Source organism: Etheostoma cragini, chromosome 1 (assembly GCF_013103735.1).
Source record: "Etheostoma cragini isolate CJK2018 chromosome 1, CSU_Ecrag_1.0, whole genome shotgun sequence".
Taxonomy (NCBI): Eukaryota; Metazoa; Chordata; class Actinopteri; order Perciformes; family Percidae; genus Etheostoma; species Etheostoma cragini.
In genome coordinates this window covers 12315364-12459542 of record NC_048407.1, presented here as the reverse complement: position 1 = coordinate 12459542, position 144179 = coordinate 12315364, and the positions used below count along the sequence as shown (strand labels likewise).

At 40.1% G+C, this 144179-nt stretch overlaps 4 protein-coding genes and 1 long non-coding RNA gene across 9 annotated transcripts; 2 read left to right on the top strand and 3 right to left on the bottom strand.

Annotated features, from left to right (window-relative positions):
- Positions 1-1664: 1664 nt before the first annotated feature.
- On the bottom strand, positions 1665-25550 carry tnfaip8l3 (tumor necrosis factor, alpha-induced protein 8-like 3). The gene is made up of 2 exons (XM_034877028.1): positions 25180-25550; positions 1665-2792 (listed from the first exon to the last, which is right to left on the bottom strand). Exons 1-2 carry the CDS (start codon positions 25223-25225, stop codon positions 2230-2232), a joined length of 609 nt encoding a protein of 202 aa, XP_034732919.1. The 5' UTR covers positions 25226-25550; the 3' UTR covers positions 1665-2229.
- Positions 25551-40343: 14793 nt separating this feature from the next.
- LOC117939964 (aromatase) lies at positions 40344-43775 on the bottom strand. The gene is made up of 9 exons (XM_034865636.1): positions 43529-43775; positions 43248-43398; positions 42996-43150; positions 42432-42596; positions 42168-42282; positions 41959-42070; positions 41595-41757; positions 41221-41462; positions 40344-40765 (listed from the first exon to the last, which is right to left on the bottom strand). Exons 1-9 carry the CDS (start codon positions 43722-43724, stop codon positions 40508-40510), a joined length of 1557 nt encoding a protein of 518 aa, XP_034721527.1. The 5' UTR covers positions 43725-43775; the 3' UTR covers positions 40344-40507.
- Positions 43776-47494: 3719 nt separating this feature from the next.
- gldn (gliomedin) lies at positions 47495-52378 on the top strand. The gene is made up of 10 exons (XM_034864670.1): positions 47495-48295; positions 48730-48781; positions 48869-48886; positions 49025-49123; positions 49631-49723; positions 50080-50196; positions 50588-50671; positions 50769-50894; positions 51033-51183; positions 51276-52378. The coding sequence occupies exons 1-10, from the start codon at positions 47780-47782 to the stop codon at positions 51739-51741; spliced, it is 1722 nt and encodes a 573-aa protein (XP_034720561.1). The 5' UTR covers positions 47495-47779; the 3' UTR covers positions 51742-52378.
- A 355-nt stretch (positions 52379-52733) lies between these two features.
- On the bottom strand, positions 52734-98119 carry dmxl2 (Dmx-like 2). 5 transcript variants are annotated; one of them, XM_034860258.1, is made up of 56 exons: positions 97716-98119; positions 90440-90565; positions 90091-90162; positions 89891-89969; positions 89549-89693; positions 88085-88151; positions 87816-87988; positions 86812-86992; positions 86517-86697; positions 85876-86094; positions 85522-85793; positions 83719-83988; positions 83285-83514; positions 82879-83084; positions 82132-82253; positions 81171-81260; positions 80963-81071; positions 80754-80873; positions 80397-80624; positions 79398-79684; positions 77816-77988; positions 77074-77716; positions 76382-76711; positions 76177-76296; positions 75918-76053; positions 74263-74373; positions 73912-74081; positions 72873-72970; positions 72590-72755; positions 71846-72110; positions 71510-71712; positions 70926-71276; positions 69845-70027; positions 69440-69736; positions 69132-69323; positions 68927-69003; positions 68399-68529; positions 66133-66378; positions 65634-65816; positions 65228-65311; positions 63217-63407; positions 62936-63069; positions 62759-62844; positions 62416-62617; positions 61722-61839; positions 60262-60327; positions 59292-59378; positions 58898-59019; positions 58205-58343; positions 56918-56978; positions 56637-56764; positions 56424-56501; positions 56197-56288; positions 56039-56091; positions 55510-55727; positions 52734-54395 (listed from the first exon to the last, which is right to left on the bottom strand). In XM_034860258.1, exons 1-56 carry the CDS (start codon positions 97800-97802, stop codon positions 54186-54188), a joined length of 9408 nt encoding a protein of 3135 aa, XP_034716149.1. In that variant the 5' UTR covers positions 97803-98119; the 3' UTR covers positions 52734-54185. The 5 variants fall into 5 exon arrangements, with proteins under 5 accessions (XP_034716149.1, XP_034716979.1, XP_034717775.1 ...); XM_034861088.1 differs by lacking the exon at positions 60262-60327; XM_034861884.1 differs by lacking the exon at positions 65634-65816.
- Positions 98120-112969: 14850 nt separating this feature from the next.
- LOC117948972 lies at positions 112970-128054 on the top strand. The gene is made up of 3 exons (XR_004657602.1): positions 112970-112982; positions 125952-125955; positions 128000-128054. It is a non-coding gene; the product is annotated as an uncharacterized LOC117948972 (long non-coding RNA).
- The last annotated feature ends 16125 nt before the right edge of the window (positions 128055-144179 follow it).

Genomic DNA, 144179 nt, shown 5'->3' with positions numbered 1-144179 from the left:
TGTAGGTAAAACATCTTCCCCATCTGTCTGTCACACTGCCAAATCCATGTCTGTAGTTACCTATTTTTTCTCAGTTTTAGTAGCTGTAGTATGTGTAGAAACATCAGGCAGGTTACAGAACTAGTAGTTCAGTATGTTTCTCAAGGAAATTCTCCCAGTTGTGTTATCAACAGATGGGCCTCTCTTTCATTAGCTGAGATTAAGTGATGATGCTGCTCATTCTTCCTCTCGTCTGAGCCTTTGGATGGCAGGTTTGGAAGGTCTTTAAGCTACAGGCTGTTGTAGTCAACTGACAATATTCAGCGTTGAGAAGATCTATTCATTGCTTGTTTTGTTTGCGTGTCTTGCTTAACTGCACTTCTGAAAATCAGTTTAAGATAAACTGCTTTATAGCAAAGAAATACTATATGTAATGTGTTTTGGTTTTTGTTTGGTTTGTTTAAAGAACAAGTAAAGTGATACTGAGGGGTCATTTTATTGGTCATGAGTACTACTCAGCCTGTGAAATCAAATGTATGATGTCTTACATTTTCTCAGACTTGATGTCGTAAGGGTTATTTTTACTTGAGCTTGGAGACTATGTTACGAATGTTGGGCATGGAGATAGAAATATGTAGCTTCATGGAAGGCAATTTGGGTTTTACAGAAAATATACTATTGGTTGCTTTATGGGAATTGTAGTACCCAACATTTTAAGACCTTGATCACACTACGGACAACAGTCTGCATATGTCCTGGGCAATTATAGAATTAGTCTGTTTACGGAGTGATGTAAATGAGTAAGACAAAAGTCTAATCTTACATAATCACAGAAATTACTCCCTGACCAAGACATAATGGGCTGATTACTTCCGCTTAATTCTCTTATATGTGTGTGTGTGTGTGTGTGTGTATGTGTGTGTGTGCACGCACACGTGTTGCATACCTCTACAATTTTCTACATCATGAATTATATTTTTGATACACTTCACACTGGATAATTTGTACAACTGCAGGAGAATAACAACAAAGGGGCAACATAAGTAAATTGAGTACATGGTTGTTGACACAAATGTCACCTTTCTCTTAATGTTCAATTACATTAAAATAGACTAAGGCTACATGTGTGCGTGCCTGACAGCAAGTACGTGAGTGCACATGGAGGCTCAAAGGCTGGGTGGTCTGTCTGTTTTGTGTTTCTACAAGGAGACAGAGACATAAAACGGGACTTCTTCTCTACTAGTTGCCAAAATAATTCAGCTGGAGTCACACCCAGCCACAAGTAATACATTTTCCTGGACGAGAGAGCCTAGTAGACCAGAGGGCATCTAATGAACCAGAAATGACAAATCACTGATTTTCCTGCTCATTTCAAAATCAGTGTTAGCAAATTTATGCCTGACAGGCATGTGGTTCAAATGGACAGGAAAGTTCATGCGCCATTTGTGGCTTATTTTCCAGATCTGATCCACTCATGCATTTTCTTTTATGGAGGCTTTTAAAAAATATCCGTTTTAGTTTGAATAAATTCAAAGCATTATTCTAAAAGTAGCTGGTTGGCAGGCGAATCATTTGCTTTCCTTCACATGTTGTTTAAGAAAATCAATTCTGGAAGGAACAAACCCACCTTTTCTAAAACTGTTTTCACAGTTCACATGGACATTGTTGTTAAAAGAACGGCAAAATAATGTTTACAAGAAATCTTTAATAAAAGACAAGTATGTTTACACCATTGTAGAGAAGAATGACACAGATACATACTGTAATACACACACCATGTCATAGTTGGTCTTATGTACAAACACACATTTCAAACGAATCACATACAAACACATACACACAAACACTCACACACACGCACACACACAAGAGAGAGACTGATCCCTGCTACTGATTATCTTCCACATCCGACTATACCTAATGTATGTTTTTTGGCCGTTGGTAGAGTACACGTTTGCACACAAAGGGGATGACTTGGAACGCTATAATACGTACAACATGACAGGCTGTCCCAGTGTGCAGGCATGATCCACTGAGTGAAAATAAAAAAAAATTCCCTCACTGAACCACAGCAGCAGGATGTTACAGCGAACTTCATGGTAATGGACGAAGAAGAAACAGGAAGACTAGAGCAGAAAGAGGAAAAAGGATGTAAGCAGTCAGGGTTGAGCAAGTCAAAAGGAAAGAGAAGGAGGCAGGAGAAATCAGCAAGTGAAGGAGCAAGAGGAGAAAGAGTTCATTTCTGTGCGGTTAAAGTGTTCCTTCATCCAACAGTTTGTTGATGCCATTGCAGATCTTCCTCAGGGAGAGTCTGTACTCCTCTCTGTCCCCGTACAGCTCCGCCAGGAACTCTCCGTGGGCAAAATGGTTGAAAACGTGATCGATGCGTGCATGTGAGCGCGCCGTCAGGTGCTGCTCGACCAGGGCGTGAAGCAGGTCCCTGCACTCCAGCAGAAGCTCTGACAGAATATTCCTGTCAAAGGTGTACTCCACCTCGTAGAACGACACCGCCGTCATGGCTGCCTGGTTCATCTTTTTCTTAAAGCGCTCCACTGTGTCCAGCTCGTCGGGGCTGAACTGGTGGTTGCGGTACAAGATGCCGATCTTCAGGGCAATCTTGATGACGTCCTTGATGATCTTGTGGGCCTCCTTCTTGCTCTTGATGAACTCCCGGCTTGTCTTGTAGAGCTCGTCCAAGATCTCGCTGCTGGTGTCATCTGTCAGCATGTTGGCCACTACCATGGTCGCCATCTTGCTCAGGATCTTCTTCTGGGCCTGCAGGGCCAAGGAGCGAGAGTTAAAGCTCTCCTGTCCTGAGGGCAGACAGAAAAGAGAAAGACAGGTTGTTTGGGGTTAGTCCTAAATGTCACAAGTCTTCACTCCAACATCACCTTTTTAAAGGAATATGGGACAGAACAAAACTGTAAAATAATGATCGTGCTGAGGTAGCTTGTCATGCGCTGATTCTTCAAAGCAGTGTAAATAGATTGTTTTGGCCACTTGGGGGCAGAAGAACAAGCTACAAGCACAAGACTTGTGATCACCTCATGAAGTTGATTTGACAAATTTGTTAGCAGACAGTTGCCTATTCACACGTCCATCAGAGATGGAACATCCTTAGCATTAGTTTGGAGTCCGTCCACCTGATGAATGTAAATCCAATATTCAATCGGCTTCAAGCTCTGTTTTGGTTTCCGCCAACTCATGGGCAAAATATATCTGGCTCTTTAGTTGCTAAATGCTTCACTATGTTCACAAGCTAGTCATTACTCTTTTGTTGTTGTATGTTAGTGTTGTTGTTGTTGTTATTGCTGAAAACAGCTGCCATGTTCATACTTGTATCATTATCTCAATGTGTTTTATTCCAACAACTGTACATCCCACTCAACATTAGTTAAACTGTTGAAATTTGCAGACGACACCACTGTAGTAGGTCTTATCTCTGATGGTGTCTAATCTGTTTACTGGGGTGAAGTAGTACATGATGAAGTGGTGTGAGAACAATAACTTAATCCTCAATACATCTAAAATCAAAGAGTTGATAATTGACTTTAGAAAGAAGGCGGCCCAGCACCTTCCCCTCTCCATCAATGGCCAGGCTGTTGAGAGAGTCCCCTCCTTCCACTTCTTAGGCACCACCATACACCACTTTCTATCATGGGACCTGAACATTAGTCTTCTTGGAAGCAAAGCCCATCAAAGGCTCTATTTCCTCCGTTAGCTGAGGACATTGGGGTAAGCCAGAAAGACGTGACTAATTTTTACCGAGCCGTCTTGGAAAGCAGAGGGTAGAGGTATAGAAGGATCACCAGCAGAACATCACGCTCCAGAGATAGCACCTACCTCCAAGCTGTACAACATTTAAACACGGGTTAACGTTTTAACATTTTTCCCTGCGGTATTATGTACTTGTGGACTGTCATCTCTGCACCATGGAATGACCCTCTGCACTAGGGACATTCCCATTTGCCGTTGCACTTTGAGCTCTCGCTTGTACTGCCTGCACTAAGCACTTTATGGACTGGTCCACAGCACTTTAAAGTGCAACATGTGTTGTTTATGTTAATGTCTGTGCATTTCATGTCAATATGTGATATGGCTAATAAACTTAAACTTGAACTTGGGACTTGCATACTGTATATATTAGAGGTGTTCAGACGTGGACAAAGATTTGGTGGCATGGAGGCTATAAGTTAGGGTGACCAAACGTCTCCGGTTTCCGGGGAAGGTTCACGATTTTGGCAACCTGTCCCCGGCAGGATCTGTCACCGGAAATGTCCCCGGTTTTCCCTGGGACTGACAGACCCGAAATTGGAATGAAAGAAAGAAAATACTGACAAAACGTTGCCGATATAGTCGCACACCCTTCACATGCAGGCTCCAGACCGCCAGAGTCAGCGGTGCTCAGAGATGTTTTAGAAGCTGTGTGTTACGATGCTAAAATCACTGATTATTTACGTGGAGTCTGGTGGGTTTAGCGAACGCAATTTGGCGGACTTTTATGTTTTAAAAAGGATCTTAATCTTTAACCGAAAGGTCGACCTCCTTAAAAATTCTTTCCATAATGTTGTCAGACCCTTAGAATATTAATCTGAGTCTGTCAGTATATAGCAAAACGAGCACTTTTAAGAACGTAAATACAAGCTGGACAATTGTCCTATTAACTCACGCTGCAGCTTGTTTCTCTGCTGCCGACTGCAGCAATCTCGTTTAATACTGCATCAACGTCAAAGGAAATATGTCCTCAATAGTTTTATTGTATCTGATTCTCAATGAGCAGTTGCAGAAACAAACCTTGAGCAATAAAGCAAAAGCTGTCAGTAGTTCAGTACATTACAACATTATGAAATATTGAGACTTTCTATCTTGAAATATTAAGACTTTCTATCTTGAAATATTGGGACTTTCTATCTTGAAATATTAGGACTATAAGAACTTTCTATCTTGAAATATTAGGACTTTCTATCTTAAAATATTAGGACTATTAGGACTTTCTATTTTGAAATATTTAGACTTTCTATCTTGAAATATTAGGACTTTCTATCTTGAAATATTAGGACTTTTTATCTTGAAGTATTAGGATTTTTTATCTTAAAATATTAGGACTTTTTATCTTGAAGTATTAGGATTTTTTATCTTGAAATATTAGGACTTTTTTTCTTGAAGTATTAGGATTTTTTATCTTGAAATATTAGGACTTTCTATCTTCAAACATTCCCTTCTGAGGTGTAGTGGAGTGGAGTAGGAAGTAGCAACAGGGGTGGTTCTAGGATCAGACCTTGGGGGGGGCGGGGGGGCTTCAGCCCCTAATGAGAACAGCTCTTGGTCTTGTGTCCCCGTTTTAAGTTTTACAAAAGTAAAAACATTACTTGTTTTGGAGGTAAATACGCTTCTTAGCTGAAAATGTCCCCGGATTTTGTCTGAGAAATCTGGTCACCTTACTATAAGTTAGCCTGTCAACTGTCAAGCTGTATGTTTGTGTGATAATGACATGTTTCTATATCATCATTGTTGAAGATACGTGTTCAAGAAAAGTTCAGTGGCTGCATTTTTGTCTATTACAAGAACCAACTAACTGGGAATTGTGGCCTTTACATAACAAAACACAAGATCACACATGTTACACTGAGAGCACTGTCCTTTAACCGATAATAAATGAATAAACTACGTTTTTTTTTAAACAAATACGGTAGACTGAACATTGGAAAAAGAAAGAAGCACTTTTACAGTTAATCTTGGTACATGTTATTATTATAGTACAACCGCCCTTAAATTTCAGTATGTTTACATGAAAAGCTAACTTCCATTTGGACGAACAGGCTCTAGCGTCAAGGCTCTCTTGACCCATTTTAATATTTTTTTTCCAGCTTTCATTGGCATTACTTTGCCCTAGCATAAAGAACTCTGTGTGCTCATAAAAAGTCGGATCTTAGGTGCTGTTTTCTTAGTTATTTAGAGGAAGACTTTTTCTTGTGGTTGAGACACAACTTGCTGTTGTTGACATAGGTATTTAGCAGTACTTAATGTTATCTCAGCAAATATGAAGACACAACACTGGCACAGCATGCAAGCAGCTTGGATGATTCCGTTTTTTTGGCATGGACAAAGGTTCATCCTCCAATCCATTCCAAATTTGGATATACAGAACTGCTGCTGACTAAAAGTTTGTTTTACAAAAAACAAAATCGTGCTTTGATTTTGAATAAAGATACAAAAGTAACTAAACGCAGAACACAGTCTGACAAGTAACAGTTGAGTAGAGAAAAAGCAGTGCAGCCCCATTCAACACAGGGCGGTGGTCATCCTGGAGCTGTCTGTGGTGTGGTTGGCTGAGTATTGGATGAATGATTAGCTGCTCTGGATAACATCAAACAGCTGTACACAGATAAGAACCTTTTTGCACACAGTGTCTCTCTTCAGACTGATCACGGTTTTATGCAGTGTCCCACTGTACCACTGCAATTTATCATAGAGGAGAACATCAAAGGCTGCCTGTAATATCATACAGCAATTCCAGCAGCTTAACATGTGTCTGTGTAAATGTGAAGAGTGGGTGGACGGAAAGGGGTTGTGTTTACGTGCCAACCAGCTACAAATTACACACCAGATAACTCTTATTATGATTAAAGCCCAGGAATGATGCCTCACTTTTTTGCTCCTGTTCCCTAGGCATACTGTCAGTCTCAAACTCCTCCGCCACATGTATGTCCAGAGAGAGAGAGAGAGAGAGAAAGAGAGAGAGAGAGAGAAATAGAGAGGATGGGGCCATGGGGATGTTGTTCCCCAGTAAGCTAAGAGCAGATGAGCCCAAATTCAAAGACACCTGCTTTGTTTTGATTATAATGTTTATCAAAACAGACAGCTATGTGACCATTCACACCATCATTGCATCATCTGAATGTGTGTTTGTGTGTGTGTGTGTGTGTGTGTGTGTGTGTGTGTGTGTGTGTGTCTATATATATTATTTAAACACACACATACATAAGGGATGGAATGAAGCACAGCACTTGGGAGAAATCCTATTTGTGGAATTTCATGTGAATGTACATAATTGACATTTGATGTGCTGGTCTGAAGCTAAATGACATTTTATGCACTTATAATTAGCCTGCTATGACATTTACAACTACCACCGCAAATGCCTTTGTCTGCAGTCATTTCCCAATACATAGGATCTGAAGTTCAGTTCCTTTGTGCAACTTCACATGAGTGGGGGTGAAACCTATTGTACGTTAGATAAAGGTAGAGTGGAGGAGTATAAAGGTGTCAGTAAAAGAAAGTTTTATTAAAGCATTTGTCATCAGGGGAAAAGTAGAAAAGTATTACAACTAAATGAACCCCTAATTTTGCAATTATTTCTGCTTTTCCAGATTTGTAGTTGATGTTTTGGGGGGCAGCACAACAAGCTTAAAACGTGACATTGACATGTTCCCATTATGTAAAGTTATTGTTATCACCAACATAATTAGCTTACAATTGCCAATTCACACATTGAAGACACACAACCATTCAATTGGAGCTGTGTTTTTGGTGACCTAACAAATGGAAGTCCACTATTCTTTTCTTCTAAATCTGTTTCTCTAACAACTTCCAATTAATGGCTCTTTGGCTGTTAAATGCTCCACCATGGTTCATGCTAGTTGCCAGTCTGCCTTTTGATGCTGGGCAGGTAGCTAAAAGTGGTTTTATCAAAGATTTCCCCCTAAAAGCAGCACCCTGCACACAGATAGAAACAAGGTTGATGAGAATGCTCACCATCACTGAATCAAAACTTTTAAGTTGCAAGGGGTTGCTGATCTAAGAAAGGTACCAAAAAAATCCATGTACAGAAACAAAAAACGTCAATTAGTGGACAGTTTACACATTACTCTTCTGTTCCCATTTTTGTGTGGAAGGACGCATTTTGCATATATGAAGGATCTATAATACACTGTGAACACAAACAACCAAGAACAGTCTTATAGACCCTACAGTCAACATCAGTCTGGGAAAATGACTTTGTGTATCCCCATCTCTACATGTTGCTGTTCATAGACTGTTCTTAAAGATACCAAATATAAACTATATGGCCTGAGGTGACGAATAGATAGCATGCAAATAAACATTACACCAATATGGGAGTTTCCTTGATTTTTGAATAGCAACACCAGAACATATAACTGTGGTTCTCATTAGGCAGATCTGTGCCTCTCATCAACAGGCTCTCTTTGTCACTGTTATTTCCTGTTTCTCTGAAGCAGCTCTTTGTTCCAGTGAGCCTCTGATATTCAGAAACCCAACTGGATAAATTTCTGAAACGCTGGCACATTGATAAAGGTGACAGCTTGCCCCCATAAAGCACAATCGTCGTACACAATTTCTGGATTTGAATCCTAAAAGCATGTGTGACCAGTCTCTTCTCTTCTGTGCAATTAAATAACCAAGATATGTGATTCTCAATGCAGAGATCAGTTAAACTTGTAACTTAAAAGAGTGATGCATGAAAGGAAGTGATCTGATCTTTTCTGTTTTAAGTGCAGAGCTAAAAGGAGACTAATTATTGTTTTGCCACCCGCCATCATCCAGCCTGGAGCCTGTTTCTGAAGACCAGCAGGTGGCTATCCACTAACTTGCCTTCAACCCTGTCTCAAGTCTGTTTGCACATGCCAGAGTGGCAAAGAATGTTAGCATAACTGAATTTTGTGTGTGTGTGTGTATGTGTATGTGTGTGTGTGTGAGTGTGTGTGTGTGTGTGTGTGTGTGTTCGGGGGGAGCTGAAGATTTTACAGTTAGTGAGGGTAGATCATTATAAGAGAGCCCATGGAGTCTGGGCTCTCTCACACACCCGTACAGCCTGTCGCCCAAAGGCGTATGTGAGTGACATGCATTAGCCAGAATGTCAGAAAGAGTTAGAGAAGAGAGAGTCCAAGCTGTCAGCAGAGAGATGGTCAGAAAACTGTCTAACCTGTTACTTATCTCTCTCATGCTCTCACACCTTCTCTCCTGCCTGCTTATTATATTCTCACTTGTTCTCAAGTGTGAAGGTTTCACACTTGAGTGTTGAGTATTTTGTGTGATGCAGCATGAGGAAATATGTTACTGAAAACAAACCAGGAGCAGGAATAGGGGTCCATCAATGTGGTTACATAAGAGTGTTTGGGAAATGGTGAAGTTTACTTTTAACATCAGGATTAGTAAGGTGCTTGGTGCTCTCTGGCCGGGGCTGTTGACTAGACAGTGTCTCTTTGTTCCGCCTGATGTTTTCACAGCACTGAGTCAACAGTTTCTGCTGCACTGCATCAGAACATACATACAGTGTGGAACATGGAGACAAGCCAAACCTGCCCGGCTAAAGATGGTACCCTGCAAAAAATATCCATCTAGGCTGATTTATTTTTCAATTCAGTCAGAGGCACTTATAGCAATAAAGTGACCACTGATAGCAAATAGCAAAACAAAGTAGCTATCACAAAACAGGGCTTCTTCTAGAAAACTAATCCTCCCCCTTAAAGGTCTGATATTTTGGTAAATATTTGCTTTCTGGCGTGGTGTCTGGTAATGGGGTATTCACATACACATTTGTTAAATTAGATGTGAGCTGCGCTGACCTCAGAGGTGAAAAGTATTCAAATTCATTGCTTAGTAGTAAGTATAGATACTAAGGTTTAAAAGGACTTCTGTAGAAGTGGAAATCAACTCAAGCTTTTTACTCAAGTAAAATTGTATAAGTACTTGTTTCTAAAACGCTAAAGTAAGGGAAAAAAATGACCTCAATATTCTTTTTTAAATTAGAGTTTTGGAAACAATTAGCTTGTAGTACTCAGGTGCACAGAGCTTGCAGCGCATTTAAAAGGGGTTGTTTCTGCATCCAGCCATTCTGAAAAACACTTCCAGGTACGACCAGGGAAGTAGAAGGGTTGTTCTTCTTTCTTGACACCTCCGGCTAACCATTGTGGTTGCAGCCAATCACTGTGTTGACCACTGCTTGAACTAAAAGATGGATGAAAAATTATTGTGTTGCTGAATTTTCAAAACTGTACAAAAACAAACTGGCGTCACATTGACCCCAGACCAAAAAAGTGAATTCTTGGTGCAATATCCTTGCTACCAGTTTTGTTACAAAAACGCAGTTTGCTGAAGACCTTTTTTTTGTAAATAATTGTTAAATTTTGTTGAAACTGTATGACATCTATACAAGCATATTAAAAGAATTAAAAAGTAAGACCAGTGGGCCCGGCCACTGGGAACGGCAAGGATTGTGGGTGGATACGTGTATAGCGCAACGGCTTATACATTGTCCCATGCTAGCAGCCTAAAATCTTGTATTTTATCTGTTTTTAAATTTTTAAGTGTTTTTAACTGCTCTTTAATGTTTCATTTCTTATACTGCACTGTAACTTCTATTCTCGTATTTCATCTATTTTTTGTTTTTTATTCGTTTTTAAGTGCTCTTCAATGTTTTGTGTACTTTGAATTGCTGAAATGTGGTGTCAAAATAAAGCTGCCTTGCCTTGCCTTTAAGTCTCTGAAATGTAGCATTCTTTAGAAGTGAAAGCAATAAAACTCAACAGTCGAAAGATGAACATGAAATAAAAAAGACTTGCTAGTCTGGAGATTTTATGCAGCATGTTGGGCAGCTGGGCTGTGGGACAGCGTCGTGAGGATTGTGTTGGGGTCTTTCCAGAGTAACCAGAGGTGTGAACCACCAGGACCAGCAGCTAACACTGATGAGGGCCGACTGGCCTTTACAGAGTCAACGCTGGAGGCACTTGGCTTATCAGCTGGAACGCTGCCAAAATCACGCGCCTGACTGAAGCAACTGAATGTGTGTGAATCTGTGTGTGTGTCTTTTAGTGTTTGTTTTTATCTGTTGTGTTTCATGTCTTGACAGCAGAATTTTTTTAAATAAGTAGAATACTCAGTCATCATCATCCGTTGTATATTTACTGTGATGATGATCAAAGATATTGACCACTAAATAGAGATCAACTAAGTTATTAAAGGCAGAGTTGGTAACTACTTCTAATATACACCGATGGGCTCTGAAAAAGGAGTGAAAAATATCCGTCATCTGTAGCTGCTTTACCAATAACTGCCTTTGAACAGACCAATGAAATTCTTCCTGGCCCCGCTGCACGTACTCCACCCCTCCACTGTACAAGCCTGGGCTCAATGCGCGTCATTGCCACATTGCTAACAGTAGTCGTGTTTGTATGAAGCATTTGTTATAATAATATCAGGTGTTTGTTTGCTGGTGAGTTTGCGGTCCCTGGCCTGGTCTGCTTTGCTCTGGAGCAGCGACGCAGCTCTCTTTGTGTGATCAGAGTCCCGAGGGCAAGGGGAGGAGATACCGCTTTAAAACCAACCCTGCCTTTACTTTAAACGATCTGCAGCCACTAACCAGTTAAGGCATTATCAACTGACAACTACAACTAACTAAGATGAAAGGCAAGCATATGCAAAACACACACACACACACACACACACACACGCACATATATATATATATATATATATATATACATATACATACTGTTAATATATACATATGAAAAATGACATATATACAGTACATATGTTGTACAATATAGTATTTAGTATTTATAGAACATTTAAAATGAATGATTAAATGAATGTCATGGAGCTTCAGGGAATGTAGGACCCAAGTGCAAGACAGCAGACACGAGTATAAGGAAATCTGACAAACAAAAGGTGTCCTGGAACAACAGGCAATATATGAAAAATATGAACAGGAAGAATGCAAAACTGGAACAGCCAAAACATCACCAAGACACCGAGACCCACAGGGTAGACGACACCAAGACACTTCAAACACTGCTCTGACACAGGACACAGAGACTATTGGAACACAGAGACTAAATACAAAGAGTAACAAGGTAGCAAGACGCATGTAACAAAGGCTGGGATACAGGTGGAAATCATAAGAACAGGAAAAAGGAAGTAAAGCAAGACAAGGCAAGACAGAAAACCAGACCGTCAAATTAAAACACGAAACAGACCCAAATGCAAGACAGAAAAACAGTCTACCAAGATTAAACAAAACACCAAAACCACAACAGTGAATAGGAAACTATGGTGTCTAAAGATTAAAAGTAATGGAAATACAAAACCAAAATAACCTTGAAATAAAATATTATGTAATTTCCTTTTTGTCCAAATTATTTTCTACCCTGAGCTTGTCTTTTACTTCTCATAATATTTTAGCTCTGAATCAATCAAAGCTTCTGCAGGGCACAAAAACCTAAAAGTATCAGGTATCTGAATCACACACACACACGCACACACACACACACACACACACACACACACACACACACACACACACACACACACACAGCTGTTTGGGGTTGCTAATGACAACAAGCTCATGTTTAGTATTAGACACAACCAGGTCACACTCTCTGCACAGGTGCATGGGATATTTTTTTTTCCCAGATCGACACTGTGCTTGTTCACCACACAATCCCGCATGCGCTCACACAACAAACACAGGTGTTCATACACAACCATTTTTCTATTAGGTTTGCATATTACTGTGGCACAGGATGAATGTGAGACATTTGATAAATAGAGAGAAAACCAAACAGAAAAATGTAAACTGGTCATATTGTTGATTGCTCAGCACAGACTCTCCTTCCTATTAACATTACAAACATGAAATGTTGCTAAGACACAACCGGACTCAAAGATGCACAAAGGTAAGAGAGGTTAGGAGTGTTTTTGAATGTTTTTTGAATGGCTGCATTCTTTGCACCTTCAAAATACTAAAACAGCAATGTTTTTCCAGACATTTTTCTTTTTAAAATGTTTTGTTTTATAAGAGAAACAACACTTCTACAGTAATCCCCTTTTGGCTTATGTTTATGGAACTTCTGCTGTAGTTGCATGAGTTCATATTTCATATAAAAACCTTAAAGTCTGACAGCTTGTGAGGTCATGCTGTGGCGCAAAGTGCAGGAAAAGCCTCAGTAATAAATCAGTGCTGCCATTTCACAATGTACAAACACAAGATTACTGTAACAATGTATCCAATACCAAGAAAATGTCAGGGATAAGAAAGGTAAGAGACGTAAACAAGGTTGACAGCTTGACTTCCTCTTCTTTTGGCTTGACCTTTTCGTATGCTTTTGGTTTCCAGTGAGGAGACACTGCAGACTTTCTCTAGCAGCATTGAGGAAAACAATGGAGCAGGTCATTCAGCAACTGCAAAGAGGTTTTTAATAGTCTGCGGGGTTAGTGTTAAACAAGCCGGAGGGGCCAATAGACTGGAGTGGGGAAGCAAGAGATGGTGTGTTAGCCAGCTGGTGCCATAGCATGGCCAGCCATGTTGGAAGAAGTATCTCGGTGTTTCACTTAAGTGAAAGAAACAATCTCACACAAAATATACTCTGTTACAAGTAAAAGTTAAAGTTAAACATTTTACTTTGAAAGTCTAAAAGTATGGGAAACAATTTTTACTTTAAGTCAAAACAATGAAAGTACCCATACTTTAAAAAAGTTAACATTTGTAACTCATAATTAAAGTTTGTATTGTTTTTCCATGTGAGACACACACCACATTTAACAACATGTAGCAGCACTTGACACACACTATACAGCAATCTGGGCCAGAAAGACAGAAAAACAACAACAACAAACACACAGACCTAAATGATAATGACAATAATAATGATAATAATAATAATAATATTAATAATAATAACAAGATGGGGCAGGGGGAGGGTGTTGGCTTAGATTGAATTAGGATGATAATTACATTGATTATGGGGCACCAGTCAGTTCAAATTGAATGAAATGCAGGAAATAAGACCAGACCTGGTGGACTTCCTCCCTACGATCATTGAGTCTTGCAATAAGATTATTACTTGGCTTCTCCAGTGTCTAAGAATGATTAGTACTGCAGTGATACATGTAACTAAACCCTTAATAGTATATCGTTTTTTTTAAAAGTCATTTTTTCCGCGTAAAATTTTAAAAGTAGTTAACGTCAGATAAATGTAACGTGGTGAAAAGCACAATATTTCCTTGTAGTGGAGTAGAAGAATAAAGTAGCTTAAAATGGAAATCTGCAAGTTCAAGTACATCAAAATTGTTCTAATGTACACCACTTGTAGTACTACTACAAATCAGACTTAAGGAGAGAGCTAAAGGAGTTGTTCTGTCTTATTAAGGACATTAAGGAGTTCACTTAAATGTTATTCTTTTCCAATTGCTGTTATCTGGATGAAAGTAAAAGATGATAAAGACAGAGAAACAAAGAAACATGTTTCTACTGAGAGAAAGAGAGTGAGACACAGCACTGTGTAGTGCAGTGATGTGCATTATTCATGTCACGTAAAAAATCTCTCAGACAGTTTTTAAAGGGCACTCTGGTGCTGAAATAGGTCATTAGCCGTGCCACTGACAGCTGCTCAGAATGTAAAGGGGCAGTCAAATCTTTAGGGTTAATAAATAACTCCTTTTTAATGCCTTAATGACTCTCATTCATATGAAGTGGGGTCACAAGGTTTAAAGTTTATTGACTTTTGCAGACAATTTATTGCCTCCGGCTGAAACTGGAATGTACAGCTAACTCGTGCTTCACTGAGAGAAAGTGTAATAGCAGAACATACGGATTTACCCTCCTCACAGATCCCCAAGCCTTTTAAAAGGCACACTGCTTACTTTGTGTAAAACACATGACAAATGAATGTTAGGATTTTTTTGTGCTGATAATAGCTTGGGCAGGTGGTACCTGCCTCTGCTTGAACCTAGTTTCCATTTTTCCAAATGGAGGAGGTGAGACATATAAGAAGCTGCATCCACATCCTACATATGCATTTCATCTGTTAAACATCCCATTCAGTGCAAATCTGACAGTTCTTTAATAAACAAAACAATTGGATTTTAACAAAATTGTTCATGCTACAAAATAAATATTGCTTTTAAAAAGCTTTCACAACGATGTTGGCCGATATATTAATTATCTATTATCGGCCAGGCTCTATTTATAAAACCCTCAATAAACCTTTTCTCAAACACATTCTTGCCCATTGGGTCTGTGAGTGTCTTGGCTTACGTAAAAAGAAAAAGGGATTTAATTGAAAGAAATAGTTAAAAGAAAGGCATAACAAGCCGTCTAAATGAAGATGGTACACTTTAGGATGTTCTCCGTGTATTGGTATGAATACATGGCAATGTGCAGCCAAACATGATTTGACTGCATTACTGGCAAACGTCTAATGGAAGAAAATCACAAACCTGTTACTGTTAGAGTGTGTTTCCATAAAAGCAAATTGATGTAGGTCAACGTAGCTGTAATGAAGAGGTCTGATAAACAGAAGGAGGAAATGTTTGAACCTACAAGTGTGTGTTATCCAGGGATTGGTCTAAGTGTCTCTACTGTGACTAACAGTTTAGGGAAAAGCACTTAGGAGCCTTTTGGAGTCAGGAGGGACACAGGAACAGATTGCCTACTTAACGCTAATGCTCCATCCCTCATCTCTTTTTCTGCCTATCTCTGTCTCTCAGTTGTGATGGCCATGTCCCTGTAGAGGTGATCCACCAAAATGAGGCAGTGGCAATAGATGTCTGATTGATGAATGCGTTGCTGGCTTGATCGCCTGTCACAAAAATCGGCAGAGAAAAGGGCGAGATGCAGAGAAAGATGACAGCAATCTCATGTCACCACCTTTGACTCTAGCATTGGCTTTGCTCTATTCTACAGAGGATGCAAGGTGGTATCCAGCACATCCTGTTAGAGCACAGACTGGACTGCAGGGCCCTGTGAGACTTGTCCTTTGAGCTCTTTTTTGCTGTAGATCTAATGTATTTACCAGCTGTGGATCACTGAAGTCTGCCATTGTTTAGCAAGTAAAGAGTCAGGCCACAAATAGCTAGTAAGCAGGGCACAATGGCATGATGTTGTCATGAAGAGTCCCAGTGCATGCTGGTTAATGCTGCTTTACTGTTTGAAAGGCATGACTGCTCACTTGGGTCCAGATATGCTCAGCTTATCCATTTTGACAGAATTTGCGCCTAAACAAGCTACCGTATATTGTCTCCTCACATGATCAAATAGAGGCTTGACATTATTATTAAGTTATTTGAATAGTTTTTAAAGTTTATCAGATTTCTACCGCCTTATTTATCAAAAAAGAAAAGAAAACCATGACTCTCTGTATGGCCCGCCCACCCCACGTGCCCCAATGCGACTGTACTGCCTGCACTGTCCACATCCATGCCTCTGACCGGGCTTGAGGAGTGGCTGGAGACTGTGTCCCCTCTCTGCCTCCCCACTGGGAGCTTCTCTGGAAAACTACTCTGCCCCGATAGTCAGCTGTCAGGTGGGCGTTGGTTGAGGACAAAAATACTGAGCATTTCTACATGGATACATAAATGTCCACTAATAATTTGTACAACACAATAATGTTCCAAAATACAGAACAGCCGGGTTTTGCATTTACAGCTCTATGTGTTATGTAAGTCTCTGAAACAGTCTTGGCTCAACTGAAATTATGCTTTTTTACATTTTTGTCAGCTACATCAGCCATTTGTCTGGAAGAGAAAGTGGCCGCATAACCACTGTGACTGCAAACAAAGAAAAAAACGGAAACTACAACCAAACTTCACGGTCGAAATGTGACACAGCACAAACATGCTTTTACGTGATTGCCGGTTAATTCAACTGTAAGACTGTAGATAACCACCTCAAAAAGGATTTAATTCATAGAACACTATTTATAAAAAGCTGGGCACAAATGTCTGGGTGTGTGTGTTTGTGTGTGAACCATAATGATTGGCTGTGAGACAGAGGCCTAATAAAAACAGAGGATGATAAAATATTGGGGCTTTTCTTCTTCTTCTTCTTCTTCTTCTTCTTCTTCTTCTTTTCTTCTTCAGAGTAAGGAGAAGTGCATCATGCATAAGAAGAGGGAGGGTTGGCCAGAGCTAGCAACATGTAGGCTACATTTTCATTTCCACCGTTCAGTCAGTTCAGCTTAGAAGTAAGCAGGAGAAAGTAGAATGAATGAAAAGAAAGAGAATATGTTTGCTTCAAAAATGCTCTGAATTAGCACATGGAGAAGAAAATAAAAATATACGTTATGCAATCACAGCCCTTCTGAAAGCCTGAAAATGTGTCATTTCCTTTAAAGTCAGCGTGGAGGAGTGATAGAAAGAAGGATGGAGGAAGTGGGGGTGTTAAAGGAAGAGATGTGTCCATGTGGCCATATTTTGATTGTCTACTGTCAAAGTGCATTTACGTCAGACACAGACCCACACAACATCAAACACATCTTGTCACCATCATTTCCTGTGGCATCATGTGCAGCTGTATGTAAAACCAGATTTAGGATTTTTCTTGTATTCATGAAGCTCTCGTCTTCTTTTTGTCTAGCTGTTTCTTTTCTCTGTCCATTTCTCATCAGATCCACATTGAGCCGAGCTTAAGGGGCAAGGAAGTTAAGTGTTTTCCGGGACTGGGTGAGTCGCTCCTCTCAGAGACTTCAGCCAAGTCCCAGCATGCCGTAGCATCGTTTACAAAGAGATAAACACACATGCATGCACGCACACACACACGCATGCACAAGCACACACAAATGCACACATGCACACTCATCCAGACCTTGCCAGCTTTCCGCATAACTTTGGCCTCCTGGTTTGTTTACTAGCTCACCCACTATGACCGAGTTTACGTAAAAGTGAGGCGCTGGGAAGCTTCAAATAACTAGAGGCCCAGTCTGTCATTGGCCTTGTGTAGAGCTGAACCCCCTCCCCCTGCCCCAGCTCCCCTCCACTCCACTAGCATCCATAACTTAGTGGGTCTTCTGTCAATAATCTATGTTAAATGGCTGTGTACTGTACTGCAAGGTAATACTTGAAGATCCTGCCAGTTTAACAATAAAAAAAAAAATTGTTAGCAGTCCCCAACTACAGTCCTCATGTTGCTTTGACAGCATGGCAATGGCTAATTAAATACTCACAGGGGCCACAGGGACATTTGTAATGACCAGTGATAGAATAGGTGTTTATGGGGTTAGGGTTAATGTGATCAACATTTGCTGTGCTCAAAATGCTGAAAAAAGATAGCAGATTGGGATTGCCTTCATACAGCTGTTACAGACCGCTTCCCAATGCGTGGAATTTTTTACAGCCTAATGCACTAACAATGATGACTGGACCGGCTATCAAAAAAGAACATAGGAGCTCGGGTTGCAACACACACAGAAAGTGTGTGTTTTCATTCACTAGACGCCCTTACTCCATTTTATATTTACATAGCAAATATTTGTTTGCGACTACATTAATATTCTGAATGTAGAATACAGCCCCTTAAAGTAAAAGTAGAAATGCATTAGAAAAGAAGTACCTAAAGTATCAAAAGTAAAAGTACTTAGGGATTAAAGTGGCCCCTGTCATTGTAGTGTGTATAATATACTAAATTATCCAACTTTTATTACTATAACATTGCTATTAATATTGCAGCTATTTCAGCATTCTGAATACAATTTGAATCTGAAAAGTAACTAAAGCAGTCCGATAAATGTAGTGGAGTGATTATACAATATTTCCTTCTGAACTGTGGTGGAGTGGTAGCTTTAAATGAAAATACTCAGTATAAGTACATTAAAATTGTACACTGTCAATGGTGCAAATTACAAAAGAATTCATAATCCACATCTTAAGTCATTAGTATTTTAAAGTGTTTCACGCAGTTCAATCAATTTCTCAAAAAACATGGCAATTATTTAAAAAAAACATTGTAGTGCTGTTGTTAATTTAATAATTCAATAATTAATTTTGTTTCGTCTTAACATAATCAGGGAAGTCACTGGACAAATCAAGTTGCTGCAACTAGTTCAAATATGGCTATAATGATAGGAAGGAGAGGGGTGTGGATTGTCTAAATTTTTTGTAGGCAGCAAAGATTTCAAATGTCGATAAAATGACATTTGAAGGGAACATTACAGTAATGAGTACTACGTATAAAGGAAGAAGTTACAATCACGTACATACACTAAAACTAAGCAACTTAGGTTTTTTTGCATACCAACAAATGATACAATGTCATCTTAGATTAGATGATAACATTTAACAGTGACTTTAGAACTTTAGTTGTATATTAATATAGCATTTAGCATTAACAGCTGCAGCTCCCATGAGTGAGACAAACACAGTTTCCCCCAGGCAAGCATCAAAGGTTGTTTTATTTTTAAATTATGAGGTGCAAGAATCCTACTAGGCAGTGCAACAGAAGATGTTACAGATTTCTTTTCAAGAAGGCAGATGAAATAAACGCTAAATGGGAAAATTACATGGAGTTATAAATAATAGGGGAGCTAAGGTTAGCCAGGAGAAGGGGCGGGCTTTCAGCTGTCTATGCTGCCTCAATTAAAAGGTTGCTCTTGCTTTGACTGAAGTGATAAAAGTGGATATACTTTAAGCTTTGGCCTTCAAGGCCCTCACTGGCATGACACGCTTTAGTGTGAAGCCAAAGTGCTGCTGCTCTCCTGGCTGCCAACCCACCACTAACTAACGACCAGGAAATAACTGTGGTTTCTCACACACACACACACACACACACACACACACACACACACACACACACACACACACACACACACACACACACACACACACAATACCCACACACACACACACACACACACACACACACACACACACACACACACACACACACACAGACACACATTTGTTTCTGACTTTTAGAGACTACATTCCTTCTTTTAACTTAACCCTCTCCACTACCATCCAGAGCCAAACCCTTCCACATGTTAATTCAAAAAGAGTGCGGACCTTTAATTTCTCTCTGTTTGAATTATTGCCCATGACTTCTGTCTGTTCCACTGCCTTCTACCCTCCTAGAGGCAAACTGTTTTAAATGTACACTAAACCCAGTTTAATGTGACCTACTGCTATACTAACTGTTGTGCTATACCGTGCTGAATATACAGTACATGGGTATTTTACTTTTAACTACCATCATCTTATAATGCTATGATTAGCAGAGTTAGTTCAGTTGTGCCAGAGTTAAGTGTGAAACGCTCTTTGCGTAATTGCCTCCCACTCCGCCTCGTTTTCTGTTGCCTATTTTTTGCCTAAAGTGGGAGAGGAAACGTTTATTAATATGATAAAATCTGCATGGTGAGTTTATAATAGGAGACGGTAGGAAAGACGAACCCACACTGCTGTGGCTTCCACTGAACAAAACATTTTACAGTAAGTTGAAGCAGGAACTGTACCTAAAATAAACAACTTTTCCTCAACAACTTTTATCAAAGATTTTGAATTTATACACAAATAAAAAAATAAAAAAACTGCAAGCTCCTGTTTCACAGCTGCTATGTTCAGTGTCCTCAGATACCTGTGCAGGCTCAGTGCTCCACTGATGCCATCTCAGCCTTTCCTTCATACACACTGCTCTCCCTCGAATAGCTCGCCTCTCACACCAGGCGCCACTAGTAACCGTTTGGTTTGCTCCGATTAGCCCTCCAGTTAAACCACAGCCATCTCCTCCTCCTGAGTGTGTCTCTATGAGGCCTTGTCAAAATGCCCTGCGGTCTAATTTCATGTTTCAGTAATGGCCAAGCCGTGGGGAAACAGCTCTCTCTCCAAATGTCCCACAGACACTATGAAATGCCACAGTATTATTTTGTCAACGCATGCATGTGCTTATTAAGGAAAATGCTCAGACACACACACACACACACACACACACACCGGTCTGGGGCCTTAAAGTTTTAGGGTTTGTCCTTCACTGCAGCTAGAGGAAAAAGGAAATTCTCCTGAGTCGCGTTTTCCACTTACGACTTTACTCCTGTTTTCTTTTTTTCTCAGTTCATGTTACAATTTTCCAGAACCAGCTCATGGTGTCGCGTGTGTGTGTGGCTTGTGTGTGTACGCGTGTGTGTGTGTGTGTGTGTGCAGAGGGCTGGGGTGCAGTAAGCACTCTCCATCTGTGGGCCAGATTAAAGGCGGAGATAAAAAAATCACGGACGCATGTGTTGGGAGACCAAGGAAATGAGCAAGAAGAGTGCAGGCTATTTTAGTGTGTGTGTGTGTGTGTGTGTGTGTCTGTGTGTGTGTGTGTGTGTGTGTGTGTGTGTGTATGTGTGTGTGTTAAAGTGTATGCAGGGCTGGCCCACTCGGCCTGTCTCTCATGTGTAAAGCATGTGGCCAGTCTGCCAACATGGCAGTAATGAGGCTGATACTGGGTGCTCTATTGCAACACGGATCTTTCAAGTGTTTATGGAAGCATGAATTAGTGGCAATTAACAACGGCAATAGAGTTGTCACATTTGTCAGTATGCCAATGTGTGAATACTGAATATTACCTGGTCATCAAACATCTTCATCTTTTTTGTTTATAATAGAACCACAGCAGCAGCCCTCATGCCCTTATGCATCCCACAGCTGTGATTACAACAGCTTCTCTTTTCAACAAGTCTGTTATCCATAGAAAATTCAAAATAAACACAAATGGCTAGAAATAGCTCTGGGGATGGCAAATTGGATTATGGTGTTATAGTGAGTCGCATTCACCATGATGAATCAGCCAAAAGTAGACTGTGGGGTTATTTTTACCAACATGTCAGACAAATGTAACAACTAACAAATAATTTAAACCAGAAAGCACAGGTATCATTGTTGAGTGAAATGCAATGTACAATATGTTCTATGCTGTGCGACTATTGTGTGGACAACAGCCCCTCCAGCAGAACAGGTGTGTTGACATCCAGACCTGACTCATAATAAGGTGTGGTCATATCCACTCCACCACAGGAAGGAAGGACCGGACTGCTGGAGGAATCAGTTTGTGGGTATTGGGATGGTCAGTAGCATGCTCATTGCATGACTCGCTGACTGGAGGATTATGGGAGGAAATGTGAGTCTTTATGTGTAAGTGTATTTTTTGCGGAAGGCCTAAAGGGAATTTCTTTCAGAACAGTTACAGTTGAGCTATGTGTTTTGTAGCTGATCTTTATGCTTTTTTATGTTTTTTATTTGTATGGGCATATTCAGCCTTTGTTTATGACAGGACAGCTGAAGACATGGAAGGGGAGTGATAAGGGGGAATGAAATGCAGCAAAGGGATGCAGCTTGGAGTTTAGCCTGGGCCCGCTGTGTCGACAAGTAAACCTCCATGTATGGGCGCCCGCTCTACCAACTGAGCTATCTGGGTGCCCTGATCTTTGTGCTTTAACAAAACATAAGGTAGACTACTGTGGAGCAAAGCTAGAAAAACATAATGAAGAAAATAAACTATTGCACTCTCTCTATTGACTCACTGTCTCACTTTATAGTCCATCCTGCCTCTCACATGATAACATGTCATAAAAAACTATGATACACAAATCTCTCCTGAAACTATTGGTGTGAGATAATTGAATAACATAGATCAAAAAAAGGAAAGTAGGAAAGCTTCCAGCAAACACATCAGCAGCAAGGACCCGATATTGACCCTATACTTAAAATAGAATTGATTTGACTTTTGGTGTTAGTTATTATCCAAGTTCAAGGACCTTTTTTGCATATTGCAAAACAATCTACATTCACATGACCAAAACCAGGAAGAGGAAGAAACAATTTTAACAGAACTATTTTGACGTACTGCCAAACACAAGTTTTATCTAGGTATCAACAAAACATCACTAATTGCTGATATAGACAGTATTGGAGGATAAATCTGATTGAGCATAGGACCACTGACAGCTCAAGGGCAGAGAAGGCCACCTGCAACTACATACCTCAATATTTACACTAAAGTTTTGTACCAGAATACAGATTAAAAGCACAGATAAATTGCACATCCCTCCTCCACTTCCAGGAATAAGGGTCAGTTTGTGTACAGCAATTATTTCCAAATATGCCTGTTTTCAAAATAAACTTGTCTCGGGTTTCATCGGGACATTTGACCTCATAAAGTCAGCCATACCCGTGTTCTGTTTAACTGACAGACACAATACATTTTGAGTATGAGTCAGCTTCTCTCTTTGTCTCGACTGGGAAAATTGTCATTCTGCTTTTGTTTTCACATGACACTTCCTTTTTTAACGTGTGTAACATAGCGGACACGTCCAAAAGACACAAGAATTAAATCCTCTTACATTACAAACATTATGTCACGTTACATTGCTGGAAGCTTTAGCAGATCAAAGCATTTTTTTTAGAAAAAGGAAAACGTGCACATGCTTTACTTCTGCCTCAATCTCTGGAAAACGTGTTCATCAATTCCCAAGATAAAGCCTCTGTCTCGAGTAAAAGTACTGATTCAGGTTTTAACAGTGAACAGTCTGTGGAAAATCCGCAGATGCAGACTAATCTCACAAAACAGCGTATGTATGACACAGCAATTGGTATGCCATCATTGGAGTGTTATCAAGAAGCATACTTGCTTTTTAGCGTGTATATCAACACCGTTTGGCCTTCATTGACTTGCATTACCCTGCGATTGTGTGTGACTTCACACCGTAGTGAAAAGTATGAACGGGTGAACATCTGCATGGTGAGGTTGGTCAGGGTAGTGAATGGGTACTTTACAGTTACACCTAGGTGGGACTTTCACTCAGGTGACCAGGGATTGTGTCCTGTGTGTCCTGGTTCTTAAATTCAACCGCCGCTTTCTTCTTTCACTAAAGCCAACCGCATTGTTGTTTCCTAAACTCAACCGATTATTCTTTTCCTAAATCCAACCCAACCTGTGTGTCAAGTTTCCTAAACACAATTGTCGATAACACGACACGTGGTGTGTATGTTTACGGTCACTGTATATTGCGTTTCCATACACGAGGATCTGTATACAGCGTAGACATACACATGGATAGCTCAAAATGCATACAGATAACATGCCACTTTGCTTAAGAAAATGGGCGTGTATGTTTACGCAAAGTCATGATATACTGTTGGCGGATGATACAGATGTGCATTATCATCCCCTACTGATGATGTTCCTAAAACTTTCCGGCTCTCCTATTAAGGTTCCTCTCTCTCTTTGCAAATGGACCAACATACAGACAGACAGACAGACAGACACAGAGCCAGATGGATAGACAGATGGCCAGAGTTCAGCAGAGCATTATTAACATACACAGTTCCACGCCGTCAAATGAAGAGGCAAACAGCCACAGCATCATTATTACACTGTCACTAACAGTGGCAACAACATGCCCTAAAAAATGATGTCCATTATTTAACACCTATAACAGCTCTGGTAAAATCACCCAGGGACAGTCCACACAGGTGTCTGATGGAAAATCCTTTCAGGCGAACCCACATCTCTCTAGTACAGGACAAAGTCATTAAAGGCATCAGTCTAGGTCTCTACAGAGAGTTATGTAGCAAAGCGAAGACTATTTGACCATTCCAGTATGCTGCGTTGTGTTTTAAAAACCTCTTGGAGATTTGATTCATGATCGTTGAACTCAAACTTATCTCCAAGTCCAGATTCATCTCCTGGCTTGAATTCTCTGCAGGATCACAGTTCAATAAATCGCCCACTCGCTTGGAACGATGGGAAATAGCCAATGAGAGACATTACACTTCGAGGGGTGTTTGTGTGTGTATGTGTGTTTAGGGTTTGAGTCCAACTGTTATCTCGCGGCAAGTCTTCTTTCCCTTACTCTGTCACCATAAAACAAAAACAATTCTCCCTGAGTGTGTAATGCACCGCGGAGAAGAGGAAGAGGTGGGGGAGGCCGTGCTCCCACAGTAGCTGGATGTGTTGATGAACAAACTGGCTACACGTGTTGGAGCTTGCCTGTTCCTGGTGGCGACTGAGCCGGCGTTCATTCGCACACTCAACGACGCTATTTCAGTCACCAGCATCAGAGCTCAAAGGCAGCTTGCCTTTGATACATCTCAATGCTACAGATCCTGGACAAAGTGACTCTTAAAAGTTAAAAAGTGTGTGACTCTTGATTTGGGAGTAGGTTTTCAAAAAAGTTTTCAGATGTGTAGGCAAACTGCTGATCAGTGTAAGGATGCCTTTATTGTAAAATAAATAGGTACAGAGTCGATAAAGCTACAGCCCCACTAACAAAATGTGTCTGTGTTGAGAGTCCAGTGCCAGATAAAACACATGCTGGAAAACAGGCAGAAAGAATCCACTGACCCTCTCGATAAACGAATACACCACAATGTAGAGGTCTATTTACCACAACATGTCAGGGTTGTAGTTGCAGTAATGGTCTTCAGGCTTACCTGGAGACAGGTCTCCGTCACTCTGCTCTCCAGAGTCTGAATCCATCTTCCCCTGCAGGACAACCGGAGGCTGCAGAAGCTCTCTGATTCCTCTTTCTCCTTGTTCTCTTTCTTCTAAAGGAAGTCTTCGGAGTTCTTCACCCAGAGAAAATAAAACTACAAATGCAGTTTCTTGTGTTTTTCTTTTCTTTTCTTGGAGTGCTAAACTTCCCCTCCCAGTCTTGATCAGTGCAGCTGCGAGAGGAATGCTTCTGGACTGATTTGCTGAGCTGTCCTCTTTTTTAGTTGCTCTCTTTTCCTTTTGCTCTCCTCTCTTCTCCTGACTCCCTCAGCTTCCCTCTTTCCTTCTCCCTCTCATCTACTTTCCCTGTGTCTGATGCTCCCTCCCCTTGCTCACTCTTGGTCCGCCCCCCTCTCGGTTTCTCCCTCCCTTGTCCCTGCCTCTTGGTCCCTCCTCCTCCACCTCCTCCTCCTCTCATTCCGTGCTGTCACACTCAGCCTCTTCATGCCTGCCCCACTCAAACTCTTTCTCTAGCTCTTTCTGTATGCTGTAAGTGCCGTCTCTTTCTCTCTCTCTTCCTCTCTCCCTCCCTCTCTGTCCCTGGGTAAGAGGGCTGCCTGTGTGTCAGCAAAGCAATGGGAGAGACTCATTCATGGCAACTTGAAATTCATCTCCAGCAGTAAAAATCCCATGACCCCTTGTTACTGGCTGTTATAAAATCAGTCACTTACTATCTGTGGTTCACATGAAGTCAGGCCAGGTTACATTTTTTTTACTTTGTATCATAACCATTAGACAGATCTAACATTTAAACGTGACAGGAAAGTACTTTTTGTTTTGTATTAGTCCTTTCCATAACTGATCACTTCCGTCCAAAGCACAGGCTACTATATGTGTATACATGCGTTACTTGCTTACTAGTGAATTTATTTGTGAGAGAGATGTTAGAACACTTGCTGCCTCGAAATGCATTACCTTTCAACAAATATATAACTTGGATGATTGTACAAGACAGATTTAAGTCTTAAGAATGGAACGTTGTCAGAGATCAATCTTGAAACTTACAGTACAGATACAGTATACTGTATATACAGTATACTGTATATATGGTATTTAACCCTCCTGTTGTCATCGGGGTCTAATCTGACCCATTTTTCAAAAAGTATAAAAAATGTGGGATTCATTCAACCAAATTTAAAAAGAAAATTACATGGATGTATGGACATGCAACGCTCTTCAGAAGTTGACTGATCACCTCATTATTTTCATTGAATTTGGGTGTTTGATTACATTTTACAGCATGTAAAGAAAAATTGGTAATTGAATGTTGAAAACCGTGTCAAAAAAAACACAGAATAAAGAAAAAATGACAAAAACATTGGTAAAAGCTTTTTACAAGTAAAAAAGATAACAGAAACTTTGAAAAAAAGATGACCAAAAGGTTGGTATGAGTTTTACATTTTGAGCCAGAAAAACAAAAAGTTGCATCATGGTGGATGGATAAGACAACACAAGGGATACAAAAGTGAACAATAATGCAAACTTAACATTTCTTCTTTCCAATTTAAAATATTCACAACAAGCCGGCAAAACCGGTCTAGTCTTTGATTCTGCACTAAACCCGCAGAGAAGCACAATATAACTATGGCAGTTCCTCTCAGCTCTACAGAGCATTTTAATGTCTTTCAGCCCATTATTTTGGTTTTATGGACCGTGATTTTACTCTTTTGGCTCATTCTCACCGCTCTCATCAACTTTTGTTCGGGGCATGGCAGGTGTTTTTAAAGAAAAAAGCTCTGATAAACCTAATTCATGCTAACTTCATGCACCAAGCGGCACACATATAAAGTTCGGGATTAGCTAGTGAACATGGAGGCGCAAATAGTCATATATTTACCTCAGGAGTTGGATTTACAGTACATTAACAGGGTGGCCAGAATCACAACTCCAAATTAACAAAAACAAAAGTGTCTCTTAGTATTTATTTCCAGCACAGCTGCCTTAGATTTGCAATCAGTGTCAGGGTTTGGCATCAGAATAAAAAAAAAAACAGATTATTTGTTGACTCATAATTTTACATAATCAACAACCACGCACCAAGAAGTTTTTCGTAGAAGACATAACAGATTAAAGCAGCAAGGCACTGTGTTTCAAATAATGTGATGACTCTATAATCCCAAAAAACTCTCTCCCACAGCTGAGAACAATAAACAAATAAAGGCATTCTGGAAAAATGCTGTATGTAGGCAGATGTATAACAGGGGAAATACCATCTTTGGGTGGGTTTCTCTTTTTGTCTGCAGTCTGTGAGATACCATGAAGCTCAGAATCAAAAGTGTGGGGCAAGGCGAGCGTGCAGTTGGTGGTCTGACAACGGTTGCAGGCAACATCATCTCCCAGGTGTGGAGCTGACTGGTGCTCAGCATGCACTCTGGGCACCAGATGGCATTGGGCTGTCTGCCCACCGCCCAAGGCTCATTTATCTCCGACCCTGTGCACACGTGTGTGTGTATTCTCTTATGCAATATGGCAGTGACAAAACAGATACGCCAGTGATCACAACAAGCTGAGCTACTTTGATCCCAGCAATACCGTTTTTTATTGTGCTACATCCCTAAGATAGAAAAGCATTAAAGTGAGTCTACAGTATCTTGGTTTCATTGCAAGAGTATTTTCCTTTAAACAAAAATTTACAAGAATCCAAGTGTGAAATTCAAGCAAAATAGTATTGCTATGCACAGGTCAGTCCCTCTGGCCTTGCATTGAAACTTTTTGAATCCGCCTCAGTAATTCTGTTTCTGACATGATCGCCATCATCAGCAGCTCCAAAAATGTGCCATTGGTGATGTGGGGCCATTTAGCTTGTAAGTTGCTCAGCTTACGTAACTACACGCCACTGACAAATCTACTGTGTCTCTGAGTGATAGGACAAACCAACCACACTAATAGGAGACAATGACCAGTGGTGAAAGAAGAACAAAATACCATCCATTACCAGTGAAAGTCCTGCATTCAAAATCTTACCTAAAGTATAAGTACATAAGTATTATCAGCAAAACACTTTGATATCAAAAGTAGTAGTCAGTATGCAAAATATGGCCCGACTTAGAGTGTTATAATATAGTCTATGTTGTAGGACTACTTTCACTATCTAATTTACTTGTTAGTAGCATTTTAATGTTGTACCTAGTTGTAATACATTTAAGTACATAACATACTGTTGGGTTGTTTAAACCATTATTCATTATTCATTATCTATCCTTTGCGGGGTCACAATGGGCAGGAGCCCATCCCAGGTCACTCTGGTCACAGGGTTGACATCCATCAAACTTACCATCAAATCACACTTACAGGCAAGTAAGATGCATCACTTTACCTAAGCAGGTCTTCAGACTGTGGGAGGACATGTAGTAATTCAATCTATTACTAGACTAAATTATGAGTCTCCCTTTCCAATAACTAATTATAATTACTAAATAGATAGTGAAATGTAGTGGAGTAGAACTATAAAGTGTACAAATACAAAGTAGTAACATGTAGTATTTATGGCTGTACTATAAGGATTGAAGGAATCAAAACTAAAAATGTATTTTTAGAGCCCGGGTGACGAGACATAGTTCTTTGTTTTCAGTGTTATATTGTAAGAAGTTTTATGTTCTTTAATGACAAACGTTTTACCACTGCATCAGAGTTTTTGGTGTCCTATCAGTCTGTGTGTGCCGGTCACATAATGAACACTAATATAAAGTAGGACACCTGATAGCTGATATATACGTAGATAATTGCTGAGTTGGACATTTTGCAAATGTTTTTAATTCCATAACTTTCCCAGTGAAACACAAACTGGTGCTGACTGACAACTTGATGGGCAGAAAATGAAGAGAAAAACAGTACTGATGTTACGTAAGACTAGCAGCTGCAGCAAAATTTGCAGGCTCAAACAGAAACCTCCATTATGACTTATGTTGAAAGCGGGCAAAAAAGTGGGACTAAAAAAAGAAGAAGAAGAGCTCCTGTAAGGATATGCGTCACCGCTTTCCTCTGATGTTCAATAAGAAACAAATGAGCTGACTTTGCAAAGCGGGATGCATGAAAAGGCAATGAGGTGATCCAGTGCCTTCACTGGCAGAGAGCCTTCCAGTCTGGGTTGCATTCAGACCGACCGGACTGATGAAAAAGATTCCCTCCTGTATAAATTACAGTTTTTAATATTTAAAGACCGTGGGCACAACTCCAACTACGTGTGCAAAATATCTAACTACAGTCTGCACAGACGTAGTTCACGTGGACCAAACTCTAGTTTGTTTTTCATTGCTTGAACACAGTTGTCAAAACCCTACACACTTCTCTCATAACTTTAACCAGAATGAGCACAACACTGAGGATTTACAGCATTTTGTTTAAATGCTAACACTCTGCTGTCAACCCTTTTAACCTCAAATACAAAACAGTATGGATTTCAGCCTGGTGCATTTCAAACACTGCTGATTGTTTCTTGTTTTAGACTTGTTAGTGAACACATACCATATTTACAGTATGTAGGGAAAGCTCATAAAGCCTTTTTTGGAAATAAAGAAACATGAAATAAGAATTACACAGTCATGCATTGTACCGTTTGAGAGAAACAGTGAACAGGTAGAAGAGCAAAAAAATCAACGTGTTCAAGTAAGGTGTCTGAGGTTACATACACAGTTGTGAAAACGTGAAAAAAACTACCTTTACTATAGTTAAACTTACTGTTTTTTAGAAAGTAATGGAGGTGGAAGTGGCAACACCACAGTGAGTTCTCTTTAGACATGATGAAGGTGCATGGCAAGAGAGGACATCCAATGTCTTTTGTCATTACGTATGTTTAGTTTATGTCCTTTTTTTCAGTCATTACATGAACTACTACCGGCAAAATAAAATGGCACATCTTTTGAAGCAGACTGCTAATTTTCATTCATTTTTCCCCTAAAAACTGGTATGTTATAAAACAAAAATGTTCATGTAAAGGAATTTCACTCTTTTCTTAAAATAAACTATTGATTAGTCTTTAGTCACTTAAATTGTTCAAACTATAAGAGTGGTAAGAGTTGTGTTCCTGTTTGCAGTGCTGACTGTAGTTAGAGTTTTGCACATGGGGCTTTAGTTGTGACCACTGTCATAAAGCAATCGGATGTATTATGATTGAATTATTATGATTAGAAAAGGCAATTAAATATGCAGTTCACATGAGTACACATTCTGAGAAACATAAACACAGGCATAATGGAGAACAGTGTCCTTGCTACCTGTAGGAGGCTACATTTTGCATTGACAATGTCCCAACAATGTCTTTCTGGTAGATGTTCCTATGGCAACCAACGCTATATTTAATGAAGCAGTAATCCAGCAGGGGACTGAAACAGAGACACAATATGGCCACTGGCATTTAAGATTTTTAGCACAACATAATGTGGGTGGTTGTGTGTGTGTGTGTGTGTGTGTGTGCGCGCGTGTGTGTGTGTGTAATCAATCAGATTGTCAATCACAGCACAAGGCAGGACAGTCAAAACCTTTTGCTGCAAGGCTCTTTCGTCTAAGTTATTTTAAAAGCTGTCTGGCATCCTGCCTCTTATAAATCTGTCATGGAGCAATAGAAATACATGGAACGAGAAGGAAAATATACATCATGTGACTAACAAAAACCACAAATGAAGAACCATGGACTTCCTCAAGGGGAAGAACAGACTGACTACCTAGAAGTGCATCAGATCATGCAAGGCAAGCTGTTATGATACCTTCAAACATTAGAGTAATACCCCTCGGTGGTCCAAGGAAAATGAAGATCTGGGTTGTAGATTTGCAGTATTGATATTGTGTAGGCATTTTTGAGGTGTCTTACCGTAAACTATTAAAAATGTGTTTCACAGTGTGAAAAGGTTCAATTTTTAAAAGACATCAGCCTGATGACAGACACACAGACAATCTTTCTGCCAAAAGCAGGCAAAGCTGTTACAGTTTGAAACCACAAAATATCATTCAATTCGCTTTTAAAAATATTTCAGTGACACACACACACACACACACACACACACACACACACACACACACACACACACACACACACACACACACACACACACACACACACACACACACACACACACACACACACACACACACACACACCACAATCCCGAGTAGACTTGAAGTGAAAAATACCGCAGATCTATTTAGCAGATGCCTGACATCCCAAAGTTTGGAGCCTGGAGACTTGGCATTAGCTTAGTATGTCCTCTGTACGCTGGAGTTCTCCACACTGTCTCCACTACACAGCTGAAACTGCCTAAATCTTGACCAAAAAAAACAAAAACTAATTAATAAATTTACAGTAAATACAATTTTGGATTTCAGCAAAGTATCTCAAAAACCTTTGGATGTTTTGACATGTCATTTACGAAATACTTTTTTTTCCCCAATTGATAAATAATAATACCTTTTCATCAGGTAAAAGTTTGAATGTGTTGGGCACTTTAACGTTGAACCGCAGGCATCCAAAATGGCATTCTCACTAGCCTCAACTTTGTGTTTATTGCTAGTTTGCATGCTCACAAGCCAAACTAAAATGGTAAACATGGTAAATATGATACCTGCTAAACACTTTAGCATTTAGTTTGAAGCAATGCTGAGCAGAGCTGCCAGCTGCATACATGGCTCAGAGGATTCATCAAAATGTTAAAGTGGATAGATAGATAGATAGATAGATAGATAGATAGATAGATAGATAGATAGATAGATAGATAGATAGATAGATAGATGGATAGATATATAGATAGATATTTCTGATGGTGATTGAAAACAATCACTGGCTGTTTAGCCTTTAGTCATCCTCTAATTTTAACTTCATTACCAGAAATAGACTAACAAACAAAGTGTTGCATGAAGGATCTCTGGGTTGTGGGAGAACAAATTGATCGCCCACCTCCGTTTCACTTCATTCTCTCCTAACTCTCAATAGACACATCAAACTTTACAGAGATGATGACATTTATTGTGAAGGGGATCGTTTTCCTGGTAAATTTACAAGCAACATCTAACAAAGTGCAGAGCTACTGCAGTATGCTTGAAATGATTTGCATCCTGATTGAGAACAGAGAGGAGACTGTGGTTATGGAAATAGCGAATTAAAAACAGGAACAGGAACAGCCTGTGACACACACTCACACACACACACACACACACACACACACAAACACACACACACAGTTCTGACACATGGTAAACTTGTTGCTGAAATGCTTAAATGGTTTGTTGCAAATAGTGATTAGCCCACCAATCACGTGTGTGTTTTTCTCTTCTCATCTCACTGTAATCAGCACACACAGCTCCCAGGTGGTTGTGTGTCAGTGAAATTGAGATTGACTTTCACTCACTTGCATCACTGATGGTAAGACAGCTGATGGGTGACATCTCTGGAACAACAACTGAAAATCTACTTGTATGTTTGTGTGAAAGCTGATTCAGCAGCACGCATGTTGGTACTCAGCTTTTTGATGTCTTTTACAGTTTTTGTGTTATCACTGTTTAAGTGGGGTGCTTCATTCAGGCTTTTTCTACATTTATAATGTGTTCGTCTGTGACTTTTTCTTACAAATTATACCATGACTTCTTAATCACTGTTTTCAAGATACATATATTATGACCATTTTTGCCATGCTATATAATGAGTTTTATCAACATACAATGCCCTAACTTTTATATCACTTTTTCTGACATACCTTGCTGTGACTATTTTCGTCTTACTATACTATGACTTTTCTATCATTTACAGTAATACAATACAATGATTTTTTTTCGACATGGTATTTTGACTTTTTTATCACTACAATCCAGTGTCATTTTGGATATGTGGTTGGCAAGGCTGCGAAGAGCACCCCCAGGAAGGGAATGCAGACCTTCACCCCTGGATCAATTTGTCTGCATGGTATTCCAGACCTTCTTTCACAGTCTATACTATGACTTTTTTTTAATCACTTTTTTTTATTTACAATACTATAACTTTTTATCAGTTTTTTCGACATGCTTTTTACAACCTCCACTATGACTTTCAATCACTTTCATTGACATGATGTAATGGGAGTTTGTTACATACTGTACCATAACTTTTTATCAGTTTTTTTCAACATGTCATACAATGATTTTTTTACATTCTACACTATGACTTTCTATCACTTTCATTGACATGCTATAATAGGACTTTTGTACATACTGTCCTATAACTTTATATCACTTTTTTCAACATGCTATACTATGATTGTTTTTACATACAATACTATAACTTTTTATCACTTTCATTGACATACTATAATATGATTTTTTTTTACATACTATACTATGACTTTTTATCACTTTCAATGACGTGCTATAATAAGGTTTTTTTTTTAACATCCTATACTGTAACTTTTCATCACTTCTAACGACTTTTAATCATTTTTTTTCAACATGGTATATTGACTGTTTTCAATCACTATTTTTCACAGTCATGGAGGTTCAATGGTTAACAGTTCAGCAAACTTTACCAGCAGGGAAGACTCGGACTGCTGGATCGGCTCCCAGTCATGCTTACCCTGTGTGGGTGGACTTGTTTGCTCGTCCAGAATTTATTTTCTGTACTATGATGTTTAATCACTTTATTTGATTTTTTTGACACACTATGCTATTTGGATCTTCATTTAACTTTTTAATCACTTTTTATTAACTTTTTATTGACTTTTCATTGATTTTTGTCAATACTGCTTAGTCTCGTGTTTGATCAGAGGTTGGCAATGCTGCAAACGGTAACCGCAGACACTGACGACTGGATCTATTCCCAGTCAAGGCTTAACATTTTAGGGTGGAGTTTGCACGTTCGTCCAGAATGTCTTAGACACACTGTGTTATAACTTTTTATCACTTTTTTTCTATTTGCTGTACTATGACATTTTCTGACACACTGTGCAAAGGCTTTTAAGATTTTTTTCCAACATGGTATATTGATTTCTTTTGTCTTAGATAGTCTTGTTGACTTCGTGGATAGCAAATCTGCAAACTTCATCAGTTAGAAGGAATGACAGACTCTAACTACTGGATTGATTTCCAGTCAAGGCTTAGCCTTTTCTTGGTGGAGTATGCATGTTCGTCCAGAATTTCTTTGACACACTATATTATCACTTTTTAGACGTACATTGCCATGACACTTTATCCTTTTTTCAACAAGCTATACTACCACTTTTTTTCGGCATAGTATACCATGAAGTTTTTGTCACTCTTTCTGACAAACCATACTATGCATTTTTATCACTTTTTTTGACACGCTATACTAGGACTTTTTCGACATAGTATACTAGGACATTTTTATTCCTTTTTTTCAACATACTGTTGTTTTTATTACTGTACTATGACTTTTTCCCACTTTTTTCAACCTGCTATAATATGACATTTTTTTCAACATACTATATTGTGACTTATTAATCATTTTTCCCAACGTAATATACTATGACCTTTGTTTGACATACCATACAATGACTTCTTCTCAGTTTTTTCTGACATTACTTTTTATAATCTTTTTCAACATGTTACACTAAGACTTTTTTTCGAAATACATTACTTCACTTTTTGTTACTTGTTTGGGACTTGCTATACCATGACCTTTTTTGACCCACTATACTATGACTTTTGTCATGCTGTATTGTGACTTGTTTGACAAAGTAAACTATGAATTTTTTATCACTCATTCCAAGAAACTATACTACGCATTTGTACCTTGTTTCGACCTACTATTCTATGACTTTTACCCACTTTTGTTGACATGCTATAATATGACATTTTTTTGACATTGTATACTAGAACGTTTTCATCACTTTTTGACATGCTATACTAAGACTTTTATTGTCGATGTACTATTCTATGACATTTTTTGACAAACTATGCCACAACTTTTAAGAGCATAATATGCTAACCACTGGATCTATTTCTTCGCGTTCGTCCAGAATTTATTTGACACACTATACTATCACCTTTTTTCCGATTTACAGTACATTACTATGACATTTTCTCACTTTTTTTCAACATGCTGTACTAACACTTTTTTTGACACATTATACTTTGAATTTGTGTCATTCTTTCTGACAAACCACACTGTGCATTTTCATAACTTTTTTTGACATGCTATACTATCACTTTTTTTTATATAGGGTTAGGACATTTTCATCACTTTTTTTCAGTACTGTGACTTTTTATCACTATTTCTAACATAATGTCCATGACCTTTTTTTCAACATACTATGCTATGACTTCTCTTTAGGTTTTTTTAACATGCTACACTAAGACTTTTTTGACGTACATTACTACAACTTTTTATTACTTTTTTAGGACTTGCTACACTATGAGTTTTTTTGGACATTCTATACCATGACTCTTTAACACTTTTTTCGACATGCTGTATTATGCCTTTTTTGACATAATATACCATCACTATGACATAGTATAGCTACTTCGACTTTTAACTATACAACACTATGACGTTTGATCACTTTTTTCCCCACAAAAATATTACTTTTTTTGACTTTCTGCGGTATGACTATTTTTGACATAGAAATACCATAACTATGACATTGTGTACTGTGACTTTTTTGACATAATATACTGTGACTTTTTCCAACTTTATTTCGACATGCTATACTAAAACTGTTCATTCACATAGTATACTATGAATTTTGTATCACTCTTTCCGACAAAACATACCATGCATTTTCAGAATTTCTTTGACACAATGTACTATGACTTTTTATCACATTATTTGACTTACCACACTGTGTTTTTTAATCACTTTTGTCAACATGCTATACTGTAATTTTATTTGACGCAATATTTTATGACTTTTTCCGACATTTTTATCACTCTTTCAGACACACAATACAATTACTTTTAATACAATGACTGCAAACTCTTACCCCCGGATCCATTCCCTGTCACAGCTTTACCTGTTTGGGTGGAGCTGGCTCTTCCTTCTTGTTCTTCCGGACTTTCTTTGACATACCATTTTATAACTTTTTTTATCACATATTTTTGAAATGCTATAAAATGACATTTCATCACCTTTAAACACTAATAATTTGATTCCAACATGGTACATTGACTTTTTTATCACTGGCCTTTGCTTTCGCAGTGACTCAGTGGTTGGCAATTCTGTGACCTTTACCAGCAGAAAAGACTCTGACTGATGGATCAACTTCCAATCTTGTCGGGTGGACTTTGTATGTCCACAATTTCTTTTACACACTATAGAATGATATTTTATCACTTTATTTGACTCAATACTACCATGCATTTGTTTCACTTTTTTCAACGTGCTATCCAAGATGGTTTTTTTCAACATGCTATACTATGACCTTTTATCACTTTTTTCATCACTATACGACGACTTTTTTGACGTAGTATAAAATTATTCTTTTAATCACTCTTTCCAAAAACTATGCCATGCACTTGTTTCACTTTTTCAATATGCTATTCTGACTTTATATTGCTTTTTTTGACATGCTATACTATGACTTTTTTCAAAAGATAGTATACAATAAAATGATATCACTTTTTTTTACAAGTTATTTTATGACTTTTTCGATATATTACACAATAACGTTTATCACATATTTTCATAATGCTATACTATGACTTTTTATCATTTCTAACGTAGCTAATAATTTTTTCCAACATGGTTTATTGTCTTTTTATCACTGTTGCTTACTGCCACAGTGGCTCAGTGGTTAGCAATCCAGCAAAAAAGACTCTGACTGCTGGATCAACTCCCAGTCAAGGCTTTACCTTTTTGGGTTGACTTTGCATGTTCGTCCAGAATTTGAAACACTATACAATGATATTTTATCACTTTATTCAACTAAACACTACTATGCATTTATTTTTTATGCATTCAAATCAATTTTTTCAGTATGCCATACTATTGACTTTTTTTCCAACATACCATACTGTGACTTTGTATGGCTTTTTTCAAAATAACATACTATTACTTTTTGTTAACATACTTTAACATGACTTTTTATCACTTTTTTTCTGACATGCTGTACCATGAATTTTTATGAAGCTTTCCTAAAAAACTATACTATTTATTTGTATCACATTTGCATAGTGTAATGTTTTTCAACACGGTATACTATGACATTTTTATCCTTTTTTCCAACATGCTAAACCATGACTTTTTCTCACTTTTTCTGACATAATACACCATGACTTTTTGACATAAGATACTATAACTTTTTAACATTTTTTTTTTTGCCATGATATACTATAACGTTTTTGACTTAGTGTACAATGCATTTTTATTACTCTTTCCAATAAACTACACTATGACTTTTACTCACTTCTAACAACTTTTAATATTTGTTTTTCCAACATTTTTGGCTCTTTAACACTCTTTCCAATATAAAATACTATTACTTTTTGTTAACATACTTTAACATGACTTTTTATCACTTTTTTTCTGACATGCTGTACCATGAATTTTTATGAAGCTTTCCGAAAAAACTATACTATGTATTTGTATCACATTTGCATAGTGTAATGTTTTTCAACACGGTATACTATGACATTTTTATCATTTTTTCCAACATGCTAAACCATGACTTTTTCTCACTTTTTCTGACATAATACACCATGACTTTTTGACATAAGATACTATAACTTTTTAACATTTTTTTTGCCATGATATACTATAACGTTTTTGACTTAGTATACAATGCATTTTTATTACTCTTTGCATTAAACTACACTATGACTTTTTCCCACTTTTTTCCGCTATGCTATACTATTACCTTTTTCCACATAATATACTATGACTTTTTTCAACATACTATATGAGGTCTTTTTAACTCTTTTTCCCCCAACAAGCTATACTTTGACTTTAAAAAAAAAGTACACTACAAATTTTTTCTTCCACAACAAACAATACTCTGCATTTGCATCACATTTGAATACAATGACGTTTTTAATCACTTTTGTCGACATGCTATACCATGTCTTTTTATCACTCTTCTTTGACATGCTGTATTTTGACTTTTTTTTCAACATGATATACTATCACTATGACATAGTATAGCTACTAAGACTTTTTTTTAAATACGTTTTCACTAGCATGGACCACGCCACAATCATGTGATTTAATGAAAATTATAAATGTGCAGAGGAACATTGTGAATGTTCATAATTGATGTGGATGTCGTCTGATGGCTGGTCTGGGAGGATGTGTGATGACCGGCTGGAAGTGACTCAGAGTGGGGGTTCCGTCTCAGAAGCAGTTTTTGCCCGAACAGTTTACAGACCCCCAGACGATACCTAGGAGAGACTTGAGAGAGATGTGCAGCAGGAAGGGAAGAGGGGTGAGATGGATGAAGGAGAGGGAAAGGGACAAGCAATCAGAGACACAAGCCTGGCTGCGCAGCACGGTATGTGTATGTCTGTCTGGTGATTAGAGGTGTGGTTTAGGCGTGGCCCTGCTCCCAAACCTAAGTTAACAAATTAACTCTATAAACTATGACTTTTTTAAAATACACTATAATATGACTTTTTATCACTGTTTCCCCCACATACTAAACTATTACTTTTTTTGGCATGCTGTACTATGACATTGTATACTGTAACTGTTTGATGTACAATACTATGACTGTTTTGTCAGTTTTTTGACATACTATACTATGACTTTTTTTCAACATTGCATACTAGGACTTTTATCACTTTTTTTCGACATCGTATACTAACACTGTCTTCGACTATGAATTTTTGATCACTCTTTCCAACAAACCATACTATGCATTTTCACTTTAACTATGACTGTTTCGACATCCCATGCAATGACTTTTTATGATTTTCTTTCAACATGCTACACATGTCTATTACTTTTTTTGGATCTACTATAGTACGACTTGTTATTACCTCTTTTTGAAAAACATTTTAACATGCTATACCTTGAGTTTTTTTTGCATACTTAACTGTGACTTTTTTTCATGTTTTACTATTACTTCAGTACTATACTATTGTATTTTATCACTTTTTTTTTGATGAACCTAGACTTTTTTCGATATACCTACAATATGACTTTTCAACATGTTCTGCACCATGAGTTTTTTTTTTTAAATCTTAAAATATTCCACTTATTGAATGTGTTATTATAATTATTATGTTATCATCATTTCATCTATTGAAACCCATTCCCACTTTTCCAACTATTCTCACTACTTCCCCATCTTTCCGTCTCAGTCCTTCCAGCGATCCACTTTAGCTTTAGAAATTTAGCTTTTCAGTTTTCACAAGCATTTTCTATTTTTTTGTCCATTCCTCAGTACCTCCCCAATCTGTTTCTCTTCTCACATTTAAGCAAACATGATTGCAAGTAGATTTCCTGCTGCAGCATTATCCATGCTGTTTAGAATGGGAGCAATTCAAAATGAACTGTATTGTTACATTTGCCCTGAGGCAGAGCAATTGAACAGAATGAAATATGAGTTGTTTCATTCAGGCTGTAGTGAAGACAGATCATTGTGTTGTGTTGTAGTGCCCCCTCCTGCCCGGTGTTTGCAAATACAAAAAGAGAAGAACCGGTGAGAGACATCTCTTTTTCGTTCTCTCTATAGTAATATACATACATTATTCCTGCTTCTTTATATGTTTTTTTTTTTAAAGTTGGAGTTACTCTTAATGTACACAACTTTAGAAATGCTCTTTTCATAACAATCTGTTTTCTGATAATAAATTACAAAACATATGTAACACATTTCCAACACAACACATGGCTAGAAGTGCAATAAAGAAAAGAGCACATCATTTAAACAAAATCTAAAATATAAATGCTTTTATAAAGAGGAGGGTAGAGATTAAAAAATAGAATAAGAGGAGCGTAGGGATAAAAAAAAAAAAAAAAATAGAATAGAGGGTTTTTCTCACTAAACGTCATACTGTACTCCATTTGGAAAATGCTCTAAATATTTTTTAGCATCTATAACCCTGTATAGGCTATTTAAATAATGACATTCAAGGAAAAATGAGAAAACGCAAAAAGGAGACAGCAACACAAAATATTTGCACAATAATTTACATTTACTTGCAGCTTGTCTAGACTTACATTTCACATAATGCATAATAGTTCAAAAACAAGTTCAAGTACAAAAACAGTATTTTTTAAAAACATACCAAAATATAAAATTTAGCTTTGTACAGTCATGTGATAATACAAATGAAGTAATGGAGATCATATATATGTACAGAATATATATGTGTATATATGTGTATATATATGTATATGTATACATATATATAGTCTCAGAGTTTTGGCCAGCTTCCTCTCTGTCTGGGTAAGAATCTCATGCTGAGATGTTCGGTCTCCTGCTGATGCTCAACAGGCTGCTGGGAGAGGTTGTTGGTCTGTGGGAGGCCGTCCAGGGTCAAGCCCTCATGGGGGGAAACAGAGTACTGGGAGAGCAACGTCACTAGGATGGACTTCATCATCAACATGGCGATGTGCTTGCCAACGCAGGCGCGAGGGCCCGAACCGAATGGCTGGAAGTAACGACGAGGAGCCTGAAAGAGGACAGAGGGTGACAGATTAGAAAGGTAGTTAAAAAGCTTAATCTAATATTAGTCTATAACATACTGTAAATATTCAAGCAAGAACAAAAAAACCTTACATACAAGTCATAAAAAAAACACTGAAAACTCATCAGCACTGTGTGGTTGTGGTTTGATCAGATTTAACTGGCAGTGGAAATATAAACAACCAAGCGTCATCACATTGTCATTCAATTACTTAAATCCTGATTGGTGTACGGACCTGAGTGACATCACAGTTTTCAGCCAAGCCCTGCCCACTTTCAGACATTTCTTGTTAAACATCCATAATTGTTCTAACTTTGGTGGAAAATTGTCTGTTCCCATGGGTCTTTATTTATTCACTTTAAGTTATTTTAAGTTATTTTTCTCAGACACTTTCTGAGTCCCTAAACCGCAGTTTGGCAAAACATTATCCATCTACTTACATTTTTTTGAAAGTTTTCCAGACTGAATTCATTGGGTTTGAGGAAAACCTCTGTCCGGTGCATGAGGCCGACGTTCAGAATTATGTTTGTGCCCTTCGGTACCCTGTAGCCATCTATGATGTCATCAGACAGGGCTCGACGCATGGTGAAGTCCACCACAGGGTGGAAACGCAAGCATTCGTTGATGAAGCTTTCCAGCACCTGCAACTTCTGACAGTCCTCGTTCTGAAGCTGTTTGTCACCTGCAACGAGACAAAGGCCATGAGATATAATCACGGTGAAATACTCACTAAATCTAGCATTGGGAGAAAACTCTCAATCTCAATATTGCTTCAGTATGTGTGTCTTTAAGTCATGATTTACCAGCTACTTACATACAACAGTGTCTATCTCTTTGAGCAGCTGCAGCTCCACATCTGGATTCTGTTTGAGGAGCAGCAGCATGAAGAAGAGGCTGATGGACAGAGTGTCTGGTGCTGCAATCACCATCTCCAGCACACACTGTCTCACGTTATCCGCGGACAGTTCACCATGGTTCTGAAAACACACACACACGCGAATAACCCACTTTACTTCACTCATTTCACCATTAGAGGATTTCTGATACGGGTTGGAGGAAGTGCTGAAAGAGCCTAAAGAATTAAAAAAAGGAAAAAAAAGGAATGGGGTTTCTTTGAAATTGAAGAACTCAGAGTATTTGCTGAAAGAAGGGGCAAAGATTGGATTTCTCAGACTGACCTGTGCAAATATGAGCTCTGCGGTGAAGTTGATGTTGTCCAGCTTATCTGCTTCCTCCATAGCTCTCCTCTTCTGTTCTACAAGGCTTTCTATTGCATCTTGCAACTCCTGGCTGTGAAATGACAGATTAGAACTGTTAATTTTTTTCACAAAGCAAGTCCAATGAAGAAGGATGATCATAAGAATGATAAAGTGATTGAGTTACTCACGCTGCTGTCTTGTGCCTCTGGTGAATCCAGTCAAATTTGAAGTAAAAGTCTGGTTTGATCAGCACAGTTTGCCATGTGTCAAAATACTTCTGAATCTTCAGCAGCAGCTCTTTTTCTGGACACAGGGTTAACACAAAGGTATCAAGAACACTGGATTTTACTGCATTCAACCACATGTTGATCCATCTTTCCAGACAAAAAGGCATAGCTGATGTACAACTTGCATGCTAACATGAATTGAGAGATGACTGCAGTCCTGCTCACCATTGACAGGTACCCCCAGGAAGAGTCTGTTCGAGATGTCGACCACCGTGCAGCGCAGCAAACTGAGAACATCCACATGGTCCAAACTCTCCAGGTTGTCCAGGTGAGTCTGTGTGGAGGAGACGCTAAACTCAACTGTCGGCTGCAAGCCCGGACCTGTCAGCGCTGATACAGAAAAGGTTTTGTGATTGAGGTTAAATGAAATATGATTCAAGATTTCAAGATTTAAGATTTGTCATTGTTATGCTTCGCATATGTTTCACACATCCACCATATACAGTATGCATATATATGTACAAGCTCATAATTTAAAACACTTAAGATTATGCTGAAAAAAAAAAAACTAGTTTTGATATTATAATTTTTTTGAGAAACAGTCTCTTTTGTGCAGTTCACATTCTCTAGTTAAGCAGTCGCTGTGGGAAAGAAGCCGAGTAGTCCTTGATCTAATACTTCGGTATCTTTTCCCGGACTGCGTGAGTGTGAGCATGTCACACAGCCTCCTTGTATCTAAAATCACTGAATAACTGGATCAATCAGTTAGTCTAAAGCTTAAAACGCTACCTTTGGTGAAGTAGGTGCGTATCTTCTTCCACTGAGGTACGTTGTTGTTAAATATGATGCCTCTCTCATTCATGCCCATGCAGCTGAGTCCCTGCCGGCTCCCAAAACGTGAAGTATAATGTCCATTCTTCAGTACATGGTGCACCGCTGATGCTCTTATGTTGAAAAAAAAAAGAGATTTCTGATTATTATTTTGCACTCAAATTGATTGAATGGTAAATATATCAATCAGCATTGACAGAGACGACCAACCTGCTGAGTATGAGGGTCTCCTCTCCATTGATCCAGACTCTGACAATGTCTCCGTACTTGTTGTTGTAGTAGTTGCTGGCTGTGCCTATACCAGTCCAGATGAACCTCAAAAATGACAGAAATGGTCCCAAACCCAGACAGAAAGATGGACCTGTTGTTGTAAATGAAACAAATGTGTTTAGGCTCATTCAAAATTCTGTGAGTGAGTGAGTTCAAAACAGTAACAAAATCAGCACCATCACAAAGAAAGAAATTGCAAAGTGTCAAACCATTGAACCTACCTGGCACAGTTTTCTTGTCTTTGTGGCTCCATGCAAACAGGAGCAGACAGACAACCAGGATAAGGGTTCTGGTTGCCATGGAGAAACCCGGAGATCCCACCGCAGTGGTGTTCGGGGACATGGAGTCCAGGTCTGCCACTTTGGCACCCAAACCTACAGGAGTCATCGCCCGTTCACAAGCAGAGATCAGATCCATAAGAAGGCAGATTTAAAACCACTTGCACATGACTTCACCAACACGACAAACGAGTGATGAGAGCTCTGGCTTTGGCTTTATATGAGCTCTGACTCGGAGCTGGGTACGAGACAGGTCAGGGTAATGCAAAAGCCACAACAGAGGAGGGAAATGGTAAACAATACACTTGGAACCTTGAGGGGTTGGATTTGTGCCTGCGCCCTTGAGAGTACAGGATTTAGTCCAGTGGGTACATGTTGTGGAGCAATTCAGTGGGTTCATGGGTTGCATTTGACATTTTGGTGATGAAAAGCAAGTTTTGCTTTCCCTTTGAACATCAAAAAAATCTCATTGCAGCTAACCCTAACCCTAACCGGGCAAATAAAAAGCACCTGGCCTGCGAGAATATGTGAAATCAGTTTTTTGTAATTATTGTTATGTTTGATCTACAAGAAACCTCAAAAATGTACTTTACTTTAGTTTTTACTATAAAATGTTTTTTTTTAAACAATTAGCTCACATTACAATCTCTTTAAATTACAGTATGTGTGATTACTCCTACATTCCTCCATCAGACAGCAGAGCAGAGAGCCATTAAAGCAGATCTTTAGATTTACTGCAATGATAAATTAATGAAAACAAAATAATATTAGGAGATGACTACAGCACAAGATCTGTGGCAGCTCCTGGGTCTCACTCAGCACTGAAGCTACTATTGACAACAGGAAGTTATGTAAATTTGTGAATTAAGAAATTATACACACTTTTATAGACCCAAGAACATTAAATGTAACTCTTTTTTAGGCTCTAATAAATAAGGAAATACCTAAATGAATACATACTGTACATGAATGCAATATGTTTCGTCACCAGAATTGAATATCAAGTGAATTGGGGAATTAGCTTTTTTTCAATTCAATTTTGAATCACATTTTGAAGTGAAAGAGAAAAGTTGAATTATTGTCATTTTAGAGACTTTTTCAGGCTCAGATTTTTGACTCTTGTCTATGGTGCTGAAACCACTACGACTTGTTATTATGTTTCGATTATTTTTGGTTCCATCAAACCTTAATATTTGTGTACATACTCATCTGCTGAGTCTTTTTTTCTTCCTTAACATATCTTGTTTGTGACAAACACATCTGTTATTTGTCAACACTACAACTTAAGAAATATTTTATCCAAGACTTTATCCTCAAGTGTTTAAAGACAAAATGTGTGTGTAAGAAAAGAAATTTAAAGAAATTCACATTTTTTAAAATATATTTCATATTTATATTCATAGTCTCATTTTTATTTAAGTAATACGCTTGTTGAAGGTATACTTTTGGTTAGTCGGCCCTTTTTTGCACATTGACTTCTATGATGTATGAGCTCTGTCAACTGTGTCTCCTACCTCTACTCAATTTTAAGCCGGTGGATGTTTTATTTTATTTTTATTTTGCAATTTGTGACAAAGCCAATTCTGTTTGTCTCTGCCTTTGTTCCATCAGCTCATTCTGTATAAAGGACTCTGTGAATTCACTCGCCGCCCACATTTGAGTTCAAGAATGTGCATAGTTGAAATGGCCGACTGTGTGCTGAGGCCCTGCCTTGATAAAGATGCCCTGTATGATGGCTCGGACTAGATTGTTCTGCATGATTAACCAGCAACAACCCCCCCCACCCTACCCTACCCTGTTTCTCCCCAAAACAGAAGTTAATGTAACCTTGTGTCTGTGCTTTGTGTTGTGGTCAACGACATCTTTGTCTCCACCAGATGTGTAGGGAGTTGTTTAGAAGTGAACAAACACGATTGATAGAAAGCTAAATGGAAAGTGGCTAAATGTCAAAACATGTATGATGTCTGAACTGAGTGTAATATGAGGCAGCACATGCCGCACAAGGGAGTCGAGCAGACAATACATACAGGCTTTATACAATGTGACCTGCCTGAACAACCTTGAGGGATTAATCTCACTATTCCTTTTTAAAGGAGCATTGCAGGGTTAGACTCTCCACCACTTCTTTCACAAGACACTTTCATCATAAAAAGGTCTGTTTCTTATCTTTTATTATTGGCTTTTTTTGATTTTATTAAGGATACCATTTTAAAGATTCATTTCCAATTCATAGTTTGTGTACTCTTAATGATTTTACCCAATTGTGGCATGCCGTGTTTACCTTGGGAAACTTCATAGATAGCAGTGTAAAGAAAAAAAGACTCTTGGACAGAGAAAAGAAGCAGTTGGGAGGATAAAGTTTGTAGGAAGACCCTCGGGTCATCTGGCTGTCCTTGGCCTGCAGCAGCAGGATGGAGTTGGACCCCTCAGCCCGGTGCTAAGGTGAGAGATAAGGCCACTCCCCCAGCAGCTGCACCGCAGAAAGGAGGAAACAGGACCAGAAAAGTTCAACAAGAGACCAGAGGAGGGGAAGATTCTGAGGGCATACTGACATATTTACACCATAGGGTTCATTGTAATGGATCCTCACTTTGGCTGAATCATTTATCAGTGTTGAAAACATCACAGTGTTCAAATGTAAAATATTGGAGACATTGGAATCAGAGATCCATGTAAGAAATGGTTGCTTTTGCTCTGCTTTTTGTCCCCAGTCTTAACTGGTCGAACTCAGAGAACAGTGAATGAGAGACAACAAAGGAACGACCTCAACGCACTTAAGATTGTACAGTACGTGCGTATACTTCTACACATCTGCTGGAGCAATTCAAGCTGTAAACAACCAGCTGTCAGTGACCCATAGCTTCAGGCAGTGGCCTACACTACAGACCCCAACAGAGCTCAGGACTGGAATCTAACAGTAATGTTGCATGTCTACCCTCTCTACCTCTACCTTACTTTGTGTGTGTGCGTGCGTGCGTCCGTGAGTGCGTGCATGCATGTGTGTGTGTGAGGGCAAAAGTTACATGGTTGCAGAAGCATGTGGGTCAGCTGCATAAATCCTGCACTGCTCCATGTCATCAATGAGGCCAATTAGCCGACTTCTTGAAACAACATTGTTATTGAAGTGCTTACTTCAGTGATTACAGAAAATGGGCCAACTACACCTACACTCAAAAGAGACAATATTAACTCCCTTTCACAGTCAAGAATGCTTTAAATGCATTTTATTCAGTATATTCTCACTTTTTGGCCCGAATCAAACCAATACAAATGTAGAAATGGGTCATTGTTGCAGTTGGTGGATGGAAGTTGTGAGGAAGTGACACGGATTATCGCCCGGGGAGAAATAAAGGGACAAAACTGGAGTTGGGGAAGAGAGGACATGAACCAACTCAGTGGAAACTGTAGTGATGTTAATGCACTTTGATGTCATGCATTTTCTTTTCATTCAAGATTAGTTTAGTTGTAATAATAATAATAATAATAATAATAATAATAATAATAATAACAATGTGTACACGTATGTAAACATCAATGCCCAGTCAGTTAGTCTGGTGTAATGCATGCTTTCATGTGTTATGCATGTGAGTGCTTTTGTGCGTACATCATACATTTGTGCATGCCTCTGTGTATGTGTGTGTGTGTGTGTGTGTGTGTGTGTGTGTGTGTGTGTGTGTGTGTGTGTGTGTGTGTGTGTGTGTGATGTCAGTGTGCCCACGGCGCTGCAGTAGAATGGGTTGTGCTGAATATAAATCAGGTGACCGAACAGGCGGGGGTTTCTTCCCAGACAAGCCCAGAAGATTGTAATGCCCACTCCTACATTACTGGTTTGCAAGTGTGCGCGCGCACACACACACTCACATGCACACACACACACACACACATACACATAGACACATACATATACACAACCCCTTTTCTACTTGGCGAAGAACACAACAGGCACTGTATTTACCATTCTGCCTTCAGATAGACCACCCGCTTGGAGCTCAGACACTGAAGCTGACTGGACTCTATTCGGAGCTTTTAATGATCTGGACAGGACCTCGAATTCCTTCCTGTTGGTTTTAGTTTGGTTTGATTTTTGGTGGCAGCTTCTTGGACTACAAGGTCATAAAACTTAGCCTTTCACTCTCCCTTTTGACTTTTGCCCTATTATTTTCACTGCTGTGTTAGAATTGTATTCCCCTGTGAATGCTGAAGGTGGTGGGTGACCCTCAGAGAAGAGGAGCTGAAGTGGTAACAATGTGGATCCCGACCCCCAGTATGACTCTCCCTCAGCGCGTGGTGCTGTACGGGACATGCGTTGTGGCTTTGATGAACTCTGTGGGCCTCCTTGTGCTCTTGGTCCAGCAGAATCAGCAACGCGTCTTGCTGGAGCAGACAGAGGTGAAGCTGACTGAGGTGGAGCAGAGCTCCGTGGTGGAGTTCATCCAGGAGGTGCCGAGAGGAGCGGCAGGGATGCGGGCGAGTGCAGGGGAACATCCCCAATACCAATACCAGTACTCCAGGAATAAGAGAAGTGAAGAGCTGGAGAAGGAGTTGGAGCTGCAGCAGGAGGAGGGACAGGAGGTCAGCCAGGAGGTGGGAGAGGAAGCAGAAAAGAAGATGAAGGATGAAATGAAGCGCAAGCACCGACACGGCCAGAGTTACCACAAGGCACACGTGCAGGATGACATGATGATGATGATGACTTACTCCATGGTCCCGGTGAGATGAGAAACCTGCTGGTGGATTGGATGTGACTATATGAGTGCTAAAACATTTGATTTATAAATAAGGTACACAGTCTATAGTAGCTTACATTATCTATCGCCGACTAATGCTGCATCACCAACGGGTCCAAATGGAGACCGGTCCTGGGGCCCATGACCATTAGGGAGTCGGAAGCTTCCAGCTCCAACTTGTGGTCAATTAATTGCAAATTTGTTTGCTTATTCTGTATTCTGGCACAATATGAAATAAAACGCCTGCATTATGATGTAATCCCGAGGCCTTCAAGTTCATCTTCCTATATTGTATTTACTTGTACTTACCAGCATTTCAGAGTACATGGAATGATGGTGGTTAATCTGACCATGTTGCTTACATTGATTGCGCTGCTACATTTGAATCATGTTTTGAAAGGTTCTTTTTCTCTTCAGATCAAATTGTTGATCGACATTTGCAACAGCACAAAGGGAGTGTGCATCGCCGGTATGTCTTACTCATGTACTTTAAACTACCTGCTCATGTCCAAATTATCACCTTTATTCTCTGACATCCTCAAACCTTTCGTTGCAGGACCACCAGGACCGCCTGGTAAGTAAAGCTTTCATTCTGGATCCAAATGAAAGATCTAGCTCTACTCTATGTCTCCTTTGTGGTTTACTGACCCATATCTTAGCTGAATGTGTTTTCCATTCAGCCCATGGTGAGGACATTTTTGTATTACTGTAGGTTTGCCTGGTCTTGATGGAATGCCCGGCCACAATGGGACTGATGGCATCCCCGGTCTGAATGGACTGCCCGGGGCTGATGGGAAAAGAGGAAAAAAAGGTAAGGGATGATGAGGTTCTATTTTGTTTTTTCTTACCGTCCATTTGTATCAATGCCTTGAGCAATGGAGGCCATTTTAGTGAAGAACTATGGGTACAATGTAACAGTCAAAGGGTTAAGTATAACCTGGGGTTAGAAATACCAAAATACCAAAAATCAGCACAGTCACTTAAAATCACGTACACACACAAAATCAAAACATACCAACACATTACACACACAACACATCTATCAATTTATCCTGATGACATCAGATTTGATTCAGAGCAGAGGACCAAAGAGGTTGAAAAAGCTTCCTTTCTTACATTCTCAGCTAATATTATTCATCTCTGTGGGTTTAAACTTCAGCTAAATGGAGCGTAAAACTCCTAGCCACTGTTCTCCCACTTCATCGCATGATTCACCCTGGGAAATCAATGGAATAATTCATAGTTTTCACAATGGAGAAACATGTATTGACTTTATGAATGCAACCTTGGAGCTGTTTTGCATTACGTCCTCTGTCAGGTGAGAACGGGGAACCAGGGGAAAAAGGAGAGCAAGGAGAGGCTGGTCCGCCGGGAGAGAAGGGACAACCATCCAATGACGTCATCATTGAGGGCAAGTAAAAAAATTTGACTCATTGTTTATAACTTATAACTCTAAACCATTTTGCATCTATAACTTTAAATTAAAATGATGCAAAGAGTTGCAATAATGTCTTTAATATGGCCAGATCTGGGACACAACTCAGAGTATATCAGATGTTTTTTTTAAACGTTTTCATCCAGAGGGTTTAAGGCCGTAGGAGGGTCTGTCGGCCTTTATTTTGGTTGAGCTGACATGCTCGGTTGGAAGGCGGGCACTGCCGTCAGTCGGACTCAAATGACCAATCTGATTGGTAGAATGCTAACCCGGACACAAGGAATCTCTCAAAATCGAACGAAAATCTTCGTTGTCCTCTCTTCTTTCTACAGGTCCTCCAGGCCCTCCTGGTCCCCCAGGACCTCCTGGTCCACCAGGACCTCCTGGCCCTCAGGGTCCTCCAAGAACAAGGCACCACAGAGCCAACCTCCATGCTGCTCATACACTGGGTATACAGGCCGTTGTTGACTTGTATCAAACACATACTCTGCAGTTCAGATTAAAAACTCATTCTTGACTTGGAAACAGTAGCTGGAAAAGACTGTGTAGTCTGAAGCTTTCATACGCAGCACACAATCCAGTTTGGACAGTTGTCATGGAATAGTATTTATTTTTCTGAGCAGTTTAAGGACTTGAATGAAAAGTCCTTTAAGTGAGGAAATGTGAATGTCTACTTTAGCTACATATCCAAGAAAACCCACGCAGGTCCATCTGGCAAAGAACATAAGACAAAAACGTTCTAGAACATTTAACACATGGTCCTTTTTGTAAGATTGTTTTGTTAAATACACACCGTATGTGACCGCAGTGAATAACGTGAGATGAAACTTTTTCTGACAGGGCTGTTACATGCAATTCCAAATGATGAAACCACATCGGTAAAGGAGGCTGTGAAACTACATGGGAAGCTTGCCAAGAAGACTGGTGTGTTTTCAAAGAAGTGTCTACATGTAGGCTACTATATGTGTCATGTGGCAGAGATGTAAGGGTCTAAGCTTGGTGTTATTTTGTTTCCCCTCAGATTGCCTCATTAAGTCTCTGATCAACCCCAGGAATGTGACAAAGATGGAGAGCACATTTGGCACATGGATGAAAGACACCGCTCAGCTGAACGATGAGCGAATTTGGGTGGCGGAACACTTTTCTGGTAGGTTGGTTACAAAGGACCATCAGCATGGACACAGGGATGTTAGAATAAAGTGTGCACTATACGTCTTCTATAGGAGCTCTAATAAGCTTTACATTGTTTTCTTAGCAGTGAACATTTTTGCTCTTTGTTTCCCAGGTCGTGCTGTGAAGGAGTATAAAAGCATTGCCTCCTTCCATAACAGCAGCAGCGACATTGTGGATGTCAGAAAGTTCTACCAAGGCTGCGGCCACACTGTTCACAACGGTTCCTTCTATTATCACATCGCTGGTACTTCCAGCATTGCCAGGTAAGCTGATGGTACGGTGTAATGCAGAGTTAGAAGCTTTGCTATCATTTCCATTCCATCTAGTCAACAACTGGCTGCTTGTTTGTTCACAGATTTGACTTCCACACCAAGAAGCTTCACACTCTTACTATTGACAACGCATTTTACCACAACCTCGCTTACCTGCTCTACAACTCCAAGACCTACTTCAAACTGGCAGCAGATGAGAATGGCCTGTGGCTGATCTTTGCTTCCAGTGTGGATGAGAGCATCACTGTGGCCCAGCTGGACCAGAAGACCTTCTCCGTCACGTCCTACATAAACACCACCTACCCCCGCACCAAGGCCGGCAACGCCTTCATTGCCTGCGGTGTCTTGTATGTCACAGATACCAAGGACACCAGAGTCACCTTTGCTTTTGACCTGCTGAAGGTAAAGCCAGTCAATGTGACCTTTGACCTGAGGTCTCCAGGCGGTGTGCTGGCAATGCTCTCCTACAGCCCGAAGGACAGACACCTCTACGTGTGGGATCACAGCTACGTCAGGCTCTACGTGGTCCACTTCATCTCCGACGAGTAATAAAAAATTTAAAAAACCTACTCTCCGAACACGGCAGACAACATGACTGTTAAATAGTAAGAGAAAATGCCTGCTGACTACCAAGTATTTACTCTATTGTTGGATATTGGTCATATTTTGATATGATTGTAGATAGATTGTTATTTTCAGTGTCAGTGTTATTTTCCTTGTAGAACATTCCTGTCAGTAATGGGTTGTTGAAAATTCAGTTTCACTGAAAAAAACAGTTTTTGGTCAGTAATTATTGTAATATTGTTAAAAGTAAATACTGCTGTATTTGTATCTTATTTTACATGTGACATTTTGGAGTTACTAACAGTGTGAAAACATTTCATCATTTTGTATCAAACAGTTCATAATTTATACAAATTCAACTTATAAATGACTTTTGTGTCAAACTTTGTTGTCACATTGTTTAGTGTATTTGCATGACTATTATTGTATGTATTTTTATATAAATGTACATGTTAACCCCTTTGATATTCTGTACATGCAGTATAGACAGTCCACCCGCCTTTGTAATGAAGCAGCACAGTCCCTGCTGGCTGGTAATGCCTCTGGACAGAAAAACAACAACACAGCTTTAACTCACCCTGATAAAATAAAAAGAATTTATTCACTTTACAAAGGTAAAACTCTGACCATGACCTGTTCTTTGTCACACACCTCCAGCGCCCTAATAAGCATCTACCCATGATATTGGCTCATTTTTCATCATCGTGCACACACAGTGAGAGAGAGAGAGTGTGAGTGAGAGAGAGCGACACACACACACACACACACACACACACACACACACACACACACACACACACACACACACACACACACACACACACACACACACACACACACACACACACACACACACACACACACACACACACACACACACACACACACACACACACACACACACACACACACACACACACACACACACACACACACACACACCTTAAGCTACATACGGTACACATAGTGGGCAGAAAGGAGAGAAACACAAATCTCTTTAATAAATACCATACATACACAAAAGTTACAACTAATCCAGCTGGTATGATACAAACCAAAAAATAAAGAAATGCTTTCATGTTTGTACAAGCTGTTGTGGGATTTATATATATATATTTATATAATTTATATATTAAAACTATTTCAAACGTTTTACTACTAGGCCAAATAAAGCCAGACATTCATTTGTTTGTAACATTTTCTTCTTCAATATCCTATTTATTTGAAATAAACAATTAGTGTCTTCAGAATTTGAGTGCAAATATCTATTCCTTACGGATAAAACAGTAAAAACAACTAGCGAGGTAACACACACACTAACGTACAGTAGACTGTGTTGCACATCTCCCAGTCAGATACAGTAAAACCCCTTACATTCCTAAAATGAAAGGCAATACGTTAAACGGGAATGGTTAACCAAACAAACACAAACATATAAATAATTTAAATACAATTAAAAAAAAAAATTATATCTTGTGCAAAACCAGAAGTGAACCTTTGTGTTTCTGCTCTGGAGGGTGAGGTGGGTGGGGTGAGGGGGGGCATTCAGGTTTGTACCAGACAGATGGAAACATTGAAATCACAGTCACAGGAGTAAAACACATCATCGTCCAAACAGGAATGTTCTAGCAGTGAGTCAGCCACACAAACAGGCATTTGAAGGCAGGTGGGCGGGCAGGCGTACAGATGACAGACACACACACACTCACGGGGCCAAACCGAGCCGGGTCGAGCCCAAACCAGAAGAGGCCAAAGTGGGTGAAGGGCAGCAAGTGAAAAGAGGGTGGGGTGGGGTGTCACTATAGGAGCAATGCACCATCAACTTTTCCATTAGGGCTGAGAAAAGCCGGGCAAAAAGGCAGGGGGTGGGGGTCAAAACCATTGAAACAAAATGCAGATTCCAACAACTCGATTCACACCGGAAACCACTGACTTAATAACAAACCACAGTGCTGGTTACAGTAGATGCTAAGAGATTTCAGCTGTGGGCACAAAATGACAACAGTTAAACACTTTTAAAATGTTTGCTTGAGCACTTTTACAGAGCACTATCAATAGACCTGTGATTGCACCGCGTAACGAGAACAGGACATGCATAGCTTCCCTATGGACACACTCTAAGAGTAGAGATTTTTCAATAAAATTACAATAAAACTAGCTTTAAAATCAAGTATGAGACCTTTTTCTTGTAACTTTGCCTTCAGCCTCTGGGGGATAAAAATATTTGCAGCTCCCTTCTCCATTGTGCATATGATTTACATCAACAGTAAACCCATTACACTCTAAAAGATGCCAAAGGCATGGTGATCCTTTGACTAACTCTTCCCCAATCAATTATACTATTAATCCCTCGCAAGTGTTACGTAAGCTTTTTGTGTTTTTTCTTTCCGCCTCTTTTCTCTTTGGACCCTCAGAAGTGGAAGCAGGCGTTACAGGATGTCAACCAAGCTGCTGGGGATATTGTAGCGGTCAGGGAGGACCCTCATCTTTAGGGTGCCATCTGCTCCGCAGGTGAAGATGCGGTTACCGGGCCGGGTTTCCACCTGCATGACACCGGCACCAATGTTGCGGAAGATAGACTGCTTGGAATGCTCGGTGCTAAAAGAGTGCATGAGTCCATGGCCGGATAACTTCCACACCTGGAGACAGAGAAAGCAGAGGTAGAGAGGACGGAACACGGGTTAAGTGTCTTTTCTTTCTTTCTTCAAACCAGCCTACTGTGCTTTCAAATTCCATTTTTTGTGCTATGACACTTTCTCAAAGTGCTACTTTTTATTATACAGCTTCCAACTTCAAGAGCTGACAGGTGATCCCAAAACCGACAGAAATGCTTCACCATAACCAGAATTGTATCACAAGCAATAAGAGGCTAGGTAAGGCTAAGCCTCCCCAAAACGGTTAAAGCGTCCATTTTATGCTCCGAGTGAGACATCTCACTTCTATACTATCTTTGTTGGGAGTCGTACACGCACAGTAGCTAGGTGAGATCACATCAGCTAGATAACTCTTTCTCCAACTTTGGTCAGTCCAAGGCAGGATTAGCTGGGAGACTTCTTCTAAACGAGGGGCACTTGTGAAATACCTGCAGAACAGGGACATGGAAGTAGTTCTTTTGGAGATTATGATGAACTAGTGTGTGTTCTAGTAGCGTTTTGCCATTAGGAACAAGCTAGCATGCTACGGTTAGCCATCTCAGTCAAAACAGCATAGATGTTTTTTTTCTCCAAGTTTGTATGTGGGTGGAAACACCAGAGACACAAAAAAACACCAAATCCCTGAAAAAGATTTTTATCATAAGATGGGCACTTTAACGTATCTTTATAGAAAATGTGGTGCCACTTTGGTGAATTTATCAATAAGAGAAAACTAAATATTTGTAGCAAATGCATAGAAAGAATAATGTTTATATATAAATATGAATATAAATAATATGCAACTGAAAACTAAATATTTGTAGCAAATGCATAGAAAGAATAATGTTTATATATAAATATGAATACAAATAATATGTAACTACTCTATTTTACACTCTACAGCCAATAGCAAATTAAAACAAAATGTAGTGTGGTTAAAGCAGATGAAGCAGTCAATTAGTCTGCATGTATCTATACATTTAAATAATAGATTATATGTAAGCATGAGAGAGGATTTTAAGATTTCACCAAGTAGGTCTGAACCTAGAATAAGAAATGAATCCTCTGTCCACAAAGTACGACTGCAAATGTGTTTTCTCAGGCCAGTGAGTGAATGCACCTTCATGTTTCCCTCTGCAGAGCCAGTGACGAAGAAGTCCTCAAAGGCATCCAGTGCAAGGGCCTTGATGGCTGAGTCATGGGCCTGGAAAGTGTGTAGCAGCTGCCTCTGGCGGATATCAAACACACACACAAATCCCTTTCGTCCTCCAGTGATGAGAAGCTGCTGTTTAGAAGCATACTGCAGCACAGTGGCCCCGTTCTCATGGCAGGGGAACGCTGTAGGGGTGGGTTGGAAGACAATGTGAAATTGGCTTACAAAACAACTGGATATATATTGGAAATAATTAATAACGCTTTTTTTAAGATTATCTTTGGGGCATTTTAGGCATTTATTTTTATATGACATATGAAGACATGAAAGGGGAGAGAGAGGGGGAGAATGACATGCAGCAAAGGGCCGCAGGTCGGAGTCAAACCCGCGGCCGCTGTGTCGAGGAGTAAACCTCTATATATGGGCACGTGCTCTACCAAGTGAGCTATCTAGGCGCCCTAAATTAGGCTTTTTTGACGCATTTAGGATTTCTTACCATGGACCATGGTATTGCTAGGTGAAATCAGAGTATCCCACAGGCAAACATTTCTGTGGACAAAGTAAACCAAGGATGACATTTGTCAGTTGATACCAACCACAGAGAAAGATTAACACAAGTGTCTAATAGTAATGCTCTACTTTGCAGATGCTAACCTGTTATCACTGGACTGTCCGGCAGTGGCGATGAGACTTGAGGACGTGATGAAGGCAAAATCACCACAGGTCTTAGTGTGGCACTGCCAACTCTGACAGTAGGAACAAGACAAGAAAACAATCACTTTTAATGATTTGTATTTAGTTTGTTGTCTAAAGATGCTAAAGATGTGTGCTGTGTGCTGGGGGGGGGGGGGGCTGATTAAAGAGGTGGGAGGTGACCTCACCAGGTAGGGTTTGGGGTTGGAGGATGTCTGGTTGACTTGCCAGAGACTGAGGAAACCCTCTCCGTCAGCAACTCCACACTACAAGCAGAGTACAGAGCAATCAAAACAATTACACCTAATAGACAAAACACAGATGGTGCAGTGTTGTGTGTATGTGTACAGTATGTGTGTGTGTGTGTGTGTGTGTGTGTGTGTGTGTGTGTGTGTGAGTACCTTATTGCCCTGGGAGTTAAAATACAGCCGGGTGACTCTGGCATTGCCTGCTTGTCTGAAGCAAATAAGCTGCTGTGGTCTGTTCCATTCAAACATTCTCACACTACCGTCCTGAGCCCCCGTCATGTCTAACATGCGCACACACGGGGAGAGAGAGAGAAAAAAAAAGAGAGAGAGAGAGACAGAGAAAGAGAGAAGGAAGAAATTATTGAGAAATAACAAAAATTAAAATGCATACCGGCGATGACTTCCTATGCAGAGGCTTCAATGTAGGCACTTACAATACTGATATATGGGATGGGATGTCATTCTCTTCACATTGTTTAGATTTCTCTTCATGATCTGAAAAACAACAAACAAAACATTATGTTTATTATTATGCATGATGTCTAGATGACAGGAGATGTCTATGAATTCAGTTATAAAAAACTTTCATTTGTGATCTGTGGGAAACCTGCAAATAGGACTCACAGTACCACTCATCAGTTTATTGACAAATGTTCACTGATGATGTTGTTAAAATTGACAAACAAATAAGTATTTATTCTTCTTTATTAGAAGAGTTTTGTTTTGTTTTATTGGAAAAAATAAAGAGTTCTGTTCTATACACTGAGCACTGCATCACTGTTCACTGGGTAAAACAAAAACTACAGAATGTGACCATAATCTTTGAATATTAATATGCAAAGATGACCGATTACCTTGTTTTCAGTGCTTATGCCTGCATATTTCCGTGTGAGTGAGCTAACTTACATTTTCTTTAGAAAAAATGTTGCCTTTTCTATTTTTTTTCTTTTATGATCCATCAATCCCAGTCCTATTTATTACCACTAATTTGTTATTACATTTACTATCATATATTAGGAGTGTTGGACAATGTCCTACTATGGTAGCTTCTTACAGTTGAGTACTACAATGCTATAGACTCAAAGTCCATTAAATGGCTGGGATCGTAACTAAGCAGACCCTGTTGCCCACTTAAGAAAGCCTCTTCAGTATTTCACTGAACCTGTATGAAACTCTTTGTCCTATCGTGCTCATTGTATCACACACCACCACCACAATCTATCAACTGGCTGGGACATGGAGAACCCTCGCCACGTGCAAGTGTGACGCAAATCTGTACCTTGGGTCATCGGCTGAGAGCTGCTGCTATCTGTGTCCATCTCTTCGATACAAACACACAACCCTCTCTATATCAGCCTCCATAGACTCAGCAGGCCAGATGTTTAGTCGGCACGGCTGAGTTTGGCTCAACATTGATAAGAATTAAAAATACAAACTTCTCCTGAAATTGTGAAGGGAGCCATATACTGCAGAATTAAATCCAAATGGCAAATTGCCTTTTTTAATTTTGCAACATATGTTTTCATCAAATTTACATCTAAAATCTTACTTAAACATCTAATGGATGTTATGAAAAGAAAGATAGCATATATATCTATGCCATGTATAGGCTCAAGAATAGAACTTAGATACCCCTTACTGGCTATTACTGAGATCTGCATACCCAGGTCTGGCTGTATTTTTGTATATCTGTGTTTTTTAGTGCACGGATAGACTCGTACCACACTGGCTCCCATGCTGGTCTGCCCACTGCCGAGCCATGGCATGGATGCAGAGACTGGAATCTGGGGTGGTGCAAAGGGCACAGAGCTTGACTGGGCGATGTTGGTTTGAGAAGAACGGTGATCTATGTCGTCAGAGCTGTGAAACAAACAATGCCTATATTTCACAGGATGTCTGCAGGGTTTAGGGAGTTACATTTAAGACATTAAATTACTTCAAACAGTATATAATAATTCCTTACAATATAATCAGTTTAATTTATGTGACCTGTACTCAGAAATGCTGCAGAAAATGCAACAATGCCAACAAATTATTTATAATAAATTAATTTATGTTTTTTGCTACAATTGACATTTCTTGCCTCTATTCCAATCTGACCCCTCTAACATTAGGTATCTGGCGTTACTAAGTCCGATCCAATACTTACATTCATTTAATGTAAGTATTGGATAATTAGGATACATTAAAAATATGGACAGATCGGCCCTGATCCTGATTCTTAGGATCAGCTCGGGACATCCGTAGTTAGGACTGGAGTTTGTCTTATACTTTTGTTTGTGTAAAACCCGAACATGCTACAATTCTAATGCTTGCTATATAGCATCATGCCAAATGTTGATGCAGAACTTAAATTGATGAATAAAATAGTTTCTTTGAGAACAGACAAATGCCACAAATGATCTGAATCTTACCTGCGGGACTCCTTATCCATGTCATCCCCTATCCAGGTGTAGGGCTGGACAGCCACCAGAGTAGACACGTCCACCTCCTGAACATCATGAGTAGAGGCCAACACTATCTCGTTGGAGTTAGACTGGAAAAGGGACAGAGAGGGGCAAGGAGGGAGCAAGAGCATTAAAGGTGGACTTGGCAAAGGTTTCATACAAAGAAAATTATATATACAGTATATACATACATTTTAGAGGACGGTTCCTGGATAGGGTTATGTAATTCGCTGCTGTACCAGAACATCTGTATTTACCCTTTACTTACAAATTACCTACAAACTTATTTACAAATTTAAATGGTTCTTTCCAGAAATCGTCCTAGGAAATAATAAGGAAATTATGAACACACAAAACATACCTTATTGATGGCAAATGCCATGATTATATCAGACTCCTTATGAATGATTTTAGCTTTGCCTCCTGGGTAGCCCATATCTGCCTCCACCTGGAAAAGCCAAGACAACCAATACATTAAGGTTCAAAGGTTAAAGCTACAGCAGGGGACTCCTAAGCCTATTGTTCATAAATTCCGTTTCTTCCTTGAGGAGAAGGACAAAAAAAAATTAAAAAAATATATAAAATAAATAATATATATATATATATATATATATATATATATATATATATATATATATATATATATATATATATACACACACACTTCTAAAACACTTTCGGCAATCAAATTACTACAAACATATTTATGTAAAGGTAGCACAAAGCCACATTCACCGGTGGAGATGAGTAATCACATGTAAAAGGTAATTAAATATTGAAAATTTGACTTTTGATTTGGGATTTCCTTGTGACAACACTTTCAATGGTTAGCAAGCCTTTCACAGCCCTGACAGTGAGCATGCAAGTTAGAAGTTCTATTGTCTGTGCCAACTCTCTTAAGGGGAGCTTCTGTTTTGGACCCAGCAGAATCATTCCAGCTAGAGAGGAGAAAGGAGTGAGAAACACAGGGAGACGTGTTATTGATAGGTATCGGATGTCAGGTTATGTGAGTGATGTCATACTGTAGGTGTGTAGTCAAAGGAAGAGATTAGACGTTAGATTTAAGCCTTGGAGCCTGATTTTCTGTGAGAAAAATGGCTGGTCACTATCAGGCGAAGCTGGGGAGGAGACATTAAGAGCTTTGCCCAAAAGGTGCTACCTCTAACCGTAACATGCAAAGCCTGTGTAATTGGTGCACACTACTTTATTTAAAGTTGAATGCACTTTCGTGTTTAATGCACTTTCATGCTCCTTTAAGCTTGGCTTTACAGTGACTCACCCAAACAGACAGACAGAGCCAGGACCGTGGCTGGGACAGTAAATGATACTACCTTATAGAGACTGCTAGCTCCTGCTATGCAGTTTGGGCTTATACGGTCCATATGGTTCTCTACAGACTACACAACACACACACAGGCCATATAGACACAGAACACACCAACACGGCACAAGACAAAACACATGCACAAACACAGAAAAATAAAAAATGGAATGAAAACAAAATGTAAAAAGGTTGACATGATCTTTGATGTACACGTAGTGATAAAATATGAATAAACACACTTGACCTCATGTAGCCGGATAAGTGGAAATATCAACTATGGATCTGGGCACACGGTTTAATTAAAAATAATCTGGTTACTCGGGTTAGCAAATTCATTTTGTAAAATTAGGATACCAAGCATTTGGGACCATAATCCATGGGACTATTGTCTAAATGTGAATGGGCAGCTACAGCAGCAGTTTGTCATAAAAATGATTACATAATAATGATATCTAACTCCCAATTTCCATCGGTTACGGAACGGCGGCGGAGTCATTAGGTTTCCATTAAAGTCAATGTGTGTATTTTTTTACACACACACACACACACACACTGACTGCAGAACGGCTGCGTTCTGCAGTCAGTGAAAATACATATCAACAAGAGAGATAAACGCTCAGTGAGCACTTCTTTGTGTATTACAAATTATTCATTTATTGAGGCAAATGATCAAAGTTTAAGGCCTCTATAAATCACCATCTCCAAACTTAAGTGTCTTGCGATGCAAATGACTGTGGATAGTTTGTAACTTCTGGTTTGCATTCTTATGGGTAACAAGCGATAGGCATGCTGTGCAAAAACAATTAAAGTGAAGTTAAAAGATATACTGAATTGGCCCATTTACAGTATAATGTCCTTGACTTTTGAATTACCTTTTATAAAAAACAAACAGCAACATTACATTCTTATTTAGGTATTTCAAAAAATAACACCAGTTTTTAGTCACATATTTGCACACTTCACATCTTTTTTTCTGACTGCATTTTGTAGTCTTCTGCTGTCTTCTAATATGACATGCTGTCACTACATTTCTTGGCTGCATGTCAGTTGTTGATGACTATGACATGTCATCAATCACCATCGTCATGATAATCTTTAAGCTACTTTTTTCAAGAACTGTCACAATGTATCTTGATAATGTCGATCCTGGCAATTTAGAGTTTAGTGACAGTAACTAGAACCAGTCAAAAGGGTCATTTTGTTTTATAGATCACTTTTAATCCTCTTGTAGTTAAATGTGAGACAAACCCACAAATGAAAATGAGAATATAGTCTCGTTTGTTTTTGTGGCAATGCTTGTATTTAGGCCAATACAGTAATTGTGTTAGGGGAAATAAAAAATTCTGGTGTAAATATGAACTAACACAATTGTTAAATAAAACAATGGTGGATTTAATCACCATGGCTTATGAACACCAAATAAAATAAAAAAAAGCAGATATTTGTACATGCATGTGGACTGCTGACCTCACTCTGCTTCCTTTTCTTAGTAAAGATGTAACGGATCAAAGTCTCCTGAAGAACTTCCTGTTTGACCAGGAAATGCCAAAGACGTCGGGCTGGAAAGGACTGATGGTTCTTTGTCCTGGGAGAAAATATATGGACAAACATACGTTGGTCACTTATGATGGCATCCACTTATGTCATGGTTTATTTTCAATTGAATGGAAGACGACATGATCTGATACGGCACGAGTGATTGACATCTGTTAAGTGTTATGTAAAACACATCTATGCATTGTTGAGGTGGAAAGGGCAAATAAAGCCAACATCATTTTTTTTATTGTAGTTTCCTTTCCTATGTATCATTGATTATAATCCACCTACGTGGTGCTGTACAGTATTTAAATGCTTGTTTATTGGTCTCATTGTTGGGTGCATCCTCTTTGATAGATCTTTTGTTCCTAGGTGGGCTCCTGAACTATACTAAAGTTCTTTTGGAATAGGAGTTAGTTTGTGTTAGCGTTAGCATTGCAGTGGTGAAACAGTAAACCTTTTATCTGTTGTCATTCACTCTTTCTAGAGTAGTGTAGTAGTAGTGTTAATGTTAGGATTGCCATAATCATTTCTGAAGTCAAATAAAATGATGCAAAATGTTCTTGTGTTCTTGTGTTCTTGTGAGAGTGTATCTATATTCTTGTATGTAGGATTTAATACTCACTTGAAGGGTGTGTTGTCTGGCTCCAGCATGGCCTTGTGTCGGAGTATGGCGGGGCCACCTCCTGCGCTAAGGTCAGTAGGGTAAGTGTTGATGTAGTTGGGAGGCGGTCCGTCAAAGCTGTTCATTCGCTCCAGCAGAAGCTGCTCCCAATTCTCAATGGTCTTTAACACAGCGTTGCTAAGAGGGGAGACGACTGGCAGGTCTGTAACACAAACACATATAGATTTACAGTATATACTGCATACATTATCAAATAACACTAAAATATCTTCATAAAGAATAGATCTTACTGTTAATTAGATTTAAGGATCTGTTTGGGATCAATGGGGAGAATAGTGTGTACCTGTGAAGTCAAGGCCAGTGAGAGGGAGGAAGTTCTTGACGTTGTGATGAGCCAGTTTCACCATGACCAGGCGGATCAGAGACCAACTATGTACCACACAGACATAAATGCAAGTTTAAAATCTAAAGCAAAGTTTTAGAATTACGTAGCAAAAAAATATAAAAGGGCAAGCCCCACCTGTAGGAGTTGGGGTCAGAGTGCTCCGTTATCTGTGTGTCAGAAAGGAAGGCGTCGTCATCACCTTCGTCATCCTCTGCGCCGCTTTCGTCTGAGTCACACAGAGCATTGCTGTCTGACAGCGGCAGGAAGGGCTGAGAGGGTGGAAATAATGAGGGAAGAGTAAAGGAAAAAAGGCAGATGGAGGGTTAAAGATTGAGAAATAACTTATTAATAGCCTTCCAAGTATGAGTCACAGATCTCATTAGTCGACTCCACATATGTAGAATTTAATGCCTTACTTTGGCCACAAAGTAGTCCCACATGCTCAGCTCTGGGGGAATGAACTTCTCCCTGTATGTGGGTCTCTCTGTGGGCACAGGAGGTGGGGTGGCTGGTGTTTCCTTTACAGGGCGTCCAGGAACAAGCATCCTCATGTTGAACCTACGTCTGTATCGGTCCACATCCTCCGCTGGGGGCTGAGGGGGAGCCACTGCAGGTAGAGAAGAATGAAGAAATGGTATCTTTCAAACACACCGAACTCTGATAACATCAGTTTGCAGCAGACTGCAGTATGCTGCACTTTTGTACAAATGATTAAGTCAAGCTGAGATTCATGTTAAAGCCGAAAGAAGGTCAAGAAATAGATCAGGAGGAATTGAACTGCACCCACACCCCACACATAGGACAGTATACCCTCCATACACAACAGAGCTGAATAATAAACTTTTACCCTTAGTTCTATGACTTTGAGTCAGGGCACTCAAAAGAAAATGTATTAGAGTTGAAAAAGATATCCAGAAAGCACAAATACAGAAGTTTAAGATGGAAGCACAGGGTATTACACACTAAGTTGTGCACAAACCTGCACCATTATCCTGGGAGACAAATTCTGGCATCGCACCAGACAAAACAAGACAAGACAAAAACCAGAGTAGACAGTGCAGTTAGACACAGATGCTACACAGACCATAACATAATTGAATCAGTGTACATTTCATGTAGTGCGTGGCACAAAATACACACAAAAAACACATCAAACAATCATGGCAAATTTTTTCAGCAGTCATGTGCTAAGCGTTTTCTTGTATCCACAGCACTTTAAGGTAGACAAACACAATGACATTGGTGACTTTAAGATGTTTATTTTGTTATGTTTTAAAATGAGTGTTTATTGGAACATGATATAGAGGCAACTGTAGCCCCTTGCACTGCAACCCTTATATTATCTAGACATTACCCGGAGGAGCTGTATGTGGGAACACAAATGTCTGAATCAGTTGGACCGGACATTAAACAGATTTTACCCTGCCAGCTTCCTAGCACACAGACTGCGTAATGTCCGATTGCGTCCACACTGTACGTGAATAGAGCAGGTCACTGACCGGAGAATTCACAGCGACGGAGTGGGTGCGTTGACAACATTTACTAAAACTAACCGAAAATCCAAAGGGTGAAGAAGAAGATGATTTACACAAACATGGCAACAAAAATGTCAAACTGGAACTTCAGTCGGTAAAGGCGGGTACTGATTGTATATTATTGTTTATGAGCAAATAAAAAAAACAGCTATGTGACCGCAGTGTAATCTGCGTCATGTCCTACCCTCTACCCAGGTGCCAGCCCTCGCCTAAACCAAACAGGGAATTTCCACAAAGTGAAAGCGCACCTGACATAGACAATCTCCTGTCTTGTGCTACATGTGTGAAAGGGCAACTTCGAACAGTGTCCCAACTGATTTGTTGGATTTTGTCCGGAGTTCTTATAAGAAAATGTGTAACATTTGTGCATGGCTGTCTTTAAGACATGCATGTAATTCTGCACGTGGACTTAAAAGGGCAGAGATTGAACATTTGTCAAAGTGATTCCTATCAACTAGCTGGCATTTAGGATCCCCCTAACCAACACTATAAAGGCTCTTGGCTGAGAGCTATCTTAGACTCTGCAGTGATATTGAGTCTAAATGCCAGCCCATAACTTCCTCCCCCACAAATACAATGTGAGAACAGATTATGTTGGCCTTATGAATATGAATGAACATTGTCAAGTTCAGTCAACACACTCGTAAACAGCGCTTCTTCTCAGGAAATTGTCTGCAAAAATCTGATACAGACAAACAGCTATCACACAACAGCTACTATGAGATTATGATACAGGTATTACCTCGACTACAGACTACTGATTTCCAGAAACTTGGAACCATACACACTTCTTTTTTAATTTAGCACTACTAACAAACAAAACAGAACTATGTTTTATGCAGTTGCTGCTTTACAATAGTATTTCATTGTCTAATAGCCTCTCAAGGTGTACCTGGTTCAGTCTCAGATTCAGATTTAGTCTGAGACGCATGATCAGCCTTGGCCTCTGAACACTCCTTGCTAGGCCCAGCTGTTGCTTTGATGGCACAATAGGAATGACACAATGAGATGAGCATGGAGGACATTAACAACATGTACATGCAATGCAGTACACAAAAACCCACACACATACACACACAGACACAAATACACACAGCTGTTGGCTTATAGCATAGAACACAGATGACAACGTATTCATAGCATTAGTGAGCTTTGTTGTTTGTCATGGGCATTCAACAGGAGCTGCACGAGAGGGGGTGGGGGGTAAGTCAAGCATCTGCAACAATGCAAACCTGTACAATTACCATGCACTGCAATCCTGCAAACCAGCACTGCAATCCACCAGCCCAGTTACTCACAGCTGGCTTTAGTTGCTTGTGCCACAGTGCCCAACCCCTCTCCCCTTGAAACGGGAGGAGGGGGTCGTTTAGGGCGCTGGGTGTCATTGGGGGTAGGAGTGGGGTTTGGGGTGAGGCTGCTCTGCTCAGGTCTTCCTGCCTCTTGAGAGTCCTCTGGCCTGGCTGCCTCAAAATCAGCTGGCACTGGGACACAGGGCAGAGGGCACACTCACAGAAGACACTATAAAGCAGCAGCATCTTAGGAGTATCAACAGGACACAACTAGGTGTATGTATGTGTAACTACGTAGACAGGTCAGTGCGATAGGAGCATTGCCTTAGATCACATATAAGTCAGAATGTAAAAAGTCAACAGATGAAGAGGACAAGGGCAAGAAAAGAGTAAATTGAGAGGGACAGATTTTAAAGACCAGGAAGGCAGACAAAAGACAACAATGATGGTGATGATGGATATGAAGGTATTAGTAACTAAAAAAATAAAAACAAAGTAATCATTCTACCTGGTGGGGTCTCAGGCCTCTTTGGCTTAATAACAACTTTGGCCCCTCCCCCAAAGACTGCGGCCCACATGCGGTTGTTGAGGGGATGTGCTGCAAGGCGGAAGAGTTCATTGCTGCTGTGAGTGCCCAGACCATGAATGAGCAGTGCAAGATAAACAGCCATGACCCCTTCACACAACAGCACGTTGAGCCTCGGCTGGTCCTCCTCTCTGGCAGACGTCAACAGAGAAATCAGGGATGACACACCTGCAGAGAGAGGACACACATACACACAATATGGCATTTGAGTAAAAGATAGAAACTGCATAACACTTCCTCAACAGAACAAAACACTATCTCTGCACAAAACAGAACCCATTTATGGAACATTTTAGAGCCTGACCGATAAAGGATTTAAGGCCGATACCGATACAAATATTTGGTTATTTAAAAATCAGATATGCTGATACATATTTTAAAAACGAATCCAGGAACACGTTAAAAAACATACACAGACTTCCCTAACATTAGTTATTTATGAACTCTCACTAAAATAATGTAATAACTTGTAGGGGTGATCCGAGTACCAGGCTGAAACGAGTATCCGGTACGGATAAAGCACTTTTGCCGAGTACAAGTATTTTACGAGCAATATGAGTCAATATCCGTGCTCGGATTAAATACAACTCCTCAACTGGCCGCGCAGCGTTCTGTGATAATCACAGCGCCCCCCCGCCTACAAACATGCTCGGATCAATCTCACACACACACACACAACATGGAGAAATGTGCTCCCTCTCGCTCTCTCTCTCTCCCTCCCGCTCCGTCAGGCAGGCAGTCAATCGGGTCTGCGGATCTGTTCCGTTAACGTTTAGGGTTTCTTCAGCTTCAGCTTTGTTTTTAACTTCAGTGTATAGTACTTACATAGTAACCAGTAGGTTTCTGGTGAATGTGGGTTTAAGACAAGATGCTTGGTTTAAATGCAACTCCCGTCGCGTCTCTGCCATCGGAGATTATAATTTCTTTTACTGTCAGCTGCCCCCCCGCCCCCTCTCTCTCTGTGTCTCTCTCTTACTCACACACACACACACACACACACACACACACACACACACACACCCACCCACACCAACACATTATGTGTTGTATTCAGTGTTGCAAAACGTTCTGTACATAGTATGTTTGTTACCATGACAACACCACTGATCTGAAGCTTGATGCTGTCATGTAAATAGTTTTCAAATCAGTAATAAATATAACAATTTCTGATCAACTCATATTAATTGCATGCTTAAATAACATACAGGTTAAAGCCCCGCACATTTCAAGAAAGCCTGACCCACTTCCGGTTTAAATCTGACTACTTCCGGTTTAGGCCCCGCCCAGTCCGAGTACGGATCCGGATACAGATAATTTATGTGGTAAACAGATACCGATACAGATACAGATAATGCTGTACTCGCTCATCCCTAATAACTTGTTTTATTGTCAGAACAGAGGAACATCAACATATATTAAAGTTCCAATAAATAAAATGTATAAAAATACAAACTTAAGATATAAAACTTAGTCCTTTTAACAAAAACTCATTAACAAAAAAAAACAATCAGTGTTGCCAATGAGACGCTGTAGAGCGCCCTCTGGTGGACAAACCATACAACGCCAACACTCACCAACACATAACATGGGTGACAGTCGTCGTTTTTATTTTTTCAATATTAATTTATCAGAATCATTTATTTGTAATAATAAATGATTGTGATGAATGAATATTTCATCTTTTTGTTTTTAATCGGCCATTATAAATGCTGATACCAATAGATCGGGAAATGCCTCATATCGGCCGATAATATTGGCCCAGCGATATATCAGTCGGGCTCTAGAACATTTGCGAGATGGCGTGATCAGTCTATGTCTTTCTGTTTCCTTCCCAGAGGAAATGAAGCTCCTATTATAGAACACCATCTGCCTCTGCATAAACACAGACTACCTGCTTTGCTCTGCTCTCTCTGCTTTACATATTCTCTCTGAATAATGTCTTGGATGCTGACACATATGTAAATTGCCATGTCTATGCATTATGTGAGGTTTTTAGCTTATAAGTGATCTTTAATCTCATTAAAACAATTATTGTGAGTATAAAAACCAAAAAGTTTTTGAATAGCCATCCCCCGATAATCAATTTGTCACTTTTTTAAATAGAATTTCTTATTTTCTGCCATTAGTAAAGAGTCTAACTCAGTCTAACCCCAAAAATGCCAGGGGTTGGTAACACAACGACTGTTACCTGGCCACTGTGCAGGAGCAGAGTTGGGAGTTATATGTTCTTCAATGCTTTCTGTACGGAGTCGTTTCCTCTCACTGAGCAACAGGCCCTGGTACACCATCCCTGTGAACTGGTTGGTTTCTGTTTGGCTGCTGAAAAAACAGCAACAGAAAGGTAAATCGTGAGTAACAACCATAAAAACATGTAGTGAAGGTTCAACATTTTAGGGAACAGTCATTGGTTTTCTTCTCTAGAAGGAAATGAGAAGATACATTTCAATCTTTTTGTTTGTGATAAATTGGGGTGCGGTTAGCTAAGCTTAAAATCAAGAGCGAATTCCTCTTAACTACTACTTTAACTTACAATCATGCTGTTTAAGAGAGAGAAAAGATGAGCAGTGCGATTGTACTTTGGGGAATAAATAGTGAAACCAATACACACCAAAAAAATCCCCTATGGTGTTGTAAAGACATTTTTGTTTTCAGGAAAGCAAATCAAATCTTGCAGAGACTGTTGGGCTGTGGCACTGCACTGCAGAGGGTCAGTTACCTGTAGCTGTGGCTGTCACACAGTGCTTGATAGATGCAAGCAGACAGAGATGCTGCTAGAGTGTGCAGAGCATTCACCTGAGGGTAAAAGACAGACACAAATACCTTCTTAAACATCAAAATTAACAACTTCAGATGACTGTAGAAAAAGGCTGCATAGCCTATACTTCGTCCATATAAAGTTAGATTCTTATTTGAGTTCTGACCCGATCATCTATGATGTCAGGATGCGGCGGGGTCTCCATTAAGGTGACGGTGTGGAGGATGTCGTGAATGTGGTTGCTGAGGTGAAGAACTGGATTGGCTATGACCGTCTTGGTGGGGGCAATGCAAGCTGATAGCAGAGGCAGTGTAGTAGGCAGAGGCAGAGGAGACTGCAGCTGCTTAACTGTGGTCTCCTACAGAGTGAGACAGGAAGATGTAGATTTCATTTAAGCTAAAGAGAGATTTTTTTTGCATTAATCCAGTAGAGTTATTACATAATATATATGTTTTTATGAGTGTGTTTGTGTACCTGCTGGCTCTCCTGCAGGAGGAATAGAAGCTCCATGCGAACAGAGGTGACTCCTCCTCCCTTGGCTCCATGAAGGCTACAGTAGGACAGAAACACCCTCAGCAGCGCCTGGTTCTTCCTCAGCCACGCCTTGCGCCTCTCGGAGTGCTGCTGCTTGGCCTGAAGACGACGTCGCTCCATCTGGTGACGCTCGTAGGCCCCGGCCTCTGTGCGCTCCAGGGCATCGTCTGATATGTCCACTGATGCTGTACGCTCTCTCCAGCGCTCCACCTCCGAATCCTCCTCCTTCCCCTCCACCTTTGTGTAAACACAGTTTATACTAAATAACCATGGTCAACCAGGAAAAAACAGCACAGAAGCAAATATAAAGTTGCACACATCACATGAAATATGATCAAAGTGTACCTTGTAGTTGCAGATTGTATGCATGGCTGCTATCTCCTTCTCTAGCCAACTGTAGAGCTGAAAGCGGAGCTTCCCTCCATCCACCTCAAAGCCTGTTGCCAAAGTACGCAGTTCTGTCATCAGGATCTTCAGACAGGCGCGGAACTTCAGCTGCTCTGCTATCACGTCCACCTCTGACTCACCCTGAAATATATGGAAGTTGAGTTCAGTCACTTTAAAGATTCACTGACCTTACAGGAGCATTCCTGTGAAGTCCGCAGTCTTCAGGGCTCCAAATTCACAATTCCATTCTTTCTACAGGCTTCCATAAATCAGATCAGTGTGCAGACTTCACCAAAATTATCCATTTTTTTTACATTGTAAGGCTTTATTTAGCAAATTACCAGTTTGAATTCCATTAAGAACCTGAGGGTCAATACCTCATTATTTGTCATATCTAGAGCAACGATTGAAGTCTTAAAGCAAGTCTTATCTCTTAAAACATTTGCACCCCTCCTGGCCCAGGGTCATGCCAATCCCGCTACTTTTGTCTGAGATGTCACATCTAAATGAGTTTAATTTGAATGCCAACATTCTGGGTTGTGAATCACGTGATGCCCCTACTAAACTGTATATCCCAGTTAAGTCAGCATAGAAACTGTTCTATTCAAAACACTTTTATTTACATAAGTCTGTTTGCTGTTCTAGTTGAGGACAGACAGGCTGAAGTTATAGATTAAAACTGAAAAATAACTTTACAATACTTTATAAACTTTTTTAATGTACTTTTTAAAAACGTTATATATATTTTATTTAAAAGAGAACTCCTTAAGTATGTATAATCATCCTATCCTACAAACATTCCAGTAATTGTTCTAATGCATTCTAGATATTCATAGTGCCCACTTGACGGCACAGTGCTGTGTGTAATAATGTAATGTAATATAATGTAATATGTAATAATGTTTTTTGCAAATAACAATGTATGTATATATTTATTTATAGTCTCATTTAGATTTAGCTGTAGCAATGACTGTATCTAAAAACATGCGGTAAGCATGTCGGAAGTGAAGTCGTTGGTATTCGTGAATATTATTTCTACCTGTGGGACTTCGTCTCCTTTGGTCTCAGCCTCTGGTTTCTTCATAGTCAGACCATCATCATCCTCATCTTCATCCTCTTCCTTTCCCTCTTCCCAGTCCAGCTTCAGAGTGTCTTCCTCAACCTTGACCAAAGGCTGGCTCCAGTCCAACCCAGCCGCACTATCATTTTCTCCCCAGGCATTGACTGCAGGGTAGCCCCATTCCACGCCTCCCTGGGTGCCATTTTCCAGGGGTTGGCTGGAGTTCAAATTGGCTTTGGATGAAGCTTTGCTGAGGGGGGAGGAGCTAGATTTCTTGGTAACTTTGGGTATTTTAGAAAGCACTTCCAGAGCCAGAACTGGGCATCCCACCTACAGAAGATTTAGATTTGAGTTAAACTATGACTAAACATTTACTATATAATACTATATACTATATTCACATGTTTTCTTTTGTAATTAACATTGTGTAAGGCTGTAAACCAACTGTAATATAAGACAGATGCTATAAGCTATAAGATGCTATAGATAGATACAAATACTAGGTCCCTATTGTATCAGAATGATTGGATTGGACTAAGTGGCCATAGTTTTGATGAGCCCACCTTGAAGTGTGCATTGGCAGTAGTGAAGAACAGTTTGCGCTCAATAAGGTTGATCTCAACTGCGCTGCTTTTCTCAGCAGTGAGGCCCACAGTTGTTGCAGTAGCCTCTGGATTTGCAAAGTGGCGACGGATGATCAGAGGGTGTGTCCTCAGGTAGTTATAGAAACTAAACACCACAGGGTTGCAAGCTTTCACCATCACATCTATCACAGAGGGATGAAGAAAAGGAGAAAGACAAAGCCTTTAAACGAAGCACATCATGCAAAAAAATGAACACAAGTTTCACAGGTTTTAGTAGATCTTGCTGTGCAATACAGAAATGTGCAACTAACTGACCAGGGTTCTCATCATCCTCTTTGGGGATTCGTTCCAACAGTGTGTCTAGGGCTAGGGTATAATCCTTCATGATCCAGTAGGCTATGCTGCGGAGGAACGGGTCAGGGTGCAGTCTGGAACAGTGGTAACCACTTCCATCCTTGTTGCAGCCCAGGACCTTCTCATAAAGGAGGCCTTGGCAGGTGGATGAATTCTCAAAGTCAGCCTCATACAGTCTTGCTACTATCATGGCTAATTGGAGATCCTCCATCTTCTCCAGCAACACCTATACAACACGTAACAGCAGTGGAGAGGCAAAAACGGATTAGATCTGCAGTTTAGTAAGAAATGACGAAGTAGGAAAGTATTTAGTATTATGTAAGCAATAAAAGCAGAACTTTAAGGAATTGTAAGGTAGTAATTTGCACTGTAAGCAATATATGTAGCTGAAGCATTCAAAGTTCATGCTTACATTTCTTTTTTTGCTATCTGCATATTTTGACTGTAGCATGAAAACCCTGGCTAAGGGAAACTGTCCAGCCTTTTATTGCATTTTATTAGTGTAATTTAGACTAGTTAGTTAGTTACTAGTTAATTAGTAATGAAGTGATTAAACATAAAAACACACCTTACTCTATATTGTATTTCCATAAAACAAGGCTATGCCAAGTGTCCACTGTGAGGGAAATGGCAATGAAGTGTTGAAGCCGACTCAATAGTAATAAGCTTTGTGTTTTTGTGTAAAAGCGTGTGTGCTATTCACACCTCTATAGCATCTTTGAGTGATCCAGCCAGTAGGAAAAAGGCAGCGGACTGTTCAAAGCGCTGCTTTCCCAGCAGGGAGAAAGCATTTTTCAAAGCTGCTTTTCGCCAGCGGTCTTCAGTGAAGTTGTTCTTGAAAAACTGAGTCATCTTCTCATCATGCTGAGACCTGAGAGAGAACAAAGCACAAAGCTTAGTATCACATAAAGGTTTGGTGAGAAACTTTATTGAAACTAAACAGTAACTCAATTAAAAAAGAACTATGTGTTTAGAAACAATGTCCTACCTGAAGAGTCCCCACAGCACAGCTTTCTTCTTCATGGCCAAGAAGAACAGAGCAGCATCTAAAGGATCGTTGTGTCTCTGGAACGCAGCTTTACCTACCTTATTACACACAAACGTTATAGTTACTCAATCGACAATCGCAGTTATCACTTATTAGCTGGAATGATGTTAAATGTACTTCAAATACAACATAGGAAACAAAATATCAAAACACTCACTGCAGATCGTCATACATGCAAAGTACAAATACTGTACTTATTTAGCTACTGTTAAAGACCTATAGTATGTACATTAGTTTTGCTTTGCTCTACACAATAATCCTAGGTACTTATCATTATAACAGTGTGATTCCTGTAAAAACAATGTACAATTTAGTTGGTTAGTACGGAGAGTCCCACTGCCCATGAATGTTGCAATCAGCACAGGTTTGATGGCTGAACTACATGGGGTCTATGTATGAAAGGAACACCTGACTTAAATGCTCTGTTTGTAAAGATACATTTTAAAGATTTAGTGCATAACTTTTTGATATTAATGAACGTCAAGCCATTGCCGAAGCTACAAAGCTCCACACAACTCTCTCTGTATTTCTCAGTTTGGCTGTGCTCAGAAGATTGTGTCGTCCGGTGACTTTATCTCGCAGAAACTCGAGAGTAATTACCTCTTCTGAAGAGTCCATCATGCTTTTTTAATCCTCCGTGTCCTCCTTGGCTACGGCTTGTTTTGTTGTCATTACTTACTGTGTTCATGATACTGGAATCCAGGGGAACAAGACCACAAAGCACTACAAAAATGACTTGTATATAGCAAACACTTCAACCTATCTGAAACAATAAAATTAAAGTATTTTATTAAATTGTCGGTGCACCTGTTTTTCCACCAACCTTCCCCTGGTGCAGAATGTTTTGCAAATGGTCTAAAATATCACTGTTACCTTTGTTGTCCATAGCCCATAGTCCATATTTCATTTTCAAGTTAGTTATTTGCATCACTGTCCTTATGTTAGAATCTGTCAACGTTTTCTGAATTTGTCCTAGTACCTTCTCCACCATTTTCCTCAGAGTGTTGATGTTGCGTATCCACCATCCCACTCCAACAGCTCTGAGCTCAGACCACTGTGGGTCGCCTCTCTGCATGGCTGGCACCATGTTAAGCAGCTCTTCTTCTGCCTCCGAGTGGAAGGCCCATGCAAAGTGACACGTAGATAGGCCTGCCACAGAGATAAGGAGAGAGTGAGATGTCTGAAGTTCATTCCAAAAATTAAATGCACAAGAAGTCTGTATCTCATCACCAGACAATCTGACCAATACAGTGGTATTCTTTTTTTATACATGTTTTTTATATATATATATATGTGTCACGGCAGCAGTATAATGAGCAGTGTGGTTTACCCTGGTGGAGCAGCTGCATGCGGTAGAGGGGGGGCAGAGAAGTGAGCAGGCAGGTATGAAGACGCATGGCCAGCAAATACCTCAGTCCACATTCATCGAGAGCCTCGCCACCTACACAAACACAACACCAGGGAGCGGTCAGCTTTGTCATTGTTAAAACCACTCTACTATACAGGCACAAGGCAAAGTCTTTCAAAACTCCAGTATCACTTGAGTTCATGCGATCCTGTCAGAGAGTGTGTCTCTTAACCCTGAACCTTCTTACCCTCTCTGTGCGTACTTGGCCCTGGAACAACCTGCTTATGTCTTCCTCTCAAAAGACTAAATAAAAAGAATGGAAAATTGAAGAGAAAGACTAAGATAATGGAAAAATTGCAGTGTCTGTATATATATACAGTTAAACAGGAACATAAGCACTGTGTGGAGTATAATCACTCATGTTTATGTTAATAAAGATCTGATGGCTGGAGATTAGCTATATCCCTGAACATACAATCAAGGAAAATTATGCTTAGCTTTTATGTCTACAACCTTTAGTCAACTTTAATACAATCTCTTACCAAGGGTAACAGTTGCTGGACCGGTAGACACTAAGGCCGGCCAACATGCCCAGTTACAATACAAGTCCATTCTGCAAGTACATCTTATATCTTACATACAAAGTCCAAAAAAATTCATCTGCAAAGGATCCTGTAGCAAAATTGTCATGTAGGGACAGCTACAGAATGAAGGCTCTTGCTAAAAGTCACTTCAATGGGGAGGATTCCTAAATGTAAGAGCTTAGATTGCCAATGGTGACTGTCACATGAATGTGAGCATTAAAATCAACACTTGAAAATAGCTAGAAACTAAAATGATCAAAAGCAACAATTTGTGTGGACACTAGAAAAAAGAGAAGATGTCAGCAAGCCATGATCTTTTGTTATGTCACTATCACTATAAAGGAGAGATAACTGGGATGAGAATAAAGCATCAGAAGTAACCTAAAGACATTGTGGATGGTTTATTTAGTGATGTGTTCATTATAAGTATGGGCGCTGTATTTTAACGATCTAAGCATAAGGCGTGAAGCGCCTGGCGCAGGTGTGTTTAGGGCGTGTACAAATCCAATTTTGCTAGTTAAACGGCGGAAAAAAATGTCTGTGCACCAGGCGCAAGGTTCTAAAGGGTTGTACTTGTTGTCTTGATCAATCATAGGTGTGTTTTGGTCATAACATGCAATAAAGCAATGAAGAGTGGCATCTTCCATTCCCTTTAAAAGCCAGGCTCGTTTGTACCTTGGCACATTCCTATTGTGATGGATTTGCTAAGCAGGAAGGAAAGATTTTCAGGGGAAGAAACTGATCTGCTTGGGCTTGAAGTGAATGAGTGCGAGCAGATAATATCATAATACTATTTCACATAGTAATATTTTTATTATTAATCTTTTGCATGTTTGTGTGCTGCTGCACTTCCCTGTGTGTGTATAACAAGCATAGTGTGTGTGCGCTTTGCATGGGCCTAGGCGCATTTTAAGGATGCACTGTTAAAATAACAATAAAAAGTCCTTAAGCCCAGTAAAGCTTGGTGCAAAGGTACATACTCGGTTATACCATCCACCTTCCATATATATCCACTTATATGACTGTAACCTATAGACACACACATATGCTGACCTGTGTACTGTTGATCTGTGGAGCTGGTGACCTCAGCACTGGTGGTTGCAACAGTATCAGCCAAGGCCACCAAGAACATCTGCTCTAGTCTGGTCAGTCCTGGTAGGCTGGAGTGCATGAGGTGACTGGACAATACCTTGAAGCAAAAAGGAAGAAAGAAAGCAACCAAAACCTCAGAATGATATCGTAAATACTCTAGAATTATGGTGCAACTTCCCTTTTTTTAAATGGGTTTCTCTTCTAAAAAATACAGCAATACCTGAGCATGCTCCGGACCAAAGTAGGTAGGTCCATATTGAGATAGGTTGATAACTCGTGACTTCCTCTCTGGCTTGTCGGTGGCAAAGTTCACAAAATCATCTGTGGTAACTGTTTGCACCTGTTAGCGCAGTAGGAAAGGAGTCAAATGTATTTTTGGACAACACCTTTAATAACATAATCAGAGCTCATTTAACTCTACCTACCTGGAAGAGGTCAGCATACTGGTCCTCTGCAGACTTCTGGGATACCTCACCGTCGGCCCCCTTGGTTCCCTTAGCAGCCTCTTCAGCTCCCTTGTACGAGGTGTCAAGGTCAGCCAATATGAGGGAATAGAGTGGCAGGGGAGGGATGGAGTTTATCTCTGTGTAGTCCCTGCCCCCATCACGGCCAGCCACAATGGTGTCCTTTGCTGTGCTGCCAGTCACACTGATGGTACGGGACAGATGCCTCCTGGCTCCGCCTTCACCAGCTTCTACATCCCTCACTACAGCAACTTCTCCGGCAATACACTTCACCAGGTGAGCAAGGATGGCCTGATATACAGAGATATACAAAAAGATCAAAGGGTAAACAGCATATACAACAATGTGGATTAGATGTGCTAGATCACCACCTATCCTTGTTTTTGTCTAGAACAGGGCTTTTTAAAGTCCGGACCAAGGTCTGCATACCGGACAGAACAGCAAGTCAACCTGGACCTAGGCTATATGTCGTGTTAAATGTTTGAGAACCCCTGAGCTAGTCAGTGTCTGTGGGCATCTGTCTTTTTGGTAAGTTTGATCCAGAAAAGGTGGGCCTCGCCGTACTCTAGGCTACAATACATCTTAATGATGTTTTTAAATAAACAAACGAGAGCTTTGGAATAATCATTTTGCAGTAGCAGAAACAAACTCACCTTTGCACGGCGAACCTTGCCCAGGTCCATGAGTTCCAGCAGCTGGGTGGGATGGTACTGGGGCAGAGTAGGAGACAGGGAGTGAGCAGCTTCAAACAGTCCTCCTTCCTGAAGTCCTGCCGGGGCACGAAGGGCCTCATCCACTGCAGCACTCCCTTCAAACACACTCTTAGACCGAGCTCTCCCTTCATAGACCGAGGAGGAAACCGTTCCAGCAATGTCTGCAGATGATAGGAGGCCCTCCTCTCCCTCCCCAGGTTTCTTGTCCTGATGCCACTGAGCATACACATGCATTTCACAGTCCATGCCCACCACCAGGATGCCATCCCTCACCCAGGACAAGGAGACTGGCAGACACGGCGTGCCGTCAACGGAGGACAGGAGGTCCACAGACCGAAGCAGAATCCAGCGTGAGCGGATGCCCTGTTTGATACTGCCCCCTAGAGGAAGGGTGATGACAGCCACTCCCTCCTTGCTGCTAGTCGGCTCATTTACCACGCCAGAGATACGGCCGTACATGAGAATGTTGGATCCAACTCCCACAGTGAGGATGTGAGATCCATCCTCCTTTGACAGCCAGTCCAAGTGAACGTAGTGCTTAATGTTGGGGGAGCTATGGTCTCTGCTCATGTACAGGTCAGACCTAGCATAGAGAAAATTATTAACTTATGAGACACCCATACTGATAAACATACAGTGGCTGACAGAATATGATACAAACACACAAGAAGTACCCCCTGACCTGCTGTAGACAAAGAGGTTGGAGTCCACACTGACTCTTGGATCCAGGGTTGATGAGGGTCTGGTAAAGTCATCCAAGTGAAGAGTTTGCTCCAAAACCCACTCCGAGCCGCCAGTAGATTCACACTCATAGATGGACACGTGCATGGAGAAGTCCTCTCCAGAACCCTGCAGCTGAAGACAAGAAGATACCTTTCTTAAAATGTAAACATTCCTCATCTGTGCCCACACAGACATAACCCCGGGAAACTGGATTCACGAGAAATCTGATCAAGTCTATTTCCCGATTTCCAGGAAATGTTATGACGGGAAATAAAAAAGAAATAAAAAACGCAAGGAGTGCGCGTTTTTCGTTTTCATACTGTAACGTTGATGCAGGCGGCGGTGCTGTAGCAACGGTAATAAAGTCTCACTACATTCATTACGCAGCAGTAGTCTACATCCGTGGAGGAAGAGAAAGCGTTTTTTTATCTGCGGCCAATTTTTCAAAATAAATTCCAAAACCGCCTGAGCGCAGTCTTCTGACGCTGTCTGAAAACACTTCCAGAAGAAAAAGAAAGGGCAGGGTGAGAATGCATTGTACACTGAAAGAAATATGTAGTCGTCACGTCAAGTACAATCCAACGCTGATATTGGAGCAGAGTGTTTAGTTTTCCATCGGCCTATGGTTCTGTCTTTTTGCTGTGTACAGTTGTACATTTCTGTGGGTCGTTTTCTTTCATTTAGTTGAACTTGTATGTGTTTAAAAGAGAAATATGCCTGCCCTAATAAAGAAATATTTGAGTGAATACTTTGAGTGATTATTCCCATTTGCAGCCGCATACAAATTCTACAGAATGTATTTGGTTTAATAGAATGGAGTTCTGTAAAATATAGTTTTTATACAGGTTCACTAGATTTTCAGAAGACAAGTCACAGACAATCCACCGGGCGTTTCATAATCAGCACTGCAGCAGATGTCACGGACACTCACTTGATCACGCAGCAGAATTGATCACTGCAAACTGTGGTGATGATGAACATAAACGGTGTTCTTTTGGCCAAAAAATCAAATCATATAAAAAATGACAGTTTGGGATTTGGGAACGCATATTTGAATGAGATACTTGGGCTAAATAAATAAAAACAGCTATTTCCCAGGATTTCCTGGAAATGGGTCTTCTTTTGCTGGGATCTGATTCATCTAATTTTCGGGAAAGATTTTAAATCCCAATTCTCAGATAGTCAGGTTTCATCATTTCCTTTTCACTAATGGCTAATAATGGTTAGCACAAATTGTAAATGCAGTGCATTGTATAATATGCATAAAGTGTGTTTATCTTATTTAGTTCCTTCCTCTCTATTCTCAACTTTACATAAATATGTATTAAAATGCTAATATTTGGAATTGTTTTCTATTTTTGGAGTATCCAGGCTATACCGCCAAATTATGTTTACTGCATTTACATTTTTATTGCAATTTTCCACCTCAAGGTGATTGCAACATTTAAATGAATTCCCACATTACTATAGGTTTCTGGTACTGAACAGTACACTAAAAGTACACTAAAACACCATTAAAAAGCCAAATTAAAATGTCCTACCTGCCCTTGTCGTGGCTTTTTAAAGGCTATGGCCAGCCTGCCAATGTAGGAGCAGGACACAGCAACAGGCCGTCCAGACACACACACAGCACTGTTGTTGTCTTCCTCCTCATTCATCAGGGCCCAGGGCTCCCAGCGGTATGCACGGTTGTCCCGGTCCTCCTCGCTATACCCGTCATCACCCTCCACAGCACAGTGCCAGAACCGCACGCGAGAGTCAGAGCAGGTAGTGACAATCAGGTACGGAGCCAGGCACACAGGGTAGATAGAAGAGGAACTCAGATGACCTAGCAAAAAATAGATATGAAAACAGACAACATTTTAAGCTTTTTCTTTTGCATTTTCTTGCAATATAAACTGATTTCTTGGTTTGTACAACACATGGGGCTAATAGATTTACCAGATACTTCTTAACGATGCCCTGCCACACATGACTTTGTGGTAATGTCTGAACTCTGCAACATTTCTTTTTGTTTGTCAAGCCATTCTAGTGTGGTATAGAAAGCCAGCAGGAAGACTCCAGTTCTATTATTCAACAAGCTAAGCTGCTTGCCTCTGATTGGCTAACAGCTAGCCAATGAGAGCATGGCTATCAGTTTCCTTTACCCAGCGCACCTGGACGAGTTTATGAATGGTAATGAGCTGAGGCAACGTGACATCAGACTGACCAGCTTTTGTAACTGACCTGATTTCTCCGTTTATTTCTTTTCAGTGACTAGAGCTGACAGAGGAGGTAGTAGTTCATTTTCACATTCACAACATAACACAAACACATATGGACCTAACATATTAAAAAAAAAATGCAGGTAAAAATTGTTTTGTTTGGCAGGGCACATTTAAATCTACCTGACTTGACTTAAATAGGTAAACCAAAGTTTTAAAAGAAACTTTTAAATTCTTATTTTATTTCTAAATCAATTGTCAACATGCGCTAAATTAATGAAGACAACAACAACATGATGTGAGTCATTTGTATGACAACTAAGTGCCCATCCCAACCTGCAGAGGGGGTGGCCCTGGTAACCTCCACCCCGTGGGGCAGGTCGAGCCTCTTGCTGTACACCAGCTTGGAGCTGAGGATGAGTTTGCTGGCTGATTGCAAGTTGGCTGTAGAGGCTGACCGCGGCAGTGGTCTGATAGGTGAGGTCTCTGGAGAAGAGTCAGCATTCACAACTTGACTGGGAACCATTAGCTGGCTCTGGAAGCTAAACTCTGGGCTTAGCTCATCTGGAGAAAGAGACACAGGGATTTTTATAGCTGGCCTACACCTCAGTAAAGGAAGTTTGATGTAAATAAAAAAGGTAGGCTTCACATATAAGATGCATGCTTGCAGAGCTGTGTGTACCCAACACCTACCAACACAGGCCTGCACAGACTTGAGGTGCAGGTGCCACATCTGCAAGACAGAGTTTCTGTTGAGATCCTTTTCTATCACCACCAGGAAGAACTTCTCAGAGAATGGGGGAGGTTGGTAATCTATATATAGTAAAATGATATTATCTGGTTTGAAAACGTCTGGAGAAACAGATGTCAAAACAAGTTTTAATTTGAGCTAGGTGCTATACCTTCACCAGATGGAAAGGCCGGTGTGTATGCCTCAGATTCATTCTGAGGCTTGTAACCTAGAATGAAGTCCTCTTGAAAGACATGCAGCAGCTGGGTGTTGGCACCACACTGGATGAACATGGAAAAAGCATACAACAGGTTACTATGTATATTTATCAGAAGGTTTCAGGATTTAAGCCCTGTGAAAACCATACAGCAGCTGCTAACCTGGTTTGTAATGACGTCCAGCTCTATGATACATCCAGGTCTGGCAGTGGACTGCTGGCTGACAATGTTGAAAACTTCGCCCACCAGTTTCTAAACAGAGACACACATAAAAAAATAGTAAACTATCCATTGCATGTAGTGCATAAAAAAACATTAATATGGTGAAAAAATATAGCACATTAAGATTTTAGGTACAGGGTAATGTAGGCTGGTGGTTGTTATGAAGTGAGATAGAAATACTAGCTTTGTGAAGAACATAGATCTGTGTGCTTAATGTGGACACAGTTTTGATGGCCTATAACAAGAAGTTAATGGGCCCTATCTTGCATCCGGCGTAGCGAGGCGCAAAGCCCGATGCAAGTGTCTTTGCTAATTTACCACCACTGCAGTTGTCAATTTCCCGTCCAGCGCCCACGTCACTTAAATAGCAAGTGCACTTGCACCCATCTTTGTGCCCATGGGTGTGCTGGTCTTACAGGAAGGTGTGTTCAGGTGAATTCTTGACATATTGCTCTCTTGAGGCAGCGGGAAGTAAACCAACAAAAACCTGGTCTAAAGTCAATAGCGCATCATTTTATTGTTATTTTAACAGTGCATTTGTAAAATGCGCCTAGACTCGTGCAGAGCGCGCACACACCATGCTTGTTACACACACTTAGGGAAGCACAGCAGCACACAAACATGCAAAAGATTACATATCAAAAGATAACACTGCAAATCTGACATCATAATAATGCGCCAAGTCACAAAAGCGCCACGCTTTTAAAAGGAATGGGAGATGACATGATTGGTTTATTGCATGTTACGCCCAAAAAACCTCTATGAACTAATGAAGACACTAAGAAAAACCTTTTTAAACCATGCACTTGAGAGTGCAGAGAGACTGCACACAGAGAGGATCAGAACCTAATGAGAAAAACGTTGTTTTTGTGAGCAGTGACGGTTAAGTGTATCCACTCACAGACGTTTCAGGGTCTGACAGCTCATCCAGCAGTTTTCTGGCATCCACCACAGCTTGATAGAGACGCAAGTTTATACCATCGGATGCCACAAAACAGGCACTGGCGCTGTTACAGTAAGATCCTGAGGGACAAAACACAAAGTTAGTTGGAAAGTCCTACGGTGCTAAATTATGTATTAACTATTATTTGGTTAATAATACAGAAAAAAAACCATTTGATATTTGTTAGTTGAAAGTTGAACGACACATTCAGCCTAAATCTATGCGATAGAACACATCTCCCAACTTAAAAAGAATGACTTTATGGATTCTGTCCTCGGTCAGCAGAGAGCCAGAATATAGAGAAACTACATCAAGTTTGGTCCTTAATAAGAAAAGGTATATTGTTGGCACAGTCAGGAAAATATGTTTATATTTTGATAAGCAATATAAGGCAAGGAAGTAATAATTATCTTTTTAGGACAAATCTTTCATGCAAAACTAGCTTAGCTTGACTACTGCATAGCATAGGAAGTATGCACTTTAGTGGCCTGAAGGCTTTTATATAATGTGCATACATTTTGCACATTATTTTATTACAGTTTAGTCTTGACAGAGAGCAAAAACCAAAAGCAGAGGTTCAGATGATTCAGCATTCAATAGTGAAACATCCCGTTTTACATTAAGTTCTTGGTAACTATTTCCTCATAACAAGAATCACTCAGGTTAAAATTGGCATTCATATTAATGCATGCATGGTGTGTTTACCAAGAACAGAGCTGGGTACTAGTGTAGGTAGCCAAGCAACATTGCTAAAGGCAGAGGTGTGCAGAGAGTTGATACGGGCCAGTTCAGAGACCCCTCCAGTGCAGGACAGGGGTCCAATGTGGTCCACCCTCCACAAGATAAGCTCACTGTAGATAGCATTGGGGTCATGGAATGTCCTTGTAGCTGCATTACGAAGCTGCTTCCTGCTAATAGAAAAATAATGCATCGTCAGAACTCATGTTTCATGCAGACGACAACAAATCCATCGTTTTTTAAAGCGTGTCACAGCATGTTGCAATAAGCAGCAGTGTGGCAATTTAACCATGTGCAGCCTGCGTTTTCTTTCCTCTACTCTTTTGCTTTTTGTTATGTACTGCCTCCCTGCTCTTTCTTTGCCTTGGCATACCGTGGAAGTCCCTTTGGTTGGGGAAATGTAGGAGGTTGCTCATCTTCCAGGCTGCCAGGGGCTGAGGGAGGGGTGAGCAGAGCATTATGGTGAGAGGAGGTCAGCAGCAGTGGCAGCACTGTGTGGCAGGCTTGGTCGTTCAGATGAAAGCGGTGGCCACAGTACCGGAACTTGTGTGACACAGTCAGTACGTTGGAGAAGGCAGAGCGCTCAGCAAATGTTACTGCCCACTACAGACAGAGGGAAACCAAAAAGTTGGAAAGTGCAGGGAAGGCTGATTACACACAGACGTTAATTTACATAAAAGTATGGTGTTGGTGTGAAATTGTAGAAAGGGGAATAAGAAATACAACAAAAACAAAATATGCGTACATTGACCCTGGAAGAAAAAAATGCATCCCAAGCTCTCCGTTTTGTTTCTAACAATCTTTCACCTGATTGAGAGATCCATCAACATGCTTTGAGACCATCATGACAGCAGGACTGATGCCACGGCAAGGGTTTGGAGGAGAGGCCAGTGCGGGTGAACCGAGGCCGGCCGAGGCTGAAGCAGATTGGGAGACACGCTGGACCATCCTGCCCTGGTCACCTGCACTGGTAGTCTCACTCTCAGTCAAAGTAAAGGCGTACATCAGGATGTTTTTACTCAGTGAATTGGCATCGCCTGTAGGAAATGCCACTTGAATACGGGAGGAGAAGGACACCTAATAGGAGAGATGGATCAAAATAAAAATCATTAGGAACACAGGCACATATTCTCTACGGTCCACCGACCCTATTATTACTAATGTGGTGTCAGCTCTTTAGTTCAGCAGAAGCATCATTAACAATATGACATTTGGCCTGCTAGTTTATGCTCACACAGTTTATTGCATATTACATATATACACTACTAGTACAGTACATATGGACTTTATGTGTACATAGCATTATGAAGTTCTTATTTTACAATGCCAATGGGTGTTGTCTTATTATGATTATGAAGAAGTTATATGTCTGCATACAGTACTGTATCATTACAGCCTTTGCAAAGTATTTACAATAAATAAGAACCTAACCAATTTCCTGTGAACTTATTTAAAATAAAGCTAATCAAATCCAATCCTTTACTGTTCTCTACTGTGTTTCTCCTCAGCCTGTTTTAGTTGCAATGCCGAGCCCCCAAAGGACAGACAGGCTCTACAGTTTGAGCATCTCGCTGCATATATTTGAGTGCACTAGTCAACAACTCTGAGTTCAGAGTTGGGGGTTGACAAAATACACTGATTCACTAAACTCAAACACTAATGTTATCTCTTCTTCTTTTTTCATTCAACATTCAGGTAGTTCTATTTTTTTTGTAAAAGGTCCCATGTAATGAAAATGTCACTTTGAGGTTTTTTAACATTATTTTGAGTTCCCCAAGCCTGCCTATGATCCCCAAGTGGCTAGAAATGGCGATAAGTGTGAACCGAGCCCTGGGTATACTGCCATGCTCTTTATGATGTCATAAGGGGAAAGGTTAGGTCTCCTTTCTCTGCTTTGCCCGCCCAGAAAATCTGGCCCACCCATATGAGTGAGAGAGAGAGAGATAGAGAGACATATCATGGCCTTTAAATGAGCAATGTGTCAGTTGGTCAAGGCCACACCCCTCCTTCACCTTGCCGCCCCTCTCCTCCTCAATAGCATTTAAAGCTACGGACACAGAAATGGCATGTCCTAAGTAAAGCTCATTGTGGGACTGGCTCTAGTGGCTGTAATTCTGCACCAAGGCTGAATTTCAGGAAAGAGACTTCAGATAGAGTATTAGGGGACCACTAAGGCAAATATAAAAGCATCCAATTAGCAGCATGTCAAAGGACCTTTAACTGGAATATTGTAAATACAGTATGTGAAAACGTTCAATAAGGTGTGAAGTATCATTGAATTAAATGTTAACAATACACATTAAATTTCCAAATGTAAAATAAATGATAATCAGGAAAGATCACACAATTTGTCCGAAATAGTTTTATGAATCATGACCAAGTTTTTTAGCCCACACGCACAGAGGCGCACATACGAAAGAAGAGGAACATTCAGAGTCTTACATAACTCTGGAGGAGTACAGTTACACTGCTGCCAGTGTGTATGCAAGTGATTCACTATTGAATGAAACGCAGAAGAAGAAAAGTTTCTCACTTGCTTGTGGAAATTATGAGCAGGATGCAAAAAAACATATCCTCCTTCTATTGCACCCTGCACACTTTTCTGCTCACCTGAACCTGTCTAAAGATGCCCTGGTTGAATTCATCCAAGTACTTCACATGCCAAACCAGGAAAGATCCATCGGTAGGGTGGATGGTGAACAACATATCTGGGCTCTTGTTCCACTCTGTGATCAGAGTCTCCATCTTCCTCTCCAGCAGCATGGAGGGCAAAGGTATGCTGGAGCTGGATCCCGGGGAGGATGCCTTGTTGCTCCCCTGCTCCCCTGGCTCACCCTCTTCACCGTGCTCTGAGGACCCTTTGTCAGACATCTCGTCTAGTTCTAAAAAGCCAGAAATAAATATATGTTTACAACATAATGTTATTTTTAAGCTAATGTGTGTTGGCCTGGTTGTGGGTTGTACCAAAGTCAAACTTTATGGGAGATCCCTCAGGGTCCAGGGGCTCCTCAGTAGTCTGGTCCAGCTGCTGTTCAGAGAATTTACGGAGTTGCAGCATAAAGAGGTCCATGGAGGAAGTGAAGCTGAGGTCCTTATTGTTGAGCCAGTGAACAACGAAGCCTCCACCACCAGTGCCATCGTCTGAGTTGAACACTGCAGTGTCAGGCAGCACAGATGGGATATCTGACAGAGGAAGAGACATACGGATTATGCATGAAAGTAGTGAAAAGGCAAATAAAACAATTTTCAAGCATAGACTAGTTTCACAACTGCATTGAGTTGCTCATTGACGTAATTCATTTATTTTCAGTCACAAAAGCCAGTTCTACTGTTTCACGCAAATCATATGCAAAAACAAAATCACACTATAAGACAATTATAAGCTAAAATCAAATAAATCTTAAAATGATCAACACAGAGGATCTCTGCAATTAAAGGATGCAGCATACAAATAAAGTGATTTTTGAATGACGTTGCTATTAGAGAGGAAGTCATTAAAAACCTAAACATTAGAGAACACCCTTATACGGTCAACAGTGCAACTTTGTATGGATCTATGGTACAGAAATAAAGCTTCTGAGAGAGTTTCAACAAACACACCCTACCTGTGTTGGGGTTAATACTGGCTGAGATATGGAAGTGACACAGGGCATTGGCATGATGAGCTATGTGGCGGTGAGTGTGCGCATCCTGCGTGCCAAGCTGAGAGGGCAGCAGCTCGCTGTGTGCCACCAGAGCAGAGGATCGTCGCCGGCCCCGGCGCAGATGCTTCAGGTGGTGGATTGACTAGTCATAGGAATAACACATAGATTTATGTTTATCAGAAATGCTACATTTTATACTTTTGAATATTATGAATAATTTCTGGTCAGATCTGACTAAGAAAGTACATAAGTGTACCTCCAAAGCGTGCTGGATCTTGTCCTTATTGCCTGCCAGGCCTGGCAGGCTGGAGCTGAAAGAGTGTGTGTTGTCAGAGATCTGTCCCCCAAGCAGGCTGTCGTCTGGTAGCACAGTCTCTGACCACAACCTACACACACCATCCTCGCAGGATGTCAGCAACACATTGCACACCGAACCCCTAGAAAAAAACAGGAGAATGCAACTCTTACACAGTCAATAATTACTAATTCAAAGGGAAAGCTTAAGTGAAATATAAGCATAGTCTGGATAACATTGATGAAATCACTGATTCACTTAGTGGAAAGGACCTCCGATTGTCTGCTTCCACGACCGATTTAACTGCACACATGGTACTTTTGACACAAAGCAACTTGTGTTTATGACGACAGCTTCACACCTGGCAGGCTGTTTGCTTTGTGTGACAGGTTTCTAAAAGAAGCTTTTCAAAAGTCAGGAACAACAGTATTGGCTGGTGTTTTGGGAATATTCATGCAGGTGTGATGTTGTTTTTAAAGTGACAAGCTTAACACACAAATCACGTGTTATTAATGATACATTTCAGAGGGCTGACTGCTGACTGGTCAATTACAAAAATTTGCAGTCCCGCATAATCTACACTTTAGATAAATAGAGCTTTTTCATATGTCACATTTAAGAACATATGCTGAAATCATAGTAAACCTGCCATAAAATTATAGCATTCTAGGTATTTCAATAATGAGCATCAGGGTATTTTTATTATCCATGTTGCAACGTCGAATTCTTATTTACCCATACAAATATAGAACTCTATAAGAGACAGGATGAAAACAATGGTGTCCCTATTAGCATTGTACACTGTAAAGAATGTTACAACCCTGTTCAGGAGACAGAGGCAAAATCCCTTTTTTGGGGAAATGAAATTGTGTCATGCTTTAGAAGACAAAAAACAGGTAGTTAAAGATGTCAACAATAAATGGGCTGTCCACTCCAACCATGTGATTGTGTATGGGCTATCTTACTTGGGCATGTACTTGCTGGTCTTCCTCCAGGACACACCAGTAACGGAGCGAGGATGGGCCAGGTAAACAAAGGAGAAGTGAACAGGAAGAGGCTTTTTATCGGGGGGGTCGTGGACCACCACCGCAGAACGCCAGCCCGTGGTGGGATACCACACCTTAAGTAAACAGTCATCCTGCGTAGGCAAACACATGCATCAACATACAGTACAATACATAAAAACACCACTGTTCCAACAATTTGTCTTTTTGCAACATGTTGAATCACATACCTTCCCAACTGTTGCAAAGTATTCCCCATCAGGAGACCACTTGGCAATGTGAACAGATGCAGCAGTCCTGAGAGAAACATAAACATGTATCAGCTATGTTGACTTCTCCATGGGAAACCTTCCAAGCAAGAAACACACAAGTGATTCATCTTTAAGCTGTCAAGGAGTGTGTGTGGTTACTTTGTGCATGGGCTATTGCCGGTCATTTCAAAGCGTGCACTTCCCAGTTTTAGTGGTATTCCTGGGCATGCAAATGTGTCATCAGATGACAATTACTAACATGGTATTACAGGTCTATGTCTGTTTACACAGCTTAAAGGACAGAGCCGACCCAAAAAAGGGTTATACTTATAACAGTGTATAAACCTTTGAGGCTGTGTGCAATAGAGTTTGGATAATCAGTAACTGCCTGTATGTTCATGTTAGTAAAATTAAGGATTACCACATCCTTCAAGAGGAATAATGAAAGTTTATTTTTTGTTTGCACAGTGCAGGGACTAACTCTTTACTACGTGACTGAAAATCATCAGCTGACACGGAAAACACAGAAAAATGTTACTCATGTTTTGCTTACAATAAACAAAAGGGAAAACAAAACAAAAGTGAACACATGTAATATTTGAGTGTTCCCTCAATGCACTAAATAAAAAAATCAACTTCAATTTTTCATTAAAAAAAATCTTTTTTCCCTTACAATTACCTGTGAAAAACTTGGCTTAAGAAAGTTTATGCTGACTTCATGTTTACAGGAGAACAAAGCAAGAGTTGAGAGAAGGACGAAAAGGAAGACACAGAAGTCTGCTTGACACTTAGTCTAATCCAATTCCTAGGTTAGCTAGTGTTTTTTACGTTACATATGTACTTTTTATATATACTTTTTCTCTGATTAGTGTTAAAACTGTTTGCATTACTGCTGTTGACATCTGGTATCTGGAAACCACTGTCTTGTCCTTATCTTAAGCGCGGTGTGACGCTGGGAAAAGAACAGGGTCCCCTGGACTGTGAGAAACTGTCAACATTATTGCATTGTTGTGACTATGTGATTTATCTCATTCCACATTGTATTACAAGAGCTGCTGTAGAAAGCTCTTTTGTCAGTCATTTTTCTGTACTGATGCTGTGAGTACTGTAAAAGTGATTCTGCTTGCAAGTAAACAAACTTCATTATTATTTCAGTGGTTCCTGTCTATTATTGATAATAATATTATTCTAGCAGCTAGCTAGCAGGATATTTACATATTTTCCTAATCAAGACACCACTACAAGACCATCTACTTCAAAAGCCACTCTCTGTTTAACTGTAATTGTCCTTTACCCCAAATGACAGTAACTTTGGATTTTGATTCTGCTGTTGACCTAATGAACATAACCAGGAAGCGCACGTTTTTTTTTTTACATGCCAATCATGTGGGTTGCTTGTACACTATGTTCAAAAGCAACAAAAAAACAACAACAAAAACTAACTTGCACTGCCAGATACATTTCCAGTCATTGAGGACAGGGTGGGGCTTGTCCTCATTCAACTGCCCATCCTCCTCCTCTATCAGGGCATCTGTCAGTGGAGGAGCCCACAGCTGGAGCCGCTCAGTTGCTGCTAGGATACGGTTCCCTGAGGAGACAAACGCACTATGTTACACACCTTTCACCTAATGTTGACTACTACAGTACACAGAGCCACATGCACACTGGGACTGTTACATAATGCACGTTGTTCCTGACAAACTACAGGGGGCTGTAATAGGAGCTGTGCCTAGTGTGTATTTATTTAGTCATTAAATCAGTTAAACAAAGAAAGCAATGGTGTACCTTGTGGGTCCCAAGCCAGGTTGTAGGTGATGGCATCGAGGAAGAACTGTCCTGTCTTTTGCCACTGATAGTTAAGTTGCTGTTAGTGACAGGAGAGCGACACAAAGCATGCAATGTTATTGGCACACAAGTGCGATTAAGCTCACTAGATATTGATTTAAACCCCTACATGTATCTATAATAGCAATATTCATTCTCACCTTGTGGCGTTTGTTTGGGTTGGTAGAAAGAGGTTCAAAGATGCAGACTGTGTTTCCGTACGATGCAGCAATCTAAAAATAAAGAGCTGTGTTCATCATCACAACATTACTCACCCCATCACTGCTTCAGCACAGCCATTCCCACAGGAGAGGGGTAGGTGGGGGAGTGGTGCGGGACAGCAGCATAGCAAGGAGAGGAGAGCATGGGCAGCACAAGACAGTAGCAAACACAGGGCTACATGCACTTTTTTTTTTGTTGTTGCTCAGTTTAATTGATAATGTCTTCTGGCTAAACAGAAAAACAAAAACTGCGTGTGGGAGTGAATCTGAGAGTGCCGTCAACACTTACCCTGCCAAGCTGGTGGGAGCACTCCACACAGCCCACCTGTATGTTTCCATTTTGAGCTCCCGGGATAATCTGCACACACTCAAAGTCACTGGCCAAGATCACTACATCACAACCTGAGCCATAGGCCTAAAAAAGAAATGGACACAGGAGAAGGAACCAAATCAGATCGGGCCACAATCAACACATGAAACCAGACCACAAATATCACTGCTAAATGCATCAATGCTGTGACAGCTCCATCCAGTTTTTTACATTTTTTCCATGTGAATACATTTAAATTGAACATACAATATGATGTCATTTCAATGGCTCAAAGCAGACCATCATAACAATAACATAATGGTGTTAGTGCACCATATGAATTTTGCATTTCAGCATAGCAGTTACCTTAAACCACGCTCATTGCATTGGCAGTTTGTGTTGGTAATACTAGCAGAGAAAACACATAACATTAAAAACTGTTGTTTGAATACCTACATACTCGTGTGCAGTGAGTAGACAAACACAGCACATGCTAATAACCCACCCTTAATGGGAAAACCTGTTTCAAGATTTGGATTAAGAGCTGCCAGGTAAACTGATACAATGGTGTTCGCTGGCGGTTGGCAACCATGTGTAGAATGGCAGCAGCACCTGGGACACAGGCAAGTTGACCTCAAAGCGACAGTACAGTCAGGATGACGGGTTGTGTCTTTCATTATTCAAGAGAACGAAAGGACAGGCTGGGAACCACCTAGCGGGACAGCATTACAGCCAGTGGTATGATATAAAGTAACAAAAGATAAGTAAGGAGAGGGTGCCTGGATAGCTCCGTTGGTAAAGCGGGCCCCCATATATAGAGGTTTACTCCTCGATGCAGCGGGCCCAGGTTTAATTCTGAAGTGGCCCTTTGCCGCATGTCATACCCCCCCTCTCTCTCCCCTTTCATGTCTTCACTTGTCCTGTCAAAATAAAGGCCTAAAATGCCCCAAAAATTAATCTTAAATGATAAGTAAGGGAGTTCTGCGCTTTACTATTAATGCAATATTTGCTCCCGCACATTATAGCTGGAATTAAAAGCGGTCACCGTCACACACTGGCTAGGCCTGCTCTGGACCTCTGTTTTTCTTTCTCTCAAGCACACACACACACACACACACACACACACACACACGCACACACGCACACACACACACACACACACACACACACACACACACACACACACACACACACACACACACACACACACACACACACACACACACACACACACACACACACACACACACACACACACACACACACACACACACACACACACACACCTGCCTTAAACAGGATGTCCTTTCATCACTGCTTCGTTCTTTTGGTTTGGGCTTGTGTGCGTATTGTATTTCTGTCAACATCCAGAAATCATCATGCATGAGCACACAAACACACAAATTACAGAATTACATTTCCCATATCTACCATCTCAACAATGGTGCGTGCGCTTTGGTCTTGACACTAGATCTTATGAGTCGGCATGACTGTGTTTCTCTAACAGAGTTTCTGCGGGTTTCACCGAGTCATATTTAAGACCTTTAGTACAACATCAACTAAGCTCTGAATTCAGTCTTTTCAGGCCAAGTATCACTAAACTTGCACTTCCTCATAGCAAAACAATAAAATCTGTTTCATGTGGTAGTACAATCCAAAAGAGACTTGCACCAATAAAGCTAAAGCTGATTGGCTTCAATAAAAGTGTTAAGTTGTAATCCAGCAAAATCATATTTGGACATAAAATAAATAACTAATGAGACCACAGAATGAAAAATATAGCATCAGAGGTCGGACTACATGGACATATGAAAATAAAAAACTTGTTTAAAAACATGTAGGACCTAAAACACAATACTTACTAAGATAGTACTACTAAGAATTTATTTCAGGCAAAGCCAGGCAACCCTTCAAACAAATAAAATGAAGGCTTGCTGGAATAGCCAGAGCAACATCAACTCTACCGTCCTTATGTTAAGCCCGCCCATTGACTCTATACACAATGTGATTGGCCTGACCAGAATTTGGTTTTTCCTGCTCGCAAGCCATCGGAGAGTTGCTAGACTCACCCTAGCCGTTAGTTAGTTTGTTAGTGTAGATTTCTAGGCTACAGCAGCATGCCCATTCTATTTAATGCAATGGTTAGCTAGCTGTAAGACTTGCTATATTTGATTCAGCAACAGACAGCATTAAAAGGTGCTCTAAGCAATGTCACGCGTGTTTTAGGCTACAACATTTGTTGTCACATGCAGCAAACATATCCTCACTATCCGCAAGCTGCCTGTCCCCAGAACACACTGTAAAAAAACGCCACCTTTAAGAAGCTACCGATTCTATCTATGAATGTACTTGGATGATCTACACCCAAGAATCTGCAGCACATAGATGTGCTCACTTAATGAGTCCATCCCTGAAGCAAGGTTTCCTTCCTTCAGTCATGTAAGCGGCTTACATCAAGGATGTCGCTGCCTTTGTATAAATATTACTTATTCTGTGACGCATTAACATTGACAACGCAGTTGCAGCTCAGGTGAACAACAACTGCAATGTAATTGTATTGTTGTGTAAAAAAGTATACTTATTTAACTACTGTTTAGCACGTTCTTTTACTTGAATTGCATTTCACCTGGCACTTTATTGGGAGCATGCTATAACTATACAGATCTTCAAAATATATGGGCACGATGTCCTTATACTGCATTTTCAAGTTAGCCCAAAATACAGTGTGTGAAAAAAATGTTATTAATATGGTATTCTGTGTTTTACTGTCTGATGAAACAAAAACATCTCTCACTGAATCATTGATTTGAGCTGGTTTCTTCAGACCAACTCTGGGAAAGACTTTGTATAATGCTTTAAAAAGGTCGTTCAAAAAACTCTATTTCTAGTTTAGAAAATATTTCTAGTCATGGTGATCCACATGCCATATTTAGCAACAGAAATCAATCCACATCTTGCTATTTATGATCACCTTAAATGCTATTTGAATAACGGCAACCACAGTGTGGAAGGAATGTAGCTGCTTTTAAGTGTAAATGTATTTTAGAAGAGTGAATGCAGTCATGTGCAGTGATAATGAAAATAGATAAGAGGAAGTGAGAGATCACTTCTGCTTTTCCATATAATGCCACTCATTTATTGTGCCTTATGCAATCATGTGAGCATGATACACAGCTGTTACCATGTGTACCATTTTCATGTTTGTGCTAGCTGGCTGGCTTTGAGCTGTAGTCAAAAGCTTCAGCTACATAGATTTAAAAACAGGTATTGATCAATTTGGGCCTGTAGTTGTCTTGTCTCACTGTCAATCTGTGTTAAGGCATTATCCCAAGCAAAGCCCATAGCACAGACTTGTACTTTGATCCCACTGTTATTCTCTGCAGTGTGACTGCAGTGAAGCTGTGGGCATTAAAAAACTAAATTCCCTAAGTCCGGCTCTGTTCAGCCTGTTGGTCATAACATATCCAACTTGATCAATGTATTCAGCTAGACCAGATGCAATTGCAGCAACTTTGTGGATCTCAAACACAGACAAGAGTTATACTGTTCTGTTTGTTTCTCTCTTGTTTGTTGAATAATAAAAGTGCAGAATAGATTTCTATAACATCTTGTAGACAATTGCGCCATGGGCTAAGGAAGAGTTGTCAGCTCGGCTCTGGAGCAGACAACTCTACCATGTCATCATCTATAAAGCAAAACACTTTTTTGCTTATAATTCTTGAACTATAACATAAAATTATATGTATATGCCTTACTTTCTTGATTTGGTAGAGGCTGCCCCCATATCTGCCATATCTTGTTATTTAGAATTCTGGTACATAACTGATGAAGTTGGAAAAGATTAGTCCTTAATGTTTTGATTAATGATGTCAGTTAAACGCGTTATTAATGGCGTCAATTATTGTATCGCAACATTAACGTTCTTTTTGGCTTAGCAAACTTTGCAGTTCTTTTCACATGCTGTTGCAATAACTAGTAATATTAGCACACACTTGTTTGGGCTTGCAAGCCGGCCAAAGAGTAGTAACGTTACGTTTTGAGTGGATGGCGAGTGTGAGACGGCAAAATGGATGCCAATAAGATTCTGAATGGAAAGTCGTTTTTTTTTTTTATATTTGCCAAATGGTTCCACTGACAAAACCAAAGTGATCTGTGTGTTTTGTTGTTTTAAACTGAGCTATCATCGCAGCTCGTCCAGTCTTGAACACCACTTGATGGCCAAGCACACAGCTGATGCCAATTCTCCCTTAAACCAACACAATGTGGTAACATTCCACCATTAGACTGGGTGTTACTACAGTCAAATGTAAAAGTAGGTCATGAGTCTAAAACCCTTTCAACACAAAACAAATTTCCAACTTCCACAATACATTGAAACTTGGAAAATTCCAAGACAGGATGTAAATGATCTCAGAAAATCAAGTCCGCCCTCAGCCAGTCGGTCTCACTGTCTAACATTATATGACGATATCTGTATTCTGCTGTAGGCCAAGATCCAGAAGAAATATTTGCTGTCATCAAAATTAGATTCAAAGAATTTTGGAGCCTTAGTGAGGGTATGTAGTCTTTTCTCTGTGCTTTGTAGTTTACACAAGTCTTCTATTTTTAGTAAATCAAACACCAGAAGCTCTGGAAATTAAACCCACTAGGCAGACTGAAAACATCAACCACAGGTTAAAAAGCACTGCAACAGACATTAAAATACCGTACTGTGTTCTCTAACCATGATTTTGACAACCTTTCAAGAGAACATTATCTGTTCTTCAATGTTTAACTTTCACACTGTAATCAACAGACACAAATCACCCTAAACACACAAAAATATACAGTTGTTTGTGTCTTATTTGTCATTCAACAGACAACAGACCATTTTAAATAAACACAACGGAAATGGCAATGTATGCAATGACAATCACTGTATTACTTAAAATCCACTAACATGTTTTTATTGTGAAAAAGAACACAGTTTTCTTTGGCCAAATAATGAACAGCTCTCTAACTTCATGCCATCTTGTTCCTTCATATTTTAACAAGGGTTCTCAATATAAAACTATATCCAGCATCCACTGGCCCACTGGACTGACTGGGAACGGCAGGGCACCTGTGATTCACCATCCATTATTATACCAAACCCTATTTAAATATGTCTTTCAATTTCTGACAATATGCCAATGCACACAGTTGAGCATGCAACATAACATAGGCCATCTCGGAGCACAGAAACAACATGAGGATGAAATGATTCCTTATCCAATGAAACTCTAGATCCATGTTTGCTCCTTTGAACTGCGTGCATGTGTTTTTGTACTCGTGTGCCAGTCAGGGTCTGGCCTATGAGCCCTGGGGGTCAGTGTGAGTGTTACTGCATTGGACATGATGTCTAGTGTTCTTCAAATGCCCTCTCAGACACACAAAGAAAACACCAGACATAGAAACTGGGGCCCCACAGCAACGTGCAAGGCCTTAGCTTCATAACCAACTCTGTCCCATGCTGTTGAGCAGATATGACCAGAAGTACGGCTTGCCTGTGTACATTCAAACAGCCTCATTCTGAGGTCAGCTTAATAGAAGAGGGGGACAACTCCTCTCTATAATTTGAACAGGACAATGAAATTAATTGTTGCCCTAATGTACAAATATAACAACAAAAACAACACACCGCTACACCAATACGTAGCAGGAACAGACCAACACCTGGCAGCCATTAAGCAGACTCAGTGTTCTTAGTAAGAGGAAATAGTGCTGTGCAACATAGCTGCTCAGGAATTTATGGTGAGCCTGCATCGGCAGAATTTAACATACGCATTCACATTACTGTTGGTACTATTGGGTCATAAAGACAACATGAATCTGTTCCGGGGGATTCACATGACAGCTACAACCTCTGTAGTCACCAACAAGGCAAAAATAATGACATCCTAGCATCAGTTCCATTTTGAACCAATCCTTAACTGAACGGAATGAACGACAAAGTAAAAAGCATCTTCTCTCCTTTTAATCTTTGTGGACAACAAACCCTAAGCTTCGGTTAAATGCTATTTTAAAGAATGTATCTCTGTTGTACATATTTATCGATTTTGAGGGGTGGGCCAAATTGGATGTTACAAAAGATCATCTAGTTATTAACAAAGTCATCATCATTCATCTTCTGCTCTCAGTACAAGAGCTGATCATTTGCCATCACACAAGAGGCCTATTATATGTTCTTCCCATGCCTATTTTTCCGAAATGGAATATTGACTTGTCTTCTCAGTCCTGTCAACTTGAGGCACAAAGAGAAATGTTGCATAATGTCTTGTCTGACAGACAAAGAGTAGAGATAGACCAAAGAAGTCACTAAATAACGGACAAGATTTGGTTCAAGGTAACGTTAGTGTGTGATCAGCATACGTATCAATACATTAAGTCTAAACGATTAATCGTTTATGAGCATATAAAGGATTGATAATTTTGGTAACAAAAATGTAAGGGAGTTATATTTCAATAAAGTCAAAATGATGACGGATAAACCACCTTTGTTGAATATGTTATTTTCAACAAATAACAACAACAACAATACACTGCCCATTCAGCCTTCTAGCTCATGTATCCATATATGGCTCTCTACGTCATGGCAGCCGCAGCTGATGCTACTATGACAGCGAGCTAATGATCCGTGAGGAGGATTTAACACCAAATGGTAGCAAGCTTAGCTAGTTCTGCAACCAAACCCAGCTTTTTCTCCTGTAGAGGTGCGCAGTTTTGTCAAGCCATGGTCACCTGAAGTGTGCACTGCGAAATACCAGCGCGTGTCCCGTAGCAAATATTTGCCAATAATGTTATGGCTGCGCAGAGGGATTCCCTTGCAGTACGTTACTTCTAATGTAACCAGATGCAGCTAAAGGTCATTTGAGTGGCTAGCGTCAACTGTCTTGGAGCGATAAATAATATAACGTTAACGTAAAATAATAGATGCAGACATTACCGCTGAGCATCTAATTGAGGATGTTAGCTTGTCAATGTCTGACTGACTGTCCAGGTAAATGAAAAAAGGGGGCTCGTGATACGTATGCCCCGGGCTTGACTTATTTGTGAATGTCTCAGTGCGGCAGTATGGCTAGCACACTACCGTTACCCGGCTAGCCGGTGCTTCGGGTCGCTAGCCAGCCCGTTTACAACCAACACAACGCTAGCGAGCTAACTATCCAGCTAGCGCTAGCTAGTGTTAGCTTCAATGGGTGTTAACTTGAGAAATAATATCAAAATAAAACCTCACCGTGAATGGAATGTCATACACGCTTCCAACCGAATAGCAGGAATCTCCAGGGTTTACCGCTCCCGTCAGCACCTGATGCAGATGCATTTTCCTTGTATTTTAGCAGCAGATGGTTTTTTTTAATTATTAATAACGAGTCCACCCTTTCGGTTTCTCCATCTAGCAACGACTGGGAATTCCATCAGTAACGTCAACGTTGTCCTCGGCCTGGGAGCGTTGTCTTCCTCAACAAACGGTAAGGTTGCTGTGAATTTGTGTTCGACCCATATAAAGGTAATTTCACCCGGTCCTGTCTTGTATGTAAACATGTAAAACTGGCCGCCCGTCGCCTCTTGCTATCAACACCATCCCTACGATTAATCGTGAGAGCCGAGCCAGCGGGATCTCTGCAGCGAACCTGACATGCGCGTTCCCGACGTTGTCCAGGCACGACTGAATGTCCATAGAAATTCGAAATCTAGACTGGGAACATCAACTCCTGACTGTCACTTAGAGCCTCAATGAGATTATTTTTGACATAAATATAATAATAATGTTGTCGTATCTAGTATTTTAATATGACTAACAAAGGTCTTTTAATAATTAACTGTGGTTCTTTTTGGGGCAATGTACAACTGATCTGGTTCTGTCTTTCTATGTTTACGGCGTGCCAGTTTGTGTAGCAAATCTATCTCGGCGATTTAAATTCATTGATCACATATGTATGGTCTAGGGTTGAACCAAAACTGATTGTTTAGAAGGCCTACTGTTGTCAGAGACCGAAAATAAGTTACCGAGTGAGACACAATTGTAGACATAAAATACAGCAGGGAGCAGCCATACTATAACCAAAAGTATGGAGCTATTGTGTTGTTACGTGGTATTTAGTGGTCTCCTTCTCTTGTTGTTCAAATTGAAAAAGCTCACATAAATGGATGTTTTTATGATGCATATAAAACAATGCCAGCAAAACCAATATTTGGTACCAACATAGCCTACTTAGAGTTTTAATTATTTAATTGCAACAATTCACTAGCTTTTATCTTTGGGTATCAGGATATGTATAACTGAAACAGTTATTTGAAGAATGGATTAGCTTTGTCATGGATTCATTTTTGATAATCAAATACGTTGTGTAATTTTTCAGGAAAAATGCTAAACATTGGATGGTTCCAGCTCATCTAATGTAGGCTAATAGTTTGCTGCTTTCTAAGTCATACATTACAGTACATTGAATACCTTTTGAGTTTGGGACTGTTCGTCAAACAAAACAAGCACTTGGAAGGTGTCACTGGTTGGTTTAGGGAAATTATGATGGGCATTTTGCTAATGTCATGGGAAACAGCTGCTGTCACAACTACAACATAAGATATAAAAGGCTGTGACAGTGATGTCCACAACTGTTTTACAAAGAACAGAGCATGAGTGAGCTAGACTTGGCTGAGGTTCAACTGTCACCTCCTTATCTGCCCTCATTCCTCTCACTGATGAGATTTAATAGAGCATATCACTGTAATACTGTTTATCTTCATTCCCTTTTGTACCCCTCTTACATATCCATTGTCACTCTTGCTCCTTCATTGTTTCTACATAAATGATGAGAGGACTGACAGGGGTTCACAGTGGTGATACACAATCAACCATCATGGCATTGGCCTAGTTGTTTAAGCCAAACTGACATCATCAGGCAGGGTCTGCCTGCCAGCCACCATGACACACTGGACAACAGAACAGAAAATCGTGAGGCAGTAGCCTGGATAGAATGTGACACAAACACATAAAGAGCGATGACAACAAGGTTGAGACACACTCATCATGTAGTATGTGTAAATTGTGTTTGTCCATTCATTTGGTGACTACTATTTTTTAAACTGTGAGTGTTAGACTTATACAGCTGTTCTGTAGTCATAGACTGGGCAGTGACTGATGATAAACAATATGTGCAGCATAGGACAGTGCAATTTGTGCTGATTAAAGTGTGTGTGTGTGTGGAGGGGGGGTTGTTCTTAAGATGATGGAGTGTATCCACTTTAGATTATTAGGAAAAAGAGCAAGTATCTCTAATGTGCCAGAGGGATTGTGCAATTGACCAAGGGTGCTGATTTAATTGCAGAGAGAACAGAGCCAACAAATAAGTATATACCGGTAAGGTTTAGGCACTGCTACAGTATGGGGGAAATGAGGCCCATGCAAGTGAATTGATTTTGTGTGTGTGTGTGTGTGTGTGTGTTTGTTTTTTGTGTGTGTGAGAGAGAAAGTTTTGTGCGCCAAACCCTTGATCTTCTCCTAACACTTCAGAGCCACCTCATAAAAATCTACTCACGCCCACCATCTGGGCCTCTATACTTTACTTTGCATAGAAGACTCCATGTTTGTGTCTGACAAATTACACACCAGAGTACATCACTCATACTCAAAGGTGCTTAGAAAATACACACATGCACACACAATCCGTAATCACAGGCACCTGCTGCCAAAAATAGAATAGGTTTTGGTCCAAACATAATTGAGACAAACACAATAAAGCTCAATAATGTGGAAACGAAAAAAAAAATAATCTTGTTACAGCACAAAGAGGGCAGAGGAAACTCCACAACAGCTCACACACACATACAATAAAATTGCATTATGGAGCACACGGAGATACCTAAATACTCTGGGATTCTGAACCTGTGAATAGGAAAGGAAATAATTCACACCTCATGCACATCAGCAGAGGCGGAGAATCAGTCCTGAAACAGTTGCAGGTGTGAGACATTTATCAGTTAGCCCAAGGCTGGCTGCACAGGAAAGCAGGAGAGACAAATGGACTAGTTTAACCACAGTAAGAGAGACTGGCCATCCTTAGAGTAGGAAGAGTGGGGGCAAGCAACAAGAGTGTAGAGAGAGATGGAAGAGAAGGCACGGTGTCAAAGAAAGAGACAAAGCTCTGGAACATACTTTCATCAATCTTCAGTATCTCTGCAGACACGAGAGTCTGAGCAGGATTGCTGCGGTGCCGGCCGGAGGCACAGGAGGGGCAGAAGAAAGAAAGTGAGGACAGGGGCGGGCTCTAGCTCACCCCATGTGGGCTGGGTCCTGCAGCAGCCCAGGTATGAATCCGACCTATGGCCCTTTTCCGCGTGTCACCCCAATCTCTTGCCTCATTTCCTGTCTATCCACTGTCATTACAAATAAAGGGACCCCCCCCCCCCTCCCCCCCCAAAAAAAATCTTTAAAAAACACAGAGGAAACTTACATTATGTGAAGCAGCTGTATGAGGTGAAAAGCATTCAAACCAAAATCAAATACTGTGATGTGGAATAATAAATTATTGATGCCGAAGGGATGAGGAGAGGAAATTTCACTCAACCATTCCAGAAAACGGAAAAAAGGAACAAATAAACCAGCATTAACAATCACAAAGTGTTGTGTTACTGTTCAACTGCTCATTTGAAAGACTGACCCGTTTTACTCTTGTGTTTGCACATCATCACAAACTGTAATAACATCCTATTTATAGGCTTGGTTCATAAAATGGATGTTCAGTAAGACATAAGTCACTCAGTTTAGCTAGTGACAGCTGCCTCCAATACTGCATTTTTAATCTTTGCTGGCTTTGTACTTTCATTGTGCATTTTAAAAATATTCACAAATTGGATTTCATTTGGTACCAGTTGTCATAGTTGAACGCATTCAGCTTTGTGAAATGTTAGGGGCAGGGAGATGAAGGACAGAGATTGCATGCAGCATGGTCTGAGACTGGAGGCATGTACCACACATCTGTTCATGAATAGGGTAGATGGATGAACACTTGAGGGGCCTGTTTAAGCCTGCTTCCAAATCCCTCATTTGTTCTGTCTCATTCAGGCCCTTTTATAACTCCTCACAAGTGGATGAATGAGATTTGTGCCCAATCGTATACAAGAGACTTGTTTTTTGGAATGCATCATTGCTTTTACGCCATTAGACACATTTCATCTCCTTCCTGAACAGATAATGAGAAATGAATTAACACAATTATAGTGCAGAACATGTACAATATTAAATTTAGCTCTGCACACATTTTGCTAATGTTGTCATGAGTCACAGTGTACTGGCCATGTTAGCGGTTCATGAGCTTTGATTTCTGATTGTGCTAACAAAACTATTGAGAATTGTTTTGATGAACAAGGGTAACCTACAGATCAACTGATTTCCTAAAAAAAACTTGAAATATTTTGATCTTGTTATGCATAGTCATTGGTGCCGTCTGATTGTCATCTTGATGAGGCTAGCTAATAATGTAATTTAGTATCAGTTCTAAAGCTATCTTAAATCTTCTTTTATACTCTCTCCATCTTATTCTTAAAATTTCAAAGCATCAATCAACATTATACATTTACTGTTCCACTCTCTTGTGCCTCATTAGCATTATTTGTAATCATCACATTGACTTTAATAATAATTTATAATATATTATATTATAATTTCTAATTTCCAACATAACTGTCCAAAACTACCTTTTTTTACAGAAAACCCATTTCTTTAGAAACAGTGACAAGGCAAAATTACCAACAGAGCAGCATGCATGAGGTTTCTACTGCTCGTAAAATTAGATTAAAAAGATTCCTCAGAAATGTGAACTGATTATTATATTAGTTTTCATGAAAGTGTGATTAAAATGTCAGATTCACTTGTCTTCATTTACTGTGAAGGCACAAGATGTGTCTGCTGCTTTGGCAAAACTAAGACACTTGCACAGTAAATATTGATACCTTCATGACATTGATGACGTTACATTTATACAAGATGCCCTGGCTTAATTATTTAAGATTGTGAAGAAGCTCCATTACATTTTTGTCCAGGGGAGCAGAATGTTCTGCACCTCATGGCCGGACTGGAGCTCCCTCCAGCAAGCAGCCATCCATGAAATGAGGAAATCTATAATGCATTTAATCCTGCTCTCTGTAGATCAAGGCTCTGTCTCCCAATGGACTTGCGGGGACTACAAACACTGCATCAACCTTCTTCCAACACTACTGCAATATCCAGTGGCAGTGTCCACCATCATGTTTCTCTCTCTCTCTCTCTCACACACTCAGACACTCAGACACACACACACACACACACACACACACACACACACACACAAACACTTTCAACACACTTGCATGAGCCTCATTTCCTGCTCTAAATACACTCACACCCTACCAAAGCACATAATCCCATCTAAAATACAACAGGTTACTGTATCACTGACAGAAAGTGATGAACTCCTGAAAGAAAAGAAAAGAGATAACAAGTAAGAGAGCATAACAGCTGCATGGTCATTTGGTTTGCATAATGCATATGCTTTATATACCTCAGAAGACTTTACCTTGGCATTTGCTGGTCCACAAAAAAATGCAAATTTGCATGTCAACATTTGCAAAGAAAGAGGTTAACACATCTGCTATTCATATACACTGTGCATACACTATGGGGCATGGGGCTAGCCCATGTTCTCTAAGGAAGAATTCTTCTCATGTTATCAATATTGTAGTTTGGGTAAAACCCAGATGGTTATGTCCCATTTAGAGCTGTAAGTGCTACTTTAGAGCGGTATTCAGTCAGAGTTTGCATGGCAGGCACATAGGCTGGAGCTGTTATAGAAAAGATTGGCTACCTGTGGGTAACCATGCTCTGACACAGAAGCTGCTGTCATTAAACTATGCATACATGTTATTCTGTGTGCATTGGACTGGAATTCATTTAAATATCCTGTTAACAAACAATGGCCTTGGTTTGACTGAGTTACAGCACTTTGAAGGCAGGGGAACTCTTCTGCAGCCGATCACCAGAGGTCAACAGAGGGATCACTTTCATTTTAGAATCAGAAGGAAGGGTAGACACCCCACAAACACCACACATGAACAGGGATTTTCCTCACTTAACATAACTACTTCTTTTATTTAAAATACACTTTTCTTTTTTCTGGAAGTCCGGAAGAGATCCAAGGAACAAATTGGCTGCAACATCCAAGTTTGAATCTGACCAGTGACCTTTGGCTATCATACCCTACCCCATAGATATAGAACAATGTATATTGTATATAACATGTATTAAAATTGTTCTATATACATGCCCTAGCCTCTCTTTCTCTTAATATTTCCTGTCACTCAAGATTAGAATTGACTTTAGTGTCCCACATTGTAGGAAAGGTGGATGGGGCTTCCACCCATGCTGCACCCATAAAACCCCTTTTTTAAGACAAGGGTAAAACAGCTACAGTCAATAAGAAACATATCCAATAAAATAACAATAAAACATCCACTGGTGTTGATTATTTTAGACCTATTAAAAGCACTCGCACTGGAAAACAGTCTATAAAAAAATAAGTAAAAACTAGAATTACCGTCTTGCGGTTGTATGCCTCCGCTAAACACTGCAGTTGTTGCAGTTTACATTCAGGTTTGTCTAGACTTAATGAAGACTTTGAAAGAATTTAATAAAAGATTATGTATATTTGTTGGCACACCAAGGATGCTTCACACACATATTCAATCTGGCAGCAGAGAAGATCTACAGGTTACAATCACCACAGTTTCAAGATCAGTGTCACCAATGTCAATGCCTTCTGTTCCGGAGTCATGATGATAAATGATGGCCAGAAAAGTACGGGGGCTGACAACACAAACACAGAAGTCACACACAAATACGAAAGCTACAAAACAAATACAAAAGATGCAATGCAAATGCAAAAGCCACAACACAAACACAAAAGCCACAACACAATTGCAAGAGCTTCAACGTAAATACAAAAGCCACAACACAAATACATCAGCCATAACGGAAATGAAAGGCAACGGAAATGAGCGAGTTGTTGACAAACAGAGCTGACGGATGAGCGGGAGGAAAGTTCTTGCATCTTTGAGAAGTAATTGAAACATCGTTCCCGGCTAATTATGATTACTGTCTAATGTGATTGTCACTATTAAGCAATTTTTTTCAATATCTCTGTATTTTCACATGTTTGTATACAAAGGAAAGTGTGTGTGTGATTGTGTGTGTGTGTGTGTGTGTGTGTGTGTGTCTGTATTTGTGTGTGTGTGTGTGTGTGTGTGTGTGTGTGTGTGTGTGCGCCTATTTGTAGGGTAAGACTAAGGACATGCAGCAAAACCATATACTGTACAAATGTTAATGTACAGACCATGAATACAGAGTAAACACAAGAGTCTACAGTGTAAATTCTATTTATTTACTTGTATTTTATTATATAACATTTGTACTTGTCGTAAATATGCAGGAAGTGCTAGAAGTAATTAGTTTTTTTTTTTTTTTTTTGGCTTACTTTTACTCACAACATGCTAACCGGCAACATAGGATTCCATTCACTATGCTAAGCTAACTAGCGGCGGCACTGCCGGTGTTGCACCTGACTAAAAGAGACAAAAAATGCATTGGCCCACCTATCTACAGCTAGGGGAGACTGGGATAAGCCCTATTTCAAGAAACGGTGGTGAATTCCTTTAATGGATGGTACTCTATAAATTCCTTCATCAGCTGTATTTGATTCTAAGTCTAAGCATGATCTACGTATCTGATACATGTTTCCAATGTGCTGCAGATGTGGGCTCTTTCCTACACTGGACTTGGTTGTGTGTGAAGGTAAGAGAGTTCTGGATTTACTTTTGACTAAGAATACTCAAGTTTCATTTGCCTATTGACCCAGAATTTTGCTTGGTGGGGAACCTGATCAAAATTGAAAAACCTTTGGAAATAGCACTGACAGTGGCCAGGGAGTTTATTGCTGTCACATGGAAGTCAAATTTCATCCATCCATAACTTAATTAAAAAATGGAAAACTGTGTGCGTTTAGAAAAAAATTATGGATAAATGGAAAAATGGATATAGCACCTTTCTTAAAATTTGGCAGCCTTATCTAGATTATGTGGATAATGTGATTTTGGAAAGTGACTGACCTTGAAACGCCATCTACTTTAAAATATTGGAGCATCCTTTTGGGAAGGGGGAGATGGAGGGTTGTTTATTTGTGTTTGTTCTTGTTCTTGTAAACTGAAAAATGAAAAGAAAATATTCAAAAGAAGTGTTAGAACATTATGATGTCACAGTAAAGCTGACCTTTGACATTTAGAGTATTAAATGTCATCACTTAATCATTTTATCCTTTAGACATGTGTGTGAAACAATGAAAATTAACCTTAGACCTTCAAAATGTAATCAGTCTTTACTTGAGTCAGAGTTGACATTTGTGCCAAATTTGAAGTGACTCCCTCCAGGCGTCCATACAATGGGATGAATGGACGGACAAGGTACCATAGGCATTTAAAGAAATGGACCCACAGATCCCGTTGCTCTGGACGGAGACCAGTGAAGGATATCAGAAGCACTGTTCCCGCCAACTGAGCTTGACGACGTAGATGTGACGTGAGCAACCTGTCTGAATGTTGAAAGTCTTCTGGTAGCTGTGCCAAGAGAAATCTCAATCATTCCCACCTTTTGCTAACATAGGCACAGGCTAATTATGGCTAACTAAAATGCGAGTTAACCTTAGTAATTAAACCTAAACATCTAATGTAAGTTCAAACTGTCTGAATGCTTCTCCTGACAATACGGTGATTTGTCGACTATGCGACACAAAATCTTGTGCTTATGACACAATTGTTAATCTATGTTTACAAAAATGTCTGCTACGGAGCTATAACGTGATGTATAAGGTAATGGAGCATTTTATACATTGTCATGTTTCTTTCAAAATGAACAATGGACAACTTAAGTTATGCTTCAGATGTAAAGTTATTTGCTGTCAAAGTGGCGCCAAAATGAATGGCAGCCAATGGAATGCTAACGGCAGGTGAGTGCTTTGTAGCAATAAAATGGCGCCATAGGAGCTACGCTTCATGGACGCTCGCTTACCTCCTTGCATCGTACAGGCGGACAGATGGATGGACGGAGGGAAGGACTGAGAGACGGACAAACCTAAAACATAATGCATCTGGTCACTGCTGTCACTAGCGCAGAAAAATAATAAAGTTATGTTGGTTTCCGTCTCTCTCCTCACAACTATCTGATAAAGCTATAGTGTACCTGTACCTGTAGTTCACAATTTCAAACCTTTCGTGAATTGACCCTGCATTTAGTAAGGTTTCCAAGCTTTGATGCTTAGCAAATTTTATAAAATTATGTTTTGCTGCCATTTACTCATTTCCTGTAATAATAAATCATATGCAGTGCAACTATTTGGAGCAATCTTTGTCATGGCTCTGTATCGATATTTTAAATAAATTTAAAACTTATTAAACTTAAAATGATTGCTCTGTTTAATCAGGTCTAGATGTTTAGGTGTAAAACAACAACCTGATTTCCATAAGTCAGCTTGGACAACAATGGTGACTTGGCAGTTATTTTTAAGTATTGACTGTGGGACAGATTTCTATTTTGACACAAAAGACAGATATTATATTGGTTGGGTTGTGACATGTCTTTTATCATCTATATTGCTGTACGTTTTTTCCCTCAGTTTTAGTCCTTCAGTCCAGCCAAGCATTTATTCTAGGCCTACAAAAATATTAACATTACTGTTGTATCAGCATACTCCTTTACAGTGTTGGGTGTTCCATTAGCAATGAGTTTTTTAATGGTAAAAGACACTATTACATTTCAATTTCTTGTGAAATGATACATTGGGTATGACATTTATGGTGTTAGAGCAATACAATGTATTTGCCAGAAGAGGGCACTGTTGACTGATGACTACTGGTACTCATCTTAGGGTTTGTGGTCCTGGCAATAGACCATACCAGGAGTATAGTTGTATGGGATGAAATATGTCTGTGTAGCCACGTGTGCGTATGTCTATTATTGTGAAATGTATTCTGTTTGTTTCCAAGTGATTGTATTGGAAGTGAATCTGTGTGCATCTCCTTGTGTGTATTTTCTTGTCTGCACATATGCAGTATGCATTTACACGTGTGTCTGGCATAGGCAGACGGGTTAACCCCAGGAATGTAGTAGCCTATAGAGCAGGAGGAAATTATTATACCACACGGTGCCACTGCTGCTGCTGCCCCCCCGCCTACATACGGCTCTGCTGGCTCAATAACCTACAGGGAGATTTTCAAGATTATATCATGGCCAATGTGGTAAAATAAAAAAATAAAATAAAGATGACAGATAGATAGTAAGATTGGAAAAGCAACCCCACAAATAAAAAAGGTCTTCTCATTGGCTCTGAAAGCACTAAAAAAGGGAGCAAACATATTCTGTGTAGTGCCAAGCGTCCAGCTGCAGTTGGAAGGAATGTGGCAAATATTTAGTCCTTTAAATTATTGCTTCATAGTTATACAATAGTCCACATTGGGTGCATAATAATATTTAATATAACCTACTTTAGTCAGGAATTGTATTCAAGTTTAAAAAGGTATTTTTTCCAATGGAGATTGGAGAGGAAATGACTGCAATAATAAATGGTGTTTTCAATAAAGCCTGATTTGAAAGTGGACTGTTGTAAATTGTTCTGTCTGTGTGTGTCTTTGTACTCTGGCTGGTCATTAATCTGAACTATCAGGACTGATACAAATTTTCTAAAGAGAGAGACAACTAAAAGATCGCTCTCAGACTGATAGGCGTATTGTGTGTGAGAGAGAGAGAGAAAGAGAAAGATAGTGTGTAAGGCCATAGCACTTGAAAAGACCTTGAGTTTGATGATGGTCTTACTAAAGGCCTTGTAAATTGTAAAGGAAGCTCATAATAGACTTCTTATCTGACCCGAGGAGACAATGAAGCCTGTGAAGAGAGAGGACCAAATAAAGAGAACATGTCTATGAGGTGGACAGATGGTGAAGACTGTTCCATACCTGTTCAAACGAGAGCCATTAAGTTTTGGCAGGGAGAGAAAGCTGCAGATGAGATCGATTACCAGGTGCAGACAGATGCAGAATTCCCTTTCATGATTTTTAACCTGCACCTTTTTTCATTTTCTAATTAAATCTGGTAAAAAAATAGTCTAAGTTTAGTTTAGTTGAGTTACGAGATACAAATGTTTTGCTTGCCAGTGCACTCTTACAGTAAAATCCCAATCAACATTGTAATGCTTACTCTGAGGAAGTCATGTATTCAGTGATAATCCATTCATATGTAAAACTGTGTGTCTAAAAAATTAAAACATAAGAGCAAAAAAGATCTGTCATTTTACTAGTGTGTGTCAATGCATGTGAAACAATAAATATTTAGAAAGAGTGTGGATGGAATGGAGCGGAATTTTAAGGATTTTGTAAAGTGACACACAAAAAAATCACTTAATTACCCTTCAAATAAAGAGATTTTCCTTTAGAGCCAATCAGTATGCCAGTCATCACCTTATTAATTTTGCATGCCACTTAGTGATTTGTGTAGTTTAGTCAGATTGTCTCTCGTGACAGTGGGTAATATGAAACTAGGGCACTCAGCAAGCAGTGTCGCAGATCCTGCCATTCTGCTGACTCAGATATGTCACATACACTAACTAACAACAGTTCTTCCCTTTGCTATGCATTTTGCCAACACTGCATTTTCCTTAAGTTTATAACATCAAACTTCTCTGGGATGAATTGGGTAGAAAAAGAGTCTTGGTGGAAAAACTCCCTATTTCTAAATTACTCACAATGACATGTCATGTGACTGCTTTAAATAGTCAAATAATTATATTAATTCTCTATTCTGGGTTGACCTTTCACAATCATTGCAATCAGAATGTGTCTCTTTACAATCACTAGAGGGCAGTAGAGGCCAAGAAAAAAACTCAACTACAAATGATTGGAAGGGCCATTTTAGGGTTTGTTAATAATTCTTATGCCTAATGAAATAAAAGTTTTTCTAAATCAACCAAAGATGGAGGGGAAAAAACAGTGACCACAAAGAGAAATATACAGGCTGTGTGAGAGAGAAGTTCAGCAGCCTCGTAAGCTTTGTTTTTATTTCCTCCTCGTGTGGATTGAATGGCACTGTTATGATTGTCTGTAATAAATTCTGCCACTGATATATTTGAGGGAAAGGTTCAGCCGCCCAGACTATTCTCCACTTGGCTTAATATTGCGTCTCTAATAACTCTCTAAATAGCTGCTCTGTCAGAGATGTTCTTGAGTGTGTGTGTACATATACATAGCCCCATGCAGGGCTATATAGTATACATACATGCTTGTTTTCTCAAGCATATATGAATACTTATGCATATAAGAAGAGTTTCTGCATGTGTGTTTGACAATGTGTGTGACTTGACTCCAGAAGGACATGTTAACAAGAGCAAGCATTGCCCTCTCAGAGACTGGCAGCCATTTGTTTCTGTGATTAGACTCTGCTGTTATGTGATTCCTTCCATAATCACCTCATAAACCCCTCCCGCCCTCACCAGTCAACCTTCCTCTGGCTCTCCCTCCTTCCCCCTTTGGTCCCTGCATCTCTTTTTATCCCTATTGCAGCATCCACTTGCCTCGTGTCTCTTAATGTAGTGCATCGTCTCAACCTCCCGCCCCCAGTATGTAATGTGGATGCACCTGCCCTATAAGAATGAGCAATGAGTGAGAAGAAACTGTGGAGCGTGTAGTGGCACAGGGCGCGCGGTAGCCATTATGGGGCTAAAGCACCACCAGCGTGCTTGATGAGGGGGAACAGCGGAGACTCGCCTTGGGACACTCCATTAAACTCTCCCTCTTTGTCTTACTGTGTCATGCGAACACACACAGAAACACACATGCAATTCCAAATGGGCCTCCGGTGTGTTCCTGTACATGACTAAAAGTCACATCTTCCATCTGGTTCTGTGCAATAACCCATCACCTGAAGAATGGTACCAGCAGCCCCAAATTCTCCCCCATACCCCCAGCATTGCTCCATCCTTGCAACTTGTTCCTAACTTCCCTTTTCTTTCTCATAAGTGCCTCCCAAGATGCTATATATTTGAAACCTTTCTAATATGCAACATGGGAAGAAACAGCCTTTTTAAGTTATCGAGGATCAAATCTAACAGAACTGCCAAGTCTGTATTTCAAAGACCAAGTTAAACCCAAAAAACTACATTTAGGAGGTTTATGGCACTCAACTGTACTCATAAACCTCAGGCGAAAGACAAAAAAAAATCCATTGTGCTTCTGAGTAAGACTCAGAGGATCAACTTTCATGGCTGTGGATATTGATCATGAATGATGCTTGTTTGCAAACAGTAAAAGCCAGGACTGCTTAATGCGGCTCCCTCATTACACTGACAATATCATTTTTCACCAGCAAGTTGGACGTGTTTCCCAAAATATGTCTAAATGAGAAATGGGCCATGAAAATATCCATCTCAACGATTTGAGACACGTTCCTTCCAACTTAAAATGACCGGGTGGGGCACAAGACTTATCTCCCCATGTGTTGTTATTCTGTCTGGAGTAATTAACATGCTAATAGGTTAATAAAAGTCTTCTGGTCCTGCGTTGCCTTTGGAGTTGAAATATGACAAAGCACTTTTTAATGAGGATGTGCTAGTGTTATTGCTTTTTATTGGACTCATCCTTCATTGTAAAACTTTTATTGAAAAACTTTTGCAGAGGATTTCTATATCTCTTTCTCAGTAAAATAATTGAGTTTGACCAAAGAGTAATCATAGATTTAAATTACACTTTGAGGCAGAACCTTCAAAAAGATAGCGAGGCAGCATATTTACAACAGGTTCTCAATAAGGAATTGGAGGGTGGGGGTTTGGCTGTAGGCTATTGCAGTGTAATTTATCATTCATTTTTTAATCACTTAAAACTCAATTTAACGCCATGAAACCCAACACTTCATTAATTCATTTTGGGGGAAACTCAGAAAAACACATCCCTGCTATTAGCTACCATTGGTTTTTAGCTATTGTGTCTAACATTTTTTTTTATATATATAATGTATTAACATGAAACATTACAATTATGGATCCCTCCAGGGTTATGGTCAAGGAGAGGGGTTAAATTGGGCCAGAACAATCTGATTTTAATTCTTGTGTAGTGTTCATATTGTTGTTACACAGCCAATATTCCCAGGTCTGGTGGACCCACCACATTATTAGGCTTTTAAATCAATACAGCCATGACAGTTTGTGTAAAAAGCCTTAAGAGATGTTTACTTTAGCTCAATTACCATACGTCATTCATGGTTCATATTTGCCATTTACTCCTGTGAGATCACATTTATAATCATGTGATAATTTTCACTTTTAGGTAGAAAACAAGGAAATTCACTTAGAAAAAAAGTTTTTAAAAAATAGAAAGAAGATTTTTGATCATTACCTCGTTATTACTTAATCAGAACAGGTGAAAGACCTTGAAATTTAACACTTTTGCAACTTTGTGTGAGAATGGCAGGTGCAGAAATAACACTTTTCCAGCTTAAAGACACCTACACTCAGACACGCACACATACGGACGCCCAGACACACACACAGACACTGAGATATATAGACACACATTTACTCTCTCACACACACACACACACACACACACACACACACACACACACACACAGAGCAGGCCCATTTAGGAGGAGGGCCCAGTTAATAGCACCTACAATTACCTTATTACACAATCATGACACTCGGGTCCCAATACCTCATATGTAATAGCTATGTAAAATTAAGTTATTTTTATGTTCTTCACATAAACTGAGCCAAGGCCAATGAGTTTGAGTTGGAAGAAATAATAAATAGCACAATGGGTTAAATTCTACTTTATCTAATAGCATTGGAACCAACCACATTAGTGAGCAGTTTGGCCTAGTGTGTGCTGATTAACACAGTCACATGCAGTTAACAATGTCATAATTTTGTTTTAATCTTAACTCAACTTCTTGCATATCTCCAGGCATTGTTAACCACTTTGGAAGAAGGACTTAACAGGCAAACAAGCTTTTTTATTTTTTATTTAATTAAATGAAATGTGCTGTCCATACTGTCTTTTTTCTACACCTCTGTGTTTTCTGCCTCGTTGATATTTTATTCTACTGCTTGTTCTATGAGAAGTGTCATGTTATCTAACTGATATAGCCAAATAAGACTTGTTGCAACCACTGCTGTCGTGTGCATTCTGTGGCTCTTTTTATTTATCGTCATTTTTGTTCAGTTGTTTGAGTCTTGTCTCTTTGTGGTTAATTCTAGGAAGACTGTTGTACGTGGGGATGGTGTGATGTTGTACCACTTGTTTATACGTTGACACAATGCACTTTATTTTGTAACCTTAAGGTGCTTGGATTTAATAGTTCTATCAAATAACATGATCATGTACTCTCCCATTTTGGTAATCTAACGCAGTAATAGTTATTATATTAACAAACCTACTTGTTTTTCTTTGTCTGAGTACCTTTTTTTAAAAACTTTGGTAACATTTCTTTAAAGTAACAGTACTTTTACTTAATAACTTTTACCTGAATATTCTAATACTCTTTCCATTCATGGCTAAATGCTGCACAGACTTCCAGAGTACACATTTTCATGGAGTTTGACTGTAATACTAACCCTTTCAAATTACACAGAGCCATTTCTTAAATGTAAATATGAGTTTTTTCTTTTACTGAAGCTTGTAGTTTTTTGCGTTCAAAAATGACAGTGAGGAACCGCTACTTGGTTATTTGAGCAAGACCAGTCAGTAAAAGCATTTAACTGTAAGAAACAGGTCTAGGTCCCCAATGGCAGAGCACATTACAGACGAGGTACAAGTACAGCCCAAACACTTGTCAGCTCTCATGAGGAATCACCTGCACGCACTGTAAGCAGAGTTCACAGCTATTTCTCATCTGCAAAGGACTCAATGACATGAAAATAATGAATATCTGATCAAATTGCCTCCTATTCCCTGCCTTTCACAGTGGCATGCAAAGACAAACTACTGAAGCTAAGAATAAAAAATGGGGAGATAAAGTGGTATTTCACATCCCACTATGTTGCATTCTTCTGGGTAAAGTGACTGCAGATTCAGAATACCCTGAACTAACAGCCTGTTATTGTGTGCCAAAATAAGGCTCCACCCCTGCTAGATAATACTAAAACTCGATAACTAATCATTTAAAAATCACATAAAGCTTTACTGACTGTAATAGTCAATACAAAACATTGGCAGCACCCACAGACCATTATAACACAACTTCACAAACGGATTTTATGTTTGCTTTCATCACTGATGTCATATACATTATGTATTTATTCATATTCTGTGTGTACTGGCTTTGATATTTAAAAAAAAAGGAACTTTATGATGTTACAGCATAGGGTAACAGACGTTCCAGTGAGGAAAAGAAGATAATGATCTCCTTCCTGTCAGCATAGAGAGATATCCCAAATGCAAATTGATTTGACCCATATTCAAATGCGTCTCTGTAAACCACAAAACAGATGAGACTTGAAAGCGGAAACAAAGTCTGTGCTGGACAGCTCACATTTCTCATAAGTGGATAGCCCTGATGTGATACTCATACATCTTTGTTCCTGACAGCATTTGGCATGCAGAAATTGCTTTTCATTAAAATCAGTGAGGTCTATGTGGACTAGAAAGTAACATATCTAAAACAAAAATAGCCTACTGTGCAGAAATGTGTGCTGTCTTTGTGCTGTTAATCATCATCGGATGGGCTAATTGATTTAATGTTGGAAAAGTGTGTGTGTGTGTGTGTGTGTGTGTGTGTGTGTTTGTGTGCATGCATGCGTGTGTGCATTTGCGTGCGTGTGCATGCATGAGCTTAATATTCCAGTGCTTACTTTGGGGCTGTGCACTAATTGTGTGTGATAAGCAGATACACTTTTGTTCAGGGAAGGCTTGGAGAATGTAGAGGACATCAGAGGACATCAGTGTGTTTTTGCAGGCCTTATCAGCACACTATGTTTCATTTGAAGCAAACAGTGCAGTAACAAAATTGCCACCATCTACCAACACAAGCTGTTTCCCTCATCATAAATAATAAAAGTGAGCTGATTGCTGATAAACCTGTCTACTTCAAGTTGGGTATAAACCTGGTTGTACAACACATGACAAATATATGTATCATAACAGGCCAAAAGCTAAGTGTTCTTCCTTTGACACTTGCTGAACTTTATGTAAAATGATAACGGCCCCAGAGAAAATGCATGATGCCATATCTGACCATAGCTCGGCAATAAAACCAGAAGAAAGAGCAGGTACTATCTCAATTCCTCCTCCCTCTCTTACACGCTCTCCAACGTTCCTTTCCATTCACATCTAAATAATTCTCTATCATGAGTCCACCCATGAGGATGGGTTGCTTTGGAAGCGCCCAGCTTGACTCAGAGTTTTTTCCACTCATGAAAAATTAACTCCAGGTTAAGAGCAGCAGAACCGTTGATCCTGACCATGGCTTTGAGAGTGCAGCATTTAAAGCATCTCTGCGGAAAAGCATGACACAACAGGCATGTTAGCAAGGTTCCACATAAAAGGATACAGTGGAATTTGCATTGTAAAGCACTGCTAGTAGCTCTCTTACAAATAAAGGGGAGTGAATCTGTGTTTGGCACATCAAACTGACAGCTCTAGGTGAGACACGCAAATTCCTGGACTCTGTTTGTGTTGAAGCTAAAAAGGCCAGAGCCTTAGCATCTGCTGGCTCAACAGCCACTCAGGCCTCTAATATGGGTCTCCGCCTCAGAGCTCTCTTTACAACGCTGTTAAAGACACAACACATTTGGGGAAATGACTTTTTGCTGTAATGTTTCTGCTATGACATTGTCTTAGATGTAATGTTTGCGTGTGTGTGTGAGGAAGGAGGGAAAAGACATTGTTACAGCTGTGATAACAACAGTCTGATCGTGTGGGTAGTACTCTGTGATGTAAGACAGGACAAACCGTTTAGATTTGAGGATTACCAGGCTAATTGGGAGTGTGAATGACAGCCTAAAGGGCTTTTCACACCATGTTTTATTCTTTGTTTCTTTCAAAAGACCTGAGTGTGACCTGTGTTTCCTTTTTGCTTGTGAAGCTACCTCGCTTTATTTTGCAGTTCCTATTCCTTCACTTTGACTTGTATATTCATGACTTGTACTAAATGAGTGGGCAGTACGAATAGTAGACCGTGTATTTGTGGGATGATAAAGAGTAGTACAATGCATAAAGGAAAGAGAAGCCTCTTTAGGCTACTTATTCTAATCAATTCTGAAGGTCTGCCCTTTTGGCAAAAAAATATAGTAATTTAAAACATTTGCATTGTTACAGCTGTTTCCCACATGTTTGTGTTGTCAAAAATAATCAAAAACATCAATTACATTTTGTTTTCTGCAGTGCTCCATTTCAAATGTTTTTCCTTATACACCCACACACAACTTTTAAATTATACATGACATTTAGTGTTTATATTCAATAATAAGCATATTAGGCCCCCAGGTTTTATAAGTTCCTTTTGAAACATACTTTAAAGGATTTTTTTTTTTTGACACAGCTACTCATGTGTTAAAAACAAACTTCTATCACCTCAGTCACCACCAGGGCAACATTCCTCAGCTGGAATAAAAGTCACCATAGCATGTTCCGTATCTTCTTGTCTCATTAGCCGAGCATTCACTGCAGGCTCATTATTGTAATGCTGTTTATCTGTTCTTAGTACTCCTTAACTTCATAGTTACTAGATTACTGCCATAGCACATAGTTGGAGCAGGTTCTTGTCTGTGAATGACAAACTATCCTATACTATCTTTCCAGTCCCTTATGAGCATGTAGTTACTGTGGCCAAGGACAAAACACATCTAGATGCGAAAAGACACATTAAGCAAATGTGTAAAATAATGCTTTAAGTGTTCTAAAATTCACAATGCAAAAATAAATCCACTCTAAATACTGAGATTCATCCAATACCAAAACACAGGCAAACAAACTACTGACATATTTTTATTTGAACAATACAATTGCGATTCTTGACTTGACTTGATTTAATAGACATTAAAAAGCTAGATGAAAGCATATTTCCTGTGTGCCCTAACAGATACAATCTGTTATCATCATCTGTGGCTAATTGCCATGGTGACTTAAAAGGACGTCAACCTTAGTTGAGCGGTTTCTTGTTTCTTCAATTAGTTGATCAACACATTAATTAATAAGAGAGCAACTATGCAGAAAAATCCAAATGTTTCCATTCTGTAATGAAGCATGTGTTAAGTGATTTAATTAAAGCTCTTATGTTGCAGTGTTGATCAGTAATGTGGTCCAATGAGGCTTGCCATTACAACAAGAGAGAATCTCACTGTGAATAATCCTGTGTGGAATTCTTGGTAAATAATAGTCCAATAATTTAATGATTTACTTTTGGACAATTATTTAGTGTTTGGTAATGTAAAAATGAAAGTGTCATTTTTTTAATCTGTGTGTCACCCAGAGGAAATCCCACTTACTTGTTCTTCTCCACTCTGTCAATGCTTTTGCTCCTCTTTGTATTCTGTGGTGGTCAGGACTACGGTGGACGAGACGGTTCAACACAAATACAAAAGCCACAACACAAACACAATAGCTACAACACAAATGCAAAAGCTACAACACAACTGTGTAAGCGACAACGGAAGTGAGCGTGTTGTTGACAAACGGAGCCGGTGGATGAGCAGGAAGAAAGTTCTTGTAGGTTTTTTTGAAGTAAAAGAAAATTGGTTCCTGGCTAATTATGATTACTGACGCTGATGGGATTTTTACGAATATGCAATTTTATTCAACATCTTTTTTTATTTTCACATGTATGTATACTCTGCAATTAGGGCTATGAAGCTACAGCCATAACGTTATCTAAATGGCGGCCAGCGTCTTTATACATAAGAAAAAGAAGAAAAAGAAAAGAAAAACTTTGCTTAATTGGTGACAATCACATATCACATTACACAGTAATCGTCTCTTTTCCGTTGTCGCTTATGTGTTTGTGTTGTAGCTTTTGAATTTGTGTCATAGCTTTTGCACTTGTGTCATAGCTTTCGAATTTGTGTTGTAGCTTTTGCGTTTGTGTTATAGCTTTTGCATTTGTGTTGTAGCTTTTGCGTTTGTGTTGTAGCTCTTGCGTTTGTGTTGTAGCTTTTGCGTTTGTGTTGTAGCTTTTGCATTTGTGTCGTAGCTTTTTTGTTTGTGTTGTGGCTTTTGTGTTTGTGTCAAAGCTTTTTTGTTTGTGTTGTGGCTTTTGTATTTGTGTTGAACCGTCTTGGCCACAGTAGTATTCCATCTAAAGACAATCTCACCCACTATTTTAGTATATTCAAGCACAGACACTCACATTACAAAAGTGGCCAAAAATGGTGTATTGTGTTTTTCTTCCTAATCTAAACCATCTGGAAATTGTGAAGACTGCTGCTGGAACCAGAGCAGAGTGGCTTGTACAGAACTTACAACTTTGTGCATTAAAACTGGTTAAACACACCAGGGTGCAGATGTGAGTCGCAGCCTGCTTGATAAATGATGACTGCCAGCTATTCTTAGAAAGGAAACAGTCATTTCTGTGGCAGGTATAGTCTTAGCTGCAGAGGCAGAGTAGGTCAGGGTCATTTAGCTCCAATTTCACCCTTTTTAGTCAAACTCCAGGAATTAGAACCAAACCTAGATGGAAAACGTTCTGCAAGGAAAGGCATCTTAAGCGTCAGAGGTGAAATAGTTTGGAGACCTTTAATAGAATCAGCAGATGTTGTCCAGACATTTTCCTACAGTAATTTCCTACAGTTGTAATTTGCTCTACTTGTGCAGTCTATTCATTCAACACAGCCATTTCCACTGCATTTACAACCTTATCTTATGGCAGCATTAATAGAAAAGAAAATAAACTCTCCATGTGAGATGGAATTTGAAAGTACCGTATGTGTGGTGTAAGATCTATCTTATACTTATATTGTATGTATACGTATATTATTATTATTAATATTATTATGGTGATTGATAGTAGTATGGTATTGGGTCTCACAGTAGACCTTTCAATTTATCTATCTATTAAATAATTCCTCTCTAAATGCTTGTCCTGTAGTAATGTATGTGTAGAGTTTAGTCTCATCAGTCTGGGTTTAGAAGTTTATTGAAATGTATCATTTTGAATTTAAATAACCTGCTAAATATCAGCAATTAATAAATCAAATCAACAATGTAAAAACCAGGGTGATACATATAATCTGAAATGCGTACGAACATAAAACTCTAATCAAAGAAGAAGGATTAGTTTCAATTATGTGACAACTACACTTTAGGTAAAATGCATTATATTTAGGTCCACATTGGGTGTTTAAAACAGGTCGAGAGAAAAAACTTGCATTTTTTAACTTACAATCAGATATGACTATTCCTAATAGCTAATCTTTTAACTTAAACACAAACTTACCCACTTTTCAGAAGATTAAATCCTAAACTGGAACAGGTCACTACGCTATATAACTGCAGATCAAGGGTCATGTCATTGAGTACCATTTATCTTTACTGGGTCAAGGTGCGTTAAGCTATTGTGATGAAACAGCTCTTGGTTCAAACAAATGATCTGCTCGGTGACAAAACACAGAAAACCAAGCCTGCGTTCACCTCTCTCACCTCAATTATTTTCCCTATTCACCTTCTGAGTGTGTCGGTTCCCAACACACACACACATGCACACACACTCCAATTAGTTCCTTTAACACATTTTGTATTGCTCCTTGACCCCTTTCTCCCCTCGCTAATAAAAACGGCATGACCGAGCAGAAGTATAAAATCTGATGCAATCACTAGTTAGAGCACAAAAACAGCCTTGTGTGTGAGGAGTTTCAAAAAGAGCACCAAGAAGTATTTAATCTGCAAAATTAAAATAAGCCTGAAAGAACTACTAATACGGAGCCTCATTTGATTACTCATGATGGTGGTGGCCACACTTTGATGAAGATATTTTAACATTGATTGAAATTTATTTCAAAATATGTAAATGTAAAATATCACACTGTGTTTGCAGTATTTGCCAGATTTGAGAATGTTCCCTCATTTCATCACAACAAGACCTGAGAGATTTTAGCATCTGCAAAGCCAGAAAACGTTGTATTTTCTCAAGAGAGTTTCACTTGCTTTTGGAGATAAATCCCTTAAAATACAAGTACACATAATGAGACAGACGTTTGTTTTTGAGACCTTGGCACAGTTGGGCTTTTCTGTTTTGCTAGACTGGTTTATTCTATGTTATTAGACTGTAGTTACCTGGCTTTTCTCTCCAGTGCCTAGATCATCCTCAGTTCTGCTGAGATTCACTTCCAGCTGTGTGCTGACAGGCCAAGTGCACAGTCAAACAGCCAAAAGGTGTTTTCTCTACAGATCCACTGTGGGGGAAAGTTGCAAATTACACTTTTTCATTCTATGCCTCTGTCTCTACACCACTGCCCAGGTGGAAAATAGGAGTCATTCTTCTGAAATATTCAGATACTGTAAAACCATATGCACTGCTGTGGGCAGCCCCATCCTGTCTTTCCACTTTGATGGACGCACATTTTGTTAGCCTGTTTACACTGCAAAACATGTTTACATGGTAAAACTAATGAAGGTAAAGTGTGCATGTGTGGTCAGAAGAGACACTAATAAGACCTATATTTTATATCATAAATAACAGATGTCACAGCGTAAGCACCAAACTCAATTATTCATCAGCCTTAATGCCTTCAAATAGGGCTGACGAGGCAGAGGTTTAATTTTGGCTCACTATAATTTGCAGTGGAAGTTTCCAAACAGCCAAACCTCATTAGGAAACAGCATTATGACTTACTGTGGAAAGAGAGAGCCACAGAGACAAAAAGCATTAAAACATATTGGTGCTGTCCTATAATTTTACTGGTGTACCTACTGCTGCATAAAAACAATCAATGGCGCCCTTCGAGAGCGAATTAAAATTTTATTTTGACAGCTTTTCCTAACAATGTGCCCCTGCTATCACACTTTGATGGTCATTAAGAACCACTGACACATTGTGAACTACAGCATAATGGCACTACTCATACTATCAGTAAGTAATACAGTTAAAATAGAATTCATTTAACAGTAACTTTTTTTTTCAACTAAAGCTAATTGTTTAATTAGCTACTTAAGCTCAATAATTGACAAAGCTAAAAAATGTGCATGTCAACACTGACAGGATATTGTGGCGCTCTGCAGAGGTGTAGTATGAAAATCTAAGCTCTGTCCATTATGCGGTCTGTGGTCCCCCTTTTTCTCCTTTAAGGCCCTGCACAAAGATGGTAAACCCTTGGGTAATATCAAAACCGTCCTCACCCAAAAAACAGCAGTATAGGCTGATTTCAAACACACCTCAAAACATTTGTTGTTAGGCGGCAACCTTAAAGTGTAAGTAAGAATTGCGGGTGCAGACAAGAAAGTAAGGTGACAAAGTATAAGAGCATCAAACTCAAAAGGAAGGTTGGGTTTTAGCCTATTGTAGTTTGACTATTTTGTTTCTTTCAAAAATAACAATATACCTTTGACTGATAATGTTAAATGCAGATAGAAACACACTTAATGTAAAACTTCCTAAGGGCACTCGTCAGGGTGAGGCCGTGCGTAGTTACTTTGGTTTAATGCATGAGATTGATTATAATGGAGCACACACTGAGAACTGTGATGTTTGTGTTCTCCTCCATTTGGACAATCTCCCTAGAACAGTGATGTGATATGCAGTACTATCACCATATTGAACACAGTAGTACTAGCTTTTTACTTATTACAACTATTGGTTAACTTTTAGTTATTTTTTAAAAGCCTCTATGAGATCTGTGAACATATTGATTGTACATCAATCATGCCTACTGGCAGTCAGCCAAGTTCAGCCAGAGAGAGAGACTAATGTGAATGCATTATGGCCAAAGACAGCAACATCCATTGGTATGAATGGGGCGTCATCTTGGAAGACCTTATCCAAATCGCATATTCCATCCATTATTTGGAAAGTGTTTAAATATACATTGCTGGCTATTTCCTGGAGGATATTGAATTATGAAGTAAGTGTCTAGCTGTTGTCATTGGCTAGTGCTTCATCACACCATTGTAGCTTGGGGAAAGTTGGTGACTGCCAGCTTGGATTATAAATGTATCTCCCAGAGCAACCTTGTGTTGTGTGAATGCATGCAACGTTGGGGGACATCCAAGAATAATTAATATTACCCTTCAAGAAAAGAGTTTTCTGTACAGAGCATGTAAAAATATAAAAAACTTTAAATAATAGATAAATGTTTCACTGCCAACAAGTCCTCATTCCTAAAGACAAAAAGGTTGATTATTAGTGAGTTCCGAAGCAACCCATATGCCTAATCCAAAAAGATTTAACCATGCTAGCGGCATAGGAATGGCAATATGGGTCAGTGGGTCAGTCAGTCCGTCGGTCAGTTGGTTGGTTGGGCCACCACTTTCACCCACACTGGAATATCTAACCTATAGGATGGACTGGGATGACAATTTGTACAGACGTTCATCGTCCCCAGAGGACGAATTGTTGATGTTGATGATCTCCTATTTTTTCCTCTAACACCACCATAAGTTTGACATTGGTGGTTTTGAGGGAAAAGCTTTGCAGTTTGGTCCAGACATGCATGTCGCCCACAGTATCAACTTCTGGATTCACTGACTTTTTAATTTACTACACTCAGGTGAACTCTGCAATTTGTGCCAATTAGCACATGTTAGCCTGCTGACATTAAGTTAAACTATGATGGTGAACTTGTGGAACTGTTTGAAATAAGCATGCCAGCATTGTGGTTGCGATCATGTTAAAGTACCAACTTGGGCATTTAGCTCAAAGCACCACTGGGCTTAAACCCATGGAACCTTTAATTAAACTCGGAAGATCATTGAGGGGCAGCCCTGATTCACAATGACACTGAGTTACAAAGGCAAAGAAAACAACACAGAGAAGAAACATCATCATAAAAGCATAGACAGAAACTAAAACTTTTTAGTAAAGGAAAAACAATGTGATAAACAGATCAGGACAACCGGGATGCAAAATAAATACTATGTAAAGCAATTACAAGTAGATTTTTAAAGGTCCAAAATTAGATTTCTAAAATGTCCAAAAGGCACAAGTGAGTTGATTTTAAGGAAGTGTCATATTTTGTTCCAAGAGTCAGGTGCACAAAAACTAAAAGAAGCTTTTCCATGTTAAGAAAAGAACTTGTACAACACGAATTAAAAGCCAGTCAACAAAGAGACTCTGATAAGGTCCCTTTGAATGACAAAGTCATTCTGTATGGTAAGATGGCGGGTAAGATGTATTCCAAAAAGGGCCTTATAGATAAAGAAATACCAGTGAGTGTCACATCTTTCTTGGTGAGAAGACCATCCAACCCTTTTATAGAAATACAATAATGTGTACCATACAAAACTGCTTATACACTTCAAGGCAGAGTGATTGACTGCGTTTAGAGATTTAAGAGTTGAAGAGGATGCGTGTCTATAAATACATCACCATAGTCCAGGACTAACATGATGTGTAAAGTGGCGCTTTACAATAATTTGGGGATCTCTTTAGGCAAATACTCCTGATACAGGTCACGGGGCAGTGATCACTAATTCCAAGGTCAACTACACCGGCAGAAAATGCTTTTTATTACTCATATTGGATAGAATTAAATCCATTAACTTTGAGTTCAGAGTTTTTTTTAGGTTTGGTCTAGTAGGCTCCGGGCTTAGCTGAGATAGGTTAAACAGGTCTCTTTTGAGTGATCAGCGGAGTCAGAGAGCTGTGTTCTGTAAGATTAAATGTCTGTTTTTATCAATGGAGTCTGGTGGCTTTGAAGAGAGCAAAGATAGCGGCTTCAGTTTTCCGTTAGAAGGAGCTGTCTGACGGCAAGGTGAAGTGTTGAAAATATTCTAACTATAGTGTGTACTTAAAGGGATACTTTGCCAATTTTACACCAGCTCTGTGTCAGTGTGTGTGCAGATGAATGGCTTCCCTCAGTGGCACGAGCTATTGGTTTGTTAGTCCAATGTCTTTTTCTCAAACACGGAGTGATACTTATTGTGCACATACTGTACCATACCATCATAGCCATGGTATGTGGCTGTTATATCACGACTATGAACCAATCAGATCTAAATTTGAGCTACCTGTTTTATAAAAGCAAACAATGCTGATCGTTGGTTGGCTATGGGTTGTACACCAGAGTTTCTGGCTTGTACACCCTGTTCTCCAACGAGACCTCCTCTCTTAGACTTGTCGTTGTGGTGGTATAACACTCATTTCAGCTATGTAAACAGGACAGACGATTTCTTATCAAAAGGTTATTTCTCAGGAAAATGTAAACAAAACTCATTTTAAGATTCAAACAAACAACCAATGCTGTTGTTTTTCCTCACAAAATTGGCAACCTATGTTATCATGTAGTTTTACAAAACTACTGTAACAATTACTAAGAAGAATGGGGCTATAAACTTATTGAGCGATTAACATTAGGCTAACATAGGGCTGGACGATAAATTGAAATGTATCGCCATCAAAATTCTGAAGTTGTTATTGCAAATTTTTCCCATGATGATAATTTAGATACTTTATTCCTGTTGACAGACCTACTTTCTCCTTAAAAACATTCTACCATGTGTGTAGTTACGTGACTTTGCCCGGGTTAGTCAGACGCATGGAAAGCATCATGGAGGACAACTCAAACACGGGGTCCGAGTCAGCTGAGCAGTGTCCATTGTATGGAAATGTTTCGGCTTCAGAAAGATTATTGAGAACAACGTAATCAATTATGGTTTATTTATCGTTACCGAGGTCAAATGTGCCATTAATCGTGATTTTGATTTTAGGTCCCAAGTGTGCAGCCCTAGGCTGACATTATGACCACAGTGACTCAGTGGAGACTCTTAGTGATCCGTAACTCTCGAGACTCTGCTCTGCTGAAAAGGAAAGAAACAAATACGTTTCATGTTCCCAGTGGTCCACACCCCCACACTCAAATCCATTGTGCCCACACATGTGTGAAATTAAAGCTATCACAATTTTACATCTGACTGAGAATGCTATTTCTCTTGATAAAACATTTCAGCAGCAGAAGTATCAGTGAAGACACATTTTATGCAAGCCACAAGGGCAGTAGTGTAGGACTGTCAAACTTGGCTAAAAATGATGTTCCAATGTTCCTCTGTAAAACGTATAGGTTTGAATTTAGAATTTTTGTAACCGCCCCACAGTAGTATAGTCTACATTATGCAGGTGTACGCCTTAGAGAAAGCTCCAGGATTTCGGTATACTCACTTAGAAATGTGCAAGGAATTGTTTCCATTGGTCCAAAAATTGTAACAGAACTTTCACTTTAGTCATTTTGTTTTCACTCTAGAGTGACGGAAGATGGCTTAGAGCAGACAGCTGATTGCGCTCAGTGCAGAGAGTAAATTAGCAGGGTAAGTATTTTGATAACACATACCCAGTCATTTGCAATACTTGTGCTATATGTGTTATTGAGTGTGGTGGTGCTTATGGGGGGGACGGGTGTGTGTGACTTTGGGGGGACTACATCACAGCACAAAGGTAATGGCAACAAAATGCATCTACTTGTACTGTAAGTGGATTCAACAAATAGAAATTGAGGGTGAGCAAATGTGCCTGTGTGTGTACCAGCTTGCCTGTGTGTGTATGTGTATCCATATTTATTAGAAGTCCTGAGGAGAATCCAATAATGATTGTGTCAGTTGAGATTAAAGAGGTTGACCTTTGGTGACTTCAAGTGTAGCAAGGGTGTGTGTGGCAGGGATGTGTATGTATGTGTGTGTGTGTGTGTGTGTGTGTGTGTGTGTGTGTGTGTGTGTGTGTGTGTGTGTGTGTGGTGGGGATTTGATGGTGAAGTAGAGGGAAAAAAAAGAGAGGGAGGGGAAAAGGGACTCAGGAATTTCCCCAGCCGAGATAGACATTGCATCCATTGTGGCTTTTGCCAGGTAACACAGTTTTTTTTTTCAGCAGGTGCAATTGCAAGCGGTTCTTTGACACGTAAGAAACAATGGGAATTGAATAAAGATCCTCATATTTATTCTGAGGTTGAGTTTTAAAGTAATAGAGAAAGCAAATGAAAACAACTAAAAAAGAGCAAATATCTAAACATGTAGGTAAATTTCCTTATGAAACAAGATGCATTAAAAACTGCATTAATTGATTCTTTTTGGAACAAGCTGTGAACAAACCCTTATCACCTCATAAAGTTGTTAGGGAAAATGTGTTGGAAAACAATGCTCTTGAGGGAAATATCTGGCTCTTTAGCTGCTCCTTTATGTTCAAAAGCTAGTTGCTTAGTCTTTCTGGCATACAGTGGGTTTATCAGAACATTTTCACTGAATACAGAGGCCTGCTGCAGATGGAAACCAAGTTTATAAGAGAGGTGTTTGAAAATCAAAACAATAAGCGGAAAGATATCAGTGGGGTCATCAAGAAGAGCATTACACATTTTAGATCCATTGTTATTATTGAACACATGATTAGTTCAGCTTTAAACAAAATATGCACATTTGAAAAACATCATATTTTATAAAGACATAGTACTGGGTTTGCTTCTTTTAGAGTTTGATATTATTTCACATACTGTTCAAATTTCCACTGCGGCATCTTTTTCCAGTCTTCTTCATGAATACGTTTGGGGAAAGAGAAAGTGAGTCTACGCTGGGAACGGTTAATGGAGTTTCAGCTTGGATCACACACAGAGAATGTCAAAATGACAAAGAAAGTACTTTTGAGCTCAAATTGACACTCAGGCAATCAAAGAAGGTTCCTCAAGGAAAAGGTTCCTCACCAGGAACCATCACCTTATTAGTAGAGAGGTTTGTGTGTCCCTATGAACCTGAGGGCTGTGTTGTCTGGAGCTGTGTGGTCCGGGTAGGGTCTACCATGGCAAAGTGGTCGAGGGTTCAGACTAAGAATGGTTCAAAAAACCCAATGAGTGACCAAGGCAGAGAGGGAGTGACCCTGCCTGGAGGAAGCCCGGGCCCCCCGTCTGGAGCCAGGCCCAGACGGAGGGCTTATCAGCGAGAGCCTGGTGGCCGGGTTTGCCCCAGAGCCAAGCCGGGCACAGCCCGAAGAAGCTACGTGGCACCCTTTTGTCCACCCCATGTGCCCACCACCTGTGGGAGGAACCTCTTGGGTCGGTGTGCTGCCACATGGGTTGTAGTGAAAGTCAGGGGTCTCGGCGGACTTAACCCGGGCAGCAGAGGCTGGCTCTGAGGACATGGAATGTCACCTCTCCGTGGGGGAAGAAGCCGGAGCTTGTTGCAACCAGTTAGATCTAGAGTATCCGGCCTTCTTGGAAACCTTGAATAGAGTCCGGTTGGGGGCTCCAGTGGGGGACTCCATAGTTCTGCTTGGGGACTTCAACGCACGTGTGGACAATGATGAAGATACGGAGAGAGGCGTGATTGGGAAGAACGGCCTACCTGATCTAAACCAGGGGGATTGTCTGTTGTTGGACTTCTGTGCGAGTCATTCATTGTCTATAACAAACACCATGTTCAAACATAGGGATGTTCGTAAGTGTACTTGGTACCAGAGCACTCTAGGCCGAAGGTCAATGACCAATTTTATAATCGTTTCATCTGATCTGAGGCCGTATATTTTGGACACTCGGGTGAAGAGAGGGGAGGCAGTGTCAACTGATCACAATCTGGTGGTGAGTTGGGTCAGGGGTTGGGGGAAAACTCTTGAGGAGGAACCTGTTTGACAGACTTGTAACTCACACCTCCGGCTGAGCCTTTTAGACCTCCCTGTTGGGGGCGTTGAACCTGAGTGGACAACATTCAAAGTTTCCATTGCTAGAACTGCGGTGGAGAGCTGTGGTCTTAGGTGCCTCACGGGGCGGTGACCTATGAACAACCTAGTGGACACCAGTGGTTAGGGAAGCCGTCTGACTGAAGAAGGAGTCTTTCTGGGATATGCTAACCCGGAGGGATCCAAAGGCAGTTGCAAGAGCTCGAGACAGCCGGGAACATAAGATCAGGCAGCACCGGACACATCCCCAACAGAATGATATTCACTTTCAGTGGTTTCTTTGACATGATAAATACTTTGAATGAGTAAATAGTTCCACTCACAGTTGAGTAGGCGGTCCTTAATGTGGCCCAAACTGTAGTACACACTGATCCTGTTCTCAGCTGGCAGTAACATCTCTCCTGAGTGATCAGATCACAAGTTGACAGCTCTAAGTACAGGTGAAAATTCTCTCAGAACGCATTAAGGACACATTGAGATAGGATCTTGGAAACCCCATTCAGAGGTGGTTGGAGGAGCTCATGTCCACATTCTTACAGCAGTGAGAATAAAATTGTGTCCTGGGCCACATTAAGGAACGGGAGGAAGTGAGATTCGATCATAAATTGTCGCTCAACACGCATTTGGAGACACATTTTACAGACAGGTGAAAGCACACGCACCTGGAGCTGTCCACTTGTGATCTAATCACTCAGGACAGATGTTAAAACCAGGTCAGAACAGCTTCTCTTCTATAACGCTGTGGTCACATGTGGCCTAAACCAGTAATTGGATCTCACTATGTCCTGCGTGTATTTCCAGCTATATTTCGAGCTGTCCACTTGTGATCTGTCAGATTGGGTTTTAATACTAGGTAAAAATGGGGTCTCCATAAGACGCAAATGGGAAAACTGCTTCTCTACAGGATGGTTATATTAAGGTACAGTAACTGTGCTGTAAATGCTTCCTTTGGTGCTTCTGTGAGTTCTAGCACACATGCCCACAAATGCACACATATGCGGAGACAATACAATCTTATTTCTGCTTGTGAGATGATGCTGATGTGTGTTTCATAATTATAGCATGAATGACCTTTGTTACCACACATAAACACAATGACACAATATGTGTGCTGTGTATGCATTGAGCTTGAGCTGACTCTCCTGTGACTTTTACCTGCCCTGCTCCACTATTGCAGTAAAACAAATACTGTAAAGTAAAAGTGAATGGTGAGAATCAATTGTCTCCTTTCATCAGACACACACATGCAGAGAAACCGATACGCACGGCCATCATGCTAATGTAGGTGGAGACATGAAGTCCCCTAGCGTCCGAGCAGCCAATGTGTCCTCGTTAAGACAGCCTGACATTCAGCACAGCAGTAACCTATCGATCCAGAGGAAAGAGAGGGGGAAAGAGAGAGAGAGAGAGAGAGAAAGATGCGGGGGAGTTGAGGAGGTTGTGGAGGAGGGAGAAGATAAGCTGCAGGGCTGATTGAATGATAACTAGCTGGAGCAATAGATAGCATCAGAGAGTTGATAGAGAGCTATCATGAAGAAAGTGTAGGCACGCTGGAAAGCTGACGGAGTGATAGACTGGTGAAAGTGGGATAGCCTGCCACCCGGCTGACAAGAGCTCTAAACAAAGTACTGAGCTGTTTTGGTTCAAACTACTGGTTATTCTGAAATGGTCAGGGCTTTTTTTTAATTCTGTGATGCTTTCTGTCTGTGGTCTGCACTGTTGCAGGCATGCCAAGCATTTAAATCTCTGAGGAACTGGGTAGATTACATTGTCGGACTTCAAACTTAATACCCAGTGGATTTCCCTTGTAAACAAACATGTTTATAGGCAGAGTTTCTCAGCAAAAGTAACTGTGTGCATTCATCAGGCCGGAACATGTTGAATGCATTTCTTTCCCTCATGAAATATTTTTAAGGCTTTGACAAAAACATTTCAACTCAAGTCCACTGACTACATAGCTGTTTTTACCCCACTGCATCTTATAGTCTTCATTACAAGATGGAGTTTGCTCATTTGTCATGGAAATAGTTTAATTGGCATGACATGACCTAAGCATAAAGCGTTGATAAGGCATAAGGCGCCATCAGGTCGTCATGCAAATGTTAAAACAATTGCATTTAACATGGGGGTGAGACCTAAACTGGCCTGGTTACTTTCCTACCTAAGAGTGGTTGGGCTTTGTTAAACAGACTCACCCATCACCTGCTTTGTTTTTCTGTTCTGAAGCCAGGCCGGCTAACTGGGTTGTCTCCCTTGTCCAGACTACCTCCGCTCTGGTTCGGCTCTCCAGCGTCCCTCATTTACTTCTCAGTGAGCCCGCTCCTTGGTGTGTTGTAGTTCAGGTTTAAAAGGTGTATTTACAAAAGTTCTATTGGGGGGAAAACAAGAAAAGTCTTTCAGCATCTTTGTCTTCAATAGTGTTCTCCGTGTGGAAAGCGTGTGTATTCCAGCCGTCAGCTTGCCGCTTTCATGATTGTCTCCTGCCGGAAACTATCTCCTGAGTCAGTACTTGCCCTAACAGCTGACTACTCAAAAAAAAATCTCAAAACAATATAGGTACTGTGTTTATAGCTCATATTGTATACCTGTGTTACTCTCACAGACACTCTAACTCTTATCTTTGAATCCTCATGCACACACACACACACACACACACACACACACACACATCTCCCCTGTTTTTTTATTTGTGTTAGGGTTGTTTTATTTTGATATGAAATATATCTCATTGTCGTTTAAGTATTTTTTTTCATGCTGCTTTCTGTTATAATTCAGATTTGGTTATCCACGCAGTCGTGTCTTCGCTTGTCACCATAATCTTTTTTATTGTTGCTTTGTCTGTTGTTGTTTGCAGTGAGATGTGTTTAAATGCCCTTTGGGTTATTGTCTCCCACGCATTCATTATTGATTACATCTCTTCCCTCAATGATTTCTAGCATCATGATTTAGAACTGTTATTCTCTTCCTGTCATTTCTCACTGTGCAAATACACTAAGCTACACCCATTATGGAAGATGTGTTCAATATGTTTTTCCACCACTTTCTATTTTATCAATTGGTACAGAATATATTTATAATATACTGCTATGGTTGACCATTCAAAATACAATAAATTCTTTTTAAATCTTGCCTGCTCATCACACTGCCTAACTGTCTCTCCTGTTGATCCGGAGCAAAAACTACGATATGTTCTTGTCATCCTTTTTCGGTTCGGCTCCAGACAGAGTGCTGCTAATGACTGCTGCTGGTTTCATTCACAATCATCCTGGATGATTAGGGCTGTGACCTTTAGCAGAGCCAGATCATTCAGAGCTTAGTGATTTTTATCCCCGTCTAAATTCTGACGGAGAGAGATATAGAGAAAGAAAGAGGCGGATTGGGACTTATCAGAAAGGAAGAGGGAGCATGTCACGGAAACAAGGTGGAGAGGAGAGGATGAGGAGAGAAATAAAGAAGGAGAGGGCGTGGAGGCATAGATGAAGGGGGGAGGATCACATTGCGCTACTCACCCTGAAGGCACTGACATTATCTGGGAGAGGCAACATCATGGAGAAGGAAAGTGATGAAAGAAGAGGGTGGAGGGAAAAGGGTAGAATAAAAGAAGTGAAATGTAGCTTCTGAAAAATTTTAACAACACCTGACATTTACCTGGTTTTCATGTGTTCGGGCTAGACAATTGGAATCCAGTAAAGGCCACCAGTCCCCCCCCCCTCCCCTTCTCTCCCTGCAGAAAGAATGTCGCCTGTCTGCTGAGTGCACTCCATTTAAAATGGCTCTGAAAACAGGCTTCACAATATGCTGAGCAGATGAATCAATGAGCAGGATGGAAGAATGTGTGGCTTGTCGGGCCCAGAGGAATTACGAGAGAATATAATTATTGAGAATAGCTGCAGACCACAAGGGTATTTCATAAACAATGTAAGTCTGAATTGTGGCTTTGTTTTGAGGTTTTATAGATTGCAATAGAAAACAACATTTCAAAAGTAATACAAACTAAATTGTATAAAATACAGAAAAGGCAATATTCTGTGTCATCCTCTTCATGCAACTAAAATAAATATGAATTTACCAAAATAGGTCAAGGCTTAGTACCTAAGCTTGCTTTGTGAAATACCCCCGGATCACTGTCATGTTTCCAGCGATGACGTTTCCAAGTTCATCCAGCTGCTCATGTGGAAAATATGTTAGCTTTGCAGTAATTTTTCTGTCCATTATGGTAAATTGCATTACAGACCAAAGGTGACCAAGAAAGTTAACACAACTCATGCAAAGGTACACCGTTAATTGCATGGATAAATTGAGAGACAGCCACCCTCTGACCTCCACATCAGTGGCAATACAGCTCAAATTCAAATAACCCTTTATTTTAAACCGCCACAGCCTATCCCCCAATTAACCATGCATCCAGGTTTGCTGAATCAGCACTCTAGATGTCCTATGGAGGAAAGCAGCTTTACCTAGACATGCTGGGGCAAACATCATTTCATAATGATTAAAACTCAATGGTTTGAGACCTTGTCAGATGCCACACAATTAGCCTATATGGCGAACCGCCAAACTAGCAGTGTGTGTGTGTATATGTATCTGGGTGGGCACAACTGTGTGTGAATGTGTGTCCCATGGAGCCTACCACGAGATAAATGCTGATTATCAATCTTAGCTGCAACCAAGAAGAGCAAAATGTAGCAAAGAGGGCAACTGGAAGAAAGTAATCAGACCACTCAATTGCCATATAAGTGCTTCAATGGTCAATTATGAATGTGCAAGATGGTCAGACATACAGTACATTGACATTTCTATGGTGTGCCCTCAGCTGAATCGGGTGCGGTTTACCTTTGTCATAGTTTTTTCAATAAAACTATTTAGCAACACATACACAAGTGCAAGATTGCTTACAAATACAGCCCCAAAGTACTGAGGATCGGACCAGCTGTTCCCTGCTGAACATTAACATTAATAGCCTAACAAGTAAGGAATTTAATGCAGTCCATTTCCCTTGTACTAGTGGCATCTTGATAATGAAACATGCGGGATTAGACGTTTTGAATGAACCACTTAGGAAGATTGCCATGTAGGCAATTTGATTTTGCATTTTGCCAGACAAAAAATAGAAAATGATCAATATGGATAATGGAGATACATTCCGGATGCAGACTAATGATGTATAATGGGGATGAAGAGTATGACTGAGTCTCAGCAGTAAGGAGAAATCTGAAATTGGTGTACTTTAGAATGGTTGGTTGAACCCTTACGCCAGGGATCCTTACTTGGTTTCCCTATATAGACAAAGCAAAGACAAAAGTGTAACACAAAACCACAAAGGTATAAATATTAATGGGAAAAAAGAAAGCAACAAGCTTTTGAAATAAACATTTAAAGGGACATTCAATACATGTGAGACTAATCGGCTTAAATTGGCAATAATAGGGAATTGCAACAACATCCATAGGGCTGTTCTGCTTTGATACAACTCTCTTGCACAGGCCAAATCCCTCCTGTCCCCGAGTTATAGAGTCCTGTATTTGACACAAACAACTACTTTACAGAGGAGATGAGAGACTTTGTTAATTGGAACAAACATTCAACAGTAATGTCTTAGGAGAATTAAATATAAAATGCAAAACTTTGTCTGCTTTGGCTAGAAAGTAAAATACCTCATGAAATGCTGCCAGCTACTAGCTGTGTACTCTTCTGTTAGTGGACACATCTTCATCTTCAATCTAAACACGTGTTAATTCTGTGTTTTACATTTATTTTTGGATGTGAATACTCAACATGTGGTCACATTCAACACATTCTGAAATAGTTACATGACTCAAAGTACATACATAATATTTAGTCAATTATTGAAGTTTTCATACCCAAATAATATGCATAATTTTATTCTAGACCTTGGTTTATTACTGTACACCAGAGATGGCAAATGTACTCACTTCCCGTACTTAAGTAGAAGTACAGATAATTGTGTTAAAAAATACTCTGGTGAAAGTAGAAGTACTGATTCAACTTCTTTACTCAAGTAAAAGTAACAAAGTAGAGGATTGGAAATTTACTTAAAGTATAAAAGTAAAAGTAGCCTTGCAAATGACAAAGCTACCTAGACCAGACACATGTTACTAGAGAGCACACTGAGAAACTACAGTGGACATAGAAAAAGGCTCTTTATATGCCCTTGCTTACATTTCAAATGACTGTCTGCCAACAGGCCTAAAACACACAAGTCACGTAATTAAGTAACAAGCCAATTTTGCGAAATGTAAGGAGTAGAAAGTACCGATGTTAAAATGTAAGGAGTTAAAGTAAAAAGTCACCAAAAAATAAATATTGAAGTAAAGTAAAAACATCTGAAAAATCTACTTGAGTACAGTAACAAAGTATTTGTACTTTGTTACTTCCCATCTCTACTGTACACACACTGTGTGTAAGCATGCTCTTGGTGTGTATTTGTGTAAACACGACCGCAAGGTAGCTGGTTCATTGCATTGTGATGAGATGTGTTACGGAAGGGAAGCCAGAAGAGAGAGTGGTGTCAAATATCTGCTTCACCTGTGTATGTGTGGGATCCATCTGAGGTCTCTGAGCGCTGACCCTCTGCCAGGTGTAGCAGCCCACACAGTGAAATCCTATGAACGCTATGAGTCCCAAGTGGATATCGCCATTTCAATAATGCATGGATTTTACAGTCAAAATCAATCCCTATTGACCTGCCAGGTGAAGCAAAGTAGAGTCAGGGCAGAAATAAATGATGTAATTCAACTTTGAAAACTACGTTGAGGGAGAAAAGTTTGTGACTGTCTGAATAAAAAAAAGAAATCCACTACTACCCTGAATCCCTGTATCTCTTGAAATCTCTCTCTGTAGCTTTCAAAATTGGGTAGAATATTAAAAGGTCATGGTGAGGGTTTTGAAATATGTGTCTCTGATATGTTGCCTTCACCCAATTGCAATGTTGGTGAATGGAATTGAATTCGTGGTACTTACAGCATTGCAATTTACATTTTAAAGAGCAATACATCTTTCAAGGAGAAATGTCCGGCCTCCTTGATATTATCTGTGAGATCACCCAGAGTGACGGGAGAAACACAAAATTCCATGCAGCCCCATTGCATTCGGGTGTAGGAAGCAATCTCAGGGATCTCAAAACTATCAGGCTATGACTAAGTTTGAGTCAGGGTAAGTAAAAGAAAAAATTTTGTTTTCTCTGCAATTAGGAGGGAACTGACTCTAGTGAGAAAAGTCTGGACTTTCCTTGAGAAATGAAAAAACAGCACAAATGTCCCAGAAAACCATCCTTTTACTTCAAAAATAGGGTGTTGGACATACAGTATATTGTCATGACAGTTTAGCATACTTAATATAAAATGTTTTTGTACTACAGTTAAAAAAAAAAAAGTGTAGCACCACCATGCCAAAGAATTAGTAAGAATACAAAGAACAAAGTGTGTGGGACAGAGGAAGAGAGAAGAGAAAGAATTATGTAATGGACACCATTGGTAGATCTTAACCCCTGACACATGATTGCTTAAAGATGGCTGTCAGCCGGTCCGTCACAACCAATTATGCCATAATCAGAAGCTGTTGGTCTAGCTTGCTGTCAGGGGGAGATTTCACTGCTTTCTGCTGTGATCCCAAACCTTCTCCCTTACTGATAATTTGGACTATTAGTTAGGGAGTGCCATCTGGGCACTAGTTACCCTCTTATGTATCCCATCATCTTTTGACCATATCATGTCCTTTCCTAGATCTTTTTCATCCTATTCTGTGGCATAATTTTAGGCAGAGCAGTAGATCTGAGGAGAGATAAAAGTAAAGGAGTGCTGAAGATGAGAGAGGCATAATAAAAGGGACACAGAGCAGTGGAAGAAATCAGATTTGAGGAATTCCAAATGAGAAGATGAAACTGATCTATTTTACTCTTTACCTTGTTTCCCCGGGCTGCCTGCTCTGTTTGCTTATAGCTTCTCAGATGATTTGCAGGGCACCCACACTTCAAACTATTTGGTAAATGGAGAGCAGACACTGTGATTTTATGATTCTACAGAACAACCTGTTTCATTAAAAGTAATCCTTTCATCGATCTCTTATGTTTTTGATTAAATGTTTCTTTCAGTTTCAGTGAACAAAAAAATCTTTCTGCAATAAAAAAGCCATCTCTTATTAAGTGTCTGGCGTGAAGCACAGTGTCAGTGGTGTTTAGAATATCGCACCATGCACAGACACACACAAGCAAGTAAACAAACATACCAAATTAGCATGTAGCTGTGTCCCTTTCCCAAAATGGCTTGAAGACAGCTGACTGAATTATCAGTACAGAGGAAAACATTTATCACACGTTAATTATGAAACACATAATACTCACTTATGATTTCAGCAAATATTTAAGGGTGATGTCAGTGGTGCCAAACTGCCCGCCTAACTAATCAATTGCACATATCCTTCAGTAAATACTGTACAGTGAGTGATAGATGATTTTGCATTTATATCCTTTGAGTGAAGGATACATGCAACATTCCAGACCTTCTGTTTAATTGCTTGCATTCCCCACAAGTACATACAATTAATTACTTGATTTTTATAGTGTACTAATGTGAGTATCAAATCATGTTTGAAAACTTTTAAAACCACTCCTGCTCCATAACTACTGCTGTTGGCCAACATATTTAGTATCCAGTCTTTAACAACACTAAAATACACAAGTTCAGATGTACTTAAAGTGGACTTTGAAGCAGTACAGACAATAATATAATGGTGATAAAGATGTTTAAGTTCAGTCAAAATTTAATTCAGAACTAAACACAATGAATAGTGCATTTTAATCATGGCAGTGCAAATTGATTTATTTGGTCACTTGGGGTCGGCAGAACAAATATATAACACATAACAATGGCTCTGTTCTATTCAACTGTTCAAGTCATGGCAATGTGACAGTGAGCCAACAATAACAGCACCATGAAGCTGAAGCAACCAGAATCAATCATTTTATTTTTCATGCCTGTGCTGTTTCTACTGTGACATGTCAAACATCCTCAGTGAAACAAAAATGTAATGTATTTTTTGAAATGTTTTTGTGTTATGTCTCGAATGTGTAAATGAACTACTACCGCCTCTGTCAGCTCTAGCCACTGAGATAAATCAGGCCAATTACAATAGCTGGTCAGTCTGACATCATGTTGCCTGAACTGAATGCTATTCATGAGCTCTCCCGGTTTCACTGGGTAAAGGATACTGATACAGACTCTCATTGGCTAGCTGTTAGCCAATCAGAGTCAATCAGCTTAGCTCGTTGAATATTACTGAGAACTTGCACAAATGGAGCTGAGTCTTCCTGCAGGCTTTCTATACCACGCTAGAACGGCTTGAAACAAGGCAACCAAGGCATTTTTCCACAAAAAATGTTACAGAGTCAATGGTAAAACTTACTATAAAGTAATGAAATATGTGTGGCACGGCACCTTTAACTGCTGCAGCTGAAAAAAGAGTTCAAGAGTTGAAACCTAACCAAAACAGAAAAGTTGCAGGGCGGAAAACCAGAACAACAAGCTAAAAAGACACTAAAATGCTTTGTCTGGGTAAGAGGAGATTCAGAGTCAGTGATTATTCTTGGTGGCTTTAATACTCTGAGCAACCCCTATCAGATTACACTTACTGCAGTTGTTTGAAATGCAAATACTAAAATATGCAATTACTGTAGACTACACTTACAGCTTGTCATTGGCAACCAATGTTTACTTTGACACAGCCCTCTTCTCTCTTGCCTTCACTCCCTTACTAACGTCCTCCCTTCCTCCCAGCCTGTATTCCTCCCTTCTATTTTTATTCCTTCTTTCATTGGGAGCACAAATTAAACAGCTCCATGTTCCACTGCATCCAGCAGTTCATCAGCATGAGTAAAGTTACGGCACCGCTTTACTTCCTGTACTGGGTTTATGAGGTGGGGCCGTCAGCACCAAATAATGACCCTTGTTCAAGATCAGTTATATAGATGCAGGGGAAAGAACAATTACTGTATACTGATTCAAAATCAAGGTAACAAGCATGGGTAGACTATTGTCTTGAATCCTGAGACAATACGCATCTTGCCCTTTCTCTTTGTGCCCAATTGTCTGCCTTAGCACTAAATGGATCAGGTAGAGAGGGACACTGTTGGATCAATGTGCTGTCAAGGAGTGTGGAATGAAAGTGATAATGGTAGTAAGCGTACAATGCACAAACAGACACACACATACACACACACGCACACACACACACGCACACACACACACGCACACACACACACACACACACATTCACTCAGACCACAGTCTCAGCATGACTTACTGCAAGATTTGCTGTTCTTTTCAATCACATATGCACACTGACAGCTAGATATACACACACACATCTACACACAAACACACACACACACACACACACACACACACACAGTGAGGGTTTCAGTCTTGATTTGATTGGTTCTGTCAGTCTCTCAGTATTGATTTTCTTTCCAGTTTTATGCTGCCAAGAAGACAACAGTTTTTCTGTCATCCTTTCAATCTCTCAGACAAACAGCTGTCTGTCAGACACATGCACGCATGGACATGGACATGGACACACACAGGCGCACACACACGCGCACACACACACACACACACACACACACACACCACACTTTGGTTGAATTTTTGCATCTGCCAATCAAATTCCCTATTATTCTTGTGAGTTTTGCATCTCTTCCACAGATAATATGTTTTGTGTGGGTGGATAAGGCAATCATGTTGCTATTTCTTCTCTCTCCTTTGTTTATGTTCCAGATTTACCGTAACTTCAACACTTCCTATCTACAGCATAAGCCTTCTTATCCTCTTCCTCTCTAAGTCTAAGGTATGAGCTTCTTTCTTTAGCAACCCCGCAGGCAATGACTATGACTACGGAACACTTACCTGTCTGCTCAGTGTGAGTGGGTCATGTACATCTAAGAATTCTGTTGTGCCCAAATGTCTCTTCTCCCAAGGCACACTGTCATCACATTGCACCTCTCAGTACTTCAGCTTTTCTGCATCGTGACACTGGTGACAGCCCCACAAGACCTTCTCTGTCAGAGCTTTTTCTATCTCAGCATGGTACATCATTGAGATTTTTTTTCTTTTCAAAGGAGAAGGCCAAAACAGTTTAAACTTACCCTACCTGAAAGCGTAACTGACAGTCACACACTCCTGCTCGCTCTTTATTTCTGACACACTAGCCCTCAGTGGCTCTGCTATTTCATACAGGCAAAGAAGTCAGGCAAAGGGAGTATCAAGACAGAAAGTACAGTGAAAAGGCAGTTCTGGGAGCAACCTTGTACAATGGTCCACAAAGCAGTACAACAGACAGAAATAGAGGTATGTCATTGGCAAATCAAAATGTGTTTGTGGACTTGTGTTTAACAGTTTTAAAGCATCTCTGTGTACCCACAGGACTCATCTACTCCCTCTGCTGGGCTTATTTACACACAGTATGACCAAATGGCACTTCCATAGTGGGTTGACTGCATCTGTTTATGTACACTGATAGGGGAGTGATCTGGCTAATTAGCTGGTACTGGGGGCTTGATCAAAGAGGTGATGCTGTTTTCAGGTTAACTATCCCTAATGATTTGAGGCCAGGGGCAATTTCTACTGCACCGAGAGCCCTGGTAAGCGCCTGGGGCCTGCCGTGTAGGGAGAACAGATGTGAAAAAGAGGGGAGAAGGGGGGCCAAGAGAGTTAAGACAACAGAGGTTTGGCTGAGGTGAAGACAGCAAACAAGCCTTCTGCCTGACAAGTGTGGGGATGGGGTGAGGTGGTGGTGGCTGTGACTCCGTGATGGGGTCTTTGTGGGGTTGCATTGCTTATACAAATGGGGGTTGTGAGCTGAGTGTGGTTGTGCAGACCAGCAGATAGAGCCATATCGCAGGGTTCCAGCTTAAAGAGGCATGTTTCAATTGTTGCCATTGGCTCTATTGCACTGCCAGAACGCAAAGCTGTTGGCATGTAGGTGTGTGGGAGATTGTGAGTGTGTGTGTTTGTGTTTATCCAATGCATTTGTGTATGTGTACATGTGTGTTTTTATGTAAGTGTGACTGTCCGTATTTTTGGCAGCGTGTGCATATGGGTCTGGCAGAAACATGCGGCTAACCATACCGTTATTGAGATTTAAACCATCTCTTGAGCAGGGTCATGAAAACAAACCTGCTCGTCTGAGGGAAGCGTTAAGAGACCGATTCTGTTTGTTTCCTAGCTTCATGGTTGTACAGTATCTGTAGCAGAAATGTAATCAGGGTTATGTTTGTTCTCTGGGGTTCTCAGTGAGGGATGTTGCCATTCTGTACAGAGCTGGTTTTGCCTGAAATGGCCAGATCATTTACATTGACACTGATGACGCCATTAGCCAGCTGCCAGGAAGCCTGTTAGACATGTTTCACCAGGAAGAGTTGTGGATGCGGAACAGCAAGTCTGGGGCTGTAAAATTCAACTCCATCCCTTTTGTTGTGTCTATCTTTAATGTTGGTTTATTTAACAATTTAAAGGTCAAGATTAAATGAAAGTCGCTTAGAAGTATCATAAGAAAGGCATGGCTTGGCTCTGCTGGTAGATTTAAGAACTCAAATGAAAGCAGATGTGTCATTTTGAAAATGCCAGAAATTGGAGATGCTCATCACTGCTGTAGGCAACTGACTGTTAAACCAGGGAAAAAGCAATTCATCAATTTAACTATTAGTGACAAACAATCTTTTTTTTTTAAGTGTAGGTAATTGCAGAAAGAAGAAGCAAACTCCTTATAAAAACTAAAGTCTTACAGAAGACACACACATACCAAATATTTCAACTTCTGGGTAATGCTGTAGTTCAATATGATGTAGGCCTAAGCTACTTTCCCTACATGTTTGTACACATTACACTTACAAAATAGCATAACAAAGCAGCCAAGCACTTTAAAGGCAATGAGATTACTGGATAGTGTGTGTGTGTGTGTGTGTGTGTGTGTGTGTGTGTGTGTGTGTGTGTGTGTGTGTGTGTGTGCGTGTGTGTGTGTGTGTGCGTGTGTGCGAGTGTGCGTGTGTGTGTGTGTGTGCGCGCGAGCGTGTGTGTGCCTGCATGTGTATGCGTGTGAGTGGTAAGATGGAAATGAGAGGCGATACATTAATTCAGGCACAATTGAGGGGGCTTATTTTGATTAGCATCTTTTGATATATGAGATTAGTGAAATTTTTTTAGAAGGGGTGAAGCAATCAGGTGGCTTTAGGCAGGAGGGTCCTTTGTCTTACACCTTACACACTTACTGATTGTCTTACACACATTTTCTGATTAAATCATTCAAAGATGTGCAATTACGTTGATCTGTGAATTTGTGAAACAATAAGACAGGCAGTGTACTCAAGAAACAAACAGACTGTAGTGGTTCTGATCATATCAGTGACTATGTAACTATATGGAAAAGGCCAAAATAATGAATGTGGCTTGCACAGTAAAGGCAGTAGAGAAGGCTAACTGTAGTGTTGCACTGAAGTCCAGTGGGAATTCAGTTGTAGCAAAAAAAGGTAAACAGTAGTGTGCAGATCGGAGCGTAGTGTGTGAAGAGTGAAGAACGGACCAGTCCAGTCTCCTGCTACGACACCTGTCCAGTGCGCTGAAGGATCAGCTAGTGTAATTCGATCTTTCAGGGGACCTCGAAGCCCTCATTGCCCTTGCCATCAAGATTGACAAGCGGCACATCGAACATGAAAAAGAGAGGTTTGACTCCAAGGATTCTCCGCTGGCTGTTGAGAAAATGGTCGTCTTGGGTATGGGGTGCTCCTTGCCACTGCCATTCACGCCAGATATTGCTTCACTTCCAGCTTCCACGGGTGAGGAGCCTATGCAACTGGGTAGAACCCTGATTAACCCCTGATGAGATACAGAGGAGAATCCGGAAAGGAACTTGTATCTACTCCTCAAACACAACCCTCACATTGACTGGACATAGGGGTTGGTAAAGGGAGGGGAGAATCCTGTGCTGAGGCCTGTTTTTGGTCCAGACCAGGAGGGTGTTCTGCGAGTGGTATTCCTGTGTTGACTAATGTGAATGTGACTGTGGTTCCTGCTCTCTGTGTTCAGTTGGGCGCTATGCTGTTCCCTGTGTTCAGCTGACTCAATTTCCTGTTGCCTTGTTGGCAGACCGTGGCACACCTGTCCCTTTACTTGGCTTCTGCCCAGCGGGTCCGTTGCCTGTCTTCAGCTCAGCTGACCCGTCACCTGGCTACAGCCCAGCCTCTGCTTTCGGTGTTCTGCTTGGCTGTCTGAGGGATGCTGCCTTCGTCACCAGCCCATGTTCATGGTTCCCGTTACCATCAGTTCTCTGTTCCCGAGTCCTGCTATCCACTGCGTCACTCCCGTGTTTGTCCCCCTTTCGCTCTCCCTGGGTTGCACTCTCTGGTGCTTAGTTGGGTGTATTGATGGCATGTCATCAGAAATTGTGACTGGCTTATGTCTCTGGCTGTCGAAATAGGTGTTCTTCAGGTGTTCCTACAGTTCCTTTACTGGTGCCTTAAGGAGCCAACTTAAGGAAAGGCCTTATTGAAAAGGCTTTTGACAAACCTGTATGGGTCTCAGTAGAAGTCAGTCCTTGTCTTTCTTCTTGCGTTGTTTTCTTAACCACTCTGCTCTGCAAAGCTTTGTCATTCATAGTTTTATTTACTTCTGCAGTTCCTCAAGCCCTTTTAGGTGTCTTCTTTCCTTTTTACCATATCTTTTTGCACTGTAGCTTATTATTATGTAGCTAGGTCTGTGTTGATGGTCTGTCACTCCTTCTTTTGGCAAGACTTCAGCCACCAGATTTGAGGCTTTCATCCTCCTTTCCTGCTCTCTGTTGCTGGCCATAGTAAGGTGGGCTCAGGACTCTGGTGCATTGACTGGTCTGTGCTTGGTTGTGCTTCATCCAAGGTGCTTAGACCCTGTGGACTGTAGTGGTTGTCACTGCCACTGGATTTTACTCAGCTGATTTGGGCTACATCCTCGAAGGTAATGGCCAATGCGAGGCCCCTTGCCTTGGTCTACCAAGAATTTTTTCCTGCCTTGATGTATTAGAAATAGGCCCTTCTCGATGTTACCTTTGTCGACCCACAGCAACAGCTTTGTAGCTTGTGTCCCGTCAGTGCTGCGGCTTTGTTAAGTTCTGTGCTGGTCTTCTGAGTCATCATTTTCTCTTCCTGGGTCTGTTACTGTGTGGTGTATCAGTAAGTCTTCTTGTGCCCCTGCTCTTGCAGACTCAAGGGGTATACTTCTTCTTGACATTTTTGTTGCAATTATTGGGTGGACACAATTTACTGACTAGTGATGGATCCTGCAGAAATGAGTAGCTAGCCCATGCAAGCCCCAGTGGGGTCTATTTCCTCTTGTCAGCAGTCTCTTCTGGCCATCCCTAGGTATTTCCCTGATTGTCAGCAGCATTTTAGCAGTACTGATTTAGTTCTGGATATGACCACTTGGTGGAGACACCATTGCGCCACATCATCGGTTGTGTATCTCAACGCTATTGGGTCTTTCGGCCATTTATCACAAGACACCCTTGGTTGCAGCAGGCCTCCCACAGGATGTCCAGTCCTTACCCCTACCCCTTGGCCCTTGAAACCAAGGGTTGAGAGCTGGGGGGCGAAATCATACCCCTATGAAATGGGACACCACTAGGTTACATCACCATGTAGTATCGATCACAAACTTCCAAGATACCGTCTCTGTCTATGTCAATTGCGTGGGTTTTGACAACAGGTTCATATATATTTATATATTTAACTTTATTTTATGTTCACTTTGATGGTGCAGAGGTAGATGTTCTTAACTCTGTAGTACTTAGGTCTGTTTTCAATACATATGTGGTGTGTTGTATATCTGTTTCAGTTATCACCATTTTGATTATCATTGATGTTGAGAAAAACTTTTTTTTAAAGCATCTTTATTGCCCAATAAATTAAACATAACAGGCAAAAACATGACATAAAATATATTCTATTACAGAACCATTATCAACTATTAGAAACATAACTTACATGTCACACACATGAAAAGGCACTCAAATGTGTAAAACTAAAAAAAAGACACAAAAGACCACAAACAAACAAAAAACCACAGCTATTCTTATATTCCCGTCCCGTCTGATGCCTGTTGGCCTGTAACCCCCCCCCCCATATTTCATCAGTGTCACGTATCGTAACCAACAACACTATACAAGTGCATGAACAGGAATTGATTAAAAATGATTACTATTATACAGTATCTATGCAATAATGAATGGGTACAACATAATCACATGATTTAAGAAACTTCTGCTCGTTTTCAGCCCAAAAGTGGATCAGCAGCTGTGTCCTCATTTGTGATACAGAGCGGTATATGTAAAGCACGTAGCAATTTATCATAGACCATTAAGATTAATATGTACAGTCGATGCAATGTATACAGTCCATTCAAGGCACAGAAATGCGGGACTGTTGTGCAAATCAACGTTAACGTTAAAGGATAGCAATTTGCGTTAGCATAGCAAGCTAGTGATTTTTTAAAAGTTTCAGTTAAGAACATGGTTACAAGTATATGCACAGGACTGTACAGACCACAAAACAAGACTGTCGTTATTTTAAATCAATTATTTAAGCCAAAAACAGATACATTTATGGGTCTCTCTGGTTGAGGTGGCAGCTACTGTTGCCAATGTATATCGCTACCCCTCGATTTCAAGTAAGCTCATGTCCTCCCTTGATTTTTTCATTCAATGTCTATGGTTCCAAGGGTCATACACCCCTTACCCCTCATTTAAAAAGAGTATTGGGACAGGACTGGGTCTCGCGTGAACGCACAAAACCTAGGGTAAGGGGTAGCGAAA

Excerpts from the sequence above, each read along its gene's own strand:
- gldn (XM_034864670.1), top strand. The coding sequence starts at position 47,780 with ATGCTGAAGGTGGTGGGTGACCCTCAGAGAAGAGGAGCTGAAGTGGTA. Across the intron at positions 49,724-50,079 it reads CAATGACGTCATCATTGAGG|GTCCTCCAGGCCCTCCTGGT; the intron begins GCAAGTAAAAAA and ends TTCTTTCTACAG. Across the intron at positions 51,184-51,275 it reads GGTACTTCCAGCATTGCCAG|ATTTGACTTCCACACCAAGA; the intron begins GTAAGCTGATGG and ends GTTTGTTCACAG.
- LOC117939964 (XM_034865636.1), bottom strand. The coding sequence starts at position 43,724 with ATGGATCTGATCTCTGCTTGTGAACGGGCGATGACTCCTGTAGGTTTG. Across the intron at positions 42,071-42,167 it reads CAGAGGCACAAGACAGCAGC|CCAGGAGTTGCAAGATGCAA; the intron begins GTGAGTAACTCA and ends GTCATTTCACAG. Across the intron at positions 41,463-41,594 it reads AGAGATAGACACTGTTGTAT|GTGACAAACAGCTTCAGAAC; the intron begins GTAAGTAGCTGG and ends GTCTCGTTGCAG.
- tnfaip8l3 (XM_034877028.1), bottom strand. The coding sequence starts at position 25,225 with ATGGATTCAGACTCTGGAGAGCAGAGTGACGGAGACCTGTCTCCAG. Across the intron at positions 2,793-25,179 it reads TGACGGAGACCTGTCTCCAG|GACAGGAGAGCTTTAACTCT; the intron begins GTAAGCCTGAAG and ends GTCTGCCCTCAG.
- dmxl2 (XM_034860258.1), bottom strand. The coding sequence starts at position 97,802 with ATGCATCTGCATCAGGTGCTGACGGGAGCGGTAAACCCTGGAGATTCC. Across the intron at positions 66,379-68,398 it reads TGCTCCTGCACAGTGGCCAG|GTGTGTCATCCCTGATTTCT; the intron begins GTAACAGTCGTT and ends CTCTCTCTGCAG. Across the intron at positions 61,840-62,415 it reads CCAGACAACACACCCTTCAA|GACAAAGAACCATCAGTCCT; the intron begins GTGAGTATTAAA and ends ATTTTCTCCCAG.